This window comes from Brachyistius frenatus, unplaced genomic scaffold (genome assembly GCF_029030835.1).
Source record: "Brachyistius frenatus isolate BFR_SWC_R1_liver_20210118 unplaced genomic scaffold, ASM2903083v1 Contig_61, whole genome shotgun sequence".
Classification (NCBI taxonomy): Eukaryota; Metazoa; Chordata; class Actinopteri; family Embiotocidae; genus Brachyistius; species Brachyistius frenatus.
The window spans coordinates 105,943-227,838 of record NW_027210660.1 but is presented as its reverse complement, the minus strand read 5'-3'; the positions used below and the strand labels follow the sequence as shown (position 1 = coordinate 227,838).

Genomic DNA, 121,896 nt, shown 5'->3' with positions numbered 1-121,896 from the left:
GAGATATTGGCACGATAACTGTGCCATATTGGCTGCATAAGGACCTCTGACTGTCCATGCCCCACAGCAGTCCTCGTACATAATACAAAAGCCACACAGGGTTCTCGGCTCTTCACTCATCCAAAGCAAAAGATTATGTGTGCAGTCCATACAGGGATGGTCATAAGTGGACTGGGAGGGAGAGAAGGAGGGAGGGAGTGAGGGAGGGAGTGAGGGAGGGAGGGAGGTGGGGATGTGGGGCGGATCCCTCAAAGTGAGAAGACTTTAAAGCCTTGGAAGCAAAGCGGAAGAGGTGCAGCAGGATGTGACAGACCTGAAGCTCCGGTGTACAGGGTGAGCAAGCCAAGAGCTGTCCACAGTGCTGAACAGCTGCTGCTGCTGCTGGTGCGGGATCATCATCATCATCATCATCACACTGTGTTTTAGATTACATGCCGTCACCAGTGACACCAGCCTCAAAGTAAGTTCTAATCTAATCTGCTCGTCCTCTGGTCCGTCATTGGGATGATGTTATGATGGTGGTTGTGTTTGCTCCACGTGAACTTTAGTATGTAGAAGTTCCTGCGGTGCTGTGGATGTCATGGCACGCACGGCCGAGGGTTACTTTAGGAATGGCACGTTTGCAAGTTTAGAGCTGTTGTGTAACTTTATATCACACTTTATAATGTAGAATATGTGAACGCTGGTTCAGTCCTCTGTAAAACTTGAACAATGCTTCAAAAGGGTATCAATCGATTGTCCTGCTATCATGTTATAATAAAGACACCATCACAACGACACAGGTGATATTAATATTATGATTCATTCTGTAGGAGCTGCTTTTTAAAACTGTAATTATTGTATCAGAGGAGACACAAAATATACACTGTTTAACCCACAGCTTGAGGTTCATCTGATGTCCTGCGTGTCTGAGATACAGTCGAGTAGTTAAAATTACAAATGAGTAAAATGCAAGTTTTAAAAGAAGATAAGTAAATAAACTCCTTCTAGCAACTTTTTTCAGTGAGGATTTAGAGAAAAGTTGAAGTTGCATGTTTTTTTCAAACAAAATTCCAACTATTTCTGAGTTCAAAATATGAAACTATCCTCAGGATAAGAGGATTGCAGAGGCAACATGTACACTCAGATGTTACATGTAACTATAACTGTTTAAAAAAAAAAGGTGAGGTGAGTTAATTGGCACATAAATTAGATTAGTTTTCTTCTTTTAGCCTGGCAGTCCTAAATTTAGGGTTCACATTAGTTTTCAGACATCTTTTTTTATTTAGAGAAGTCCTTGACATTTTCAAAGCTGCTGTCATAATCCACAGACCTAATTGGGAGGTATTACAGCCACGAGGACCGCCATATGTCACTGCATGTGCTCTGTCGTCAGGATTCATGGGCATGGCTGCTTTCGTGAATCTATGTTTTACCCTATTTCATGTTGTTTTTAAAAGGAAAAATGTGATTCTGGAACATGTCACCACGTTTTATTTCCAACCTGGAGTCCACAACTGTCCACGGCTATTTATTTATTTTTTTTCCGTTTTGAGTAAATCAGAAGTGTACAGGCACCAGTGTGATTCATCCGCTGCTTACGATCCAAAGCAGGCGTCTCAATGAGGATCAATGCTGCTTGTTCTTAAATCTATCTATATTCTTCATAGCTGTATTTGTTTTGCTCCTCACCAAGTGTCCGTCTTTGTTCTCGGCTTTGTGGTGTTTGATTATCATTTTGACCTTGGGTTACCTGCCGAGCTGATGAATGACCTAAAAACATACAGTGACGGTTGAAACCCCAGATTTAAAACAGACCCACATATTATGAGTGAGAACCACTGGACACGTTTGTGAGACTTAGTTTTTTGTTTGCCTCCCTGACTTAAATAAAAGCTGGTTAAAGGTTTATAAAAAAAATGGAGGTTGAGTCTTAATTAATAATCTCTCACTTCTGTGCATTAAGGAAACTGGTAAAGCAGAGCTGCAGCGATGAGCAAAAATTATGGTTGTGTTGCGTAACTCTCAGTTCAAGTCTGTTCTGATTGGGCAAACACTCAAAAGGATTTAAGAGGGAAAAAAAAATCCTAACTTTTAAATCCTGTCAATTTTCTTTTGTGTTTTCTTGCGCCTGATAAAAATCAATCAAATCCTAAAACTGTTAAAAAATGAAACATCTATCCAGAAAAGCAGGGTTATGCAGTCTTTCTCAGAAAACCGGATGTTATTTGTTGTAGAAAGATGCATCATTTCCTTCAACTAGTATTTCCCTGTTGTCCGAAGCAGTTTTTATCGAAATGTTTTGCACTTACTGACTCTGACTTATGCCTGTGTTGTCCAGTTGTGTACACTGTATGCCTACTTCATGGCTCTTTATTGACTTTGAGTCTGTCTTGCTGATTTAGCCTCCTTTCCTTTACTACAGGCAGCTATTTGAACTGTCCGGTCCAGATGTAACCACAAGCCATTTGATAATTGATACTGAGGCAGGCAGTTTCTTTCATTATGTCTTCATAAATTAAAGCTCGACTTGGCCCTCTAGTCCCATCATGCGGAGACCTATGAACGTGTCTTTACGAGGATCAGCGGAGTGGTAAGGAGGGAGACGAAGCCTTCTGGAATAGATTCTGCTGACTGGGGAGTGAACCTACCGCAGGAAACATCTCTCCACTCCACGGCCCATTAAAGAGGATACGGAGAGTGTTTCTGAGCAAGAGTGCAGCAACTCTCCAGGGAGTTTTCGACACATTTTTTCCTCCTCCGTCATCAGTGTGTGATTTATTTATCTTGGACTATACTGTACCTGAGTTCAAGAGAGGAGTAGTGCTTCTGGTTTGTCTGACAGTTATTTTTCTCACAAGAAATATTAGAAGACTGGACATGCTTTGAAGTAAGACTATTTTCTTTCTTCATGTGCGCTGGCAGGAGCATTGCTAGGGAAAATACCTGAAAATACCTTCTTCAGGGCCCCTGAAGGAGAAAAATCTATAACCCTTGAAATATTCCAAGGCCCCTGTCCAGCCCCGAACCCCCTGAATCAATCAATTCACTCCATTCAGCAACTCTGCATGCTGGAAACTCACTCAGGCTGCATGTCTTTTTTTTTCTCTCTCTTAGGTATCCTGATGAGTGAATCCCCAAAACCAAGAGGTTCCCGGTGACTCAGGATGAAGATGAAGATACAAAAATAGAAGCTTTTTCAGTAGATGAAGAACCAAAGCATTCAAATGATGTTAACGCAAGAATGTTCTCTGGAGTACCACGGCGCGGATCATTGACAGCCTGCAAAGCACTTTGATTGATCTATGGAACATCTTCAACCACTCAATTGAGATTTACACTTCACTTTGTGATTACAATAAAGGCCTCCCGAGGGCTGCTATTGGATGACAATTAAAATATTGACAAATAAACTGAGGACCGTGCTGAAGAATATAGTGACCTCTGCTTTTGTATTGTTTGGTTCTCCTGAGAACAAATGAGTGTATATTGGAGAAAAGAGAGCTGTAGAGGGACGTATGAACACCAAGCGATTCTGTCTAATTAAACCGCACTGAGCATGTCTCTGCTTGCAGCTCAGTTTACCAGAGGGCTCATTTATTTGCAATACTGATTTGTGACGTGTTGCTTCTGCTTGCCCTGCGGCTTGTGGGAAAAACAACAATTGGGTTTAATCAGCTGGCAGCTGACAGGTTTCACTGTGAGCTTCCTATGGGGTTTCGAAATCACTCTCTCTGTAACAAAGATGACGGTGTAGAGCCATGACACTCCTCAGTGCTTCTGACTGCGTAACAAACGCCAGACAGTGAGCGATTTAAACCTTCTGAACGTCCCCTCAAATCCAAGATGACTGACACAAACTACTGGGTTGTGGACTACAATCTCTCCTCTCCTGCTCCGCCCGGGTTCCCCAAGGGCCCGACAGCGCTGCAGCCCATGGCGGGGCACCCCGAACAGGGAACGGCCCTGTGTTTTGTCGGCCTCCTCGTGCTGCTGCTGCTCTTTCTCGTGGTCCGCTGTATCCGCATTTTGTTAGACCCATACAGCAGCATGCCAGCATCATCATGGACGGACCATAAGGAGGGGCTGGACAGAGGGCAGTTTGATTACGCACTGGTGTAACGAGGAGGGGGATGAGGTTGTTTTTTGAGGGACTTTCCTGCAAAAAATTTGACCTTCTGAAAATGAAAGAAACTCCAATATATTAGGAGCATGATTGTTGTTTGTTGGTGTAAAAGGAAGTTGTCAGTTGTCTAAGCTGCAAGACAACAATATGAAAGCTCTGAGCGCAGAGAGAAAGAGCAGACGCATCAGAAGCCCAGTATCCATTTTAATTTACAGTAATTAATGTATTATTGGATTCTTGTGGCGTGTCTGATGCTTTCAGTGACAAGCACTGCAGGAAGAGAATGATCAGTATCACTGCATTACGTTATGACTCCAGTCCAGTTTGTCATGTCATTTTTTTTTATTCTATAATAATTTTACAAATCCCAGGATTGAATTATAAATTGAGAGCAGAGCTGCTGCAAGAGATGTCCTGATTGAATAAAAACATTTTTAATTGAGGGTCATTTAGACATAATACACTCTGTAACAAGATCCAAGACAATACTGCAAACTTTAGATGTTGATTTATGTAAAAAAAAATATTTTTTTAGAAGTGCAGTTAAACCAAAAATTCAGATGAAAGATGTCATAGTGTTTCTGGAACTGAAAACTTTCCAAATTAGTTTGTTATGCTAACCATGCATTGTGTGGTGTTGGTGCCACCTCTCAGAGGATCCTCAGGTAAAATGATTTGTAATTAACAAGATTCTTTAATTTGAGATAAACACTTAAATTGCGTCACTCTATTTTTTTAATTCACTGCGTCCTAAATTTCCACAGTAAAAAATAAATGTATAATGCATAACAGTTAATAACAGCATATCTTCTTTGGAGTTTTGCTGTTTCATGTCACCCTCCCTTTAAGAGGCTTAGGAGGCTCAGTGTGGAGGGTCACAGCACTGACTGAATACATGTCATATAAAGTTATGATTATGAAATGCGTGCACTCCCCCCCTAATCCTTTTCCCCTTTAGGCCCCGTCCAGTGCACCAGCCAAATCTGTTCATCAGTGCCTGTAGGAAGATAAAATCATCTAACATCTATTTCATAATTTCATACTAATGATATCTCTGTTCCTTTTGACACTTGTTTTGTAAAATATTTTCTGCCCTTATTGTACTGTAAAGCCCTTTGAAATATGGCTCTGAAAGGCTCTTTATAAATAAAGTTTAGTACTGATATTTTACTCAACTTTTATGACTAAAGGACTGTTTGATAAAATACCAAATTATTGTATGTGGTCCAACTTCCTGGATGTAAACTCTTGCTTGTAAAATAACATTTTCCTAATGTTTCTTTAAAGTGGCATTCAGGTTGTTTTTTTAATATAATAAAAGCTTTTGTCTTGTCCTGCTTTTTCAAAAATCTAATTAATTTACAGATTTGTAGAACACACACTACAAACACAACGCACGGCATCTATTGATACAAACACATTAACTTTTAGTTGAGCAAAGGCTGTCCTCACTGCTGCGCTAAAATCAATATTAGAAAGATTTAGAGCAAATGAAATCAATTGAATAATCAATTCTCGTAAAGAGACACAGCTAGTTACTTCACGAGGCTCTGCCCCTCACAGAGTCAGATTACCCCACCAGATGAAATATATTACATTACATTACATTTGATTTAGCTGACGCTTTTATCCAAAGCGACTTACAATAAGTGCATTTCAAATAGATATCCTTGTGCAGAATGAATTAGACCCTCATCACAGCACTCAAGCGTGTTTAGAGGACAGTTTAGGGTATTTCATGTGATGTCGTTAAGAAGGACGAGGGGTTCTTTCCCATTAGTTAAAAAACACTTTCACTTGTAGTTTGAAGGAGCATTTACTGAAATCAATTGCATGTCAGTATCCCCTCAGATTCCCCCCTCTTCCTCTATACTCTTGTTAGATTCCCCACCAGTTTCAGTTTGTGATCTGTCTCTCAGGAACTTGCCTATCTAGTGTGCTGTGACCTCTTCTGGAGGGGGCTCAAACATGTTTCTTCACGGTGAGGAAACACATGAAAAAAGCGTTTTTGGATTTCAATCTAAGATTAAGAAAGTTTATTTTAGAGAAAATGAAACAAAAGTCTGGCTGGTGAGGTAATAATGGAAAGACTTGTTTCTTTTAATACAGAAAAGATTTGCCTACAGTCCTTAAACAAAAGGATAACTTGTGGATTGTATGGAGTCCATGTTTTAGAGTCCCATACACTCAACTCAGAGTTCTTCTGTTATTATCATACAGCTGGTGCTGATTATTACCATGGCTCTACGGGTCAGTCTGTCATTTGGGCCACCACTTCGGTCCGGAACAAAATATTTCACTAACTATTAGATCAACTGCCATGAAATTTGGTACAAACAATCACGGTGTTCAGAGGATGAATCCTAATGACTAATATGATTCCCTGAATTTTCCTCTTGTGCCATCGGTGTGCCAGGTTTGGGATTTTGGGTTAAATGTCTCAACAACTACTGGACAGGTTGTTAATAAAGTTGGTACAAACTTTTATGTCATCTTCACAGGACATAGATAACTTTGGTGCCTCCTTAACTTTGTATTTGCAGTTTAAATCAAGGATGTACATTTCAAGCAAAAATACCATTTGATAATCGCTCAGAACTAATTGATTATTATTATTCTTTTAAGGTGTTCTTCTTCTCCTTATGCTGTTTATAATGTCGGCTGGCAGACAGCTTTCAGGTGCATTATTGCCACCCTGTGGTGGGACTAATTCATTACAACTAGGCGATGGTAAAATAACAAGAAATAAGGAATGACAATAGTCTCATATAGTAATTGATTTTATATATTTCAATGACTATTAGAATATTTTCAAATCATGACCCATCCCCAGTTTCAATATTTCTAATACTCTGAGTTATTAATGCTAGCATGCTGACATGCTAAACTGAGTGGGTTCACATGGTATACATTATGCAACGTACTTAAAATCAGCACGTTACCAATGTCACTGTGAGCATGTTAGCATGGTGACTTCAGCATTAAGCTCAAAGTAAAACTGTGCTATATCCAGAGAAGTAAGCAACTCTTTCCATCTGCCTGAACTACTTGCAGCAATATATTAATTAATATATGTATGATACGTACAATGGCTACACAGATCATAGGAACCGTAATTGTAATACTCATGGGTTTTTCCACTGTCAGAAAGAAATGTATTAGTTTGGAAAGCAGAAATGATCTGCGGTTATAAACCTAGCACACAGAGGCCAGTCCACAAACAGCCCTTTACAGTTTATCAAGCTCTAACAGATGGTTGGAAGCACAGTGTAACACACCCACCTCATTAGTCCGGCATTCAACAGGACATATTTTGCTCCAGTGGGTTCTGACAATTTACTTCCTTGACAAAACAACAAAGCCATTCAGCTCCCTTCACCCTCTCACACACTGTATGCACAAAAAAAACACTTGCACAAACACACGTGCACATCCACGCAGGCATGCAAATGGTGCTGGATCGCAGAAAAAACACAACCTCAGATCTGTTGAAGGCTTAGCTGATATGAACGACTCTCATTTTCATATATTTCACATCAAATATTTTAGGAGTGAGATGCCTGAGTCGCTCTTTCAGTTCAGATTATGTACAGTATTATACAGAATGAAAACACTTTCCTGAACCTGCACAGGCTATAACTTTCAGATCTGATCCTACACTGCAGAAATGCACAGAAACACACTTGCACATACACAAACACCCCCCCCCCTCCTCCATACACACTCACACACACATGCACACTGGGGACTAACTGACATAATCCATTCCCAAGCCCATTACCCCTACCTTAACCTCCATAACTAAATGCCTAACTTTAACCTCTACCCTAACCTTAACATAACCATAACCCTAAAACCAACCCTCAAAAAGCAGACTATACCCATACAGACCTCAATTGTTGCCCCCACAGTGACATGAGTCCCTCTAGGTTTGTTTGCTCTAAGATTTAAGTCCCCACTGTGATTTAACCCTCCTGTTGTCCCTGGGTCAAAATGACCCGCAGCTGTGTTCAACCAAGTTCTATTTTATTTTCATATTTTTTGGGGGATCATTGGTGACAAGGAGGCTGTGAGGGTTTCTTTAAAGAATGATGACCAATGATCCCAAAAAATATAAAAATATAGAAATAAAATAGAACTTGGTTGAACACAGCTGCGGGTCATTTTGACCTGAGGACAACAGGAGGGTTAAAAACAAGCTAACACACACACAGCCTGTTTCCGTCACTACATTGACTCACATTCATTTCCTCATTTGGACTTTATCACCTAAACCTCATTTTAAAACAAGTCTACAGTCTAAATATTTACGTCCCCGTAAAGAAATCATGTCCCCACAATGTGACTAGATTTACATCCCCACAACATCACTAATACTAGTACACACACTGAAGGGAGGCAAAACCCCCATCCACACCCACACACATGCAAATCATTGTTGCCTATCTTTTGCAAAATGTACACAAACTCTCTCCTTTTACCATCTGCCAGCACACACAAATCCTTTAAACACGTTACATATATATATATATATATATATATATATATAATACACTGATGTTTGACACATAACACAGCTGTGGTCCTGACTGATCTGCATGACAAAAAGGATGAGCTCATCTGCATAGCAGTCATGATGTTATCGGCCTATTGTGGCAGATAAGCAGACAGAGTTTTGTACTGGATTAAGAGGAGGATGGAGTGAGATGAGGATTGGAGTGTATCTATGTGTGCTGGTATGACTATGGGCAGCGTGTGTGCCTCTGCGTGTGTTAAAGTGGGTTTGTCTTTTGTACTACAGTTTGTGTTCGAGCAGCACACAGAGCCCTCAGTGACTGCACACACACATTTCTTGAGCCAGTTTATGCACACACTCAGGGAAGTGTGTTTACCTTTGAACTCTTAAATCCTGGAAGTGTCCTGGGTTGCCGCTGTCACTGTCTTCAGCTGCTTTACTCAAGAAGTCTATAATAAGCATAATCTACAATGGAGTATAAGGAAATGTAATGAGATACATGTGGTGTTGGTGGTCAAAAATGTGTCAAGCATTTTATAAGCAATTTGCGATACACTCAAATAATTACACTGTTCAGTGGAGGAAGGTAACAAAGTACATTTACTCAAGTGTTTTACTTTAGTGTAATTTGGAGGCACTTGTACTTTGCTTGAGTGTTTCCATTTATTGCTACTCTGTACTTCCACCCCACAACATTTCAGAGGGAAATATTGTACTTTCTACGCCACTACATTTAATTGACAGCTTTAGTTACTTTTCAGATAAAGATTTGACATCCTACAAAAAGCAGTGTGTAGTCGGGGTCACATTTCAGACGTCGGAGATTTACTCTCTAATCTTCTCACATGTTTTAATTTCAGCAAATGTTCCAATGATCTGATATCTCACCAAAAATCAAAGATTAAAGAAAAAGTCCAAAAACTGAAAACACATTTGCGCATCAGAACTTTGTTTTTTTCTTCTTACCTCTCCCAGTAATCATCTGAAGACCCCTCAGATTTATCTGCTGTCCCTGTAGAGGCTTTAAAACTAGATATGAAGAAGTTCAAACTAGCGCCACCTGCAGCAGCTATAACAGTGACATGCTGCTTCAGTATTAATAATCTGATGATATAGCATATAATAATATATCAGCCTGAGGGACCAAAGAAGTACTTGTACTGTAATACTTGGTGCTAATAGGCTACTTTAAGTAGATTTGTCTAAGGCAGGACTTTTATTTGTATTGGAGTAATTTTATATTTATGCACTTATTTTTGTTTAAGTAAAGGATCTGAGTACTTTGTTCCACAACAGATACAGCCGCAGTGTTGATAATACTACATTTTGGATGAATATCAAGTCCATTCTCCTGCTGTTTAATTTGAAATATTAAGCATTTTCCGGAGTCTCTACAAAGACAACAAACCTAGATCAAAGGCGAACACTTCACAATCTGTGGAGCCAGTGCGATGAATAATAATACTGAGTTAGAAGGGTATGAATCGTGCCTCTGAACAGGAGACGCCCCAAATTCCACGACCATCAAACTGCATCATCCAGAGAGATAGACAAAACCGGAAGTCTTCAGAATAAAGGTAAATTACCAACTAAATTGCCTTTAGAAGCTATCACTGTGGTGTGACTATATACAAATGTTCAGAAAAACTGCTTAAAATCAATTAAACGTGGGTTGTTGTTTTTTTTTTTTGGGGGGGGGGGATGTATCACTGATTATTTCCCTAATTTGCCTGTTAGATATTTTATGGTCATGTTTCAAGATGATTAATTACAGGGCTTATTTGTAGGGCATTTGCAGTTTGTCTGTCTGTACCGCTGTACCCACTGCTTCCTTGCATTCCGCCTAACTCTGCAGCTGTACCGTTGTGAGCGAGCGCTTCACTTCCACCGGTGTCGTCGTCAGGAGGATACAGCAGCACCGAGGCGCATCCCCAGCCTCAAACTAAATCCCAGCTCAAGTGGATTTAATTCTTCTGCCTGCTGGATTTCACCAGTTCATCATTTCCTCAGAGCTGCTGAGAGGTACGTTTCCGCTCAGGAGCCCGTTTCTTTCAACGCTTTAATAACAACGCGGTGTATTTGAACGTGGAAGTGAATATAGGTTACTGTACTTTTAGCTGCTCTGCACTTTGTTTAAAAGTCTGGGTTTTAAACATAGACTCGATACACAGTATATTCTTATTCAGACTTGCACTTTTTTGCTTTGTATTTAGTGTATTTATAAAAGAGTATACACTTATTTTTAGAGCATTCTTGCTTCACATGTTTATGAACCTCACACATGGCTGTTTAATGTGTTGTTTATAGCTTTGTGGTTACTTGTAAATAATTGCACTTTATGAAAATTTGCACTCTATAACAATCTATTCAATCATCCAAATGCTTTTGCACCCAACTTATATTCTATAAACATAAACGTCCATAGTCCAATATACTGAACTGAAGAAAGAAACAAAAAAAATCATCATGATTCCATCTCAAACACAAACTATATTCTGAGACCAGTTTTTGATATGGCCAAAATGGGACACCTTGTCTCTTGATATAAGTTTTTTTTTTTTAAATTAGCAATTAAAGAAAAAAAAGTAATTTCTACATTTTAATGTCTTCAAATAGGTACCCCCAAAAATACAAAAACACGATTGAGATACTTAAGTGAAACATAACAAAGTATTTAGTTTTTGTTTTGTTGAAGCAATAAACAATTCCATAAAAACACACCACGCTAAACATAGAAAAATAATTCCTACTGTTACATTTAATATCAAATTAGGTCACAAATTGTTCTAAGCCTAAAGAGTTCAGATGTGTGTGTGTGTGTGTGTGTGTGTGTGTGTGGGGGGGGGTAATAGTAAAGGCCAAACAAAAGACTTATTAAGTAAATGACACTGAACAAGTAAATACTTCTACATCTTCAAGTGTGAACTCAAAAACATGTTTCCCTTAAAAACTAAACTAAGAGCAGTGTCCCATTTTAACAGTAGGCAAATGGCAAAGTGGGACCCTATCAAAATTTTCATTTTTTTTCTAAAGGTTGAAAGGAGAATAGAAATTGTTCACAGTAATCTTGATACACAATTACATTCTATTACAAAATATATTGGAACAAAATAATAAGTATTTTGTGGATTTCCTTGAAAAGATAATTTGCGAACATAGTTTTCCTCTATTAATCTCTCTTTTTCACACACACACACACACACACACACACACACACACACACACACACACACACACACACACACACACACACACACACACACACACACACACACACACACACACACACACACACACACACACACACACACACAATCAAGTACCAGCACCAGCATCCTGTCCACCATTTTTTATTTGCGTTCTCTACCTCTGTCTGTCCATCCTCAGAAAAATGGACCTGTTGCCAGACTTATGGAGGCAGGACTACTGGCTTCCTCCTGGTGTGACCTGGAGAGACATGGAGCAGCTGGCGGACTCTGACCGACCACGACCCCGGGACCTTCTTGTAGCCCTGCCACTCGCACTCGGCTTTGTCGCCCTGCGCTACATGTTTGAGAGGTACAACACACCCGATCTCTATGGTCTGTAAATATATGACAGAGTGAGTGTTTGGGATAGTGTGGGCTTTACAGCAGCTTTAACAATTAAACACCTCATCCTACCTCACCTGAAATAACAACTACATCCTTTTTTTTTTAGGAAACACAATCATCTGAGGTTTTTAGAACCATTAAAAAAACAGCATTATACTTTGGACCTGGTTCTAACATGTCATGCAGCATTTCCTGAATATGACAGTGTCCAGTATCATACAGAGCACTTTGTATTTGTAATTGGATATGAGCTGTAGAACAGCGAGCAGGTGTTTTGAGAGCAGAGCAGGTATATTAGTCATCAGGAAAAAGGCTTTGGGGACTAGAGAGAGAGAGAGAGAGGAAGAAGGGGGAAGAGAGAGAGAAAATTAGAAATGTTCTCACCTAAATGAAAGATTTTTTTAAATTAACCTTCCTCAGAAATATTAGCTGTAGACCAAATCCTGTTTGCATGCAGTGATTTTCACTTTAAACTTTATTTTCTAAAATCTATCAGTAACATGGAGGCCCAATTATTGTTAGAAGGGATAAGAGTCGAGTGAAAGGTGCAGTAGGCTTGTAAGGAGTGCATAACATGCCTCACAAACACACACACTCACACATCCTGGCACTGTGTCTTTTTGATTGGCTGATTACATCCCCAGTGTGTTTCTGTTCGCACATTCCCAGAAGTGACGTGTCAGAAGAATCAGCTTGCTCGTTAGACACAGTTAAAATGTCATATTGTTGTTACACTAAGCTACTTTGCTCTGGTTTGTTTATTATCTGATATTACTGTGAAAACCATGAATCTCCAAAATGTCCTGAACGTTTAACGACAACCTTGTTTGCAGCTTTGTAAAATAGTCTAATGTATATAAAAAAATAACTTTTTCACCTAAAACTTGCGTGATACAATACATACATGCACGAGCACAAACCCACTGCTGTCTCCTGGTTTGTTTTGTACAGAGTTTACAGCTCAAGAAGGACTGCCGATTGGCTGCCATTACTACCCCACATCATTTGTGTAAGCTGCCTTTTGTTCTGCACGTCTCCAGGTTTTTAGCCCCACCCATGAGCAGATGTCTGGGGGTGAAGAATAGATTGCAGGTGACTGCTGCCCCCTCCCCGAAACTGGAGTTGTTTTACACCCAGAGGAGCAAACAGCCCACACAGGTGAGTCTGAAAAGGCTTCAGCATGCATGCACATTTTTGGGGGATATTTTTAATCAGTTGATGAAAGTAACTTGCCAACTATAGTTGCAGGTCATTTTGCAAGTTAAGATTTTAGATTGAAAACCACAAGATCGGAATATTAAATGCCTTGTTAAAGACAAGTCAGTGGTTTGTGACCCCTAACCAAGAGCATTGTCTATTTGTAGCCCCTCGTATGTCATTGAGTTGTTGGCAATTTCCCCAAAAGGACCACAAAAAAAAAAATCTATATTTCACGAAACGTGAAACAAATAATCAGAAATGTGTCTAAAGACACTTTGTTTCTCTTGTTCCCTACAACGATAATCATCTCACAACCCCTCGGGTTTATCTTGAGACCCATGAAGGGGCACAACCACTCAGTTGGGAACTACTCATCAAGTGTATACTTAAATGTAAAAACTGGCTCCACCTCATCCAGCTACAACAGTAAGATGCTGCTGATACATTTGCATTAAAAGTCACATAATATAATATAAGGGACCAGTTTTCTACAAGTACTTTGATGTACTTCTTCATTGTCTGAGTACACTGAAAAAAAAAAACAAGTTCGTGGGTTTTTAAGCTTTTACCACCGCTCATTAGTTATCAGTGGGATCATGTTCAATGAAAGAGCAGAGGAACAATGTGAACAGTGACGCATCCTTGTTCCTGGAAAACTTAGCTGGGGGGGAAACACCACTGCCTGTACAGGAGTCATACACACTTACGTATTATTGTCTCTTAGCTTTTGGATAAACTAAAAATGCTTCCAGAAATGTGTTTAAACCTGCAGATGATTGTCAATCTATTTAAGGACACATCAAAAACACCAGTAGAGGCACAAATTATTTAACTTTTTCACCTAAAAGTTTTGTATGTCTGCGCACACATATTTCACATTTTCATGAAAGTGATATATCAGGAACACCTCAAGAGAATTTCCAATGTTGCACAAACATTTGCTTGGACTGAAAGAGGAACTGACAAATTTTCACTGTGACCTCACAAAATAAATTTTGGCCAAAACTGAATAAGTCACATCCTAATTTTGGCAAAATTTGAAAGCGATGGTCAATGGTCAACTTTTCTGTGACATAATCTTCTGCAAAAACACTTTTTTTGGCCATGATTCGACACCATAACTCAGGAACAGAAGGGCATATTGTGACATTATTTCCCATTTAGTCAAATACTGAATCGGTGACAATAATCTTTGGTGTCTGACATTATATTCAATATCTGAGAAGCCTTTCTGCTCTCCGTCCCTCCTTATCTCCTCTCCTGTCTCCCCTGAGCTGTTGTTATTTCAGAGTGAAATTATTAGTTTGATGTTGTCGTGCGGCAAAACCCAGCGGCAGATTGAGACATGGTTCAGACTCCGCAGGAACCAAGACAGGCCCTGTCGGACCAGGAAGTTTGGTGAAGCTGCGTAAGTGCTTTCCCTCCACAACCCTTTCTTTGTACAGATGACTTCCTTCAAAAGCACTTCCTTCACCACCCTCTGCAAAATCCAGAGAGACCCTTTGGAATTAATTTGACTAATTTTGAAAGAATCCCCCTCTGCAGAAAAATGCCTATTGATTGGTCAAAACCTTTGAATCTAAGTGTTATTTTGCAGTTGGAGGTTCTTTTTCTACCTCACAGCCTTCGTGGCAGGATTGTCCTGCTTGATTGATGTGAGTATGACTTCTAAAAACATTTTACAACAATAACATTGTAACAAAACACTTCTATTATTGCTAAAAACATCATTTGTAAGCGAGTCAATGTAAATAAATATAATCTGAAAATTGGTGTTACTCCTGTCCTTTCATACTTTTCGACCTGGTCTTGTTTTTTTCTTTCATTTTTCTTGTCCTGCTCCGACTGCAGAGACCCTGGTTCTGGTACCGCAGAGAATGTTGGAGGCAGTATCCAGTTCAGGTGAAAACATAATTTACATCAACTCTCTGCTCTGTGAAAATCAGAGTCTGCCAGTTTATGTCTTTTTGGTAAGGAAAGTTGGATGAGGTCAAATGAGACTGCTGCACGTGCAGCTTCAAAAAGGAGGAAGGCCTTGTGCCTTATGCATGAGTATGATTGAAATCTGATGTTAAATGAAGGATATTCAATATTTTGTAAACAGAAAATGCAAAACCGTCGCTCCTTTTCCTACTTCCTACAAAATACTTTGTCTTACCTTGATCTAGATTCTTCTAGATAGAAGAGTCAAATAAAATAATTGAAGATTGATACGTTACAAAAAAATGAATGAAAGATATTTACAAGTTTTAATCTTTGTAATTTATTTGTATTTTTGCTGTGTGCTTTTCTTGCTCAGCCTCACCATGTCAACTTTGTTGTTGGCAACATTTGGCAATGAGAAGCTGCATCTTTCCAGCTCAGTACTCTGATATTTACCTCTTTTTCTGCAGCCTCACAATGTTCTGTATTTGCACTAAAACTCCATTTTAGAACTGAAAAATTGTTTGGTCTATTAGAACAAAGCAAAAAAAACAACTTTTTTTTATGTATTTTCCCAAAATCCAAGGTGACATCAAACAGCTTTTTCTACACATTATTGATTGAATAATAAAGATGTTTCAGATCTTTTATCTAAATGCTACCTTAGCAGAGGATGGTTTCGATCCATCGACCTCTGGGTTATGGGCCCAGCACGCTTCCGCTGCGCCACTCTGCTGCACAACCAATGTGGCATTCAGACTTATTATCTATTGTTTAGACACAGGAGGTAGGTGATTTATCTATAAATCTCTGTTTAGTGGTACTGGTACGTGATCATCTCTTTTTGGGTTAATTTACTGTGTTCAACATCTGACTGATGTTGCAGCCTACACTGTAGACAGACTGTGCTTTATGAGACAGTCAGAATCGTGTAAAGAAGGACTGCTAGAGTTTAACAAAGCCCAAAGATGTTTCATTTGACCAATACCAAATGACTTTCAGTTTACGTTTTTACTTTTGTTTGTTTGTTTGTTTACCTACATTTAATTGGCAAACTAGCTGCCTTAAGCTGATTTTGAATCACCTGTTTATTGACTTGTAAATAACACTTCCTCCTCAGCCCGTGGAGAGAGCTCACTACTGGTACTACATGCTGGAGTTGGGGTTTTATGGCTCCCTGCTCCTCCGGATCTCTGCAGACATCAAGAGAAAGGTAGGGCCGTCGACATTCCTCCTTTGATCAGTGTTACACAACAGATTTTCTCCTGGCTCACAAAACATTTGCGCTTTAGAGAAGTGCTCCAGTGAAGGTATTAGTTGTATGTTTGCTTCACCGTAGTTACATTTAATGCTTCAGTCACTTTACTCCTACTTTAAGGAGAAACTTCACCCTCACATGGTTTATGAGTGACTGAAAGACCAGAAATCTAAATTCTTCTGTTGACACATGAAGGTTATTTTGTTTTCCTCTTTAAAGACTATATATAAGTTTGCTTGCTTTGCCAGGATTTTAAAGAGCAAGTCATCCATCATTTGGCTACCATCTTCCTGCTCAGTTCCTCCTATTGTGCCAACTGCATTCGTATCGGCACCTTGGTCATGCTGCTTCATGACTCCTCTGACATCCTGCTAGAGGTAATATACCAAATGTTTCATTCATCATGGGATTCAAATGTTATCAGCCCATCAGTTGTCAGCGGGACCATAGATATAGTTTGTAGAGTCTACCTCCACCTCCTTGTCAGTTCAGGAGGCAGTTTTAAATGACATACTCTATATGATTGTTGCAGAGTACCAGCGACAGGCGTATCGGACCTTTCTCACCATCGTAACAGTAATAAACACATGGTTAACATTGACACAGTCACAGTTTGGTTAGGTTTAGGCAACAAATCTATGATGTTATGTTGAGGAAATGATTATGGTTTGGGCTAAAATAATGATATTTCTTATGCAAGTTACCTTGCATTGCAGTCATTGTAAACATGACGTTAGTTAGAATAAGTCAATGACTTTTTTTTTCATACAGAACATGAACGGCGGTGACTAATTTGTTGACTAATATGTCTGTGTTGTAGGTCTGTATTTGAGCCACTCAGCCCACTTTTCCACAAGCACTTTCTCACACTTTATTCATGCTGTGTAAATTAGATGAAGGAGGCCGATTTTTACAAATGTGTGGGAAAACATTATCTCAGTGCTTTCATGGAGGTGGATCAAACGAACAAGTTATGCCGTAAGAGTTCCAAGTCCTCACAAATATAATTTATCTCGTCAGAGCAAATCAGCACAGATATCTTTCCACTTTGATCAGTTTTCTATCTCATGCGTAGCCTTATCAAAATGTTGCCTAAATATTCTGAACTGCAATCAGAGGTTCAAACTGCACTTCAGGCTTTTCTTAGAAATTTGTATCTACTCTGAGATCTCTGCTGTAGCCTGCGGGGAACTGAATTTACTTCAGTAGGAGGATCCTGTGACTGAGCCTAAGGTGACCTTTGTGTACCCGCATAAAAGAAATGATTGTGCATTAGAAACAAATTAAGGTATACTCCCAAACCTGAACTGTGCTTGATTCACTCACATAAAGGAAACAACAACAAGCAAGAACAACTATAAAGGCTTACAAATGATGCTAATAACAGTACGTACTATTGGTCTGCTCTAAATAAATGTCTGGCATGCTCATGTTTATTCTCCCCTTGTTGAAAACCTATTTTCTTGTTCTTCTCCTATCCTACTCCTCTGCAGTATCACATTAAGTTTTTGGATAACGCTTTTATTAAAATTTGGTTTGATGTGGTAAATTGTCTTCACTCTGAGCTTCATTTTTGATTTGTATAACTGGTTCGGTTAATCTTTAATATAATTCTGCAGTCTGCCAAGATGTTCAACTACAGCACTGGCTGGAGGAAAACGTGTGACACCCTGTTTGTTGTGTTTGCTGTGGTCTTCCTTGTGACTCGATTGGTGATTTTCCCCACCAAGTATGAGACATTTTTCCTTTTTTGTCTATGAACTACTTAATAACTACTTAATAACTACTTAATGCAACATGGGTGAAATGTAAGTTGGAAACTTGACTCCAGTTGTTTGATTACTTCCAGAATCATTCACACCACCCTGGTACTGTCAATGGAGATGTTCGAGCCGTTTGCCGGCTACTACCTTTTTAATGTACTGCTGATGGTGCTGCAAGCTCTTCACATCTTCTGGGCCAGCTTAATCTTACGCATGATCTACAAGTTCCTGAAAGGCAAGGTAAGAGTCAGCAGTGACGCTAAAATGTATCACAAGACATCTCACAAGACGATGTTAAATGGCTGAATTTATGAGAGCTTTATTGTTGTTGTAAAAACACACTCATCTATGGCAGCGAGTCTCCATTCAAGGTGTTAGTCTGACCCCTTAGGAGCAGTTTCGACTTCAGTGGGTGCAATCATTCAGCTAATTAATGCTTTCACCGTCATCGAGAATGCTGCGTTCCCCTAAATGTGTCTGAGAGACGAGAAGCGAGAGGAGACGAGGCTCCCACTGGTGCTCCTAGAGAGGATTCACGTGGAGCAGTAATTCAAACTCTGTTTATCGATTGATCAGCTGATCTGTAAAAGGAATGTAAAAGGAATCCGCTGCCTGGTGCAGACAGCTTTACTGTAAGATTGTACAAAATACTTGAGGACCAAAAGTGAAATTCATTCATGTTTTTTTGCAAAGTAAATAATGTTATAGGAAGAATCTGAATCATCAATGAATCATGAAAAGATATTCTCTGGGTTTGTTTATTTTTTCCTTTTCTTATTTTCTTAATTAACACTCCAAATGTATCTTGGCTCATTCAGAAAAAAACAAAAACAAATAGCAGTACAGCCTCATGAAATGTTGTATGTATGAACAAATAAAAGCACGTTAGTAGAATGAAAAGCATCCAGTGTCATACATGGAGACATAACATCCGGGATGTAGAGCCACGACCTGCTTTACCCCTGCCGACCCACAGCCCTGTAGCCGCACATTATATTTGATAAGAAAAATTGTGGTCAAATGTTTACATACACTCATCATGCATATGAATGTCATGGGAATATTGAGATTTCAATGATTTCTTTAAACTTTTCACTTTCAGGGGCAGAATGAGTGTACAACACATATCTTTAATATGAATTATAGATATATGTTGAAGGCACGTAGAATTTGGTGCACAAGTAATCATTTATTTGGGGTTTTCTGAAATCAGCTGAAGGTGAAATACGTAGAACACATTGAACATCCCGTTGAACAGACCAAAACTGAATATGACGGTGTCATTTTTTTCTAGCTCCGATTTAACATCCATGATTACACTTGCTCCTGAGCTTTGTCATTCATTTGAATTATTCTGCATCTGCTTCTGCCCTCAGATGGAAAAAGATGAACGCAGCGATGAAGAAAGTGAAGTTGAAGAGGAAGAGGAGGAAAAAGGAGGCGAGGAAATTATGGATGAAGGAGGAGATTATTATTGGGAGAAGAGTAAAGATACTCTTGACTCCAAGCTGTCTGTGCTGACCAACAGTTGTGTCCTCAATAACTTGACCAACCACAGGTCGTCTGTGGCTGACAGAATGAGGAAAGTTCACTAAGGACTTTTTTTTTAACATAAAGTCCCAGTTTTTTTTTTCAATCAACATTAAAACGGACATTGTTTTAAATCAACATTTATTGTTTTATTTAGTCATATATTAGTGATATATCACTCTCTTTACAGCAGTTACCGTAAGCTGGTGCAGCTGTGCTTCATTTTTAATTTAGAGTGAAATAAAACAAGGGGTGGGAATTATTTATTAATATTTGAAAAAGAGCCAATATAGCAGAGGATGGTTTCGATCCATCGACCTCTGGGTTATGGGCCCAGCACGCTTCCGCTGCGCCACTCTGCTGCGTGGCTTTAGGTTTGAATCCTTACGTTGAATGCCTGTTCAGCTTCAGTGACGACGATTCAAAAGTCCTTTATAATTTACATTTCTCAGGTAGGTAGGTAGGTAGGTAGTTACTTTATTAATCCCCAAGGGGATTTTTTTTTTTTTCGCTACAGCAGCATACAGGAAGCAATACGTTAATAATAGAATAATAAAAAGCAATAAAATAGCAGTAAAAAAATATTAAATATAAAATGCACAGTACATACAGTACAGTATATATCTATGTATATTATATACAAACAACCAAGAAACACAGACAACAGTGTTATTGTTGTGTGATGGATTTTGCCGGAGGTGAGTTATGGTACAGACTTATTGCGGTCGGCAGGAATGATAAGGACAGGGACAATGGTCTTTGTGTGAAGACAAATCAGAGAATCATTCAAATGTTAGGCGCTTTGTTATGTCTGTTGTACTGTGTGCACAGCACATGTCTGTAAAATTTAAAAAAAAAGGGGTTGTTAACGAGGAAATAAAACAATAACAAAACTAAAGCTATACACTGGGTTGTATGTATGTCAAGCATAGACAGAAGTGCCTTTTTAATATTGTAAAGTAGTGAAGTCGTTAGATACTTGCAGCAGGCATTTAAATGCTAGAAATAAAGCCCTAATTTAGTTTTGCTAAGTCTGTCTCGTGATTTTTGAGACTGAAGTGGTTTTGGTGTGTAATTCAGTAGAAGTCTATCGTTTCATTCTCCACTATTTAAACCATACGTAGACAGTCTTTCATTAGAAATGATCTGCAACGGTCAAATTACAATAGAAAAAGTAACAACCAAGTCGCTTTGTAGCGTCTTTCCAATAAATACGACTACATTTAGTTGTGAATGAGGAGAACTATTCGGGACGCGTGTTCAGGGCACACAATAAAAACCAATGTCCAATACAAAACTGTTTGACTGCGGTGACCCATTTATTTACGCACATACGCTCACCTCAGCACAGGCAGAAAACCTCAGTCCATCATCACAGTTCATTTTCCATTCAGCAGTTTCAGTACATTCCAGTTTCCATTGAACATGATGCACAAAATTCACGCACTTGGTGCAAATCACCTGAGGTTTCCAGTACATACAATGTCCTGCTCAAATGCTCCGCCCGGTGTCCAAACACAAAAACAGCATACGGTCAAAACAAAACAAATACATTATGGCTCCAACACGTTTTAAACCAGCTTTATTTATTTATTTATTTTTTCGAAATAGTTTTAAAATGTTTTACTTCCGTGCTGTTTCTAAATGAAGCAGAGCAAGATAATAAGTCACCACGGAAATACAGCAGGTCGGAGCAAAGTGTTGCGCGTGTGCCTGAGTCTCAGAGGTTGGACTATATCTGTACATAATAAAGTCGATGGCGTGCCTCCAGTTTTATAACGCATTTAAACGTGCCGACGGTCACGTGACGGAAGTGACGCCGTACACAGCCGTCTCCGCGGTGGCGCATCGCCCCCTGGCGGCTCGTACCAGGACGACACCGGTGGGCTTCTCCGAAAGTCCCGTGATAATTGCGTGGCACGGAATCGTCTCCAGGAAGATGCAATGGAGGCACTGCAACGAAGTAAGGTTACTATTTTATTTATTTGATTATTCGTAGCTGATTAACGTAAATAAAGGAGTGACTTTTCTACAGGCTAACTCTGCTTTTTTTTTTTTTTCCGTGTTGAAGGACACCGTCGGGAGACCGCAGAGTGAATTTGGGATTTAATTTGCTCGCTTCTCCGTCGGTCGTTAGTTATAAACTACGGTGTTGATATTTGTTATACGTGTTGCAAAAACAAATTAGAACTGGTCTTTGTTCTTAAAGTGGTTTGTCTATTTTAACTTGTTGACGTAATAGTTGTATTGTAACACATTAGGTTAGGTTAGGTAGTTACTTTATTAATCCCCGAGGGGAATTTCTTTTAAATTAATTAATTAATTAATTAAATTAATGTGACGATTATCCTTAGCTAATTGGTTATTGATGTATAAAATATAGTTGTACATATGTAACGTTAACATTTTGTCTGTGAATTACTGGTAAATTAAACAATTATTTTAACTTTTAGTAATCAAGGTAGTTAAAATGGGGAGCCGTCAGGTGTCGCGCAAAACACGAGGTTACAGTTTTTATATTACAAATGACCGTTTGCTAACAAGCAGCGATACTTATCCTCTACCTGTTTTTTCACGTCTGACGTCGTATTCTTGATATATATATATTGTTTTTTTTATTGTTTCCATATTTTTACACTTAGTTTGCGATTAGCCCTCTAGCGGTGAAAAACATCAATCCACCCACTCGCGTCAATGCCATCCGCCGGGGGGAACCGCCGCAAGGGGGCGCTCAGACACTGAAGAGTGCTTCGTAAGTTGACGTGTCAAAGTACTGTATTGCCATTTATCAGTTGTAACGTGAACGTTGCTGTCACCGTTGTCTCTGTGGCGCAATCGGTTAGCGCGTTCGGCTGTTAACCGAAAGGTTGGTGGTTCGAGCCCACCCAGGGACGACATACATTTATCTTTATTTGTCAGATTTTTTTTGTTTTGATTATTACAGTAGTGAATATTTGTGATACGTACTTATTTTTCCTTGTCTTATGAAACCACATCAGAGCGTCACCGTCATTAAATCAACAACATGTCAGCAACTGTGATTCACACACCAAACCATCCAGATGTGTTAGCAGAGCAGAGGACCGGATGAACTTGTTCTCCCTCTTCAACACATGACTGGGCTCATCAAGTTCCTGTTTTACTGCTGGTGAATAGTAGGTAAATTCAGATTACCTCTGAGACCATCGTTTTTTGTTTTATTTTATCACTACAGTAATAGTTACAACTCCTTTATAATTGCATTACGTTTGTGCTTTGTTTTTGGCTTGCTCATGTATAAATGGAGTTTGTAAGCTCATATTTGTGTGTAAATTGTTGTCGATACTTGGGCAGTCAATTACACATATGATTGTTAACAAATTGAACGGTTAATAATAAATATAATTGTTAAAAACTTAGAAAGGTAATAATAAATATGATTGTTAAAAACTTGGAGGAGGAAGTGGCTTATCAGTACAGGAACAACCCTCGCAGCATGACAAGTTTTTCTTCAGTTGTCTTTGAGCATGATTTCTGTGTTTGTTGGCATCACTGACACACTTTCTGTTTTCTTTTTAGTAACCAAAGATGCAGATTTTCTAGGCAGCCAGTGACTATCGAGAAAGTCAAGGCCAAAATTCAAGACGAAGAAGGTCTGTAGTGTGACGTGAAAACATTTCTCCATAGGTTTTTTTTTAAAATTTCTGTGTGAAATGTTTTGCTTTCTAGTACATCTTTATGCAGCAGAAAAGTACCTCAGGTTTAAACATAGAATTACTCTGAAACTATCGGTCTCCCTAAATGTTTTAAACTAAAGAAAATTGAGCATGGTTCCCTGATGGTGTTTCCATCAGTACAAATATCAAACATTTTAATGTTTTTTATGATTAATTTTTTAGAAGTTACAAAAGAGCACATGTAGTGTTGTTGTACGTGTACAAGTCAGTAATGAAAAGCAGCTGTAATCAGTGTAGTGAGCAGCTTCTACATTGAATTTGATTTTCTGGCACCAATTCCCATTTGTCCCCGTCTATTTTGTTTGTTTGTTTGTTTGTTTTTTGAAGGTATCCCGCCTGATCAGCAGCGTCTCATCTTTGCTGGAAAGCAGCTTGAGGGTGGACACAACATGTCCGACTACAACATCCGGAAAGGTACATTAAATTACTTTGGTGGCGAGCTATATTTCATTATATACAGTAGGGTTTGTCATTATTATTATTAGAAAATTATAAATGATTTTCTTCCTCGGAGTCCACCCTCCACCTCGTCCTGCGTCTAAGAGGGGGCATCATTGAGCCACCGTTGAGGCCGCTGGCTCATAAGTACAACTGTGACAAGATGGTGTGCCGCAAGTATGTAAACAAACTAAGCACTCTGCTCTCCAAGAATGAGTTCGGTGTCAATAATATAAGAGAAGATAATTGGCCAGTAGCTGCCAACATATAGTACAATACTTCTAGAGAAGAGTTTATGTATTACATTTAAACTACCACCACATAGAAATTGTCAAATACAAAATCTCTAAACACTACTAGTGTGTTGATTCTCTTAACAGATATTTATCCTTTGATGCAAAGCTGCCTAAACAGAATAGGGATTTCTGACACAACTTTGTAAATGTTCAAGGTTCACAGAAAAGATATGAAGAAGTCAAAAGTTCAGGAGTTAGTTTACATGTTACACTCATTGCTTGAGTTTTAAGCTGTTAAAGCTGTTGTCACACAGATAGACAGTCCTGGTGTGCAAAGAGTCACTGCAGCGGAGACACACAACCGGGTGGAAAAATATGGACTGAATAGACAAAGAAAGTGCTCACACCAAACTCCAACGCTTTTTTTTTTGTCACTTATTCCCACAGTAGCGTTAGTGGTTGATAAAAAAAAAAAGAAAAGTAGGTTGTTTAAGAGGGAGTTGGAATCATCTCATGGCACGTTGTAATTAAATAGTGGCAGTTTAGGTTTGCTTGTAGTTCAAGGGGTTTGCATTGATCCAGGTTAAATGTAATCAGTGGGTTATTAAGGCCGTCACTAAACCAGCGGTCTACACCCTCCAGAAAGTCTGAATGGAAGATTGATATTGTTATTCTGATCTAAGACTTAGTTTGACCAATACCAGGTGTAGCGCTCGTGCTGCCAACTGCCGCAAGAAGAAGTGCGGACACACCAATAACATCAGACCCAAGAAGAAGCTGAAGTAAACAGCAGGATTCAGTAAGCAAGATTGACAATAAAACATTTTGACAAGAACACTAAGAGCAGTTTATTTTATTACTCGGCGTTGTCTTGACGTGACTGCTTATATATATATATATGACGATTCATGAAAACTGATGTGTATGCTGTTGGCTACAGTAAACTGAACACCCATACATCAGGGTGGTTACGAGTCCTATTTATCCTTTGACACCTGCATACTTTGCAATTATGTGTTTGAAGTGTGTTAAATCATATTGAGTATTGTAGTCTGATGTAGGATACACCGAGTCAGTTTTCTGTTTGATTAAAAGATTACTTAGATTGATCAATTAATAACCCATCAGATGTGATAAGTAGACAGTCAGCTGTGTTTTTGTTGTCCGAAAGGCTTTTAATGCAGATCAAGAGGTGCGGGATGGTTGGATCTTATTTTGAAATGTGGAGGCTGCAACACCTTGCTCACAAAAATATGAGAAACTTGCCACATTGATATTTTTACTAAATTTCAGATAAAGCAGGATGTGTACATAAACATACAAATAATACACTATAAAGTTAAAAAAAATATATATATATATATATTTTTTTTTTTTTTTTGAAGGGCACAACCATTTTTTTTAGTGTGGAGATCGAACCAGCCACCTCTAGCGCATGTTCCCTGACCTTACTTTGCAACTTTGATTGTTCTGTGCATAGAGTACCAATGGATGAGAGACAAACAACCAAAACAAGCAAAGTTATAGCATAACATTTAGAGTTTAAAGTTTGTGGCTTTGTCAATGAATCTCTCCTGGGTGTCCCTTAAATGTAAATCTTATTATTAATCAATTTCTTAGACTCACTGAAATCTATATGGATGAACACTAACTTCAGCCAAGTCATTAACAACATGGTCTACAGAAAAAAAACCACAAACACAAAAAAAGTGCATTCGAGTGACTGTATTCTTTGCTTTAATTTCCAAACCACCCCAACAACAGCTCAGAGTCAGAGACAAAGAGCTGACATGACTGTCCACAACCATCCTTAAAACAGAACAGTAAGGCTTGAAAAAAAAGAAATCATAAACATTGCATTATAGACCATGTTGAACAATACAGTCTGTGCGATAAAAAGACTCTGAAGTAGACATTCGTTATTTTTTTAATTGGTTCATGACTCGTACGGTACAGCCACACTATCAAGGCCAACGGCATGTTGTCCACAGCTAAAGGTAACGTGCTCGAAGATGAAAGAAGGCTCAAAACGTCTCTTTAATTTCCACGAATGCTTCACACCAATCAGAGCAACACATTTTATTAAGATGTGGAGCTATTATAAATAAATGATCAGGTTAGCAGTTTGTAAAGAGATGATGCACAGGACTGGATCAGCCCAAAGGTTACTTAAACTTATCTGTAAAATTAAGTGATGCGTTTTATTTTCCTATGATTACTGTTTAACTGTAGCATTATTGTTTTATATCACTTGGAAAACTCTTATTTATCCTTATTTAAATTACCTAATATATTCTATCTATTAACACATATGTAAGAGTTGCTGTAGCTTAGTGAGGAATTAAAGGTTTCTTACGAGCCTAAATGAAGATGCGAAGCTGCTGAATGACTTCATCATTCACTCTGCTCTTAACATTTGATCTTTGGTGTCAATATTCAGATCTACTGTTTATGCTCAAGCTGTGCGTCCTTGAATTACCCAAATATCAAACACTATTAGCATACTGTTTCACCGTTTATGAATGCATATCATTATTTCTATGGCAACGCTCCAGCCAAAGTCTGCCCTTCACGCAACACGACATCATAACTGGGTAACCACAAGACCAGAAGTTAATCTCTGCACGAATCAAACTTTATAACAATAATAATGTTGGATGCAGGCTGTTAAATAGGCAAAAACCCTTACTAATTTTGCACTGTTTGCAATCTCTCTGCCTCTCTCGATATGCATGGACTCGGTTCATTGTAAAGATGTAAAAACAAGGCCTCTTATCATTCATGTTGACACTGCATTGCCATTTTGTGTACAAAAGTCATGAAAAACCACAAGCACCAGTTCCTAATATTAAATGTCTAGCATTGTTAAGCACTTACCTTAAGGTTGGTTTATTGCATTGAATGTTTCCCTTGAAAGCAACATGAAGCGTTACATTAGACTGGACAAGCACTACCATGTATATGATGCTGCTTAGGCCAACACCTACATGATGTCGTTGAATACAGCACAGCCGCAGCTGCAACACAGACATGGAGTAACCTTCCTGCAGCTGAGATGGTTCTTGTGCTTGAAGTGGACAGGGAGCAGCTCCATCTTGTTTTTGTTCACTGCTTGCTGCAGATTTAACCCTGTCATCTGTCATGTTTCTCTCACGGGGTGCTTTTTGCCATTTTCCCCCCTCCCTTCTTATTTGTCAATAAGTTTAACAAGGCTCTGGCGGAGGTCATTAAGGTCAAAGATCTTGATGTCCAGAATCTCTATGGCCCTCTGGATCTCTGCATCCATGCGATCCCGCTCCTCCAGAGAGCTATTGAGGTTCTGCTCTGTGTTCTGGATGCGACGCTCCAACTCTGAGTTTCGCATCTCCGTCTCCTGCAGTGAACGGGAAACGTAGAAAAGGCACAAGAAAAAGTTTACAACTTTATTGTCAGAATGAAAACTGCCAACAGATCTTCACTATTAATTACTGACGTGTTGATAACTAATGAAAGCATACAGAGTTACTGTAATAATGCCACTCTTACCCGTAATCTGTGGATGGCCTCGTCCCTGTCATGTTCCATTTCATGGTACTCCGCTTTCTTACTTTGTAAAATGTGGATTTCCTGGGAAGTAATAAAAAGGTACCCATGAGAGAACTAATGTTAATGGGCTGCGCCGATGTATCTTGATCTCCTCGTCATCGAACAGAGCTGAATCAGTCATCGTCACCTGTGAAAAAGATGACGATAAAAGAAAACATGATCCAACCTCATCTTTGGCCTTCAGCAGGGCCTCCAGCTCCTCCAGGGACTGGGTCAGCTCGTCCTTCAGCAGGTCACTGGGGCCATGGCCTCCATGGGTCTCAAGTTCAGCCACCTTACAAAACACACACACAATACGGGATATAACTTCTAAAATAACAAAAACTGTTGCCTTTGCCCCAGACACACCCATCTGTCCCATTTAAACGTCTTTTAAATGCACACAAACCCACACACACAGGCATGCAGATCAAACTGAGCTTGAATTAAAGCTAATGAAAATTAGATGTTAAATGTTGGCCAGCTGCTCTTCAGTGCTTTGTTTATTTTTTTGTTTTTTTTAGCTCTGTCCTTTATACAGGTCGTGTCAAACTGGACAAGACAGCAAAAAAATGCACTGCAACAGGAGAATAGCGGCGCAGCGTCTTTAATTTTGAATCTCACACAGGTCGACACCTCGCAGTGTGTCAGAAGTAACTTTGGTGGGCTAAAACTGTCACCAGTCGCACAGCTTTCTATGCACTAATAATAAAGGTCTGAACACCAACATTACAAACACACAGCATGTCTATTCAGGCTGAATTCTTTCTATCCTTAAAATACATTTTTTTTGTGTGGTAACATCTACCGACTGAGATTGTGAATGTGCTTGACTACAGCTGGTTAGTGGCAGAATATACAAGTTTTGTGCAAAACATTATTAAATATAATCAAACACGAGTCCATAGTCACGCCAGCGGCTTGGTGAGGCCGCACTTAAACACAGCGGGGCTTTGTCCAAACTAAATGCTAACATTAGCATGCTAACATGCACCCAATGACAATGTTAACTTGTTGATGTTTAGTAAATGCAATACTGATGAAGCTCAAGTACTTATACGAGACATACAAATTGTAGTTTCCAAAACTTTTCACAGTTATACGCAAAAAAACATTCCTATTCAAATGAATGTTTAAGAAGTTACATTTATTAAGAACTGTCAACCTCAATTGCTTTACATTTGCAGAAGATTCATATTTTTTCTTGATGCTACTTCACCTATGCCTGAGAGGAGAGATACATCCAACACTATCATTGTATTGCCATTTGGGCCCCATGAATCAGGAAAAAAAAACAACAGAATGGCACATCTACAAAATGCTCCCTGCACCCTGTGACAGGTTGGATTATTTTAAACCACGTATAGCTGACACAAGGAACAGCAGTAAAAGAAGAAGAAGAAAAAGAAACGAGTGGATGCCAGCTCCCTCTGGTGATTTTTCATTTTTTCCTAACTGGGGCATTGAAAGTAGGATATTGCTGTCCCACAAACCCCTCTCTCTCGCTCTCTCTCTCTCACACCACCCCAGAGACATGAACCATTTTCAGCCACCTGGTCCCCTTCCTCAGACAGAGGGAACTAGCTCGGTCCAAAGGAGACAGAGTTCTTCACTTGTAAGAATACATTTTTTGATGTGGACCAAAACGGTGAAAACGGTTTCCTGTTGAAAAACCAGACAAGCGCTTGAGAATTTAAATAGTACTGATCAATACTGTGAGGCTGGACTATAATGGAAAGGGATCAAGGTATTAAAGCATTGAATCGGTGCGCTGTAATTGTCAGCCTGAGGCGGGTTTGTTCTCAAAGGAATCGGCTCCCAGCACACGTGAAAGCACCTTTTATTGATGAGGGGAGAAAGGGAGGCCAGAGGCATCTGCATCCACTGAAACCTGAGAAGTAATTCAAGTGGAAAACCCTCCCGAGGCTGTCAGTGTTTAGACTGAACTCCCTGGTGGTGAAATGAAACATTGCCTTGTGCATAGTGAAGCGGTTCAACCAGCGCTGAGAACACCTTGATCAAAGCTTTAGAGGGAAAACGCCTACAGTACAAATCATGTCAGAGGATAATGAAGTGCCTTAGCAGCCTGACTTCCAGTTCTGAACAAGTACTTTCAAACCAAGCAAATAAAGTCTGAAAAGGAACAACCCAATCAAAACCAGCGTGATCTCGCTCAGCAGAGAGGGACATGAAAATCATTCATTAGTGAAAGCAACAGGGTGACAGGCTGAGGCACGTCAGCCTCACCTTGTTCTCGTTTGTGCAGAGCGTTACTGCAGGAAAAACCTGAGTATCTATCCCTGTTATTGAGCTAAGAATTGATAATAAGGTGTAACCTGAACCAGCAGATTCTACCCTGCAGTATTATACTCTAATGTACAACACTTCTTTGGCTCAGTTTAACTTTTTATTAACCATACTTTTACCAACAGTCTTTTTTTTTTTTTTTTTTAAAGCTTGTTTCAATCGTCACTTCTGGTCCAAGAAACGTTGTGAAAGTTTGTTGTTATTCCAGGAAATACACAGTATCGAGGTCAACCTTCAAAGCTTTAACATGTACCTCAAATCTCATAACTGCTCATTGTGCTGATAGTCACCGGGGGCAACCATCTGCCCCAGCATGTACTGGGTAAGATACAAGGTACACATTTTCAGCTCACCTAGACCACTGGAAGAAAGTGCAGCATCCAGCGGACAGATATTTCTGTCCATATTAATTATTCAAAATTCATTAATTTAAATAAAACCCATTAACATGATAATTCATCTGATTTGGGCATGTCATACTCAGTTACTTAGGTAACACTAACTGTATATACAGGACAGATGGTGTTTGATTGCATTACACCCTGACAAATGAAAAAAATGGTTTTGAAGTAAATACAAATAAAAAAATTCTCATCATGCAAAAGTTACTATTTGGATATAATGTTAAGTGCAACATGCACAATAACAAGTGCATTTTGTTTAATATTTAGGAATTGTTCACATACAGAAACTGTCATAGCTCAGACAAATATGGACATATTCAGAAAGAAAGAAACTTTGAACCATCTGCATTAAACGTCACTAAAAAGACTGGTTTAATCATCCATTCAGTTATTTCAAAGTAAAACTAATTTAGCATATGAAATTATGGAGAATATGTGAAAAACGCTATAACCAAAGATTTGTGATTTGGGAAAATGTAGAAATAGAATATTAACTAATAGTTTTTACTACTCGTAGTAATAGTACTCTGCTGTGAAGTACAGACGGACTCCTGTAATATACCTGTGGTCAGCATGTGTCAAACATTCTGGAGATCATTATTACCATGACATTTTAATGATGGCTAATTCAGGGACCAGGGTAAGCACACTTAAACAGAGCACCCTCTGAGTGACAGTTTTAAAAGAGAAGAGGTTCACCTGCTCTCTGAGTCTGTCAGTCTCTTCCTGATATGCTGCCAGCTGTTTCTTCCACTGCTCCACGTTAGCATTAGCTTCATGCAAAGCGGCCACCAACTTGGAGTTGCTGTCCTGCAGAGTGAAGAGCTCAGCCTCCACGTTCATCTCACAAATAGACCTGAAAGACACAAATACCAATGATACCTTTAACATAACATACAATACTATACATATCAACTTCATGATAATATAGCTGATACAGTGTGGCATCTGATTATTGTCCATATTTTAAACCAGCACAGACAAGTAGCCCTTGTGTAGAAGTATTTATAAAATATTTGTAATTCTATGATAACTGGGCAAACTCCTGCTGATGAAGATAATGCAAGAGGATTAAAAGCTCCAGAACAAATTCTACATGTCCTTGAGGTAAACTTATTTTGTTAACTTCTGTGTCAGTCAGTATTAGTTTAGTAGTTATACCTTAACAAACACAAGTTTTAATAAGAAAACTGACAGACTGAAAAAAGAATTATACAATTATTTGTTAGATAAACTCCATTATGTGTACACCCTGTGTAGTTCAGCGAGGTAAATATGTGTGGGCTTATATCTGATAGTCTGATTATATGTCACGTGGTTGCCTTTTGCCGACTTGTTTTTAAAATGGAGAGCATCCGAGTTCACTGTGAATACTGAGTCTTGCGTAAAGCACTGCAACATGAGGCTGAATACTATAGCTGGCTGTGGAGTAAGAGCCAAATGAACTGCTGCCAACACTTTGGAACATGATGAAACACGGATGGTGGCCTGGTTAACACAATCACCAACCCACTACAGATGTGTTAAGGAGGCTATATGAGGAACTGCAGCCTGCAGCAGCACACCTACAGACCGGAGTAAAGGTCATTTCACAGGTCTCGTAACAAAGCAAAGATACACTTATTAAAGTCCTCTGAGAGCAGAGCACAAGACCAAACTGACTGTCTTCATCAGGACTGAATGTGACATTCAAAGAAATGAGACCACTGACATCATTAAACTCAAGACATTTGTGGTCATCAAGGAACAGAGACAGAGGGTGGACATTGACTAAATGATATCAACACGTGGCAACAAAGTTCAGTAATTTTAGTTTAGTCTTCTTTTGTCTATTTTTTTGTATTTGTTCATTTACAATGCTCTTATCCCCACTGACCTTTGTTCAAGTTTAAAATCATGAGAGCATAAAATCTAGTTTGGGACTACGCGTGTCATGTATTTAGTACCAATATATGATACATGCATTGTTTGCACAAGATAAGGCCTCTTCCCTGCTTGTCCAGCTTCAGTTTTATGCCACTTACAGAACATACATGATTTTCAGTTCATTTTTTCTGTCTGTAAAAAAGATTGGTCAGATTCTCTCTTTTCGTCTTTGATCCTTTGTCTTCGCTCTACATCCCGAAAGCTTGAGGTTGTCCCCCGGCAACAGTTTACCATGGTAACCATTCGAGAGCAGCTTTCTGTGGTAATAATTGGACTGCAGGACATAAAAGCATTGTGGGTGGCTCAAAGAACTGAATGGAGGGATGTTTACAAGCATTATTTTATGTTATGTATGCCTCAATGCTTCAACAAAGGCCTCTTCATTTCCAAGAAGATCTTAACAAATCGACTAATGTCAAACTGTAACTAACCCAAGAAAATAAAACCATGTTAATACTCAGAGAGTTACAAGTAATGGATCATCTGCTGGATCACTTGAAAAGTTTAACAACCTCATGAAGTTACAATGTATATTACTACAGTCACTATTACGTTATTGTCTGAAAAAGTAATTTTCCCCTTAAATAATGATGCTGTCAAATCTCATCCTTTCTTAACGATGTGATTTCCGGTCTAATTTGGACAAAATAAATTAATATCATTACATTGAAGCATCATTCACTTACAGAAGAGATGTGGCTGTATGAACTGCGCCATGTGAACTTGTTGTCTGTGTCTTTAAAGGAAAAGGTCAATATTTTGGGAAAGTCACAAATTCCTTTTTTTCCATGAGTTAGATGAGAGATCAATACCTCTCTCGTATTCACCTCTTCAATATGAAGCTACAGCCACAAAACGGTTCGCTTAGGTTAACATAAAGACTAGCTTGAAGGCACTGTCCAAATGTACAAAATCCACCTACCATCTTGTTGTAATTACCCTTCAGTTTTTGGAATGGATTAAACCAATTAGAAATAGTATGTCAACTAGTGAGCTTTAAAAGCTTAAGTTTTTTAAACCTTCGGACAGATTCAAGCTCGTTGTTTCCCCCCATTTTCAGCATTGATTGTACATAAAAATGTACGTAGCTCACAGGTCTGAAACTGCAAAACCACCGAGTTGCACTAGAGGCTGGCTCCAAAAAGTCTCTGGTTCCACAGACTCCCAATCAACGTTTCTCATGAAATACAAAGTCCATCACTTTTTTCCACTAGTTATTTTGGAGTTGTTGGCTAAAGTCGCTCCTACTTAATAGTTTTCTGGCGGTCCATTTGAAAATAATCCAGTCATTTATTAAAGAATAAGTCTCAAAAAGCCGTGTTTTGGGGGCTTGTCAGTTTGATTGACAGGCCTGTGGTGCAGTCAGGTTATGGCTTTCAATGGGCGGGATGTAAAATCGTCGGGTTTCCAATCAGATCGAGTCAAAGCCACCGCTCGCTCTTCCCCGGCTAATCCAAATATGGTCAATTCTGGCTCCGGACCGCTCCCAACAAGCAAGATGGCGACGGTCAATATCTGAACTTGAGGCCTCATTACAGCCGTTTAAAAAACAATGGGTGACGTCACTTTTGGTCACTGCTTGATTTTCAGTCTTTATGCTAAACTAAGCTAATCAGCTGCTGGCTTTTGATGAATTTTTACCATACAGAAATAATAGTGGGATTTTTTTTTTTTCATCAAATGCTGGGCAAGAAAAGAAAAAATGCATTTCTCCCAAAATGTCAAACTATTCTTTTAATGTTACACTGTAAAAAAAAAAAAAAAAAAGTAATATATTAAACTAAGAAATTCTTAGCAAAATGTCCATTTAGTGACAATTTCCTGGAGCTGTCACTGAGAGTTTGCTGTGTTGTCATGGAGAATCTTATCACCCAGTATCACATGAGATTCAACACTAGGTCGTCTCCATGACAACTGAGCAACAAATAAAGGCCGTGAGATGTGGCTGAAAAGTCTGGAATTTTTTTTCGAGGATATGAAAAATGAACCTTCTGCTAAAATTCGATCTGTGTTTGTGAGCGACTGATAAAGTGACAAGTTTTTATGGTTTCTACAAATTGGTCGTCAAGTTTTGAACTTTGCGAGCAGTAGAACAGGGAAACTGCGAGTTTAAAATGCAATATTTTTTTTTATCACCCAGATTCTTCATGCCTGAACAAAACAAGCCTTTTAACAAAAATGTTTCAGAAAAATTAAGAGAAAGTGTTTGTGTAGCTTCTTTGCTTTCAATTCTGCTGACGTGTGTGTTTTGGTGCGTGTGCACGACGTGGTTACCCTTCAGACAGCATCTTTTTAATGCGCTCCTTTTCAGAAGACAGGGTGATGTCCGCGCTCTGGCTGCGGAACAGCTTGTCCTCGGGCCCATTCACACACATCACCGGCGGAGACTGGAGTTCGTCAGAGAGGTCCTGAGAAATGCATCAGTAAATAGACTCTCACGGTAACACACACAGCATCACAACAAAAGAGAGTCTCAGCACTAGATGGATGATTTAAACAGGAGCGACTCGGTGTCTTTGTGATGGGAACTGATTGAAGATGTGAAAACTACAGTCACATCAACGCCCAATGTAGTATTGTTTCATGTGCTCAAGGTTTAAATTTAAAAAAAAAAACAATAACACGGAAATCAAATAAAGCTGGTGACATGATGCTGATTAAGGTAGTTTTGGTGTCTGTTTTGGTTTGATAAATCTTTTATATACAGTCCATGGATACATTTAAAGCTTAACCTACATGAATTCACAGTTTCTAGATGTCCCTTGAGAACTGTCTGCACATAATTTCAGGTGTAAAAACATTAAAACTCAAAGACCGAATGAAAGGAAATGTCTGTCTGGGCACATATTCATTGTGCATTTGTAGTTAAATCAAGAAAATACTCACCTGTGAGAACTACAGAGGAAATCCAGGAGGTGGAAAAATCAACAGACAAAGAAACATGCTGTTAAAAAGCACATAATACTTAATGGAGCTGTTAAAATATCACAATCACAGCAGCACTTAGCAGCCTGATCAGCTATGTATTGGAGTGTCACTTAGCAAGTACAATTAATGGATGCAGTTGTCACATTTTCTGGAGCTTTGGCTTTTCCAATGTGTTCGTTAAATCAATAAAGACGTTGAGTGGGACATCACTTGGAATCTGTTCAGCCGTGGAATTAAAAAGGAAACGGGCATGCTCCTCGTGACCAAGCAGATGTAAACGACGGGTGATTATTCTCTATTGATCAAAAAGCACTGAGCTGCACTACGTTTTCATCATTACAGCGTTTCAGTCAGGGGCTTCTTCATGGCGGCTGCGGGTAGAAAATGTGAGCGTGTTGTACTGCTGAGTAGCGCAGGATAATTTTACCATCGTCCTAGTTTTCTTCACTTTCACTTCCCTCCGAGACAAGTGACCCAGCTCACATTTCTTTTGCTTCCCTTTCCTCTCTTTCCATTCCTCCTTTGATTCAATCACAGCCCTGTCTAATAGCTGAACTGCTGCAGGTAACACAGGTACGGTCATCTAATCTTGGCTCACAGCGTCTTGTCAATACTGAAAATACGTCACTGGATATATCTGCAGATAATTAAGTGACTTTCCGCCTGATACCTGAAAATGCTCGCTCTTCTTTCATGTTCACATTGTTTTCTAAAAGAGCAGAGCTCACCTGAGGGGCAGCGATGGTGAGCGCAGTGTTGACCAGTTCTTTGTCCTGCGACTTTTCTCGTGCCAGACGAGCTGCATCCTTCACCTCCTTGAACTTATCTGAAAACTTTTCAAAAAAAGGACGAGTCACAAACTGTTTTACTTTATGAAACCGAAAACCACGCGGCACAAATTACCTTTAGGAAATGAGCAATAAGCTTTACTGGTACTTTGGCCTGAGTTAACTGTGGTTTAGTTTACCTGATGCAGCTGCTGCTCTGTGGCAAAACCCAAACCGTAGACGGTGTTGGCCCTGCTGTCAGCCCACTGACCGAACTTCTGGGACGTCTTCGTAAACGTCATGCTGGGTGTAACAGTGCAGTTGATAATCGCCTGCAGATGCGGAGATAATAAAAAGGAGCGATGCATTTAGGTGCAGGTGAAGAGAACAGATGGTTCTGTTAGCAGAGATGAATCCAGAAAAAAAATACATATTTGAATTGAGTCAATATATTAGTTGTGGTATTTTTAAACAATAGAGCAGCAATAAAGACAATAAAAGGGAAAAGCAAAATAAATCTAAAGACTTAGACTATCAAATGTGACTGTTTTAATGCAGTTTGTAGATCGTACTTCCCCATCCAACAAATTCTGAACAAATGAAAAGTTTTATTCCTGAAAGGATATATTTTGACTCTGATTGACTACTGTTTTGTAAATTAAAGTTTTAAACTGATGGTTCCATATGAACATTGACGTGTTTATCTACATCAGTGACGTGGTTTCAAGCAGGACAACGTAGCCTTTGGTCCAGACTGAAATATTTCATCAACTTTTGAAAATTTGAACAATAAATGTTCCCATTAACTTTGCTGATCCCCCTGATGGCACCATTATATTGAGATTCTGGGATTTTATTGACATGTCTCCACAGCTATTGAAAAAAATTCCTGCTACATTTATCTCAGGTATTTGAGCCCGTTCTCATTCCCACGGCGGCAACTAATGTCGTTTGGTCACAGCCATCATCTGCACTTTGCATTTTCTGCTAATTAGTGAATGTTAACAGGCTAACGTATCAAACGCAGATACTGAACATGGTTTTAAATCCTCGCCTACAACCTGACATTGTCACTGTGACCATGTTAGCATGCTGCTGTAAGCATTGAGCTCCAAGTACACCCTCACAGAGACACAAACGATGATATGTACTTTGAAGTAAGCAGTAATCATTTTTCACTAATCTTGTGTCACTGATGAACAAATATAAACCTTGTCAACAGCAGGATAATTTCATATTTCTAAAAATTAAAACAAAACCTGTGCTTATTATTTTACCTCACCACTGGGATTTTTTTGGCAATCAGCTATTTTCAATCCTGTTCTCTTCTGAGACATGTTTGTTCTTTAAAAAAAAAAAAAAAAAAAAAAAAAAAGCCTGTTCTGACACGATCAAAAACCTAGCTCTTATTGTTCAAAGGAAATTCAGAGAAGAGGCCAATTTAAATCACTTTTCTGGCCAACAGAAGGGATATACAATCCCAGCACATCCACCAACTTCATCACCTCATTCTCAGTGAGGTGGCTGAAGCCGCCTCTTTCCCCCCCGTAGCACCGGAGAAAAAAAAAAATATTAGAGCAGTCCTATTTATAAACCGTTTTACGTCATCTCCAGTGGTACAATAATGGAAGCGATTTAAAACCCTAGAATTGCAGGACATTGGCAGCTTAGGAAGAAGCTTTTTCCTCCTTCTTTCCCGTCTAACAAATGATTACATGAACTCTCCAGTCTGCGTTTGTGCGGTGACATTTTTGACATAATATGTTGGACTGCAGCAGCAGCAGTGAAGATTACTGTGGAGCCAGACACCAGTCCTGGCAGGATCGGGCTGCTGGATGACCAACTGCCACCTCGCACTGCCTTCTGGGAGGCAGGAATGTGGGTCACACCAGAGGTGCTAAGAAGAGATCAGATAGACCCCCCTCCCCCCTTTTAGTGCTTGATGTGGCCTCTTCCTCGTAATCTAAATCCACAGGGCTGCAAGAAAGATGCTCTGGTTGTTGATTTTTGAGACCCACTACGGTTTAATTTATTACATATTTCCTGACCTGACAGACCTTCTGGTAGGAGTATGGTTGGCGAAGAGGAAAATCCATCTGAAGCTGCTGCTTTGTTACAAATACTTTAAGGCTCTGTTTTACATCTGGACAGTCAATTCATTTTATTGAACTCTATCCTCCATTTATTTTTAATTTGGAATCTTTGTTAAATTTGAAACTTTGTCTTTCCTACTCACCTTTGTCCCGCCCACGCTGATGATGCGGTAGACGTTGCGGTTGGCATCATAGAAGAAGGACACTGTGACGGCATGCTTGCTGGCGGGTATCCAGTTCCTCTTGGTGGTGGGGTCGATCTGGAACACATGGGCCCGGGCGCTGAAGATCGGCTGCTCCCTGGAGGACCAAACACAGGGATGAGGATGATGATGAGATACTGTAAGAATATTTTTCTTTATAAAGGGAATGTCAAAGTGCAAATCCCTCGACAGACTAAAGTCTACTGACAAAGGTTTAAAAGGAATTGAATATGATGCAGTGAAATCTCTTTTTCTCTTAGGAAATTTAATCTTTTAAAAGACATAGACATAAATGTGTTTTTGCAAATGATAAGAGCATTAAAAACGTAAAAAAAAAAAACAAAAACAAAAAAAACCTCCATTAAAACTCATTATCAAACAATCCTACTCAAGAATCTTCTCTTTCTCTTAAAAAGGAAATCCTTCATCATTTTCATAATGGGAGATATCAGCCTGCCTCTCTGCCATCCAGGGACAGATGTGGAATCATCCTTTGGCTTTCTCACACACTTTTGCCTGCGTCATTCAGCAGCCATACAGGGTTAGCTGGCCAACGATGTAGACAAGAACGCTGTGAACCCTCTCCTGAATCGTTCACCCTCCGCGCTCTGATCTGCTCCTGGCAGAATTTGCAGAGATGTATCCTGGATACCAAGTAAATGCATCAAAGCAACAAAGTCACTGGCCACCGCAATGTGGCATGAATTGCAAGACTGCTGAAGGTCTTCCTCTCCTTTCTACTCTCTTCCTCTTCAGCCGGTATTAATGTATGTTAAACTCTGCTTTTTTTTGTGTGTTAAAATTGATGGTCAATATTGTACTCATTGACAACAGAGGCAAGCCTCTGAAGAATAAAAGTATCATGAGAAGATGCTGCAGTGCATCACTCTTCTTTGCTGCCCATTTCCATCACATAGAAATACTGTCCGAAAGGTGCCACGTTAAAAGAACAAAATGGTAAAAAAAACTAGGACGTTTCTTCTTCTTCACTGCTATATTGTAAGTTGCTGTGGCTATTCCCTGTAGAACTGTGTTATTTTGGCCAGTCATTGCGCATTTATATCTGACCTCATTAGTGACACAAAAATCCAATAATGTTGTCTGTGTGTGTGTGTGTGTGTGTGTGTGTGTGTTTCTCACTCAGATCATGACTTTAAAATAGAAAAACAGTGACCCGGACATATGGACTTATACAGTGTTTCGAGGACCGACTAAAGACGTTGAAATGAACGGTGGCGGTTCAAAGACATGCCAGTCTGATAAGAACCAGTGCTGTAATTCTCCTTCTCATCTCACAGTAATCGCTCTGGTGTCAGTGGATCTGCTGCTGAGCCTCCTCAACCTCTTAGGTCTGAATGGGAGAGGACACCACAGCGAGGACAGCCTTCTTCAAACTGGGACTGAGAATTCTGCTCTGGTTTCTATTGAGAATCTGATATAAAGTTCTGGTTGTGGAGTTGTTCCAAGTATTTGTTTGGTGCTCATGCATGAATTTGACTTAAAGATAATGTAATTAAAATTCTGATGGCAGGAAGGACAATAACAAGCACACATACAGTTCATTCATCAAGCCTAAATTAAAGCCACCAACACTGTTTTAAAAAATGAGTCCAGCAATTTGGTGTTGAACTTCCATAAAGTCACGGGGACTTGCAACAGAAGAAATTATTTTCTTGAGTGATAAATTCCTTCTTTGATCTATAAAATGTGAAACAATAGTAAATAACTCTGCAGTGTCCAGTTGTCCGAGACAGTGTCTTCTCATGTTGCTTGTCTTTTGTGACCCTGTTCTCCAAAATCTAAATATATTCAGTTTACTGACATATAAGACAACTGAGAAGCTGAAACTAGTTCATATTCTGAATTTTGCTTTTAAAATAGAGACTATAATTATTAAAGTAGTTGATAACCAATCAACTGATAGTTAATTTCATCTTGGAGGCCCATATTTGAAACACTGAGGTCTCTGACGTTGAACAACAAAACTGATTCACTATTAAAATCGTCATATAATTACATGTTATAATGTTGCCCCATCACTGCTATGCTCTGACCTTGCCTGCAGCGATGCGCTCCACCGCAGGATATCTTGCACCTAATGGCATCCACCCTGAATAACATGGACCACTTTGTAAACACGATGAACCAGAAATCAAACAGACAAACAGAGGACGGCTGGCTGCAAGTGTGTGTGTGTGTGTGTGTGTGTGTGTGTGTGTGTGTGTGTGTGTGTGTGTGTGTGTGTGTGTGCGTGCGTGCGTGCGTGTGTGTGTGTGCGCGTGTGTGCGTGTGTGCATGTGCGTCAACATTTGTTGTTTCCTGTATGTAAAAACTGTTGGTTTTAAAAACAGCAGTGTGAGTGCTCATGTTTGTTTGTGTGTGTGTTTGTGTGTTTGTGTGTGTGTGTGTGTGTGTGTGTGTGTGTGTGTGTGTGTGTGTGTGTGTGTGTGTGTGTTCAGTCACTTTACGGTCATCCTCAGCAGATGGATGTGGCCTACTTAATGTGGGTCTCAAAGCATAACAAGAAAGCCTGGTAGTGATTAGACGGCGGTCGAGGCTGTGATCTACCTAAATCTTTCATACACACATGTTAAACATTAGAAAGAGAGATTACTAAATTTATGCGAGGAATTTTCCATTATTTCATCCTCTGCTGCTGAAGAAAGGAGGCAGCTCTTTACAGCTGTATAGTCTGAATAATCCATCGAAAGGACAGCAATTCAACAGTGTCTGATTTCTGCGAGCAGCCAACACTGTCTGTGGCAGTTCACAGCTGTCCCACTACAGATTCACACTCACATACTGTACTTGAAAACAAAATAACACCAATGGAAGGTTGATTATAACAACTCAGACAAGTGTTTCTACATTTATGTGAAAGAAAATTAGCAGCTTCTCACATTCCCGCCTGCTCTTCTCTGAACGCTCACCGATTCCCATTTTTCAACTGCAATAAAAGCATCCTAAGCAAAATCATTACAAGGAATTATGTTTCAAATAATCTAAAGACTCTGGGGCCACACACACACACACACACACACACACACACACACACACACACACACACACACCTTACATAAGATGTTTGTCTTAATTAAACAGAAGTCTGAAATTACCCTGCTGAATCTGAGTTAGTGCAAACCAGAACATTGCTCCAGATGTGCTGCACAGCCAAAATCAGCAGAGGACTGATGGTTTTTCATCTGCAACACCACTTCTATTTTAAACTTCTACTATGACTGTTTGTTTTATAAGTTAAGACTAACTTTCCTCTGTTTTGATCTTAATGTATTCATTTCAGGTTTATGTGGAGAGTTTGGCATTCCAAGGTCAGGAGTACAAGAAATCCATGTGACATGTAAACAGAAAAAAAAAAAGGAAAAGCTGGTGAATGTTGACGCTGAGGTTTACAATGTTCTTACCTTTCTCTGTGGTGAGAAAACATCTTACAAGGTGACTGAGACTTCTTTTCTGCAAGAAAAAAAAAGCAGCAGATATTAACCCAACAAGTATTTTCTCTCTCACTATGCGAATTATATCAGAAAAATGAAGAATGAGAGAGAGAGAGAGAGAGAGAGAGAGAGAGAGAGAGAGAGAGAGAGAGAGAGAGAGAGAGAGAGAGAGAGAGAGAGAGAGAGAGAGAGAGAGAGAGAGAGAGAGAGAGAGAGAGAGAGAGAGAGAGAGAGAGAGAGAGAGAGAGAGAGAGAGAGAGAGAGAGAGAGAGAGAGAGAGAGAGAGAGAGAGAGAGAGAGAGAGAGAGAGAGAGAGAGAGAGAGAGAGAGAGAGAGAGAGAGAGAGAGAGGAGAGAGAGAGAGAGAGAGAGAGAGAGAGAGAGAGAGAGAGAGAGAGAGAGAGAGAGAGAGAGAGAGAGAGAGAGAGAGAGAGAGAGAGAGAGAGAGAGAGAGAGAGAGAGAGAGAGAGAGAGAGAGAGAGAGAGAGAGAGAGAGAGAGAGAGAGAGAGAGAGAGAGAGAGAGAGAGAGAGAGAGAGAGAGAGAGAGAGAGAGAGAGAGAGAGAAAGAGTGATTGTCAAAAGGAGTTTGCTCCCATAATTTGGTCTCATTTTTCACTTTAAGGCCAATTAAATAGGAAAGGCGAACCACTTACCCCATGTCGGTGTGAAACCTCGTTGAGTCTGTTATCTTGCAATATTTCCGCGCTGAAACTGCTGCTGTCCCAGTCGGTCTCCTCTTCCCTTCGGTCTGATGAGCCAGATGCTTTATTCCTGCTTTATTCTCCAGGGGGGGAGGTTTCACTGCAAGGCGCCACACACAGCCTGCTGCAGCCTACCGAGTGTCAGCACCGTCCTGTCCTGAGCGCCGGGGTCCACCGAGCAGCTCTGCGGAGCCCGGAGAGTCACAGCCCGGAGGAGGCACAGCCACCGACCTCGATGACTGAAATGACCGCGGACCGGTCCGAGTCCATGTTGCCCGGCCAGAGGAGAAGCAGCGACCTACTCTTTGTCTCTCTCGCTCTCTTTCTTTCTTTCTTTCTAACCTTGTCCCGGTGGTCAGACCTTTCTGCTCCTCATCCAGCCGGCTGTCCGCATTCAACAGCCGACAGTAGAGTACCACCTGCTGGCTCTGCAGCCCCTGAACAGCCGCTCCAGCTGCATGTTGTGGCAGTGAGGCAGGGAAACTGTGTCAACCTGCCGGCAGCCAATGAGCCTGCTTGTGTGCATACTGCAAACCGGACCTTATAGGTCTGCTCGAGGACGCCAGATTTAGGGCTTAAGACTCGCTGGCCCCAGAGGAAAAGTCATGACCTAAAAAGCCAAGCTAAAGAGTCATACTACATCCCATTTAGGGGCCTGCAGCTGGAATGAATTACTATTTGACACGATCAGAGTCCGTCTGTCACGCTGCCTTGTGTGGATTTAACGGACCACCTCATACTCCCGTGGCAGTCCATCTGCAGGAGAAATAAAACACCGAACTCACACCGAATGAACAAAAAGAAGCAAACTTTAATTTTCCAAGATTAATAACAGGAGATTTTTTTTTTTTTTTTTTTTGGTGAGCACAAATGTCTAACTACCAACATCAGTTAGTTGGGCAGGAAAGCTAAATGGTGCAGCCCCGTGGTCACTTTCACCTCCGTTTTAAACAGCCAAAATACAGAAGAGGAAAAACTCTTAAAAGTTACCCTCAAGTCATGAGACATGCATGAGACGTGTGGGGAAGGAATGGGCTCCTCGTTATTTTTGTATTAGTTTATCAAAAAGAAAATGCTTGAGAATGCGTTAATATGATTCTGTTAGGATGCATCTAGCTAGAAATGGTGATGTTCTCCACATGGGCTGTACTATAAATTTCGAGAACAGACAATCTACAGATAACTCGTACAGAAAGAGGGTTTAAATATTATTTTGATGTACACACGTAGAAATATATTACTGTGGATTAAAAGCAGAAATGATTTGTTAGTGTGTATGTCCTTGTGGTTGCGTTTTCTCTCTGGCATGAGACAAAGCACTTTTTAGTATACGCGCTCTGTGCCCGATGGTTCAAACAAACAGTTCAACTTATTCAGAGAAGCTTTGGGTCAGAGTTCAGGCAGCTAAGTTCTAAAGATGGACGAGTTTTTCCAGTATTGTGGATTTATCAACAAAGGTTTTTAGGACCGCAATGACAGAAGAGATACTGACGTAAGCTACGTGGAAACTTCATGAGTGTGAAATGAAAACTTACAACACCGAGTGCAGAAATGAGGACACAAAAGTTCCCTTAATGTAGACACAAGTTACAGAACAAACTAAATGCTTTGTCCTCTACATCATTGCACTGATGTTTTATACTTGTCTCGTGAGTCCAAGACTTCAGGACGACAAAACAAAAACTAAAGGAAGAAAATAAATAAATAAAACCGGAGCGTTCTCTGGACTCAAGCCCTGCCTACTGTACACAAAAGTTACACTTGGGTTGTCATGTGCACTTCGTTTTAAGATACCGCTGTGCCAGATTTCACAAACACGACTCATACATTTGCAATCGGAAGACGTCACCAAAGTCCAACAAGGTGAAACTGATGTTCCCTTGTTCAAAGACGGGGCCTTCGAAGTTTTCATCATCCTATTTAGTGAGTCGTCGTATCCAGTACTCCACCACAGGCACGAAAACTCACGCTCACGTTTCTCTTATAATCGCTCGACTGTGACAATCAGGTGCTTCAGCGGCACATAACTGATCTCTTCCTGCATGTTTTTTTTTTTTTTTTTTTTTTTTGACGGATGACCTGAGGGCGAAGGGTCTTTGTGAAGCTCCGCCCTCTTGATTTGGCTTCTCGGATGCGTTGAGCGACATGTGCCCGAGATGAGTTCTATCTGCTAGCTTTAGTGGCTTCGGGGTCAGCACAAAAGAATGACCGCTTCGTTCAGTTACGGGCTGGTTACGGTGCTTTCACTCATCCTTTTGCACTACTAAAAAGATACATCGAATAACAAAGAGGAACAAAATTGTCTCGCTATTCGCAGATCTTCAGACCTCAGATCTGGAGACAAAGATGTTTTTCTTTTATACTTTTAAGAGCTAATTCCACCACTTGTTCTTTGCAGACCACCCAGAGAAATACCTGCCAAGAAAGACGGCCGACTACGCTAAGCTAAAGTCACCGAAAACCTCAATGAAAACAGCCTTTATTTAGAGAACTTTCCAACTCAAAGCTGAGAAAGAAAAGCAAATGACCCGTGACTGTGTGATCCTCAAAGTTCATTTCAACTCCTTGAGGCACAGCGCCGCAGGCGCTGTTGAGAGTTCACTTGAAATGCCGAACATTTCTCCTGGATGCTTAGATGTGAACAAATGCAGAGCCTCGGTTCAAGCTTTGAGTTTAAAAAAAAAAAAAAAAAGTTGCCGTATCAACTGCTTCAAGAGTTGTGTCTCCGTTTATTTTCTTCCTCACTCCAAGTCACAGAGGACGTCCTGTCGAGTTAACTTGGAGGACTTAAGTGTGAGACACCTCTTCTCCATCTTTCTCAGCTTTTGGAGCAAGATTCCCAATCATCCCGCCTGTGGATCCCCGAGGGTTCGGCGGCACGCGAGGGACAAGATGACACGGTCGCCCCCTTTCTCCCTCCCCCCTCCGGAATCGGTCAGATCTTTCACCCTCCTTGACCTGTCCAAGGTCTCGCCTCTCCAACTTCGCTGCCCCGAGGTCGACAGCTCTCTCCTCCGCCACGTCTGCGCGCGTGAGCAGCGGTGCCCTCTCTCCTCCACCAGCCTCCCACTCTTCTCCGTCTTGCTCTTCCTGTCCAGCTCTACTCCCAGTTTTGCTCTCACTCTTGTGATTGGTTGGTTTCTCACGGTCTCTCTCCTGTTACTTTCACACAGTGGTGCTTCGGTTGTAGCAGTGGAAAACGGGTATCCATGTTTGTTCTTTTTTGTTATTACCCAGATTAAAATACCAATGAACTAAGCTTCACACAGGCCCAGCTCCATTCCAGCAATCTGTAAGACAAATACAAACATAGGTATACTTGTTTGAGGAAAATATCCATGGATCATTTCAATATACGAAAAAAATATATTGTCACGTAAAGCAACTTTGAGAAATACACTGGTTCATTTTCTTGGAAAAAGTTAGATGAGAAATTGATCCCATTTCAGCTAGCCTGGAGCACAAAGGTTAAAAAAAAAAAAAAAAAAAAAAAAGTCCCAGTTAACGTCACGTCTAAAGCTCACTATGTAACACTTCATGTGCTGTTTGATTCATCCGCACAAACACTGGAGTGTAAACATAAGTGATGTTTTAGAGAGAGTTATCTGCTGTGTCCAGCTTCACTTTCGACAGACTAGTATCAATCTTCTCATCTAAATCTATGCAGGAATGTAAATAAGCAGATTTGTACAAAACTTTGAACCACTCCTTTAATTTTAGTGACTCATCTTAGCCCACAGTGGAATATCTTACAGTCTAGTACTGGGACAGTCCAGTCACACCACCATGTTGGTAGGCCCGCTCCCCCTGGTAGGTGGAGTCCTGGGACAGAGCCACATCAATCTGGGACTTGAACTCATCTCCTAGGTAACTGTCCTATAATGGGACAAACAACAAGAGAAACAGAAACAGTCATTCCTTCATTTCTTTCCAGGCAGAAAAAGGAATGAATGCTTTTGGACAACAAGTCTTTACTTGAAGAGTAAACCTGGAAAAACCTTCAGAACATACAGTGCTGTGCAAAAGTTTTATGCATTTTAGATGGTTAAGATTATTAATATAACACCATCAGGGACGTGCCGAACGGTTCCCAAATAAATGCTGAAGCAGAACCACGACCACGGTGAAAAGAAGTGCAAGAGCAACAGATGGTATGACCCCACAAAGATCTGATCTCTACATCATCAATGTTGGGAATATTAACCCGGCCAAGAAGCTTGACAAACTGTGAGCAGGTGTTCCAGGAAGAATTGGTCGCATCATTTCTGCATCCTCGCTTTATTTTTAGGGCCGAACCGGAGAACAAACCTGGGAGAGTTCAGGCTGGGAGAGCCCGGGCTGGCTCATCTGTGACGGCTGGCTCATGTTGATGTAGCCCTGTGTCAGTGGCCCCTGGGAGAACGGCTGGGAGCCCTGGTCCTGGCTTGCCTGGCTGCCGGTCATGTGCCCTCCATGCTGCCCGCGGTCCGCTCCGTTTCCCATGTTGCCGCGGTTTCTTTGACGACCACCGCGGGTCCCACCACCTCCTCCACTGCCTGACCTGCCCTTCATTCCTCCACCACGACCTAAACGAAAATATAAGTCACAATTCAAGCACTGACATCTGAAAAATACGTAGGTCTTTAACAACTATGGAATAACTGTGGGCTTTCTCACCTGCAGTGGGACCGTTCAGCTGTCCCAAGTACCCCGGTGGAGGTATGGGGGGCATCACGAGGTTGAAGGGGATGGGGATGTTCATGGAGGACATGGGACTGTGGCCTGTGCCGATCATACCGATCTGGTCATGGGTCTGGAAATACATGTTGGACGTACGCCCTGCAGTGGAAAAAAAGCACATGTTCATTTTTACTTGCTATTAAATCATTAGACTGTCTTATCAGAGGTGACATGTTATTGTCCTCAGAGAAGCACATTAAATCTGTCTGTAATAAAACAGCAAAGCAAATACAACTATCATCAGTGGCCTATGTTGGTCTGAAACTGAGATTATAAAGGAATGTTTTTGTTGAAAGAAATGTGTGTGTGTGTGTGTGTGTGCTGTGTGAAGAATTTCTCACCGTTGCTGCTGCGATCATAAACAGATCCAGGAATGAGGGCCTCTCTGGCGTCATACATGGCTGTGCTCATGAATCGACCGCCCTGAAAAAACAAATGAACAAACAACGGTCTTTGTGTTTTTAGAACGCAGCTCATTAATTCTCCAACGTGCTCTGATTTATTACACTGATTTATTTTTTTATTTTTTTTAATTACTCAGTCTAGGTGCGTGAGTAAATTTGTGCATCTCAATCTTTCATGTCCCACAGGACAAAAAAAATTACTCATGGCCCACTTTAAAAAACCTTAAATAAGCACTCTATAAGCGCTGCTGTGTGTGATATACACAGACACTAAACTCACAGGGTTGATGGTATTGACCAGCTTGCGGGGCTTGCTGAATTGCATGAGGCTCTCCCTCAGGTTGTTCAGAGGACCCTCGACCAGGACCTTCTGTTCCTTGTAGTAATTCAGCAGGTGGTTCCACAGAGGCTGCTTGGACAGGGCCTTGGGGTTTCCCACAATGATCACGCCGTACCTGCACGGCCAAAGCAAGACTTCAAGTTTCAAAGTTGCAATGGTATTAAACAAATGTCAAGGGTCAAAAGCCCATGCAGGTCCTATGCACACTGATCTGGTGTCGTTTTACCTGGCCCTGGTGAGCGCCACGTTTAGACGTCTGGGATCGTTGAGGAAGCCGATGCCCTGGTGCTCATTGGCCCTCACACAGGACAGGATGATGAAGTCTTTCTCTCGGCCTTGAAAAGCATCGACACTGGCTATTTCCACCTCCTGCACCAGGTATGAAGAGAAGTTTGGGTGGTGGATTCATTACTTTAGGATAAAACTGGTAGAAATGTGAGAAATTACTTGGTCTTGTGTCCTGCACAAATTACTCTATTATCTATTGGATATCAGACAACAAGTGTTTTGGAATCATTTCAATCACTGTGACTGATTACTTGTGATTTATGTTTCTGTTGAAGTTCAAAATATACTTCTGAATTGTAAAACATATGCGTGACTCTACCTGGTAGAGCTTGGTATGGAGAGAGCCGCTGAACTGCATGTACTGGACCAGGTAGGACCTCTGTCCCTCGTAAGGGGTGATGATGCCGATCTGATCGGGCTTCGCTCCAGCCTTCAGCAGCCTTGTGGTTATTTTCTCCACATTTGCTGCCTCAGTCCTGCATAAACAAGTAGCAGTAGTAGAGTTAAAGAAAATAACATCTTTATATAATTTCTCTCAACAAAGAAGCTAATCATACTTGACTAAAACAATGTACAGAAAGTGATGTGATATGTGATGTGTTTTGAACAGCTGAGCAATGTCAAGAGCCTATTTGACAATTTTTTTTTTTTGAAGTGATTCAAAAAAACATAAACATGTCAGTTTAACAGTGTTGAAGAAAGCCGAGACCTGTTGAGATAGGATGTTCCAGAGCTGGCGATTTCCTCTTGGCCTTGGGTGACATAAAAGAACATCGGCTTGTCGGGCTGCGGCCACTGGAAGTCAAAGCCTTTTTTCACCCGGTCACCTGTGGAAAGAACAAACAAAGATGACTCGGGACGAGAGTAGATGGTGCACGATGTAGTTCACTTAGTAATGTGGAATAAGTTCCACTAGCTGTATGTACATCTCTGCAAACCTGCCAAAATTTAGGTTTTAACATACAGGAAGTTTTGTCAGGGTTGAATCGTTTAGTATTTGCATTTTGCCGATAGTGTCAGCTCTTTACATCTGATTGCTTCTCTCCTATTCTCAGTGCTCACATGAACTGGATAGAGAGCCAAATTTCCAATAAAGTTGTTTTCATAGTTTTCTCTTTCTGTTGTCAGAAAACAGGATGAGTATGAAATGGTGACTGAAACACGGCCCATTCACACATGTTAACCTGCGGTTAATTCTGAAAAAACCCATACTGATAAATCAAAGACAACCATTGTGTTGTGATTACAGCTGTATTTATATGTAAATTATCACTCACAGACAAAGTTAGAAGGGACAGAATAGCTTTCTCACAACAAACCACTGACAGCTGCTTTCCAAAGCACAGAGCAGCTGCTCACAAGCTGTTTGAAACCTTATCTGGTCCCATTCTCTCTCCAGACCTGATCTGGATCTGGACCTTATCTGGACTTTGTCTGGACTCTATGTGGACCTTTTAATAATATTTACACTACTTTCATGTATCTTTCAGTACCTTTGCCTCGCTCACAGGCATTGTTTTATACTTACACTACCTTCCGTTTATATTCATCTTTCAGTGGCGTCGCCTCATTTATTTACATTTACTTATGTACATGGTTCTCACAGGGCAACACTGATATAAATGTATGAAGATGTCATATAGTTTTGTTGTAGAGTAAACTACCCAAGCGTTATAATTACATATTTGAGACAGTGAAAACCACAAAGGGTGCCGGGAGACGACCCTACAACACAGGAAGACCCAGGAAAGACGGGAATGTGAGCAGGACTTAATAACAAGGACACGAATACAACCACTGTGTTACTGCCAACGGTGCTTTTAAAAGAAACATTTGAGGTTAATTGGTGAAATGTAATGTAGCAGCATTAGAGAATTTAGCTGCACCCTAAAATCTGGGAAAGACTTAAGAGGAACATTTCTACAGCTTTACTTGGCTGTGAATGAGGTAGCAAAATAACCGAGAAGCCCAAAATCCGACTTGAAAGTTTCTTTTCATCTCACCGGCAGTGACTCCGTTCTGCAGAGAGCCCTCGTAGAAGATGTTGGAGGGGAAGGCGCTGAGGGCCGGGTGCATGCGGTACTGGACCTGCAGGCGGATCGGCCGGATCCCCAAAACTACAAGACGCTCAAACAGAGACTGGGACAGACCTGCTTTAGCTGCCTTCTTACACATTACCACAGGTCCCAGCTGGCAGTGATCACCCACCAGAATCAACTACGGAAAACAGATGATTAAAGAGTTCATTTGAGGACAGAAGGAGTGCAGCTGAAGCAGACAGCTGATACCAAAGAACAATACAGTAACATTTTCACTCATGAAGCCCCTACCTGCTTGGCTCCCAGGACAACAGGCACCATGCACTCCGGCTCGGTGGCCTGGGTGCTCTCATCAATCAGGATTGATCGGAACTGCATCTTGGCCAGACGAGGATCTCCTGCCCCCACGCAGGTACAGCAGATTACATCAGCATTCTGGGAAAAGGAGAAGAGATAAAGGTGAGGGTCTTCATGGTGAACTATCACTCATCACATTACTCTACCTGCTGATTTTTTTTTTTTATAAAACCACCACATTGATAAACACTATTTTTCAGTGAGCCTCGGTGGAACGGCTTGGCAGACAAATATGACGATAAGCAATAAAACCTCAATATTAGTGTCTCAAACACGAAATATTTAGACTTCAGTAAGTCCTCTTGTCATACCATGAGCAGCTCCCTCTCAGCGGTGCGTCTCAGAGCTCTGTAGCGCTTCTCGTCTGAGGACGACAGCTCTCCAGTCTCATCCTTCAGCTGCTGGAGCTTCTGTAGCTCTGGCATACTGCAGGTATGAACCAATTCATCACAGTGTGAGTTCAGAGTTGTGTTCCTGAGAAAAGACTTGCATCTGTAACGAGTCATATTACGAAAGGATCTAAAATCCTTTTAGGCCACATTGACTGGATTTGTACTGCCTGGATTTCAGTTGCTACACAATGTTAACAACATTATTCTATTAAAGTTATTGTTACCAGGAATGTATGGAGCCGTGTAGTTTTTCACCAAAAAAAAACATTTTCTAGAATGACTGTGTACAGAAAAATAATAATGCGTGCCATTTTTCTTGTATTTGTTTCAAAAAGAAACAAACACAAGTTAAACACCCACGTTTATCATAGCTAGCTGTTACCTGTCCATGTTGCGGGTCTGGTTGTGCAGAGCCAGGAAGGACACGGGTGAGTCTATAGCCTCCCTGCTCTTTGCACACAGTCTCACCACCTTGAGCCCTGTCTGGTGGATCTTCTCAGTCAGCTGGTCGACAGCGATGTTACTGGGAGCACAAACCAGCACTGGCCTGGAGGGACGAAAGTTACCTTAACACACGGCTGGTTTTCAAGAGTAGTAAAAAAAAAAAAAAAAAAAAAAAAAAAGGTTTTTTTAAATCAAGATCATGAAAATCTTATAGAATTACCTAAAGATTAAAGGTTCAGATAAATGCAGAGTAAATGAAGAAGAACTGGTCATTATCATCGCAGCACCAGCCCACACATAAACAATAAAGACCAAAGGAGTATTGTAGAGTATTTTTTACCCGTTGCCCTGTCTTGCCAGGTGGTACACAATAGTGGCAGAAGTAACTGTTTTCCCCGTGCCAGGAGGACCTTGGATCAGACTGAGAGGGCGTTGCAGCACTGTCTTCACAGCATACACCTGCATCACAACAAAGCATTTTCATGTAAGCCCTGGAAGGAAAATACTTAAGAAGCCAGATGGTAAGCAATAAATGACTTTAGTTGCCTTATTAATTACCTTCTCTCCAACTCACCTGGGAGTGGTTGAGGTCTGGCAGGCCTTGAGCAGTGAAGCGTTTGGGCAGCTGACACTTGATGACCACATCCTCCACCTCATGTCCCAACAGTTTGTGGTAGATGTAACCAGACACTGACGTCTCATCCACAGCAAATGTCTTCAGGGCACTTTGCATTCTGGATAATGAAGATAACACAAAAAAGGGAATTAAATAAACATTCTCCGACTGTAATTGAGACAGAAAGTTGGGTTTCAAGCTTTGGTCACATCAGAAGACAAGGGTGTGTGGCTTTCCTTGTGAATACCTGTCAAAGGAAGTGGACTTCCAGACAAAGTCCACCTGAAAATTGTGAGGGATCTCCACTGGAGCCCCGGCACTGCTCCTTAGCTCTATGGCAATTTCATCACCATAGTCTGGGACAGAAGGTCAAGGAAACGGCACAAACCTTTAACATATACTGTCATCATTTAAACATTTCCTTCTGATATCATTGTGGAAAATTACAATAACTTATGAGTGGTGCTGCACAGCTATTGACAGCCAATGCCAGTATTCTTCTGTTGACTTAGTTTCTGCTGATATTTTAAAGATTTATATAGTGTACTTAGTTTTATTTAATCAAAAAAATTCAGCTGAACATCAGTGCGTCATTGGTGAGGTGGATTTTTGGAATAATAATAAAAAAAAAGGTCAACATGCATACAGAGTTCAGCACTATGTTTTTCTACATGCCTAAATAAAATATTAGCTGCATGAAGCTGCCTTGCCATTGAATAGGAATCACATAAACATATTACATTTTTTATGAAATGCATTTAAATTTGGGCTTTTATTGCTCCTTCAAACATATTAGTGTGGTCAATTTGTACGATCAGATGGTCTTAATAACACTTTTCAGAGTCCTTCATATTCTTAAATGTTGAGCAGATGCACTACAAATGCTATAATATAGACTTTAAGGTTGTATTGCCAATTCAATTTAACAGTTTACTAACAATCAACAGGTGAACCTGTATAAGCAAGATCTAAATATAGAAATTGCTTTCAAAGCCCACTGGGGACTGTGGAGGAGGACACAAGTTTGTTTATATTGTTGTAGTTTTCCTCAGTCGCCACTAGGTGTTACTAAAGATCTATATTGAACTTTTTTTTAATTTTTATTTTATACACTTTATTAATCCCTGAGGGGAAATTTCTTCACTACAGCAGGGGGGCTCTCAGGGGGGAGATGCTGCAGCAGGCTGCCACTAGCGCGGCGCCAGGTAACCTGACCTGAGGTGCATGTTTTTGGATGATGGGAGGAAGCCGGAGAACCCGGAGAGAACCCACGCAAGCACAGGGAGAACATGCAAACTCCGCACAGAAAGGCCCAGGACCGGATTCGAACCCGGAACTGTTTTTTTTGCTGTGAGGTGACAGTGCTAACCACTGCACCACCGTGCCGCCCTTTGTGCAAATCACAGATAATATGGGTAATCTGGGGGTTTGCGTGTTCTCCCTGTGACTGGGTGGGTTCTCTCCGGGTACTCCGGCTTCCTCCCACCATCCAAAAGTATGTATCTCAGGTTAATTGGTGAGTCTACAAATAGCCCCTTGGTGTGAATGAGAGAGTGAATGATCTTTGTTTCTCTTCTGTCCGTCTCTATGTGTTGACCCTGTGATAGACTGGTGACCTGTCCAGGGTGAATCCTGCCGTCGCCCAAAGTGAGCTGGGATAGGCTCCAGTCCGCCGTGACCCTTTTCAGGATAAAGCGGGTAGAGATAATGGATGGATGGTTAATCTGTGGACCCTTGTTAGAAACTGTATGCCAATTAACAGTCATAAGGATACTATCAGGGACTTTGATCACATGTCCCATGCCTTTCCATGGAGGGGCCAGGTCTCCTTTGTATCTCAGGCAAATTTCATCCCCCTGCATCAGGCGCATATCTAGAGGAATGCAGATGAAACCAGCACAAAAACTTTGTTAAACTCACATTAAACTCACATTTTTTTTTTTTTTTTTAAGAATATCAAAATAAATGTAAAGAATTCCTAAATTATAGTGCAACATTAATGAAAACCACATATTACAAAGTCAGTGTGATCAAGTGTGTTTCGAATTGTTAAGACAAAATGATGGGGCTAAACTTGAAGTAAAAAGACAAATAAATACCAGAGTCTGTCTTGGGAAGGGTGAAATAAGCAATCCTCTTCTTATTCAGGCCCAAGTCCCATCTGACTGTGATGTTGTCTTGTGTCTGTTGAGAAGGACCGACAACAGATTGACACTTAAATGATAGTGGAAATAATGTCAACCTCAAAAGTATTACAGACAACAGGATACAAAACCATGGTGGACCAGGCTGAATACTTATTATTACTGATTATTTAATCTACATAAAATTAATCATTAACTTTTTTGACAACCAAATAGCCATTTTAACTTTATCATGTAAAAATAACAAACATATACAGCCAATATTTCTTAATTCAAAGGTTTCTCAAGTGTTTGTTTACCTGTGACTCTTTGAGTTTCTTGTCATAGTCAGCCTCCAGCTTCACAAGAGGACCAAAGATGTTCTGGTACTGGTAGGCATCCTCATAGCGAAGCAGGACGTGTTGAGGCTCCTCATCGACTCCAGGCTTCTCCAGGTCCTCCAGGGTTGCAGTGGGATTTTCCTGCAAAGAAAAACACACATGATTTACTGTGTGATATGTGACGGATCAAAAAAAAGATTTAAATTAAAGATGAGTGTTTTTTTTACCAATGCGATTCCAACTAGGAATCAATAGGACATTTTCACATGTCACTTCAGAAAAAGGACAGGTATATAAAATATATAATTATTGATGGCTGAATTCCAATTAGCTGCCTCAGTTTTAGGGACTCCTTTATTGTGTGAACTGGCTGAATGTCACACTGTCATGGCTTAGTGGGACACCTGAATACAAAAGAGACATTATTAGAAAAACCTGGGCTTTTCCAAACATGATAAGTCAAATTGTCTTCAGAGAAAAGACCGATGAACTAGCAGGTACATGGACCTGATGTACAACAGAAACCTACAAAACGATACAAAAAAAATACAAACTTGAAAAAGGCAGTGCAAACAACTCAAATCTGATTTGAATCAGACCCAGCAGTATGAGTATAATCTCATAAAATATATAGACAAGTTGTAGCCATACTCAAATTGTGTGGGTTAAGAGTATTTACACATGACAGCTGGGTTGACAGTTACCTTCCAGAGCTCCTCAAGCTTGTTGATCTGCTGGGCGGTGATCTGGCGTGCCCGGAGCTGCTCCTGCTCCGAGGGGATTTTGACGAGCCAAGAAAGGAAGCAGCGGTCCTGGATGAGTGGCTGCCACTGTGAGCTGTCCCAGTTGATGTCCTTCAGGCTGCTCTGGCTGGCACATGGCTGCCTGTGTTACAACCAAAACAACTGTCAAACTCTGTCTTCTCTTTGAACGTCTGGGAGTTTAAAGTGCATAGTCAGCTTCATAAAAGTGCCTCTACCTGCAGAGTAACACCACAACAGAGTCAGCCTTGGCGGGGATGAAGCCCAGCAAGAAGACGTTGCGACAGCCACAGTTATAGCACTCCAAAACTGTTTCCCCCAGAGGGCCGTCTTTATGCAGGGTCACCTCCTTGGACTTTGCCCTCACCAGGTGGTTCACAATGTGGCTAGAAGTGAAGGGAATAACAATTAAGGCACCAGCTGGAGAAAGTGCAAAAGATTACACTCCAAGATATATATAGATATAGATATATATATATAGCTACACCTCAGATCAACATCTCCTGCCAATTACATTTTAGTCAGACTCAAATAAAATGACAATCAAATTCAGCAAATAACATTTCTAAGATGCAGTGACGAGAAATGATGAAACCTGGTGACACCAAAAAAAAAAAGTAAACTGTGTATTAGCCGAAGTGACCCTTGAAAGTCAGTAAACATAATTCTTTTAAATTATGGCGTTAATTCAATACCTGAACAATAACCATTCATTTACAACAGAGGTTTCCAAACGCAACAGAAACTCATTATTACAGTCATTGTGCACGGTTCTCCTGCCTGTAAAATGAGTCTCTCCCAGTTCATTTGGGTGAGTACACCGCCAGGCAGATCAACAACAAGCTGGTAAGTGAAGGCGCCTTACCTGCCGGATGTGTTTCCACGGCCATTACAGAACCACTTCTTGCTGGTGTTGCAGTAGACCACACAGGCTGGATCGTGAATCCCACAATAACTAAAGGAAAGTTCAAATTAATGAAGAAAGACAACGCATAGACCAGCTTAAGTCTTATTACATCAGAAAACAGAAGAAGAAAAAAAGGAAAATAACTTGGGATAAATTGTCACCAATTCGAGAGAAAATCGATTGACTGTTACATTTTCAAAATGATGCAGTAAAACAACGTGCAAGTTTTAAACCTGTCTCCAGAAACAATACATGCAGAATAAACAACTCCACACCAGTTATACTGAATATTAAGAGACATTATGGGTGACAAACATGCAGGTGAACAGAGCCCTACAACAATTGACACTCTGTTGGGTATAAAGAAAGGGGATGTACACAACTTCCAAAAAAAAAAATGCAAACAGACATTACGTGCAATGAAAACAACATTTCCTGAACGAAATCAAATCTTTGCATGGGATTGTTTTCCACCCTGAAGACAAGACAATGCACACATTAGTCTGGGGTCCTTTTTACCTGCAGGCGTGCACGGGAAGGTCCTTGGTATAGTAGGTATCCTCCTCATCCTCCTCAAAGTTCAGCTCTGCCAGCAGCTGACTGGCTTTTATCACAGGCTCGTCTCCATTCTGCAGCACACCTTCAGGACCATTAACCTGAGGAGGCACGTGTATGAAGGCATGAATTCAAACCCAATGTCAACATCACGTGTTGCAAACTAACCGGAGCACAGATGGTCTGTCAATTAAGATCAAACGGGGACAGTCAACCGGACAGATAAAGCCCGATGAGATCATACAGCAGCCTGGCTCACTGTCACATTACTCAGTTTGACATCAACATCAGTGACTGTGTTGAACTAACTTTATCTGACCTGCGTGGTCGTTGATGTCGGTGGACACTGGACGTGTTACGCAAATATAACATAGTGAGTGACATTTCGTCAGGTCTGCAGCGCTGTCAAAACGTCTCGCACTCTTTAGTTTGACTCTTGACACGCTAACTGTGCTAGCAGCCGGCCGACTGTACACACACACAAAAAAAGCTGGTTAGCTCAGCGTGCTAGCCAATTAGCGGGATAAAAGCGTGGTAACAGGCGTCATCGTGCTAACCGATGTTGTCAGCTAACCTTAGCTAATTCACGTTTTGTCAAACCGGGTTATTTATTACGCGTATTTATTTATTTTTTGCGCCGCGCGAACCTGGCTGTCGATCTGGCTCTGGGTTTGGCCTTGGGTCTGGGTCTGGCTGGGCAGGGTGAAGTCGGTGAAGTCGAACTCGGAGCCCTGGGTGTCCGCTCCCAGCAGCTCGGCTTCCTCGGTGTCCAGGAACGTCAGAGTCTGCGAGCTCGGCCCGTACGCCTCGACGCTCATGGTGGTTAAAAGGCTTTCTTTATCCGCGGTGCTCCCGCCGGTGCGACGATGCTCCACAAAACTGTTGCTGGTCCAGGAGAAGCCGAACGAGGAGAAAAATGACAAAAACACCGGTGCTGAAAGGAGCGAAGGAGAGAGGAGAGAGGAGGAGGAGAAGAGAGAGGTTGAAGGAGCCTCGACCACAGGCGGCGTCCCGTTTGTCTTCTCCCCGCCCGCTCGTCTCCTCTCCTCCCTCACTACCTTCCTAAAAGGAAGTCACCTGCAGGAAGCGAGGGAAGGAAAGGAGACAAGAGGGCATGTTTGAATAGAATAGGGACAATAAATTGCTGATATATATATATATATATTTTTTTTTTAAATAAAAGTCCTCTGTTAAAAACTTAGAAGTGTATTATGCAACCGTGTCGAAATCTTATCAGGATAACTTAAACTGTGTCCTGTTAATCTCTAACCTTTGTCTGGCAGACTTTTAAAAGACAGCCCACCTGTCTTTCATCCGAAGACATCCGAACAAAAGGAGACATAAATCGACTCCACAAACTGAGGTCCTTTTGTGTTTTCCTGTTGTTTTGTCGTTTTCATAGTTTTGCATAACGTTGTGCTCATTTTGCATCTCTTTCAGTAAATTATATTCTCTCTGGTCATTTTTTTTTTAGTCTTTGCGGTCTTTTTCCATCTTTTTTTAAAATTGGTTTACATCTCTGTAGTTGTTTTGTACTTACTAGTGGTCCGTTTGTACGTCTTCTTGGTGGTTTGATCTCAGTTTTCACTTGAAAGTTTTTATTATCGTTTTTTATTTTACTTTGAAGAGCATGTTTTGTTTTATTTCATGTCTGGTACTGGGACTTTGTCCTCATGTGCCATCTGCTGGGAGCTCCCAAGAGGATTTCTGACGCGCTCATAAATCCTGCTACGCTCCTCTGTGAAGAGAGGCAATAAATTGGTTTTACTACTGTGTCCAAAAGTAGGACCAAACATGTATTAGTTGAGGAATTGTGGCAGCAATGTTCAATCTTTTTTTCTTTTTTTAATCACGATCTGCCCTGCATCAAAATGTCAGGTCAGAACAAGTTCAGCAGGTCTGTTGAATCACAACATATTACACCTGGTAATACTGTAACCCAGCCTGTATCAAAGGAATTTGAAAGTAAATACTTTATTGCAACAGCACACATGACAAAGTAGTGGCTCGTTTCAGAGTACATTCCTGTATCTGACAAGTTTCAGATTTATAATCTGCTAGCCTTTCTAATGTCAAACATCCATAAAAACAAAGAAACAAATCTTAAATCAAAATTGTCTTAGCAATCTTTGTTTCAAGACAGTATAACTTGAATGATGAAATGTCTTTCTGCTATAGTAAAAAAAAAAAAAAGTTTAAATAGTATTCTTCATCATTCTGATGTTTGAGTTTGCAGTTAGGATCTTTCAGTTTTCGTATCCTCTGATGACCTCAGGCCACTGAGAGGAAGCAGGTAAGTTTGACCTGACTGCTCCTGTGTGACCCGGCAACAATCACAGGGTCATTCATTTACACCATAGGAGATAAAACAAAAAAGTAACTTTTATAAATGAGAACCACAGCTGCTGAGATTTTCATGTTGGATTTTCACCTTGTCTTTTTAATGACTGAAGCAAAACAATTGAGATTCAAAAACCAATTATAAAATGCATATAAATGTGCAAATGGCAAACAGAACAAGCAGTATTCCGTCTTACCAAAGATTTCAGACAAACGAGAACAAATAAAACCAAGCTTTTGTGAAATGCTTTAATTATACAGTGTTATGCGGCTTTGCTTTGCAAAGCTACGTTACATACATGGGACAGAGACATCAAATTATTCAGATTACTTGATACTGATTGCATGTGCAATATATTCCCTGAGATAAACAGATCTTCCCGTCACATGAAGGTCATCACATTTCTCTGGTGCAAATACAAGTGACACAAGCAACCGACAGCATACTTAGAAATACGTTGAAACAGGTTGAGGACAGTGTCGAGTGGCAGATGAAGGATGTGGCTTGAAAAGTTAGTGCATTGCAAATTTGTGAAGGTTTGCACAGTGTGTCATAATATATAACTTGTTACAACTGCTACCTTCTTACTCATTATATATTCATACAGTCGCATGAACTCCCCCTTTTACACGAAGCACCCTTAATATGTCCATAAAGGCTGTGTTGACATCTGTTTCCAGTCTGATGGAGGATCAGAGGCAGACAACAAATGCTCACTGATGCCAACTATTCATGTACATTATAAACACACTGAAGCCCCCACACAGACTACATTACAGATGCTGCAGTCAATGTCTCAAACAGACAACCTCCAATAATTTTAAGATAAACTTGGCTTTAAAGCATTCAGCTTACACACACTTCCCAGAATTGACAACAATGTGAAAATCATGCTATTCAATGGTCCGCTGTAAGTCTTCACTGTCAGCATGAAGGTTTTGATGTTTTTGAGCCACACAACTAAATCAGAAATGATTTGCTCGCCTCATACGACACGCTGATTAAACCAATAGAACAAGCCAGTGGCCTTTTCTGGTCAGTTGGACTCCGTTCAGATTGTAAGTCTGTCGTTAGTGGTCAGGCTGTTATTGATGATCAAGATTGCAGTGCTCGTTGTCTTTAGTGTGATCCTCCTCCAGCAGTTTCAGCATTTCCTGCACGATAACCTGAAGGCCTCGACCCAGGTCCTGGCTGCTGTAGGGTTTTCCCAGTGGAGGCACGTGGATGAAAGTGGCGCGGCCGTTCCCCAGGAACAGAGAAGTGTAGTAGGTGTAGTCACACAGGTACCTGGCAGAAGCCAAAGAATGGGTGTAAAGTAAATATTATCATTATTTCTGCTTAGTAACATACATCTGGGGGGTAGGACCCACAGGGGAATAAACATGGAGGAGACAACAAAGTACACACTTTAGTACATAACAGACCTCCATATCACCAATATAGTCGGTCCATGTCGGACCAAACTGCTATATTTATGGTCAATAGCCTTAACAATAGACATGTAAATGATAGCTATGCAAATATCATACTGTGTCGGAAGTTCACTGATTGTTGCCATTTACCATAACAGAAATAAATGCCTGTATACAACACAAAAAAGGCAATAGTTTTTTGATAAATCAAGTTCCTATAATTATTGCTCGCAGACAGATCTTTTTACATTTAATTTATGGCATTCCCCCATCTCTGTATTTCAAATAGCCTATAGTAGAGGTAAAAAAAAAAATTAAAAAAAAGTTTTTGACGTGAGAATAGGAAAAGCCCAAATAAAATGTATGATTTTTAAATTTGGTTTCAGGTGAAAAAGGCAGTGTGTAGGTCAGCACCTATTATCAGGGTTGAATTCAGTAATTCTATGAAACATGTGGGGAGTGTGCACACGTGTGAATTTTCCTACATGTGTAAATAGCATCACCAACCTGCCTGCATCCTCAGACACAGACACGGAGATCCCGATGTCAGAGTCGTTGACCCTTTTGCAGACTGTTTCCATGTCTAGCACTGACTTGATGCAGTCCGGGCCGTTCTCCTTGCAGCACTGGGAGGCTGGGCGGAAGCTGCAGTTGTCCAGACGTTTGTAGCCCTTGTTGTGGCCACACTGCTCCAGAGTGACTATGGTGGCGAACACAGAAACACCTACATGGACCATTAACTGCTCGCAGGACACAAAAGCACAGAGGGGATGAAGGTCAGAGGGGGTATTTTGTTTTGCAATTTTTGCAACACCTTTTTAAGAGGATAATGGGAAATCATGTTTTGTATGTGCAGTGTTTTGTATTTCCTTGAATACCTGTGGCTGGTGCTCCTTCCACAGAGATGGTAGGAGGCTCTGAACAGCCTGGTACTCAACAGGCACCTCGCACACATGTAGCTCTACTGCCTCACCGAGTCCTAATCGCTCCAGTTCCTGTGAGCACAGAAACATTTATATTGAAGTTAACTGCATTCTTAAAGGGTTTTACAAGCACACAACAATCAACAAAATGACACCACAGCTCCTTTAATCAGGTGATGAAAAATTCCCCACAAAATTCCCCTCCAAAGTGCTTCATTCCACAAAACCTGAAATACCCTTTCCTATCCAAATGCCACATTTACTTTAAAAACCCAAGTCATCAGCTGGCAGCTTTATTCAGTATGGACGGCTCAATTACTGATTACCTGCACTGCCACCCAGCTGGAGTTTACTGCATGCTCACCAAAGGGCTCAAACCCTGCAGACAAAAAAGAGTGATCAGCTGCAGCAGATATACACTGAGCAGCAGTAAGGTCAACGAGGGCGCTTATCTTTCATGGAGACGTGATAGAACTGAATGTAAAAATAAAAGGGGACTCTTCATTCAAAGTCTAAAGGTTGCATCAAGTTAAAAATTAATTGTAGTAGCAGCACATGATATACAGAGACAGATTCCTCCAAGAGACAAAACCCTTCTCTGCTGACAGCAACATTACTGCCTGCAGCAGGGTCATTTTTAAAAGTAGTGCCAATACACAATTATGATGTACTCACAATAGTTAAATCATATTAGACATGTAAACCGTGAAGCTGATACATAATTTAAAAACTATGACAGATTTACTGTAGAAACAATATAGACACTCTTTGAGACACATTTGTTTCTCTCTAGTCCTCTGACAAATTAAAACCTCTCACCTGTCACCAATACTTTCTTCTTATTGGCCATTATCCTCGGCTGTTATTACTGGAGCAGTTGTAGATAAATATTAACGGTATCAAATATCACAAACAAGTAGCCCGGGATTGTCTTCGCTTGCAGCTGTCTTCTTCTGGTTCACATCTGAAATGAAATGTCACATTAAATATGGATGGGTTATGCTGCCACCTACTGTTTGGGCATGGATCCCACCGCAGCAGTTAATCCTGGAAATAGAAAAAACGTGTGAATTATTTCTTCACCTTGGCATCAGGAGACAGATCTCTCTTTGAAAAGAGGGCAGGGGGGGGGGGGAAAAATTAGAGCTGTTCAAACAGTCCACAAAGTGAACCCCCAACCAGCTGCTCCAGGGGTTTCACTGGGCAGCTCCCACGTGTGAATGTATGCACTGTGACGGCGTGAGTGTGACACAGGGCGTAGCTGAACATGCAGGCCCAGTGAGCGTCTCCCAGGAGACCTCCAGTCAAAGGACACTTCTCTGGCCGAGGGGGGAGAAACTGTGTCTTACACAACCTCCATCACACTCCATTACCTGAGTTTAGAGGACAAACCCTCTTCTCAGTTTGCTGTCATGAAGTCACAACTAATCTAATATCGCTTTACAGGAGCAGCTCTTTTTTCGAAGTTCTCCGTGTGGTCCACGCCCCTGGGTTGCGAAATGACTCACACATTCTGGACAGTGCACCTTATGTGACTGGCACAGTGGAGAACATGTACTCTCCATAGGCTGGACATTTTTTCTTCTTGGAAGAATATAATGCGGTGAATGCTTCAAATCGATTCTCACATTCGTGTTGAGGTTACAGAAGCAACACTGATTTCTGCTTCTGAACCACATCACACACACACACACACACACACACACACATTATACCTCCACCGACCACCTACACAACCTGCACTGCAGTCGCTCAGAGCTCCTCCTTCTCCTCCTTTCAACCCATTCACCTTTCTCTCTCGCGCTCTGTCTAGCCTGCGTCACTCACTGTGTCAGTGTTGCCATGGAAACTAATGATGCCCTCTATGCTCTGTGGTGCTGATGCAGACAGCCTGCTGACGTCATCACTGTGCATGGGTGGAATAAAGAATAATCTTCGGTAGTTTCTACCACAGGACCAAACTCAGTGATATACTGTATACTGCATGTATATCTGTCTCTATTCTACTCTATTCTATTCTGTCAGACATTTTATATGTGTGTGCTTGGTTTGTACTCAAGATGAATAATAGCAGAGCTTTGTTTTTTCATTGTTACGATCATTAAAAATCACTCCTTGTATTTGTGGAACATATAAAGAGGCTCTGGGCAGCTCAACATCCAGCAGCCACAAGCCATTAAAACCATGAAAACACAGTGTGTTTGTGTTCCAGCAGCCACTGATGGACAAGTCACTGCATTAATCTTTCCACCAGCTCACTTTCAATCACAGTAAACACTGGTTTCCTCGTTCTACTGTCACTGTTTCCTTCCCTTTTCTAGTTCGAGCTCAGTTTGACCACAGACACTTTCAGGACACTTTAATATACACCTCATTTATGGCTCTCTTGGTTTTATTTGTGTGAACGTTGATACTATTAATCCTTACAGAGCTGGAAAGAGAGGAGTTAACGTTTCAGCTGAAATCTGACGAATAACACTGTGATTTGAGTTTGAAGTTCAACCCATAAAACTAAAATTACAGTTATTTCCTGTCTTGCTCCGTCTATTCTATTCTATTCTATTCTATTCTATTCTACTGCCTGAGTTGAAGGAACATTTTCTCCAGAGCCTGTTCCTCTGTTCTTCCTTTCCTTGGCCTTCGCCTTTTACACCTTCCCCGCCCAGTCTCTGCTCTCTTTTGGCGACCCTGAGCTTTTTTATGCTATGACATCAAACCACAATGCATTGCACTGTTTGTAGTTTACCTAATGTCTCCATGGCAATAAAGACCGGCTCGGCCCCTTATTCAAATTAAACCGGAAACCAACGTCATTTTGGGCCAATCTGCGCGCTCTGGAGTGACATAATGGAATTTTTAGGGCTAGAAAGCGAGCGAGGTCTGGCGCTGCGCATAGCAGTCGTGCCATCGGGTAAAGACAATATCATACGCGCGCTAGAGACACATCAGAGCCCCTCAGGCACAACAGCTCAAGTGGTCGACTGATACAGTGACTGATAGATCGAGAAGGGGATAAGGAAACAGGATACCATAAAATACGGATCAGCTGATTTCCTCATGTTTGGATGTGGCTGTTCAACAATCGTTAATGCGTACCGCTCAACACTCCCTCATATGAGGGTGTAGAATGGAAACAACCCTCTACCCAGGCATCGTGTTGAATACTCCGAGGGTCCCCAGCATCTATTCCCAGAGCACGATGATGAAGAAGGAAATCAGTCTGAAACTGGACGACCAGAACTCCGAGCTCAAATCCAACCCGCTTCGGGACGCAGACGGACTTCTCAACTCCCCAGATTTGGGACTCTTGAAACTGACCTCTCCGGACCTGGAGCGCCTTATTATCCAGTCCAACGGTCTGGTCACCACCAGCAACCCGACGTCCCAGTTCCTCTACCCGAAGTCAGCCAGTGACGAGCAGGAATTCGCAGAAGGCTTCGTCAAGGCGCTGGAGGATCTCCACAAGCAGAACCAGTTGAGCGAAGCTGGGTGCGTCTCCGTGGATAGACTGGAGCTCCTCGGATCATCCAACGGAGGCGCTTCCGCCGGCCTCCAGACGTCAGACCTTCCCGTGTACACGACTTTGAACGGCTATGCGGCCAGTCCGCTCGGGGCCACCATAAACTACTCCACGGAAACCATTCCCTTCCCGCCGCCTCCGTCTCATTTGAGTAGCGCGCAGCAACAGGCGGCCGCTGCGGCTGCTCTGTCACGACTCCAGTCTGTCGGTATGGTGAAAGACGAACCGCAGACGGTACCAGACATGCAGAGCTTCGGGGACAGCCCTCCTCTGTCTCCCATTGACATGGACAACCAGGAGCGCATCAAGGCGGAGAGGAAGAAGCTGCGGAACAGGATAGCCGCCTCCAAATGTCGCAAGAGAAAATTGGAGAGGATCTCTCGGCTGGAGGACAAGGTCAAGTCCCTGAAAACGCAGAACACCGAGCTGGCCTCCACAGCCAGCGTCCTCAGGGAGCAAGTGGCCCAGCTGAAGCAGAAGGTGATGAACCATGTCAGCAGCGGATGCCAGCTTTTACCAAACCAGGTCCAGGCTTACTAACTCCCAGCAGTGGTGCTTTTTCTTTGATGTTTTTACAGCTCCGAGGATACAGGCCTGCATGATAAGGAACATTAGCCTTCTGTAACCGAAAATCCTTATCAGAGACTTAATGCGAGGCCATTGTAAATGCACTCTCCAGAATAAAAGCTGGGGAAATAAAACTGACTTTTGCACTGCACTGTGTAGGCATGAACAGGCCTCGATAAGGGCTGCATGTCAACTGGAAACTGAAAGGTTGAACATCAGCAGGTATGGACTGCCGCCTCATTTGACTCTAACAGACTTGTTGCCCTACATTGTTTTTGGGGGGGGGGGAGCCATGTAGCAAACTGCTATCCACTGGACTGATGTAGGATAGCATTTATCTGTGTAAGCTGGACAATCTCAACAAGGGTGCAACAAAACACCAGGGTGTCACCAAGTGCTGTCATCCTCTGTGTAATATAATGCCTTACTTGTTTACAAGCACTTAGTAATGACAAATATATATATTTTATTTACTGAAACATTTCTTATTTTACATATGGTCTTATTTCCTTGTTGCTTTTTTTTTTCTTTTTCAAAAATGAGCACTGCATGTGTTGTCGCTTTTTGTGTACAGTAACCATTGTATTTGTCATGATGGTGGCTGCTGTGTACTTCTTCAGTCACCAAAAGTCCATGAATGTATGTGTACATCTTGAGAAACCCTATGTATCCATGTGTAATGGACACGTCTACCTGACATTTATTAAATTCACTACATTACTAAACCCCAATGTGTTTTGTGTCTTACTATGAGGAGAGGCTGTTTGTTTTTCGCTAATTTCGATGCATCACCTTCATACCGTTACACCTATCTTCTTGTTGACACTGTGGGAGTTGTATTAAGTGCAGTAGAGAACCAAACCATAGATGGTCAAACAACTCCAGTAGAAAAGGAGAGATTTTTGCAGTATTATGCCCTCTGCTGGGCACAATAAAAGTTACCTTAAACCATTTCCGAAACATCACTCACCCTGATTAACCAACACAGAAGTACAGCTTTTAGGATTTGTTTATTGATTCCTCATTTTTAGTAAACCTGGCATTACAGAATTACAGCACAATTCACACAACTAATGCCTGACAGGCAGACAGCTCCTATTTACAAGGGTTATTTATGACGGGGAGGGGAGGTGGGCAGGAGAGGATCGATACGTGTTCCTAAGTCATCAGCAAAGTTTACAACTGTAGCAAAACACAATAAATAAAGTTACAAAAAAAGTCAACAAACAAGTCCAACATGAACATAAGTGGTAAGAATCACTTTTTAACGAAGTGCTCATAGTGTTCAGTTTTCCTTTCTTAAACACATTTCCTGTTTGAAGCTTCTGCAGAGTAGTAGAAAACTAGCAGACACATTTTATAGCACAAGTCTAACAAATGTCTAACAAGCTTTCTTTTTGGCTCTAAATTTATAATAAGACCTCTTATTGAAGAACTATTATTGAGCTTCTCTTTATACAAACTGTACACTCACATACAAGTACAGTACGAGTAGTGTTGCAAACCTTCAGCAGGGTTGTATGTTGCTGATATGAAGAGCGGAGAGCAGTCTGTTTTTACCCTCTAAAGTCTGAAAAGTTACATAACTGATATCAAAAGACACATAAACTTCCCTCCGAAGCCATGTGGACATGATAAGAGCTTCTTCTCCACTGGAATGTTTAATTTTCCTCCCGAGGAGGCATCTCGTGCTCTGCACACTGCACGGTAAACACGCATACATTTTTATCTAAAAGCTGAGAGTCTAAGCAACCGAACACTATCGAACATCTCTTTAAAAAGTCAAGTGCAGAATGCAATGCATGATCTAGGAAGAACACCACCTAAAAAATAAATTAAATTATAAATAATACAAAATAAATAATTCAGGTGGCGAAACGACTGTCGCATGCCTCAGCGCATTTGAGAATGCATAACTTACAGAAAGTTTGTACTGACTAGACGGGCAGACGCGTCCCTTTACTTTAGCATCTGAGGAAAAAAATAAAACTCACAATTTGACATTTAACATGCTTCAAAACATCAGATTCCGCCAAAATAAAGACGAAAATATCATCTACAGAGACATGAGATGCTATCTGGGAGTCGATGGAGATGGCAGGTCTGTGCTGCACCAGTGCTCACACTGAATCACATGCCTTTCTAATGAGTGCATGTTGCACATTGTATGCATTGAATGAAAGTTAATACAATGTGAAGGGGCTGTGGGTTTAACATCTGAAACCTTTGCCCCCGTTTGGTACCTCCAAAGTGCTGAAACTGTAGGAAACATGAGTTTTAAATTCAGACAACAGCTCACAAATAACCAGCCGGTCCACCAGGATCGGTTCAAAACATCACCAACATGCACCTCTTGCTAAAGCACGGGTCCAAAACCAATCTCATTATTCAATCGGTTCATTATATATGCATATATATGTATTATATATGCATTTTCAAATGCATATCTATTAACTTTTAAACATTTATACACTCTTCATGTAGTGAAAGAGATCCCTTATCTTTTGATTTTGTTGTACGTCTTAAAAAACAGTAACAAAAAAGTAAAAAAAAAAAAAAAAAAAACAAGACTAAGAATCTAAAATCTAGGGGCTCCTTACACTGGACCAACCAAACAAACAACACTGCCATCATATTTATTTTACTAATAGAATTTTTTTTTTTTTTTTTTTTACTTTGAAAAGGGGGTGCATATTAATTCAACTTGGCTAGTATGCATGACTTCTGCTATTCTTGCTTTCATTCCCTAAAATAAAAAGAGAAAGCGACCCTGTTTGGATTTCAAACTTGGGCCATAATTATCAATCATCAACCACAACACTGAGGATGATTTCACATTCTCAAAACCACACCTGACCAACTCCAAAACTTAAAAAAAAAACACAAAAAAACATCACCCCTGTACACAGCAAAATACATGTATGTTCAATGGGAGTAAAAGCAAATGATTGGTACCCATTTAAATCTGAGGTGCAAGTGCTGATTGGTTGGAAAACATCGCTCCTTTACAACCTATTAAAGTTCAACCCAATTACAGACACGTCAGTAAGGAATGATTTGGTCTTGGCCTTCACTGGCCTTTTATAATTCTGGAAAGATACAGTATAGCGTGTGTGTTGTGCGTGTACGTATGTATACAAGTATGAAAGAAACAGAATTTGGGATTGTACCTCTGTTAAATGTTCTGCACCCCTCTGACTAAATTAGCACCATCACAGAATCTCTATATTATAAACAAAAACTTGAAGATAGTGTCTGTGAAAACACCTCATCTTTGGGGAGAGCTGGCTCATATGGACGGTGCTCGTGGTGTAGTGAGAGGGGTGGAGATATTAAGCAGCCAACTCGTGTGTGTGTGTGTGTGTGTGTGTGTGTGCGTGTGTGTGTGAAAATGAAAATGAAAAAGAAAGCAAAACTCCAACTGAAACAAAAACTAAAAGGATTTCAGGACAGCAGCGTGTGTGTGTGTGTGTGTAGCAGCTGTGTTCAGCAAGCACAATCCTGATGGGACCTGTGCGGCTGCTCGCTGAGCTGCGGCCCCTGTTTAGCTCCGGTGATGGTCGGGTCGTTGTTGTCCAGACTCTCTGACATCCTCTCACAGATGATGTCCACCAGCCGCTCGAACGTCTGCTTCACGTTGATGTTGTCTTTAGCGCTGGTTTCGAAGTACTCAAAACCTGTCAGGACGGGCGACGGAGACGGACAGGAGCTCTGGTTACACTTGTCGTTTCAATGTGAAGCTTATCCACTTAATCCACTTATCTTGTCATGTCAGGACATATCGAGGCTACAGTCAGACATTCAGCTCACACCTCATGAATATTTCCCTTCATATCAGACCGGTGGAAATAGTTTCAAATTAAATTCTTTTGTTTCAGATCTTACCACCTTCATCGGTGGTTTCAAATCGAGTCTACATTACATATAAATGTACGTTATGTCTACATGCATAGCAATAATTTATTGTGCAATATTACCACATTTAGAAGAAAGTGACTTGATAGATTTGAAGAAAAATGGTGAAGAGATATCCTGCTAAAACCCAAATTACAAACGTATTCAAATCAAGCAAACATTTTGGCCCTGAACTTACAGTAAAGCAAATCTATCAAGAAACCAAAGATCCCTAGTTTTACAGTTAAGAACGGAAATCATTCCTCTGGCTTTTGAGGTTGGTCGTTTTAAAAATATCCAAGAGGATGACCGGCTGTGTGAATTATGTGGCTTAAAAGAAGTTGAGCTTTCTTTTGTATTGTCCTGATGCCTTAAGAATATCTACTTAAAATGAAATGCACGTTTAAAATTGCCTCCTGAGCATTTGGGAAGTCAGGGCATTAAAAAAAAAAATGACAAATTGAACTGCAGAAGAGCTGCTAGCACAGACAACAAGGTCATTAATGCCTGTAATTTGTTATCCATTTTGAATTAACCACAGGTAGTCAAGGCTGATACGGTTTGTTATCGTCCAGAAAAAGGTCATGCCAAACGCAGCATGACGAATCTGGGGAGAATACGTCATGAATGATAAGAGCCAATCAGGAACCAAACCTGGGCGTCAGCGTCGTGTTTTCTAAAGTTATCGTTTCTGCACGTCCACAATAAAGTCCAAGAGTTTTCTAAATAAAATTGGGTCTGCAGGTTTTTCAAAATTCGGATTTTTAGGGGTTCAAAAACGACAGAAAGGCATGAACATAGCAGAGGTTATGTGCTTTAAAATGAAAATGTAATAGCTTGAAAGCAGCCTGAAACTCAAGTTAGAATGACTCTGCCTTTGATTTAGAGTAACTTCAGCCTGAACTATTAAACGTCAGTTTCAAACACAATGAATTTATGCATTGCAGCAGGTTTTTGATGACAGACATTAAACAGATATTAAACAACATGTTTGCCTACAAAGCCTTACCACTTGAACATCCAGCCATTCATTCTAGCGAGAGGAAGATAAACGGAGTTGTACAACAACAGACACATGGCATCGGGTTTTCAGTCTGATCATCTGACTTACCCAGCTGTTCCGACAGCTGCCGGCCCCGCTCTGAAGCCACCACTCGCTCGTCCTCCATATCACACTTGTTCCCGACCAAGAGGACCTGAGCATTGTCCCACGAGTATGTCTTGATCTGGGTCGACCTGTTAAGCAGACACGGGTTGGTCACGTACACTGATCTAAAAAGCATCTTTCGTTTTGCAGAGGTTAAATGCTGAGCCACCTTTCTCCGAACCGAGCCCTAACGCGTCGTGTCGCTTATTACAAGTTATTTTACAAGAAAGACTTTAATCACTGGTATAATGCTGAGGTGCAGATAAGCCACAGGTAATGGCTACATAACGCAAGCTCCCAAAGTGATTTGAAACAAGTTTAATGGAATCATCTAAACCCCTTATTGCGAATGAATAATTAAATTGATGGCCAAACAAGTTGCAAAAATCTATTCTGCTGTACTTCTTTCTGGTTCAGCATTGACCTACAGTATCTACATTTGTCGTGCAAACACGTATTTAGTCAAAGAAAAGAATATTGTAACATTCTTATTGCCGACATTTGTTTTCACATGTAAATAAGTGCTTGAAATAATTAGACGCTGACGGTTCCACCTCCTGTTGAGTCCCAGAACTCGAGGGAGGATAAACTGGAAATAAGTCCCGGTCCTCGAACACACAGACATACTCAGTTGTCGTCCCTCACCAGTCTTGCACAGCGTTGAAGGAGTCCTCGTTGGTGATGTCATACATGAGGATGAAGCCCATGGCTCCCCTATAGTATGCTGTGGTGATTGTCCTGTAGCGCTCCTGGCCAGCAGTGTCCTACACAGACAGGTTACATTTTTAAGTATATGTAGTTATTATAGTCAGAATCAGATGAGTTTGACACTGAAATGAAGGAGAGCCAGCACCTGCAAATAATTTGTGGCTGTGCATTTCAAATGATGAATGCCTGCCGTTAACATTCAGCCAACGTCCCAGAAGCATTACGTATTCTTCTGGTGTCGCATGTAATAAGAAATTGGTCCTAGGGTCAGGCTTTATGGCGCATGTTAAGAATGCTTCAAGGGTATTGTCATTACACAGCAAATGAGGAGATTCTGGAGACCGAAGGGGCCCGTTTAACATCCGGTAATCATTAGATGCATGATAACACGGCCGCATTAGTTACACATGTGAAGGGCATGAACATGCAGTCAGCAGGTAGAAAGGACATCGTAGTTCTGAACACTCAAATCTAGTTGTTTTCAGCCTTGTTGAAATGTAGACCTGAAACAATTGGTTGGTCGAGCAATAGAAAGTTAATAAGCACCTTTTTTTGATAACTGATAAAGCATTTGAGGCTCTTATAAAGCAAAAGTATCAACAATCTCCAGTTTAAGCTTCTGAACATGAGGATTTGCCACTTTCCTTTGTTTCACATCCCTGCAAACTGAATGTTTCTGAGTTTTAGTTAGTCACACTAAACAAGACGATGGAAAATGTCACCTTGGACTTCAGGAAACTGGAACGGATGTTTTACAGACGACTGAACGAGACTGATTTATTGGCTGGCAGATTTTAATACTGGCCGATCACAGATGTGTAATTTTTGGCGCATATGTTGTTCGATATAATTTTGTATTTTCCAGAAAATACTGCTGAAAAAGATGCTTGGTGTGATTAAGAAATTATTCAATTTGTGTTATTTTTTAAATTCAAAGTAATTTAGTTATGCACAATAAAGTTTCTCCTTACGCTGTAAAATCTCAATTACATATCTTTGTCACAAGAGTTTAATGACTATATATCGATATCAAATATTTTTGTACTCCCTGATATGTGAATCAGCCCCAAAAATCCAGTCTCAGTCAGGCTCTATGAATAACAATTGCTTGAAGAAATAATGACCAGATTAATTGTTAATGAAAAACTACCAGCAGCTGTTGCAACCCACTTAAATTTTAGTATTTTGTGTCTGGAAATGAACAGACAGCTGGAATACTTTATAAACCTGTACACCTTACATCAGCCTGCTTGTTAATACGTCTTAATTCATAGCTATTCTGCGGTCAGACTGGTCTAATTATACTCTCCTGTTTTAGGCTGTGTGTGCACTACACTGCTGTGTTTTGTAAAACAACATTAATATAAGACTGAAAACACTGATTGCAACATCTGTTGTAATTATGTAATGTAAGGTAATATAAATAGAGGAAGACTTCTTCGGTGTTACCTGACTCTCAACAGCTCAGGTCAGCGCAGCGCTGCTGAAAACACACCGCTGGCAAACTGTCATTCAATGTCAGCTACAGAAAAGCAGGCGTGGGGGTGATTGACTGTGTTTCCTTAACATTTTCCTACATTTCTTATTCCATCCCTGAAGACCTGTTCTGGAAACCAACAGAAATTCTGTACCTACAACCTCACATCTATAAGTATGTACATTTCTATATCCACTTGCTCACCCATATCTGCAGCTTTATCCTCTTGTCGTTCCTGTAGATGGTCTTGACCTTAAAGTCGATGCCCACCGTGCTGACAAAGGCTGGTGTGAAAGAGTCGTCTGCGTAGCGGAAAAGGAAGGAAGTCTTTCCGACACTGCTGTTGCCAATGATGAGGATTTTAAACATGTAATCAAAGTTCTGGTCCGAGGACTCCTTCTGTCCGTACGTGGCATTTGCGGACGCCATCTATGCAAGAAGAGAGATCACACTGTTATCGGTTACAAAGAAGATGCTTGAGGAAACACATTTTGACAATATGATATAATACAATATAAATATAGCCCAGTACAACAACACCACCACCTAAAAGTCCTAAAAATAACCAGTGTTGTATCAAAGTCAGTATCAATGTCACACACAATTTCTCTGCCACCGGCTGAAACAGTTTGTGTTCGGTGCTGATAACTTGTGAGCATGAACAAGGAAAACGGGCAGTCCTCAAAATTTTAATAAGCCGTTTAGAATGTTTGGCAGATTAATAAATAACAGATTAGTTTGCATAATTGGGTATCATACATAGTTTATCCGTTTCTCAATAAGTCAAGTTCAAAGATGAATTACAAACCACATTGCGACTGACACAAAAATACTTTTTAAAAGGAAACTACTTACAAACCTCGATATCAACTACTGACTGCTCTGAAGTTACCGTTTGACTGAGACATCTTTTGCCTGAGCAAAAATGTCAACACCTCTGAATCAGAGATCTTAAAAAGGACAGAAAGCGCTTGAACACTGTTCAACAATTATTGCATGAGGTCTAAAGTGTGGCAAGTGGACCTGAACGTGTGCGTTCAGGAAAACGTCCATTGCCAGGCACGACGGGGTTAAACCACGTCGGTATGGTCAGCTGTGTGAGCTCAGGTTTCACTCCACACGTCTCGCCCTCTTGAGTTGCATCAGGAAATAGACGGGATGCAGGTGTCCGTGTCTCCACAACGAGCCGCTCAGTCACTCACTCACAGCCCTGAACGTTTCTCACTTCATGTCAATAACACTGGTTGGATCAGGAGTGCACACCTTCCCCACCACCACCCCCAGATGAAGAGGACGGAAGTACCGGGGCTTAAGCAGGCTAAGCGTCAGCTCAAACCGGCCCATCCGGGGAGGGCAAGGGAGCCTCCGCAGAGAGCCGGGCCGGCCGGCCAGCCAATTATGAATGACCGTATGGTTAGCCAGAATTTACCTCGTAAGGAACACGAGGTTTTTTTTTTGTTTTTTTTTAACACAACATCCTCCCGATGTAAAGCATCACGTGTTCACGTTAGCTGGGAAGAAAACACAACCTAGGAGACACCAAACACAGGTACACGTGACGCACGAGCTCTGATTAAAAAAAAAAAAAAAAGGTAAAACGGCATTAAAGACATGAACACCGACAAACGTTGTTGTTGTTGTTGTTGTTTTTAGTTTACAGCCTTTGGTCACGTCAGGCTCGCCTCGCTAACACAGCGCCAGTATTTAAATATGGGAGCAGGAGCTAGCTAAGCATCCCAGCTATGTCAAATGAAGGTTACTCTTGCTTATTTACCACTAAATCTTCTACCTAAATCACACATCCCACAACCGAAAAAACATCTGCTGCTACTGTTACGCTTAACGCGGCCCCGCAATGACAAATAAGCGCAGGGTTTACCATGAAATGTGTGGGTTTTTTTCCTCGGCTTCGCTGCAGCGGCTAGCTCTGCGCCCAGCTTTGCACCTGCAGCAGCTCGTGCGCTTTCTTGATTGGCAGCTCCGGCGTAAGCGGTTCCTGAATGTAAGGATGATTGGCGGGACGATTGACCAATCAGAGAAGAGACTCCTTCGTACAGACCCCGCCCCACCCAACCTGTAAATTAGTTAAGAGATTTGAATTCAGGATTATTGATAAAAAAAATAAATAAAAAAATAAAATAATAATGAATCAGTTGGCCCTTAACTCTTGTATTCCGGGTTTACTTAATCACTGCCACAAACTCAAATGGATCTACATTGTGTATGTAAACGACCATTAAACATTGAAACTAAACCAAATGAGTAAGTATTTTATGTTATATGGCCAACAGAGAAGTTTAACTCTCATGAACAAACTGTTTTAAAAAGTTAATTCTTACAAAACTAGCAAAAGTCCTTCAGTTTTAAGGTGATAAAACAATACCAGGTATGTTTTGTGAGATGTTAAAAATGGCTCAAGGTTTCCTGGAATTCACATCAGCAGTGAAATAAGTTCTCCGATCTTTACTAAGACAATTATACCAGATGCTACCAGATAGTTCATGTAACATTGAGAGTGTTATTCTTTGTGTTATTATAGATGTCACATGACTGGATTTTATAAAAACAGATGCATTAACACATCAGCAGCCTATAATTTTGCACTTAGACACTGTTGCGTGAGCTCATACAATATTAATGTTTTAGAAGTGACTGTTGTTTAATACATAATTATCTTACAGTACTTGAGAACAGTACTGTAGTAAATGTACTTTTTCGTTACTCCTTGCCAAATAGTATTATATTTTTTATTTTCTCCTTTATTTCATTGTTTTTATGGCTGCACTTTTTGCGTATTTAAGACACATCTCCAAAACTCAGCCAGACATATTTGATATCTTTAGGAAAGTAGAATTTCAATTAAAAGTCTGAGTTTGAACAATGTTATGTCTCCACACTATAAAAATGAAATGACTGACACCATAGTAGTGACCAATCTTCACGTTATTTCAGCAATGAATGCATTTTAATTCATCATTTAAATAGAAATCTTGTATTTTATATTGGATGACATGTGTGCTTGGATTTGAATCAGAATTAAAATTTCTAAACAGGATCATTTTTACTTATGATTTATTGTATAGTTTTCCTCTTACAAGCAGACAACAAGAGATCAATGAGTGAGGAGTTTTTCCTTTATTGGCAAGGCATACAGTTCTAGTTGGAGAGAGGGCTAACACACCCACAGTTAAACAGCAGAGTTGGATTGTCAAAGCTGCAATCTCAGTTCATGACCAATATTCATAAAATCTCTAAGAACAGAAGTACTGGTCTAAAATGACTGTTGAGGCTGTATGACTATCTGCACTATAAATCAAAGAGGTCTCAGATCAGCAGTTCACATACTGCGAGATCCTTTATGAATATGTGATCAGACCAGTTAAGGGGAAACAGAGGAAGACAGGGAAAAGAGATGCTTCAGACCACCCAGATGGAAATCTGTCACTCAACTATTTTTATACCAAGAAAAACATGAAAGTGAGTATTTTGCTTCGGTATAGTGTTATTTGCAGACGCAAAGAAACGAGAAGGAAAAAAGCTGAGTAGTAGTTGAAATCTGTCCTGTTTGACTTTCTCACACATCGACCTACGCATAACCTCAGACTAAAAAAGTCGACTTGTTTGTCTCATTGTTGCTGACAGATAATATAGAAATAATAAATAAATTGTACATAACAAACTGTGAGGAAAATGTACAAAATCAAACAAGTTAGTGACAAGCAGACAGACAGACTGAGTCTTTGCATGTTGTGCTGGTTAAGATGTTGTTAAATAGTCCTTAATTTTGAAGGCATCCTTGAGTGTTGCTCTGTGTGGTGCTGTTTATGGCTACAGAAAGGATTGCACATATTTGACTCCAGCATGTCAGTGAACACATCAGTGATCAGAAAAAAAAAATCCCAACTTTGAAAATAAGGCTTAAAAAAAAAAGTTCAGCTCATTCACACATTATAACACGATCTGCTTTATGGTAATAAAATAAAACATGTTTCTCTATAGGCTAAGTTTTGAAAGTACTGCACATACTCTTCATATTGTTTGAATCCTGCAGCCAATGTCATGCATGTCAATTAAACAATTATTTTTTTTTGTACACTTAATTATAAAAAAAAAAAAAAAATTCTTCAGTCCCTCCGACATCCAACCTTTAAGAGCTGTAGTGGTCCAGCCCGTGCAATTCACATCACCCACCAGGCCATTTGTCAACAGAAAAATAGTGAAACAGTCACTTTACACACCTTCAACTGAACTGGAAGTGCAGAACTGTAAAAGTACCATAAAAAGTGCTTTGTTTTTATTTATTTATTTATTTATTTTTTTAGCAAATATTTCAAAAAAGTCAACCGAGTCATTCACTCACACACAAACAGTCACGCACACATACAAAAACACATCGCTGTTTTAAGACAATATCAGTTTCAGTAACTGTTTGAACAGGATTTAGAAAGAAGGAACAGAGACACTAAGGTCAGATTGGCACAGAGTGCTACAATCAACCAACTTTATCAGTCACTGATGGAAAGTAGCCAGTGGCAAAATGGAAATTACAGTACGGGTTGTGTCATGCTTGCTTGGCACTTGTTTTGTCATTGACTATGTCCCTGTAAAGAGCGAAATATTGATCAATGAGAGGAAAAAGAGGAAAAACTCAGGCACAGGAAACTGTCTCTTGCTAACACCCAGGGTTTTTACAGCTAAAGTGATGCTCACGTCTGTCTTTGCTTCTAATACTCTGTCTTTATCAGTTTAGTGATTTAAGTGGATGTTACCAAAAACGCTACTCTAGTGGGTGGATGCTGAAATGATAATGGATTTGAATGGAGAGTTTAATATATTTGTAGGTCTAGGGTGGCATTTACTTTTTGCATCATGTCTGCGCTGGTTGCTGTTTCTGAGTCCACAGCCTGCACGGTGTTCATATTTTGGCTCGAGCCCTTAAAAAAAAAATCACGATGAGGGCCAGCTACATGAACAAAACTGAAAAGTGCTAAACTCCAAGGCAAACTGATAAAAATGGGTGCCAAACATCAAGAATGCAAAAAAAGACTTTAAATAAGTGATTTCAAATTAAAAAAAATAAACTAAAAAAAATTGTGAAAAATGAGCACTAAACCTGAAAATGAACAGACATTTTGGGTAGTCCTACTGTTAAATATGCTTTGAATGTAGATCTTTGTCTTGCAGATCATTTGCCGCTGTAAAAATGCTTCAGTTCCACTTGTGGGCACTGGGAGGCACCATATGCACAGCCACCTTTGCTTTGGATGTATTTCCTCACTGCCTCAACACTACACTGACCCTGGCTCAGTTCTGTTGCTGACAATATCTCAGTTTAGGATTATAAAAAAGGAAATAATACATCAGAAAAAACTGAAAACATCAAAATAATATGTAGTGCCAGCTCGTTCATCATAATCATATTCTTGAACTGCCTGTTGAACTAAATGAGCTGTGCAGCACCAGCTGAAAGGAGTGCTACTGTGTGTATACAACAACAGTGAAAGAGTCACTTGAAATATTTGCTACATTTAAAGTCTCCTGCATAAAACCATGCATAGCTCCTCTTCGCTTTGCTTCCACTGCTTTCAAGTCAGCTGTTGACTGTATCTTCACTAAGTGTGTACGGATCGAAATGAAAGACAACAGAATAAACCAAAGAAATTAAAATGAAATTAAATACAAAGGCAGGCAAAACAGCATTGTCCCTGTAATTTGCAAGTTTGGCAAAGATGTCTTAAAAGACTTTGTGTTTTCACGGTCATTCATCACTTCCTCACTTTCTTCACAAGTACTCCAAAAGAGCTGTCTGTAGTTGCAGTAGACCTTAGGCTGGCTGGTAGAAAGGGAAGTTTGTTTTTTAACTTCTCATTGTCTCTGTAGAACTTTATCCACAATTTGTCCGAATGAAAGACACAGAACACAAAGGACTGATCAGAAACTTGGTTTCCTGTCCTTCCTTGAACAGTGACTCAGTCTATCTGTCTCTCTCCAGTGCAAGTGACTGCTGCTGTGTAAAACTGCAGACCTTCCTAATACCCCCCACACCCACCCACACTCCCGAACACCCCATCCCGAGTCTTGCTGTCACCCTATCCACTGAAAACCAGAGGTGGTGGTGTTTGCTTGGAGTGGGAGAAGGGGAGTGAACGAGGAGGAGGCACCCAAATCAAGAAAAATCAAACAAAGACGGCCCAAAGAAAAACAACTCTTGGCTGTTGCTATGTGCCAAGTCTGAAGCGCGGTACCCCAGAAACGCATTCTTCTTCTGATTCTTCTATTGTTTCTTCTGCCATTTCTTTATCCGACTCTGAAGAAAACGTCCTGCCTGAGTCACTCGTGAGCATTTTGGGACGCCTTCGAGTCGCTGCAGGTGTTGAATCAGTTCTGCAGTGTTCTGGCCTCCGACTGCTGCCGTAGTCTTCCTCTTCCTCAGGCAGACTATCCGTATCCGACTCTTCTTCCTCCTCCAAGGTCAGCTCAAACTGAAATTTGTCGGCCGAAGAGGAGCCGCCGCAGCCCCCACTGGGGGCTGAGGCTTCCCCCATGGGGGCTCCCTCATCCTGGCCCCCTGGGTTGGGTGAGGGGCTGTGGGGGATCATGCTCTGGTACCACTCTCTGTTGTCCTCCAGTGTGTCCAGGATCTCCTGAGCATCGGGGTGTACCAGGTCGGCCCATGTCTCCCACAGAGGATGAACAATGTAGTCAATGAAACCCACCTGAAAAACAGAGTTAAGAAGTCATATTGATTTATAAAGGAATTTCTTTTTTGCTTAATTTTCCTCACTAACTCTTTGTTGTAATTTAACACTGTCATGATTCACAGTAGATTTCAGGGATTCATTAATTCAATTCTTGTGTACCTGGTTCTTCTCTATTGATGCATTTTGTTTGTCACACATGGGACTGATCTCCATGCCCTTATCTCTCTCCCTGTCCCCCTGCGTGAAAAACTCCACCATGATGCGGTCTGTCCACTGACGGTACAACTCAAGAGGTTTTGTGGGGTTGCTCAGGTCTGCACAGTGAACCATGTTCTGAAGAACCTGCAGAGACAAATAATATTAAATGAAGAAAGCCATTTACAGCAGGTTCAGTTTATAATTTTTTTTTACAAAGTCTTCTTTTGTGTGAAAACACTTCTCACCTGTATGCGATCTGAATAGTTATCCAGGAGCAGGACTCCCAGACTGGTGACCTTCTTAGTCTCCACCATGGTTTTCAGGTCTGCTAAGAGGTTCATGTGTTTAGACATATCTGTGGCCAGTACCTGCAAGAACAAAAATAAATACATAAAAATAAAAAAATCACATCTATTAGAATCCACTGTTTTAGTTGTAGAAAAGAGATTACTTAAACTGAGGAAGAAACAGAACTATGTCAACGATCTTAAAAGTTTTCCTAAAGTTGTCTTACCATGTCGATGACCATTTTGCGCAGAGACTGTCTCTGTTTTTTGCTGAGGTTCTGAAAAATATCACAGTTGTCCTCCTGTAGAAGCTTAAAGCCGACAGCCAGGTGGTGATTCTCCAGGACCGATGAGTCGTTGTACATCAGGGCGAGCTCTGAGTCTGAAGGTAAAAAAAACAAAAGGTTTACACACACCCACACAGCACTGTACACCACCCGAATGTGAAACCAATCATATTCTCCACAGGCATGTGTTTACAGGTACCTAATCCACATAGTTGAATACACTCAGCAGCACCCACGCACATTCACATAATCCCTGTAGACCTATGCAAACTTACTGGTGTTGATGAGAAACTGATTGGAAACTCCGGGGTGATCCACATCATGGATGGCGCTGGCAAACAGAGCGGCAAGGATCTCCAGGTCAGTAAACACAGCCTTGAACAACATGAACAAGAACACAGTCAATGTGTGAGTGGGCACTCAACATGAGAGGACATGAACTGTTCTGATCTACTGTTGATGAGGTTTTTCTATGCTTTTCCGACTATGAATTCGAGCGATTACCTCCAGCGCAGGTGTGGACAGCAACACATGTGTGGACTGGATCACATCTGCAGCGTGGATGTTGTTGTGGTAGGCCACGTCAGCATGGTAATGATCCTCCAAAGTCATCATGAAGGTAATGAAAGTATCCACTGGAATCTTAAAGGACTTGAGCAGCTCGCGCTCCTACAGCAAACAGCAAACATCAGACACTGGGTCAGTCGAGGTAAAGATCCTTACTTTTTGTAAAATTCATTGATTCCCTTTACTGTACCAAATGTTTGAGGTTATACAGCACAAGGGCCATACTCCGTTTGTTGTGATGTGTTACCTGGAAGATGGTGTACATGGTGACCGTCAGTGGGCGATTTCCAGAATACTCCGACACCTTAAAGATGTCAATACCCCATCTGTTTACGTCGTCAAGCTCCTGCCAGGGAAGAAACACAGATAAATACATTCAACAATATATAATACGTGGGGGAACATATAGAATCAGCAGCAGGAAAATGACAAATGAACAAGTATTGGACTAGCCCTCGTACCTTGGCTAGGAGTCCCTCCTGGCTAGCGTTGACCCCGAAGCGAGGGATGGTAGAGGGGGCGAGGCTGGGGCTTTGGGTGGCCTTCTTCACACCACTGATCTGGGACATGGGCCGCTTCTTCTTATCTTTCTCCTTGGTAGGGGGGGACATGATGTCCATGTCATGTTGCTTCTCTGTCAGATAAAGTCAAACAAACGGTTAGCACTGCAGTCTCTCAGTGATCACATTAGAAATGCAGCACTTTAACAATAACTTTCCATTGCATCCTGCTGATATGCTGTAATGTGTTTGTATTGTTAATAAATTACTTTCCTGTTATTTACAAATAGGCCTATGTTTATGTATAGCAGTGTATTGTACAAAGAGGAGGTATTTACCTAAAAAGGTGCTCGAGATGAACTCAGACACTTGGTTCCCTGAACGGCTGGTTTCTGACAGCTGGGTGAGCTCACGGTTCAGCATCCTCTTGAACTAAGGACAAACACATGTCAGCATCAGTGAGCTTGATCAAACACACTCTTTGTTAAACTGTAGACAGACAAGGTCAAATCGACTCGGTGACCAATCCCCCCCCTTCCAAGAAATACAAACATTTATTCTAAATACACCTACAACTTCTATGTTATTGTATGCATTGTATTATGGTTTTGAGACATCGTACATGCTGGATATCATGTGATGTGAGGTGTACAGAATCACTGTTTTGATCAGACAAAGTTGAAAGGGATTTTGTGATGTGGTACCGACACAAACAGAAACAACTCTTCTTTGCTGTGAGACAAAAGAGATCAGCTGTCACTGAATATGCAGATGTAAGATGTCCATTGTCTCAGAGAAAGTCCATGGCCACCTCTAAACTCTCAGCTGTTCACGTCTGCACATTCACTACACAAGCAACATGTGAGAGTCGTGCAGCCCCTGTCCCCTTCCACCCAGTTCATCACTCGCCTCTCCTTACCTGAATGAACGTCCACGACACAGAGATTAAACAGTTCACTTCTGGCATTTCAGCGCGAAGTCAAGCATGGGTGCAAAAAATAAAACTGAGAGAGAGCTGGGCTTTCTAGTTGTCTTCCTACACTGCTTGTTCGGCAGAGCAACAGACAGCCGGAGACACTTTGTACTCCTATACTGCTTGCCTGAGCAAAATCCACTGCAAACAGACAGTCCGCTGGTGAGTGCTGCGAAAGCTTTGATCAGTGCGTGTTGAAGAGAAAAACTGCTCAGAGGTCCATGGAAGAGGATGGATGCATAGCTGTGGGAATGCTGCGGGATGCGAGGATGCAAGGCAGAGCAGCCACACTCCCTCGCTCCCCCTGACTCTCCCTCATTCACTCAGTTACTGCCTGCTTACTATGTGTGTAAACACAGGGAGAACGAGGAACTCCATTCTCCTCCTCCTTGCAAAAATGCCTAAGAATAGCAGCCAATCGTGCGGCTGCTGCAGCAGAGGTTGGAGACAGAGGGCCATCATTGGCCAGGAGGTACACAATGTAGGCAGGGCAGCCTGTCAGAGGCGGAGGTTGTGAGACACACCATGTGCACCAAGTTTGAAGAAGATATGAAGGAAAGGCTTTGAATGGATGGGGAGGGGGGGGTTCATTCATGTAGCCAAAAATAAAAAAAAGTACTCCATGAACCACAAAAATGGGAGTACATCCACCATTATGATGACCAGATGAACAGAAGATAAGAACATATTTTGACACAGAAATATGCTCAAAGCACGCTGTCTTAGCATTGTGAAAACAAGATGTTACTGTGGTAGAACAAGCCAACACTGAATGAAAAATACTTTGACCGCTGATTACCGTTGGACAATTTGGTGACAAAAAAAATGTGCTAATCTTCTCAAGTTTGCTTAGTCAAACTTTGTTTTGTTGAATTACAGTTTAAACATGTTTTACATATTAAAAAGCATTTTTGCATACATGGAGGAAGAGCGAATCGGGGGGGATGCCATGTCATCCTCAGCTCCCACTACTCATTCACATTTTTCTGCACATTACTGGGGTGAAAGGTGTGTTTGTGTGTCAAGTCTCTTCTTGCATGCATGGAACCATAGGGATCATTCAAGGAATCAGCCTCCTCCATCTGCTGACGCATGGGAGGTTTGATTCATACTTTCCTTATGGCTTCTCTGTATTATTGAGCTTTCAGTTTGCAGCTTGCAGGCTAACTGCATTTACAGTACGTCACTCACAATCCTCGGGTTTAGTGTCCCACATGGAAATACCCTTTCTAATTTGAGCAGGAAACAGCTGCGAGCTGCCAAAGATTACCAACCATTAATGAAAAACCGATGAAAATTATTAACATGTATGACATCTGGAGCAGTAGTTGCAGTGATATGAGAGAGAACAACAGTGAAAGAAAGATTTGTGTAGATATTATTTTTACAATCAAGTGATAAAAACTGAACTGTGATATTTCATCTTTTGGAATGACAATAAAACTATGCTTTTATAATATTCAAGGTAATCTACTGTACTGTCTTCATAGAGTTTGAATCTGACTACTTTATAAAGGGCAACATGACTAATAAAATCCTTCAGGGGGGTGAATCACAGTAAAGATTAGAGTGAGTGTACTGCACTGCAACCTTGCACTGAACCTAGCTGGATTAAATGTTAGCCTGAGCAGTGTGGGAGTCTGTATCTACCTTTCATTCTGTGACAGGTGTGTACGTTCAGTGTGTCCAACCACTGTGTGTAACTGTCCAGACTGTTGGGGCATTATCTCTGTCTATGATGTTAAAGTACCTTGTTGGAAGCCATTTCGCTGACAGAGTGCCGAGTTTTCAGCGTCTCTAGTTGTTCCAGACACCAGTCGAGCTCATCCAGAGTCTCTATGGCCAGCTGCTGGTGAGGCTCCTCTGCACCAGATAAACACAGCAAGGCATTATTGGATGGATTCAACATTTAGAGAACATTCAAATATTTTCAAAAGTCAACAAGATTGTTAAACTGGAAATTAAAGTAGGACCTAAACCCCTTTTTCTCTCTGTTTGAGAAAAGATGGTTACAAATAAATGTTAGATTTAATCAGCAGTGGAATGTAAATAAATACCCAAATACTATACTTGAGTACATTTTGAGGTTCTTTAATTGAGTAGGTTCTTTTTATGCCACTTCATACAGAACATTTTACATTTTTGGGAGCTAAATATTGTATTTTTACTGCTCTACATTTTTTGACATTTCCAGTTAATATTTACAATACTTATATATATGATAAGACTATATATGACATATAGTTTATAAAATATGAAGTACTGTAAAGCAGTATATCAAACTTTTTAATCTCTGCTGACAAATAAATGCACCAGTAATAGTAATATAATATAGAAATTGTTGTCTGTAACAGGGGACATTATTCTGCCCTGAGTACTTTTACTTTTTTGATACTTTACATTTTACTGATACTTATATATTTTGACTTAAGTACAAATTTTAATGCAAGATTGTGACTTGTAGAAGGGGTTCTTAAACACTCTATTTGTTTTTCTTTTGGTAGATGAGTGGAATACTTCCCCACCACTGGATTTCATGAACTGATGGTGAATGACCTTCATTTACCAATTAAACACTGTGACATTTTATCAGTAACCTAGATTTCACAATTCCCAACTTTAATCATGATAATGTCCGTGATGTCTCTATGTTTTTCTGACCGATGTTGATTATGGGATTATTGATTGGTAAACAGCCATGTCTAATACCAGTGCTGACCTGCGAGGCTCGTCTTGCACATGGATGGTGGGTTGCTGCCTGAGGATCTCATTCTGCAGAAGAGAGACCATGCAAAGTCAGCAGGTTGAAGACATACGATGTGTGGTAAGATTGATAAAGTAGCCGAGGACATTTTTTTAAAAGCCTACTTGCTGGCTGGGCGATCTTGCTGGCCGGTTATGACGGCGAAGTTACTTCGAACTGTCCTCAGGCTGGCGAGGACCTACAGGACAGGAACAAAATGTAACGTACATAGCATTTGTGATGCATTTGTGATCTAATGAAAAAGCAGAGATGGTATGTAAATCATAACCTTAAATACTTGTTCATGTCTTAACTCGATTCATCTTGAACCAGATCAAGTGCTTCTCAAGATGAGTTGTTGAGGAGCATTTGATACCCCGGCTTTCATCCTCCTAGCTGACGTGCTAGGCAGAGGCATTCGTCTCTCCCCTTCTGATGTTTTGAAAGCATCACTGACGCTCCTCTATGTCATGTCTGTCACTCCATCTGTAGCCAAACACTGACTCAGCATGCAGAGAAAGCCCACCGAGTATCAGATGTCCAGACCTGATCCATGTCAGAGCCTTATCAGTCGGCATGCAAATTTTAAACAGCATGATCCAGCAGTATTGGATTCGCCACTTCTCTCAGTGTGTAAAGTGAGCACAAGTGTGACGCACATCCCACGCAAGAGCCAGGCAACACCAGCGGGATGCCTGAGCCTGTCGCAGGGCCAACATAATGCTGAGGGGCTGTTCCGGTGGAGCAGTAAGGCCCAGTCTCATACCATCTGGACTTTATCTATTATGTTTTTTTTTAAATTCCTGCTCTGTAGCTAACAAGTGAACGTCATTTTTTATTTGACGATCTGCCAAATTTTCAAATAGCTGAAAAAATAAAACAGCGTCTCAGGGTTGGCTGGACAGATTTCAGAGGACTTACCTGTGCAAACGGTGTGACTATCATGTCTTCTGTATGTCTGCAAATCAGAGGAAAACACACAGGAGAAAAAAGTATGAAAAACAGGAAACACTGACCAGAGGACCAATCTGTAAGTTCTTAAATTTTAACAATTCATCGGCATTAAATAAAAAGGCTAAAACAGCTTTGTTAAGCAAATAAGTAGTAACCAAACTGTACCTTAGTCTGAGGTATTACTTCTGGTTTGTCAACAAATCTAATTGTCTGTGCCGCTAGGCAGCTAAATGATATACAATCCTGTTCCAAAACAGTTGGAATGATGTAAAAAAAGTACATAAAAACAGAATGTGATGATTTGAAAATCATGTAAATCCATATGTAACTGAAAATAGACTGAATGTTGAAACTGAGAAATGTCATTGATGGCAGCAACATGTTTCCCAGGGAGGCAGAGTCTCTCAGCAGTAAAGATGGGGAGGGGTTCACCACTCTGTGATAGACTGTGGGAAAATAGTGCAACAATTTAAGAATAATGTTCCTCAACGTAAAACTGGAAAGAATTTGGGGATTGCATCATCTACAGTACATAATATGAAAAGATTCAGAGGATCCAGAGAAATTTCTGTATACAAGAGAAAAGGTCAACAACCAATATTGGATAGCTGTGATCTTCGGGCCTTCAGGCGGCGCTGCATTAAAACCGGACACGAATCTGTAGTGGAAATCATCGCATGGGCTAAGGAACATTCAGAAAACCATTGTCTGTTAACATAGTTCACCGCTGCATCCACAAATGCTGGTTGAAATTCTACCATGCAAAAAAGAAACCATATAAAAACATGATCCAAAAACATCACACTTTCTCTGAATCTGAGCTCAAATTAGGATGGACTGAGGCAAAGTATAAAACTGTCAAGCTGTCTGACGAACCAAAATTTATTTTCTTTTTTTTAAAATCATGGACGGGACAATCAAGCTTGCAATCAAAGTACAGTTCAAGTGCCAGCATCTGTATGGGGGTGCGTTAGCGCAGATGGCATCTGAGATGGCATCATTAATGCTGAATGATATATACAGGTTTTGGAGCAACATATGCTGCCATCCAGACATCTTTTTAGGGAGGCCTTGCTTATGTCCGTAAAACAATGCCAAACCTCATTCTGCATGGCTCTTTAGCAGAAGACTCCGGGTGCTAAACTGACCTGCCTGCAGTCCAGACCTGTCACCCATTCAAAACATTTGGCACATCATGAAACGAAAAATACGTCAAGAGATCCTGAACCAAACAACTTTTTTGAGACCTGCTGCTCGCATCAAATTCAAAATAAGCATACATTCTTTATAAAACAACATATTTTTTTTTTGTTTAAACTTGTATATGTTTTCTTTGGTCTATTTGCAGTTAAATATGGGTTTACATAATTTGCAAATCATCACAATCTGTTGTCACATTCACATTCTACACAACGTTCCAACTTTTTTGGAAACAAGGTTGTAATGACTTTACATTTACCTGTCCGATATCCTCTTTCATCTTTCAAAAAAAAAAAAAAATATAACATGCAGTGCATAAAGTAAGGTTGGTGAGGAAACAGACTGGGGGAGGTGGAAGGGTGGGTGACACAATATGAGCTGTTAAATACTCACAAGTAAATAAAAACACATGGTGTTATTATACTTGGTTTTCTCTCTAATTAAGAGACACATGCAAAAACAAAACTAAACAGAACTGGGTGTTTTAGAGGTCTAAGAGGGGTCACAGGTGAGGTGTTTGGTATTTAGTCATGTCTGTCAGGAGAGAGGTGGGAAATGACCATCTAGTGGGAATGCAGCAGAAGGTTTTAGGGGACAGTTTCTGTCATTTTTTTTTTCTTTTTTGCTTAATCATGTTCTTCTCACCGAGATGACAACCAGTTGACTTCCCAGTGCTTCAAGCTTTCTTCCCTTTAAAAACAGACAGGCAAGAGTCGATGAGGAGACCTGTGACTACTTACATTACAAACTTAAAAAGGGGGTTCAGACAGTGTGATGTGGGTCGTCTGTGTCGAGTTTGGGGACACAATTGCAACACAAAATTAAACAGACAAAATAATCCGTTCTGTTCTAGAACTGTTTGCAATCCCAGTGGAGCAGATTTGCGAGACAAGTATTTTGTGATGGAAACAACTGACTAGTTTTGTTGGGTTTTTAAAACACAGCATGTTCTAAAACTGCCTTTGACCTTTTTCTCAAGGCAGCTCCTCCTTATCATTCTTTATGTGCTGTCCAGAGCAGCTTTGAAACATCGGCACCTAAACTGAAGGGCTATTTGGCTTCAGAAGTCTCTTTTGGAATGAAAGAAAATTACAAAAATACTAGTTTGTAATTTGAAAATAAAGTCTGTTTGCTGCAACTTGTGAAGGAGTCAACCCTTAAACAAATGCACCATACTAATCCTTCAATGTGGAAACCTCTCAGCACAATATAGACAGACAAGAAGACACAAATATAAACAGAAACATATTCAACAAACAGAAAATGTGTATGATTCTACAGTGGTATTTCAGCATTTGGACATGAAGCACAGCACAGGAAACTAAACTATCGTAACACTGTGAAGGTTCTGAGGTTGGATGTTTTTTTTTTATGTTGATACAGACACATCACAACATGTAATTTTGAAAACAAACAAAGTAAATCAGGTTAGACAGGAAACACATTTTGCTTACAACCCATGCTTTCTATGACACAATATCTAAAATTAAATACAATTTTATTGTTTTATTGTTTTGTGCAACTCCCTATACGAAGAGAGAAAGTACCAACAGTATGTGCTTAAGGAACTTACAGGTCACTGGCTGTAGAGGAGTTTCTAGAAGGACCTTTGGGTGAAAGGTCAAAGTCAGAGTCAGAGCGGTAGAGGAAGGACTCCCGCCGCTGGCTGTGAGGGAAGTTGGCCTGTAGGACCAGACCAGAGCCAGGGCTGGCCTGGGCGTCCAGGGGGCTGCGTCCCACTGACAATCCATTCTCCACATCAAAACTAAGAAGACAGAAAAGGCCAGAAGGTTCTTTACCATTACATGACACAAGACACATTTTATGAATTTAAAAAACAGATGTAAGTCGCAGCATGGAAAGGAAATGACTCTTTATACAAGAGTTGCTTTTGTTAAATGTATCAATGCTATAACTTTCCATTTAAATAATAATGACTGTGAACATACAGTATCTCCCACAGACTCTCTGATAAGCGCATGCATGTGAGCAACAAGAATCATGTTGTCCTGTGTGAATCTGCCTGGGTGTATCAAACAAATACACTTCATCACCTTGTGACTGTTTATAGCATCACACAGGAACAACTGAAAAACATCTGTCAACAGTGTTATTAGAATTACACTGAAGGACTGGCAGAGGCACTGTTGTGTCCTCTCAAGCAAATTAGTCTCAGTGACTGCTGCATGCAATATGAATGTAACAGTAATACAAATAAATGGATCAATGAGAAGTAATCAATAGGCTACAGATTTCAGTCAGTGACAAAAATGTTTCTCCCGAAGCCACAGACCGTCCAATTAATGTGTGAACGAAACAAGAGAGAGGTTCCAGTCTCTGTTTCTGTTTAAAGGAGTCGAGACTCGTGCTCCTTCAGAAACAATGTAAGGGACTAAAGGACTAAAAAATACAATCTTCCATATCTAAAAGTATCACAAGCTTTCATCACTGGGTGCTGTATTCATCCCTTGAACAGGAAACAGTGTAATATAGAGGGAAGTGTAACCATTATAAATCCGTAAAGATCACAATAAGAGCTAAAAGTTACAAATTTAGAAGGGTGACAAAAAGGGTACAACATTGTGAAATATGTGGGAATATAGATATCACAAATATATCCCAGGAAGGGAGCTGAAATCAGCACCACAGTTCAATTTGTACAACAGAAAATACAACAGAATTAGACTGAGACCAAAATGAAGAGGCGTTGAGAGACAGACACAGATAATGGCTCCGAATTCTGATGGCTGCATGTGAATTATGTTCCAGCTGTAGGTGACCGATGATTGAGATAACTGACCCACAGAGCCATTAAATGTTATAAAAAACAAAGAGCAGAGAATAGTAAAAATCTCTCCATCTGCTGCCTCTGTAGATTTTAAGTAAATCAATGAAAACGGAGATTGTCAGACATCCTGTTTGTACAGACTTGAACTGGACAGTCAAGCAATCATCACCCTGTAAACAAAAAGAACGTGGACTAAATGATGTGCTCTTCATTAAAGGTGTGAAGTCTGTGTGAATAATGTGCAATGTGAGGAACAAGTGCGCGCGCACGTGTGTGTGTGTGTGTGTGTGTGTGTGTGTGTGTGTGTGTGTGTGTGTGTGTGTGTGTGTGTGTGTGTGTGTGTGTGTGTGTGTGTGTGTGAACATGCAGAGGAGGTCTGTGCGGTAAAGGACTGCAGGTATAAAATTAGCATCAGAGTATTGACGTGAGGACATGTGAGTGTTAGTCTAAAAATAGTCCGGCATTCAGATGAGGAGGAGTTCCTCCTGATCAAACACGATCCGACTACAGATGAAAACACCCAATGACGGCACCTTTTCACAGTCTGAACATGTTTCTGCCTTGACCCACATCTCGACTTTCTCAGAGCCCCTCTGCTGATAGCAAAGCCTGAGAGACTCTGTCAGACTTCAGCAACATGTCTCCCTTTCTAAACAGTCTGAAGAACTCCAGAGGAGAAATCTACACTTTAGTGTAGTATGGAGAACGCGGAGGATTTTGGCTCAGGCGGATGCTGAAACACGCACTTGATCTTTTTCAAATAAACACAGAAGGAGAACTGATATCCAAAAAAATAAATCTCCGAAACCAAAGACAAGACAATACCCTAACAATGAAATAAATAATAAAACACAACATCAGAACATCATTACAGTTAGAGTACTGAATAACACAGCAGTAAATGCACTGTGCAGACGTGTAAGGTCTTTCTTTACAAGATACCTATTATCTGATTTGATTAAGACAATGCAACAGAACACATGTTAATGATATTTTGACTTGAGCACAGGAGTGTAATGAATGACATTAACAAGCTCCCTGCACAAAGGACAGCCAGGCATGATGGGGATGTCATCGGATTTGCAGGAATTTGGTCATAAAACAACTATTGGACAAACAAAAATCAGCAACTGATAAAGCTGCTATAAGGAAAGTGAAGAAATTACAACAATTATTACACATTTTTTGGGGGTGGACATGGAGTTCCTTCATGACTTTGCAGAGTCATTTTGGGATTGTTACAATTCAAAGGATGCTACATTTCTCTCAAAAACTACGATGCAACTTGTAAAATTTTATGTTGGAAATATTTGAGTTCTCTCTTTATAAAAATGTTCTGAATTTAAAGCACAATGGGCTCAAAGTGACAAAACAAATTCTTCCGCCACAAATGTGACGTAGCTTTACAAAACAGTACCTTCAGCAGAGCTTCTATTAAGGACATTTATTGTATGGAAATTGCTGGATTTTGCAAATTTGATTGGTTGAATATGCATTAGTTATTGTGATTGCAAGATCGGGATTTCCAGTGTGACTGATGGTTATACCAAATGTCATCGAAAATCATTCAATAGTTTTTGCAACATAAGATATCTCAATCAAACCCGAAAATGTCAGCTATATGGGGGCGGCGGATTACCAAAGATAGTTATAGTTTCATCTAAAGGGACCATGAATGTCAAACTTTTGCACCCATTATATTTGCACCCTTATAGTTACTGTGATATTTCAGTCTGAACCAAAGCGGTGGACCAACATCACCATTCCTAGAGCTTTGCTGCTGTTAAAAAAAAAAAATGCTGCTTTAAAGTCATTAATATGACCATTTGAATGCAGTGAAATATCCAGGCTGACAGCAGATATGCATTGATGGCAGTATGCAAGAATCCCATTCATTCCTCTCATCTCGCTCTTTCCTCCAGCCCCCCCCCCCCCCCCCCACACACACACACCTCACCCACCACTCACCCAGCTACCCTCCTAGGATGCTGCATGAGTTCAAGACTTTGGTGTGTTACTGGCTGTTATGTAACCTCCATTCATGTGACAGATTCAGACACGCCCACTGCACCATACAGTAGAGAGGAAGTGAGGACAGTGGGGTTAAAGGAGGGTGGAGAGAGAAGTAAGGCAGCGGTGAACAGGCAAAGAGGGAGTGACAAAAATTTCACAGAGGAAGAAAGTGCAGCCTGTTCTCAGGCATATCACTGGAGCTTGAGGCTGGAGTTTAGTGGAGTTCAAAATTGCCAAACGTGAATTTGATAGCGTGCATCAAGGATATCACGATTTTGACAGAAACATTTGGGATTTATATGGTGTGAATAAAGTCAACAATGTGCCACAGTAGTGCAGTGTTACACACGTGCATGTATGTGTATTTTCATCTGTGAGCACACACATCATCCCTGCCCAGCCAGAACCAGAACACAGGTAGCTCCGAGCTTCACCCCTCTCCCCACTCTTCCTCTTTCCTGTTTACTCCATATCGCATTCTGTCGTCACTAATGATGCTGCTGCTGCAACCAGTAGCTGTTCCCACGTGCTCTGACAATAAATCCATTTCTATTTTTGTTTTTGCACCGCGCGCTTCTGTCTAAATTTAGCCTCATCCGTGCCTCCCAGCGGAATAGATCGAAAGTGGCAACGATGCAGCTAAAAATAGTGTCAGGTAGGATACAGCGTGCTCCCCTCTCTGCTTCCTCCGCATCACAGAGCAGCAGATTCTTCCATCCATTCATGAATATTTATGGGGACGTTTCTATTTGAGGCCGATGCCGAGCTAAAATTAGATCACAGATCAAAATATCGCCTACGTTTTTCCCTTGCCACTATTTCACTTCCAGTTCTCTTCTCTTTATCTCTCACTCAGCTGTTGTGAGTTCAGCGTGGGGAAGTGAGCACATAATCCTGGCTCACTCACGACACCAGACTGTTTATTGTGTACCAATGCACCCACAGACACAATACTATAGTATTTTTTTTCATACCAATCAATATGCCTCGCATGATTTCCAATAGTACAAATCACAACGTTCTTCCTGAAATGAAGAAAAAGAACCTCCATTCACACAGAATTATAAAAGCCAGGAGATGCTGTTGCCATGGTAACAACTGATGGGGATCCAAATAAACAATTAATTCAAACAATAATTCCAAAAAAAACACAGCGTCTGTCTGTGATAGAGAAGTGTTGATACCATTTTAAGCTCTTTTTTTGTATTGCTGTTGGTGTTATGTTCCATGTGTAATAAAACACCTCCACAGATTTAACAGTCTGTCTAATGAATGTTTTTTACAAGTACATTTCTAGTGGTAGAATTTATTTTTTTTTCCATTGTTTAGATTCATTCAGAAAAAATTTATAACCTGTTTATAGTTTTTAGTTTCTAATGACGTCAAAGGGAACCGAGTGTGAAACCAGACTCTTACATAACGTTTTTTTTAAACTTCCATTGTGCCTGATCCTTAAGCATACAATTTACAACATGTGTACTAAATATGTCAACTGACACATTTTGTGTGTCTAAGAGGTCAAAGGTCAGCGTTCAGGCTTAGTGTGCACGCTGTCCGGACCGGAAGCGCCCATAGAAGCTCCGTGGCTGTTTGGATGGTTGGTTTTAAAATGACTCCATTGTCTTCGTGTCTTTCACATGCCAACCAGTCGCACCCACCCACCACTTCTGTGCTTGCCTCACACCCTCCCTCGCCCCTGTGTCTCCATTTCTCAGCCACAAGCAACAAAACCAGAAAGAACATGGTGGGATTTTTTTTTTTTTTTTTTAATAATCCTGCTCCGTGGGAGAGTGTTGTTTAATAATACACCAGATAAACTTCTTAGTGAATGATGGTTGATGTGAACAATTGGTGCTGCCTGGAGAATTGAATTTAATCTAGTCAGTCACTCTGTGGTCAGTGTCCCTCTACTGGGCTTTGAGGAAACTACAGGAATTGGCCAATGTGGATATCCCAAAATGCAAAACCTGAAATATACTGTAAAGCCTATTCGGCTGGTGGACATAACAAAAATATTCTGCACAACTTAAAAAAAAAAAAAAAAGTTATTGTCTTCTCTAAAACATTTTTATCATTATATATCGTTGTGCTTGTTCAGACAAAAGGACTGTTTTGCAGGTATCACCTTGGGGTATATGCACTTTTTTGACAGTTTTATGAATTTCTTTGTTTAATAAAAGTAATTGTTGGACAAAAACTTTCACTAATTTTGTTATTTTCTACAATGAGACTTTTAAAAATGATATTTAAGCAACCAAATTGTGTAGAAAGATGGAAATGTTGACCTAAAAAGAGTCAAAAGTTTAAAACATTGAATCATTGTGAAGCAGTAAGACAGACAAAAAGTAAAAGGTAAAGAAATCTACTGTAAAAGTTAACAAGCAAGTTGAAACACTACTTCGGGATTGGATATAGTTAGACAGATCCATCCTCATCTGACATCTGCTTTTGCACACTGGGCTTCATTCAAATCTGCTTCAAAGGCGGCCACACATGTACACACACAAGCAAACACACACACACACACACACACACACACACACACACACACACACACACACACACACACACACACACACACACACACACACACACACACACACACACACACACAACTACTTACTTAAAGCTGGAGCCTACGTTCCTGGGAATAGCAAAGACTTAAAAAAAAAAAAAAAAAAAAAAAAAAAAAAAAAATAAAGAGAAGTGTTACGGTGTTTGTTATTTAAGTGGCTGGCTGGTAAGAAGTGTGATTGATGGTAACCTGTCAGTGGCCCTGATACTTGACACCCCGCCTGCGTCACCGCCTGTCATGGCAACGTCAATCCCATCTGGGGAGCATTAAAATACAGGAGCTATGGGGCAGAGGGAGAGAGAGCCATAGAGCAAGAGCAAGATAGGCCTGTAAACCAGGGCAAGCTGTCATCTGAACCTTCATTCATCATTCCCAGGCCTTTGCGTGACACAGCCAGAGGTAGAATTAGTGACACCAGAGCCAACTCAGCTCAGCCATTTTTTCAAAAGACATTTAAACGAAGGTGGAGAGCATTACATGTAAGACAGATGTCATCTTAGTGACGCCTTGAACGATTTGAAAATTATTTCTATTACGTGACGATGAGTGAAACAAAAGAAGTAAAAGGGTGAAAGATAAACTTTTTATCTTCTTCTGTTGTGTTTAAGCATTATAATCAAGGCTGCATATATGATACATGAAAGATGTTCTGAACCAAACAAAGATTAGAATTGGCTTTATTGAGAACACAAAGTTCACACCAGCAGCTGAGAGTCCACACCCTGTAGCTCAACACTCAGAACAATGTAAAGAATGAACGGAGGAGGTAAATCTGACGACATCAGAAATCCACGGTGAGGAATTATTACATTGGACAGGAGTCACCCTGTGTTTTGGGAGAAATGTTGTGATGTTGTTTTTGTTCTGATAATGCTGTGGCCCTTCACACAGAGGCAGGACCACCCTGCTTGTTTGTCTTGCCCCCCCCCGTCTCTTTTCCTGTGACATCATATTATTGTATTTGGCCGCGCAGCAACCATATGCAGGTGGTATGTGTTTATGTGTAGACATTATACCTACAATAGTTCACAACTGCCTTATCCCCATCCCACACCGTATAAAATTCTCTTCGGCTGTAAATCCATTGCCTCAGGAACCTGGCAGCTTGCAGTCAATGATTCAACAACGAATTCGGCATCATAACAGAGAGTGTTTGAAGATAATGTGAGGAGATCTGTCCAACAGTTGAAGTTGAACCAGAAGTGACCCTTTCAACAGGATATTAATTCTAAACACACGAGCAAATCCACCGAAGAATGGCTCAAAAAGAAAAAAAGCACAGATTTCAGTCCCATTGAAATTTTGTGGAGGGACTTGAAACAGACAGTACAAAAAGAAAACCCTCAAACATCTTGCAACTGAAGGAATTTTGCATGGAAGAGTAGTCAAATATGTCAGCAAACTGATTTCAGAGACTGATGACAATTATGCAACACCTACAGGAAGGTTTTATTCTGATGACGGGAACAACATTAGCTTCTGAGGCCAAAGGTGTACTTTCTTTTTCTACAAGAATATTACGTCTTAATATTTGTTCGATGAATGATTACAAAATCGAGTTTCTCTTGTGATGTTCAAAAATGTCCTTTGTCTGTTGGCACCGTTTCAAAAAGGATCAAATGTTTAACATGTTTAAAATATGAAACTACGGGTACATAAGAGTTACCTTAGCTTAGCATTAAAAATGGAAACAAACAAAACCTGTAGTGTTAAAACAACAATTTGCTGTTTAATGGGAGGCTATGTGCCAGAGTAATTATTGGCTAATAATAGAAGTTCTTTAGTGAAGTTTAGAGGTGCTAGGAGGCCGATTTTATAACCTTTAAACAAAGCATAGCGAGCTTTTCATCTAACTTGTAGCAAAAAAAGCAAGGACGTATATTTCCCAAAATAATTAACTGTTATATTAAGGATTTCAGCAGTACAACTTTTGCAGAAATAAAAATGAAAACAATCAATTTAGCTCCCAGCCCTCACTGTTTCTGTGCCTGTGTTCGTACCTGACTTATTATCCTAAAAACATGAAGGAAACATCAAACCCTGCATACAGTCACTGTGGGCTATACATGCTGTCGATTCCTCTCCAAGCATTCAACACAAACAATAACCTTTCTGTTATTGTATCACCTCACGGCCAACAAAAACAGAACCAGTAAATCAGTCTCTTAGTGTCTAAATGAAAGCTAAGTATACACATGATGCAACTGCAAACAAATGTATAGCCATTGTTCAGAATCAGGCAGTGAAAACAGGTTTTAAAAGAAAAGGACCTGATGTATCTGACACAACAGAAAGGCAGGAACACAGAACCACTTCACTGACCTTTTTATACAGCAAATGAATGGAATTATGAGATTAAGTTTGTATAGAGCCAGTGATGTGAAAAAGACTGCATTGTTTCTTCTGTTGACACAGACATAGGATGATGAAAACCTATCATTTCCTCTATGAAGTAAGAGTTAGCTAGTTTAAGGGACATAATGATTTTATTTCATAAAATAAGATGTAATGTTTTTTTTAAATTAAATATAGTATTGATTTATATTAGTTTGTATTTGTTTTCTTTCAAAACTAGCAGCTGTTCTGTCAATTAAAATGTGTGTGGTCACAGTTGTACTGTACAGTTTCTCTTAAACTCAGAGCAGCAAAAGCAAGTGACAGAAAAAAAAGTCTTAACTGTATATGTGTGTGTGTGTGTGTGTGTGTGTGTGTGTGTGTGTGTGTGTGTGTGTGTGTGTGTGTGTGTGTGTGTGTGTGTGTGTGTGTGTGTGTGTGTGTGTGTGTGTGTGTGTGTGTGTGTGTGTGTGTGTGTGTATGAAGCTACTATTATATGTATATGTACTCTTAAACTCTCCATGTTCCCCCTGCTACGGCTGTAATTACCATCCCAGAATACAGCCCTCTTCCTCAGGTCTTTCTTTTGAGAAACAATACAACGCCGTCATGACGCCTGTACTTCTGGGTGCTGACCCCAGATACAATTTACAGTGCGAAGTGGCTGCCTAGGATACTCGCTGACAATCATCAATCAATTGCTACAATATAAGCACTGGGGAGGAACAGTATCACGAACAGGAAGATGATCCGATCAGCTCCAGGGGATTATGGATCAATCAGTGGCAGAAAGCGAGAAGAAAAATGGATTTGTCCATGTTTTTCCTCTCTTTTCTAAAAATCTACAGTTCGTTTTTTAAATACAAAACCTGCTGCAACAATGCCAACATTTTCAGTGTGCTGAATTTGTTGAGAAATTCTTGCATTTTTTTGCCTTTTCTAAGAAATTGGACTTGGATGACTAATCTTACAGAGCAAATGCATTCCTTCGGTTCAAACACTGCTGTTTGTCTTTCCCTAAGTGAATTTTAAAACTGCAGAATAATGTGTGGATAGTTTAGGATATCCTTCATGTTGTACATACTGCACTCTTTTACTCTGTAGAGCATTGTTTAGACTGCAAGTGAACAGTGGGTCAGAGGTATACAATACACTATATCCTAAATAAATGTGCCAATGCATGGAAAAAAATCCTCCATGTGTGCAATTACACAATTGTTTAAAAGACAACAGAGTGACCACCGTGGTGGTGGTGGTGGGTTAGACACCAGAGGAGATTTAGAGTAAGCCACAGGAGAGTCTTCATCTATCTATAAACACACACACGTTCACACTAAGGACTCCAGTCTGTGTTATCCTCTAGGATCACATAGCGCACGATAGAAAACAGTGAAGTGAAAGCTGAGGAATTGGAGGGAAAAGGAAATGAGTGGTGGGTCTGAAGGTAAGAAGAGGCATGAAGAGAGCAAGCGAGGGGGGGAGGAGAGAAAAGGTTCAGAAAGGTTCAAGCAGCAGGTCTATAAAAACGCTGTAACATGATCAGGTATTCAGGTATTATTAGTCAAGGGTCCTGAAGAGAGAGTAGACCAGAGAAACATCAGACATCATGTGGGGAAAAGAGACACATAATGACACTTGTTAAGGATTCTGGACCCTTAAATTAACTCAATATATAGAGCATAAATTAAGTGAGTCATAAGTAAACTTTTTACAGTTTCAATACGGATAATATTTAGATACTTCTTTGTTCTCAAAGTAATCTTATATGACTTTTTCTTTTAATACCAATAATTAATTGGCATAGAATCGTCGGCAACATTTAGGCACTGCCACTGGGGAGGGATTAAAAAAAAAAAAAAAAAAAAAGCAGTTTTTTTTCCATAGTTACTTTCACTTCTTTTTAATGTGTATGTTAGTTTTGATTCTTCTAACAAACAGCTGTGAAGCAGGTTCTACTTGAATGTTTAAAAAAAAAAAACAATTTGGGACAGGGCTTTCATCAGGGTCATTTACAGACTGTGTAAAAACACAAGAGTACACTCTCCATGATGCCCGATGGCAAGACGATACAACTTTTAGTATCTCCCCACTCTCTCTGACGATGTAAAACCTTGCCCTTGGATGTAAGATTCTGACACTGTAAATTCAGACAGGTTCTTTTTACTTCCCAATGAAGTTCATATCACCTGAAACACTAATGGAGCTTCACGGTAGTTCAGGCAGGAACAGATACAGTTAACCCTCGTGTTGTCCTTGGGTCAAAATGACCCGCAGCTGTGTTCAACCAAGTTCTATTTTATTTCTATATTTTCATATTTTTGGGGGTCATTGGTGACAAGGATGCTGTGAGGGTTTCTTTAAACCAAAAAAATCCCCCAAAAATATAAAAATATAGAAATAAAATAGAACTTGGTTGAACACAGCTGCGGGTCATTTTGACCCAAGGACAACACGAGGGTTAAGTCATGATCCCCCTTTTGTTCAATCATTCACAACTTTAGTTTGTTCCACCCAGTTAACGCCTGCTCTCCGCATCGCTCCACAATGACCTATTACAGATCTGCAACTTTTTTTTAAGGTGGACGGAAACTGTTGGCATGCCTACCTGAGTGTTTCCTCAGTGTCTACAGTTACAGTGCTGAGTAACATTTTGAAAAAATCTGAGACAGCATCAGGGCAAAACTAAAAGAATCAGGTTATTCAAATTGTTTTGAAAAACCCTGAATTTTCCTCATGCTGGCAGCTATTATGACGGAACAAAAACAAACTTTTTGAACTTTAAATGTGGATTTAAATTTACATATTACACAAAGTTTTATCGAATTTTCTTTTTACAAAGATGTTACCCAACAAGTACTAAAGTGATGTGAACACAAATTCAGTCAACTGAAATATGTAATATCTAAAATGTAACTAAAGTAATGCTTATTCTCTGTATTAAAAAAAGATGAAAAACCCATTGTAATGAAGGGTGGACATACAGCCCACGTTTTGCTTCTTGACCCTGTCACAAGACAAAAGCCTTAACTTTTCTACCTTTGCATAGCACACAGAGTTGCACAAATCCACACAAGCACACCAATGCGCAGTCCATCTGTCAAAAAGTGATTCCTGTGTGGTCATGTCTGGGAAGCTCATCACTGGACAGTAACGTTGTGGGATTTTGGGGGGAGTATTCAAACTATAAAATGTATCACACTGCAAACCCTCAGACACGCTGAACATCACGAACCAACCCAACACCATAGATTGTATTTGAGTGCGTTCATGTCCACAGGTAAAAACCAAACATCACGGCCCATGTATGTGCAGTATCTGTGTGTGTGTGTGTGTGTGTGTGTGTGTGTGTGTGTGTGTGTGTGTGTGTGTGTGTGTGTGTGTGTGTGTGTGTGTGTGTGTGTGTGTGTGTGTGTGTGTGTGTGTGTGTGTGTGTGTGTGTGTGTGTCTGTGTGAAGCCAGCAACCCAACACCAGTGGACATGTTCCCCCTGTCTGTGAGCTGGATAAATAAAGTTCCATCACGCTCCCTGTGGCCCAGACCTTCATTAGAAGCCACTGATGGTTTTTTTAACAAATGCTTTGGAAACACTTTTAGACACATTTATTACAACAAAATGCCTTTTGGCTGAGACGCCTGCTCTGCTTTGCCAAGATGAGTGAGAGTTACGCTCTGTGGAGGGCACGGGATGACTTAATCATTTCTGCAAACAAGTACTTGGAGAACAAGAGCTTGGATATATTTATCATGACTGCACTGCAAATTTAGATAGTAGTTGACCTCTGGCACAAGTGTTGGGTACCTATCGCGCAGACAAAAGTTTAAGTGTTAAAATTATTTGTAACAAGAGAGAAAATAAAAGGACTTGACAGGAGTTGGAGTCCGAAGCATCCAAGTGGGTCCAACATTCACACTTGGAGATTTTGATCAATTATTCAGATGAAGATTTCTCTTTTCCCCTCCTCCCCTCCCAGGTTGAACTGACAGGAGAGAGTATTGGCTTGCTAAAAAATGTACTTTTAAAACTCAACTTTACCTCACTCACATGCAAACGGCCAAGACTGTCAGCTTTGTAAGACTCCTAATTCATATTAAATTGCTCTGTGCATAAATCACTTGCTCACTCAGAAACACCCAACAAGGGCCACACTTGTATTTGCTGTCAGTGGTTTATTTAGAAATAATCTTTAAGAGTTTTCCATCTCTTTCCTCACTGTCATAAGTGCATAATGCTCCGTGTCATTGCCGCTTCATTCTGAACTTGGCCAGCGGCAGACAGCGTTGAGGGAAATTAGATCAATAGCCTGTGGAGACATCGCAGGCTGTAAATGGTTTGGATAGCAGAGGAGAAAAGTAAAATGCCTCAAACTAATGGAGCATTTAATTTTTATTTAATTGAATTTTCAATCTGACATCCAGAAACAGTTTCTGTGATTTGTTGTGAAGCAAATAACAGCAATTTTAAACTAAGAGTTCTAATACACACTGATGTTTATTTAACAGGTAAAAAAATATAATACAAGCTGGGGTTGATTTGATTGAGATTAGTTTTGCAGGTATTGTATTTGTTGAACAATTGAAAATTTGACCTTATGGGGTGTGTGTGTGTGTGTGTGTGTGTGGGGGGGGGGGGGGCTAGATGAAAAGGGAAGGAATCCCCAAAGTTAACACACAGCAAATTGCCACTTGAGGAAATGGTCAAGGGATCTCCAGTCATTAGGGTTCATTCACGGAGGACCATGCACGTCAAACTGTACAAAATGTGAAGGCAATCCAATCAATAGGAAAGTGGTGTACTGACTTGCCAATCAACATCGCCATTCCTAAAAGAATTCCGCCACTGTCACCACTTTTTTCAGGCCAAGAAGTTTGGGACTTACTGATACAGAGTATTGATAGAAGTACTTAAGAATAATGGAGTATTTCTACCATACTCTACAATGCAATGATAGCTGGCATAATATGTGCAATCATTTTGAGGCCCACCTCACTATAGCTTGGCTGGTACGACTCGCTGGGGAGTAAAGTCCACACCATTTCACTGCGCAGTGAAGTTAATGAAAGACATAGGGCAGACTGCTGGTCCAAATATCAGTGGTGAAGCTGAAGACCAAAATGTCCTGCAACAGGCTGTTAACAAGATATTTTCAAAACGTAAAGCTCATACATGGGATCCAGCAAGATCCTGTTTCATCAAACAGTCATTAAGAACAATGTACTACAAAGTTGGTCGATGACGTTTCTCACATTAGCACGCTCCTTGCACTCTTCATTGTTGTTGGCTCTTTAGATATCTTACAAAATTCCTTGTGCTACAAAAACAGTTTCACACAACTTATCTAGACAAGTTAACAGCAGAACTTGCAATGTGCTCTACTTTTGTTATCCCTTATCTTAAAGTATCTACAATCTGTTGACAATTCTCTTTTTCCACCTACCCGCTCAGCCAACACGAGGTAAACATAATGTTGCTGTAAAATGGCCCTCGGTGCTTTGAACTGGAGAATTTTTATGAGTACAGATGCACGAATAACGCACCCGATACCCAATCATGGGATTGGTGCATTCCTATCCAAGATCATGGGGCTTTAAGCTGGCAAATATAGTTAGATTAAATGTGTCTTCCAGGCTGCTTTCATAGCCTAAAGGCAATTTCATGTTCATACAATTTAAATCAAAGGATAAATACATCAAAGCCAAAAAGCTGCTATCATCACAGAGATTTAAAGGAAATATATCTGTCTTCTTTTCGGAAAAACAGGTGTTACCTTTACGGGCAAGAGAGAAACCAATAACCACCACTGGGCAAAATAAACTGTCACCACTCATCCTGAAATTAAAGTAGTATGGCATGCATTGAGAGGGGATGCATTCAACACATCAGCACTTTTAGCTGTTGTGATTACAGGCACGTAAAGTCATGCACAATCTTGGCACACATGCATCTGAAGTAGAAGGCCTACTTTTATCTGTCTGTTGTCTTCTGCAGTTAACTGAGATAATTGACCTTTAAATCAAGCACAGACAGCACCTGAGACACTCTATATTTGGTCTTTGTTGTCAAAAGTTGCAGATTTATATTATTTCTTCCCATACAGGTTAATCTTTTCAGCTTATCTCATGCCTACGTGAGAATGCACTCATGCGTGAGTACATTTTATAGAGAAATAGAGCTCTGGTTGACATGTTGGAGGGCCTACACTGGCTCTCTGTATGTCATTTTATACACAGAAATGTGCTCTACTTTATTTAGATCAGCAGATGCCTTGGACAGGGAGAAAACAAAAAAGTAAGAAGGTAAAAATAAGGTACAAAAAAGAAAGGTTATATACTTAAAATGGATATGCTTAAAAGGAGTGTCTCCTTGTTGACTATGTGATATTAATAGATTCCCAAAACGAGCATTGATAATCTCTACCCTCCTTACACTACTTATCACTGGTCTTTGAGAGAATAAAATGGTGGTAGAGACTCACATGGCTCATCCAAAGTCTGCTCTTCTATCAGCATCACTGGTGTAGTTCGGGAGATCAGTAAATCAACCAAATAAAACTCCCTGCCCAGTCTGTGACTCCTCTTCCTGGGCACACGAAAGATCTTCTTCAACAAAGACCACAGGTCATAAAGTTGTGATGAAGCGGGCAGATCATTCACGGACTGCTTTTTAGCTCCACAGGAGGAAGTGATCTGAGCACTAGGATAGTGAGTAATTGTCTGACATTTATATACTTAAGCATCACCATTTAAAATTTTGGCTACGGAGGAGATTTCACTTGTTTAAGAGCAGAAGTTAATTACATTTCTTGGCATGGGTCTTGAGAGGCATTAAATTGAAAGGACAACTGCCCTTTAAAATCGCCAGTGCTCACAAATGTTCTGAATTACATCTGATAAACAAAGATCCCGTCTGAGAAACAAGGCACAGAAGACGATAATGTAAACAGGACTTTATCTCAGAGTCCTCCCTCAGAGCCTCCCTGCTGGCACTGAGGATTATGTGTGAAGCTGCAAAACTCATGCAGGACTTTTCCTGTGAGAATATTTGTGTAAAGGACAGCAGCATTAAAGCCACATCTCAGGCCCATATACTTAATTGAGAAAAAAAAAATCCTGTTTATTATGCAGTGAACAAAATGGATTTCTTATAATGTGCAGGATGTATGCACAGCACCAAAGTCACACGCATGCTTTATTTGTCTCGTATGTGTGAATGACTCCTCACATATCATGAGAGATTATGAAGGAAAACGTTCAAAAGATGCTGTCATAGACTGGATAGAAATTACAAAGGCAAAAATCTGTAAATTAATTAAACCACCATGAAAAATCAATCTCTCTGAAATCACTGTTAACTGACTTATCCACAACAAAAGTAGCCCCATCGATGAAATTGAAAGTCAATAAAAAAAATGTTTTAAAACAAAAACATTTTAAAAGGTGCTTTTTAAGTGAATAACAAAAAACAACTACATGCTTAGCTTTAAAACTCTTTACCTTACTTAGATTCAAATATGTTATGTAGCTAGTTTATAAAATGTCAAGTGCAAGCACTGTATCTCAGGTAATTTTATCTCCAACACATTTAAAAATACAGTTCGACTTCTGTACAGCTTGTTCCCATATTTCCCTGAGCTACATAAAATGACAAAAAGTTGATTCGGCTACCTGAAGGTGTTTTTTTTTTTTTTTAACCCTCACATAATTCTAAATTCAAACAATCCAAAAGCCATGACTTTCATATCGTTCCCTTATGTGACCTGTTAACAGCTGCAACATGTCTTTAGCGTGAAAATTAATTTAGTGTGTTTTGAGAATTAATAATAAAAAAAAGAAATCTCCCCTGGAACAGTGTCCACTCTGACAAAACAGGAGACTACACCTGTGGTCAAAAGGAAATATGATTAAAAAAAAAAAGTATTTTGGGAAATGCTGATATGGACCAAAACAACTGATAAGGACAAAATCATGTTTTTGTAAATATTGCAGCTGATACAAGACATGCTCACATTCTTTAAACTCAGTAGAGAACGTCCGGTATACTGCAGCATGCTGTAGGATATTCATTTTTCTGTTACAACTAACAGAATATAAACATCCATCACGGATGCTCTGCAAGGGATTGTATATATTAGGTATTTGAAGTTAAAGCTATTTCCTGAAAAGAAATCAACTTTGACCTCAGTAAGAGCCCCCCCCCCCCCCCCCAACTTCATACAACACACTGTAAATCTGTGCAGTGACACATGCACATGGGCATTTTAATGTGTGCGTGTTAGAGAGATGAAAGGAGACAGGAAACAAATAGTGAAACAAAAGGACTGAGAGTGAATGAGGTAGCTCTTAATTACCGCCTGCGTTTCTGTATGATGTCAATAGGTCTGTTGACAGCGCACGGCGATCCCCATATGTTCCCACTCCGCACAGTGATACTCCGCTCCACAGAGTAACAGAACCCACAGTTCGTCGGCACACTCATCCTTCTTTAGCCTACTCTCTTTAACTCGTCCTCACCCTCCTCTTCTCGGCGGCTCCGCTGTTCTCCCTCTCTTGGTTCTCCTCAGCTTGTGGCCACTCTCATCCCTGTAAAATCCGGCCCGCTTCCTCGTCTGTCTCGCTCTGTCGGGCTGTCCGGCTCTCCACGGCTTCCCAGGAGTTCTCATTACCTCTGGCAGGACTGGACACCAGCTCTAGGACCCGAGCAGAGCCAGGACGATGCAATCTATCGCTCCTGTATGCTGGTGAAAATCTGCTTTCTCTTGAATGATGTGTATAAATTTGGAGCGTGTTCCGTCCTGAGCACCTGAATTGTTCAGAGTTGCACTCTCCCGGCTGCCTGTCCGTCTGCCTTGCAGGCTGTAGAAAGAGGTTTTCATCACTCAGCAGAGCTCCATTAATCGGTCCCCCATGTACATCTCGTCTTTGCTCCGGGTCTAAATGCGGCGCAACGCTGTTGCCCTCTCCCCCCTCTCCCTTTCTGTCTGTCGGCTCCCTCTCCCTCCCTCTCCCTCTCTCGCTCTTCTTCTGTTTCTCTCTGCTTCTTCCTATCCCCTCTGGCTGCTATACCTTTAATCACAGAGCAAACAGAGACCTTTCCTTTCCCTAGGCAAACTTGCTCTCCTGCTCCGGTCTGTCACAGTAGCCCTGTCCTCTCAATGTGTGTTTCTTTTTCTTTTTTTTTTTGGCTGGGCGCCTCACAGAATGTGCACAGATCTGTACAAGCTGTGTGTCTGAGTAACCGAGCGTGTGCGTCAGTGAGCGAGCGTGTGTGTAGGCATGTGACCGAGCAAGTGTCTGTGTGTGTGTGTGTGTGTGTGTGTGTGTGTGTGCATGTGTGTGTGCATCACACATAAAGGGGAACAAGTTTAAGAGTGAGGTCAGAGCTGAGAAAGGGGGCGGGATCAGAGCCAGCATGGTTCCTGCCTTCCCCAAATGTTTTAACCATTTTAACCCCTTCCTGCTCTCTCTCTCTCTCTCTCTCTCTCTCTCTCTCTCTCACTCACACACACACACACACACACACACACACACACACACACACACACACACACACACACACACACACACACACACACACACACACACATTAATACACACTCCATCTGGAAAGGATAATGGTACTGTGCCCAAAGGGAGAATGCTATCCTGTGATTGTATCAGGATTCAGTGTGTGTGTGTGTGTGTGTGTGTGTGTGTGTGTGTGTGTGTGTGTGTGTGTGTGTGTGTGTGTGTGTGTGTGTGTGTGTGTGTGACAGGTAGGTCTTGTCTGTGTTAGGTAAAGAGATTGATGACAGGATGAGTATGATAAGGTATTATAGTAAGTAGCTCTTGGGACACAGCCTGCTGAGAACGAAGAACATGTACACACACAAACACACACACGCACGTACTTGTATACATTATGTACTCACACACAGGCTTAGGCACGAGCATGCAAGGTCACTCATGGCCAGGGGCAGTGTATTTTTGAAGAGCAGAAATGTGAAAAGTAAATATGAAACCTTAGCTGGTCGACCTTCTGTATGCTCCATAAGAAAACTTAAACAGGAAATATCTGACAAGAGATCAGCAAAATGAGACAGAAGCCACGAATCTACAGGCCATTTTCCCAGAGTGAGATTAAGCCTGGCTTTGGATTTTTAAACGAAAGAGGAAGAGTTTTGTGAGAGTTTATTAGACTGAGCCATGTGTGAGAAAATGCCACTCAGTGTTGGGGGAGGAGGGCTCTGACCACGCTGCGGGTGCTTTGGTGTAACCAAGGCCTGTAGCATTCCATGTTGAAGACCAATTTTGGCTTATTAACCATCTGCCAAGACCCTCTCCAATGCAGCGATTGTCCAGCCACAGCTTGACAACCATACCCAAGCAGGCACGCCAAGCTCGAGATTTCTCCACATACTTAAGCTATGTGCAATTGAGATTGCCGTCAGAAAGATATGTGTGGTGTCATTTTTGGCTGGAGCACAACAGTGAGGCCAACACCATAAATGCGAATGTCTGTCTGAGTGAATGAGAGCTGGAGAGATAATGTTGCACCGCTGGTCGGCCAAACGCTGCACGACAGGGTGATGAAGTTACACAATTGATCAGCAAAAGCTGACCTATGTCCACACTCCTGTACCATTTCATACATGGTCCAGCCATGTACTAGCGTTAAATGTAGTCTTGTTTGGGGTTTTTCAAGAACCAAATGTACCTGCGTGAAGCTGAAAACACGCAGATCACACACACCATGGAGAAAACAAAATGACGGGTAAGTTGCCTAATGTCCTTATGATAATGGGATTGTGGGTCACACAGGTTGGGATATTTCTCCACCTCCACTGCTAATCTCTCCTCATCCATTGTGAATTTACAACAAAAAGAGGTGAGCTGATCGAGCCGCCCGGCGCGGAGTGGAAGATCAGCTGCTACGGAAGCTGCAAAGTACAACAAAAGCTTTTTCTCTGTTGCCAAAAAAGGATTTCTTTTTTTTATGCGCTTCGGTGCTGGAAATAGGACCGTGGCCTGAAGTGTGGCGCGGCGGCTGTTTGGGTTGTACATTTAAAATAACAGGAGCGGCCGTTTTAACGGGCGGCACGCATGAGTTTAAGCAATAATTAAAAACTGTTTTTATTGACAAAAGCTGCAATTGTTAGCCTATCTGGCCAACCGCGCTGTTTGTGCTTTTTCCAAAGCCATGGAGCACGTCATTAACTAACTACGTCAGTTTGTGGTGTTTCAGATTTCAGTCCTGGGAGCTGTTTATGCTAACGTTAGCAGCCTTGTCCTGATCCTTAACGCCTTTAGGGAATTTTACACTTTGGCGACCACAACCGGTGTTACCATAGACCGCACTCTGCTTTCTAAAGTCATCAGCTCGTCTTCCATCCTAAAAGGCTCCGCTTCGTGTTGCATCGAAAGTGAAAACGTATGATTTAAGAATGTCAGCTAAAAAGCCAATTGAGGCTGTACTGATATGAAATAGAGGTTATTTAATGTTTTATTAACAATTCTTTGGATTCTATGGAAATGACTTACTTTAAAATATTCTTAGTCTCTTATTTTAGAAGATTCTCATTTTAAACAAAACAACATGACATTTAAAAGTCAGGAGAAACGGTATTTCTGACCAACTCATGGAGATAACATTAATTTACTCACTAAGTACAGCTGATAACATCTCCAAGCAACTTCAATTTTAGCAAAATCAACAGTTGCTGGCTAAAAATGAGAACCGCAATTGATACACTGTGTCTCTGTATTTATGAAGAACCCCTCATTACTTCTGCCAAAGAGGTTATATTTTTGGTGTGGTTTGTTTGTTTGTCAGCAGGATTACAGAAAAACTTGCAGGAATTGTGTAATACGGGCCGAGGAAGAACCCAGTACATTTTTAAGCAGAATCTAATTGCGCGGCAGATCCAGAAATTATTTTTTTTACTTTCCTTAATATTGCTAGATAAGACATTTGGCCTGCTACATCTTAAAGTCCAGTAGATGGTTGTAGAGTTCAATAGTGTCAAAACATAGATCATTTTAGAAATCCCAGTAATCCTCTGGGATACACATGTACTTGGTCGAATTTAATACAACCAGCAGTCATTATGAAGCACTCAGGGGACAGTGGTTTTGTGAAGGAGAAGCAGAACGGTTATTCATCACCACAGTTGTAAAAACAGTATATCCAAAAATATGTAATGGTCTCGGTTGGAGATTTCCATATCAAAGAAGAGTGTGCTATTGGCCTCGGTGGAGGTCTGCACACTCCAAGTGCCCTTCTAGCTTTAAAATCGAACAATTTTGAGCAGAAAAAAAAAATCGCCACCGCTTTCACTGTTATGTGACCTGCAGGAATGGAAAGCTTGACAGGCATAGCAGGGCTTGACAAATGGTCAATTTCTATCCAGCTAGTTTCATACAAAACTCATTTCCATAAATGGACTTGCACTTCAAGCGACATTCTGCGGTATGATATGATCCAATTAATTGGCAAATCAGTCAATGGCATCACTTCATCATTATAGGATTTACAAATGTTGAGCAGAGGGACAATAGGTGAGAATGGGAAGCAAAAAGATAGAAAATTAGACTGGTAATACAGCAGAGGCTCAATAGCTATCTTTAATATGAACCAGCTCCCTTTCAAGAGGCCAGGGAGTTTAAAATGCATCACAGGACCACTGTGGCATTACATACATTATTACTGCATATGTACAAAAATTTAAGTTGTTTCATTCTTTTTCATCTGGCATGGTTTTATTTTTCAACTTTACATTTACATCACTTGAGACTTAGAGCACAGACAAATTACACCTGCGGTCTTTGCTCACTCAAAATATTTAATATAACACTTTACTATAATACAAAGGTTCTGTGTCTGTGGCAGTCAAGAAAAACTTCCATTTATGGAAATCTGAAGAGGTGCACACTAAAAGGGCCAATCATAACCACAAACTGAACAGACGTACAATACTGCTGTATGTTATGAACAGGAATTAGGAACAGAAACAGTTTATAAATCCAATCACACTAGTACAATGAATTAATAGGGAAGGCGTGTGGGTTTAGCAGGAATGATTAAGCAGAAACTGAAACACAGTCATCATCAAAGACGCGAGAAAAACCTGACATATCAAATGCTTTGATTATAAAGTCCCTTAATTTGTTTAGTTCTTGGCTCTCTATTCACACTTACCTTTTGCGAATCTATTCTGTATAAATATTAACATGGAATCTGACTTAGGGCTTGTAAAACTGAAGAATTTATCCCCCAGTGGGAGGAACCGTGTCCTGATGCAAACCGGATAAGGGAGTGTTATGAATAAAATTTTACAGCCATCTACTCTTTTGACACGTTTTCATGACAGGAAAATTGATCTCATGTGCAGTTAGAAGAATTGTAAGAGCTTAAACAACACAATTCAAGAGCATTATTCTTTGTTATCTAGAGTGGACATGCACACACATACACCAATACTCACACACACACTAACACAGTCACACACACACACACACACACACACACACACACACACACACACACACACACACACACACACACACACACACACACACACACACACTCATTGGTTGGCAGTATACCAGAGGATTTCACAGTGTTCCATGTATCTGCGTCACGGTGGTGGAAGAGAGTGGATGTTTGAAGAAAGACAGACGTTGAGTGTTTGGTTCTGCTCTGTCTCTTCACATCTCGTTTTGAGACAGTCGCACTCTGAAGTGCTGGACGACAAGGCCGTGACAATGTGACAAGGTAAGCACTAAAACTCATAAAACAGCGAGGCATCATAAATTCTGGCTGACCCCTCAGTTGTGGATTTAATAGTCCATTATTTGCAATGGGGCCTCATGTCATGACATCATGTGTTGGCTGCATGGAGGCATGGCAAGCATTCCTGGATAACGAGCTGTTTTGAAGCATCGAGGAGCGCCGTGTGTCAAAGGTGTTGGCTGTCAGTGAACATCTTGAATGTTTGTGGTTTGTTTGTAAAGCTAGCTGACACTGATTAAAAATCCACCGTCATGTTGTCCTCTGACAACCAATTACGTTCAAATAAGAATACCAGATAATACAACAAAATAATAATCTTGTAATGGCATAATCCAGAGGGACTGAAATTCTCACCGACATATTAAATGTGCACATGACGGTCAATAAATGCTGAATATTCACCAAACTAGTCTGCCTTCGTACGCCAAAGCAATGCCACATTTGGAAAGCAACAGCATGGAGAAGAAAGCGTTCTCTGCCATTGAAAATTAAGTATTAAGGACACCTGTAACATACAGAATTGTAGAAGTCCAATCGAGTGCTGTTTGGGAAGGCTATATAAGAAACAGCACTTAAATCAAGAAAAGTATGGTATGAGTTGAAGGAATATTGTCTTCAAAAAGATTTCAAAGCAGTTAATAAATACTCTCATTTCAATGTTGATGACGACTCATCACAATATATTAAAAAGAGCTGTTGCACATTTTACACCTGCATCTTCTCGACCTTGTATTATAGAAGCAGTGGTCCTAAAAACGAATTTAATTCATCCAAACTTTCAGTTATTCGCAGTAGTGTGCTGCTAAATATGCCAGTAAAAAACCTTTGTGTGGCCACATAATAAATATGAACAAAGATTGTTTGACTTGAGTAAATCTCAGAAAAGCATATTTTAGCCCAAAGTGTTGTGTTGCTACATCAAATGTAAATATTCTAAATGTACTGTGCAGCTTTAATACACTTTTTTTTTGTGAATAAAGCATGTTTGCTTTGAGTGGACACTTCGGATTCTCCTCTAGAATTGAAAATCACTTTCTGTATGTATGAACCACACTCAAATACTCACAATGTGAGTTTAAGAGGTTAACAAAGCAGCTGCAGAAGAATAGGGTACACAACCACACCAACATACACACAGGGCATAGTCACTTAAGCAGGGTTGTTCATTTTTACTTTAGTTTTCTACGTCAGCAACAGGATCTCCAAGGAGGATTATTCACAAAGCTCACCGCTTCCTTTCAAAAGAAAAATGTTTCTCATTTTCGCAGTAACTTCATGTATCCAGAAATTACCCTGATATAGGAATACACGCTATCTACATTGGAGACACTGCAACGCAGCAGTTGTAGTGGGTATTTCAAACCAAAGGCAACTGCAGGGCACGAGAAGAAAAACAGAATACAGCTAATTTCTTCATGGTACACATCACATCTAAAATACTGTGTATGTAACAAAGAAGCAGCACCTGTGGCTGCTGCTAGTGGCACATATTTAACTCTCGGTGCCTCTGTGATGTTAACGTCATGTTACACCATGTACTGTAGTAAAGGATAGTGTGTCGCCTCATGATTCATTAGGCTGCCATCTGCTAGCATGACGATAGGGTTTGGGGCTCGTCTGATTTGGGGATTGGGTGGATGACAGACTTGTACGCACACATCCAAATGCACACGCTCACAAACACAATTTACACACACACACACACACACACACACACACACACACACACACACACACACACACACACACACACACACACACACACACACACACACACACACACACACGCACGCACGCACGCACACACACGCACGCACAGGAACCAGAAAGACCAGGACGTACACTTGCGTAAATTCACTAGTGCGCAAATACGTCCATACTCAAACACTTTAAGCACATATATGCATACAGCAGGTAGCCACTCCTTCAGCAGGGATGTGTTAATCAGAAAGGAGTCACAGCAGCCACATCACAATCTCATCTCTGAAACTAAAAATACTATTTTGCAGTTGTCTGCTTCTGCCTACAGTCGGGTTGAAGTTTACAGCCATATCCATCCGGACACATTATAAATGTAGTGAGAGACTTTAAAGGAATTTAATAAAAGAGCCTTGCTTCTCTTGTTCAACTGTATGTCTACTGTATTCGTGTAAAAACAGAGGCACATGTTCACCGTCTTGGCCAATAAAGCTGTAGACAATGCTTTGAATGTGGATGTTGCTCCAAAGAAGCTCCAAATTCTAAAACGTGGATGCTTCACACTCATCCTCAACCCAACAGCACAGAAGATCTCTACAATCACCACAGTTTAAAGGTGGACACTCAAGATTAGTGACACTAACACATCATCAAATGTGAAATTTCAACACAATCTCCCCTTCTGTTCCTGAGTTATGGTCAGGAAAGTGTTTTTGCAGAACATTATGATGTCACAGTCAATTTGACCTTTTGAATATAAATTGTCTTCACTTCATCGGTTTATCGAATTATACATTTGTATTAAATTTCTGTCATAATTAGTGGCAGAATTCTTGAGTTATGGCCACAAACGTGAGGTCACAGTGACCTTTAAATTCGAATCAATTCATCCTTGAGTTTGGCCACGGCTGTCTTCAGCAAGGACGCACGCATAAAATCGAAGAGAAGCTGGATATAAACTCTGAGCTGCAATGTAGAGCACTAGAAATATATGCGAGTTTGTTTTTTTATTTTAAATGGGTACTGTATACGCATTTATTATATTAATGTCCCATAAATAAATAAAAAATATCAAGGGGTAGAAAACAACAACAACAAAAACAATAAAAAATAATGATCGATCCAGGCGTCATACAATAAAAAAAAATACTGATGGGCCTGAAAGGAATTTTCTGTATGGGAAAGTATATACATTTATAAGGTATCAAATTATTATTTGCAAGATACGATTAACCTAGTTTAAAAGTATGAATTAAGTGTCATTTGAATTGATTACTTTTCATAAAATCAATGTGACATGACTGAAATAATTTTTTTTAGCAAGCATTAGTTTCAGTACATGTGTAACGTATAGAAGGATTTATTTTCCCTCAAGCGGCCAATGTACAAACTATTCAGGTTAAATGAATAGATTGAGGAAAGTAGCAGTCCAGCAAAGACTCAGATCTCAGCATCACTGATTTACTTAAGAGGGCTTTAGCAACAATATATAACAGCCTGTGTAGTAAAATCTAGAAATCAAAAAAGGCGAAAAGGGATGTCCTTTAAGAGAAGCAGACAGGATAGATGTGTAATAAGGGCCATACATACAGATTATGCAGCGGTAAAGGTGGTAGAATTAAAATATAGTAAAAAAAGACTGACAATATCTGGTGAATTTGGATTAGAAAACAGGAAGAGAATTATAGAATTAAAGAGTTACAAAGTAAAAGCATAATTATGAAGTTACTGTGCTTTTGAAAGAAAAAAGGGGCAAATAACTGTTAATTCTGTCACATGTAACAACACAAATATTACATTTTACTTGATTACATTACTTCCACCATAACACTTTACATCATCCCAACACTCCACAACACAATAAAAGTCTAATAAGTGAAACTTGACCATTTTCCATGAGCCTCAAAACAGAATTATGATCTACCAAACCATCGTATTGTATGTTTTCCGTTTTATCCAACTCCTGCTTAGTCTGCAGGAGGTCACGGCACTCTAAGAGCATCTAAGCATAACTAAGTCGGTTTCCCCCTCTAGTGGTTACAATATATTCATTGTGATGCTGCTGTACTACAGTGCTGACACTCAGAACTCGTCAGAAATAAAATTGACCTTTTTTTGGGGACTAATTAAACAACACTTTTGACCCTTTTACAGAGTTCACTTTTCCTAGTCAGACATGTCTCTATTTTTAACCAGATAGTTTTGTGAAGATCATATCCTGACTTCTACTGAGACTAATGATTGAAGTAGCAGCCCAACCAATCTGTTCATGATATAGAGCTGACACTAAACAATCCTTAAAAACTAGAATTTTCTTGGCGGTGATAATCTTTTACATTTTTTAACTGCTCCTTGCAGTCTCTCTCTTTTTGGATAAAGAAAAGGTGTCTTTTACGTTCTCTCACACAGTGAATAGGAAATACAGTAGAGTCGCTCGTTTTGAATTTCAGCAGTGTTAGTGCTGTCCCAGGCTGCTGCTCAGGAATCGATGAGGCTCTGGAGGCGATTGGGGAAATCAGTCATGCTTAAAATATGGAGTACAGCAGTGACGCACACAGCGGCCAGCCCACCACAGCCTCACACAGGCCCTATTGACTAATCTGGGTGTGTGTTTGGCAGGGGGGGACTGGCAGCTATATTGGGACCTCTGACATTGACACTGTTGCCCTTTGGTTGGGTGTCCTCACTTGACGCTTTTCTTTTTTGTTTCCCCATTATTCTTTTGGTTACTATCACTTCCTGCATCTCAATTGTTTGTGTCTGCAGAATATATTCATATTCTCTTTCACCCTCTAACCCCCCAGTCTCTGAGTCTAACCCGTTACTTCTCGTTGTTATCTCTCTGCTAAAAGCAGCACTATCTCAACCCAAGTCCCCCCTATCACCACTTCACTGCCCTCTCGTCAGTGCCTCTCCCCCATTTGTCCAAATTATCTCTTTTTCCCAGTCAGTAAGTCGTTGCCTCTGCCTCTCTCGCTCTCACCTCACTCCACCTCGTCCCCATCATTCTCTATTTCAGATAAATGGCATCTTCTCAAAACTGTGGCAGCAGCATCGACTATCTTCTCATGATACCGTCTGAGAGCTTTCTTCTCTGGCCATGCTGCTTAATGCAGAGGGACTGTGTTGTTTAAATGCACCGCACTGCCAGAGAGGCCATAAAAAAGTGTTGTGTATTGTTGAGAAGGTTACAAGGAGTGGAGGAAGGGGGGGTCAGTATGATAGGATGAATAGTGTCCTGGTACTGTTAGTACAAGTGAGGATAAGAGCTGTCACTATTGTGGTGGACACATTTGGATGACAGAGACTGCTTTGTCTCAGCGTGCACCCATGGATGCGTGCGCGCGCGCGTGCGTGCGTGCGTGCGTGTACTGATATCGTTGTGTGGCCCAATTTTGTTTAAAAACTATATTCATGAGGACAAACAGACCTTATGAGGACATTTATGCTGGTCCTCACAACTTTAAATTGCAATTTGAGGATTAAGACTTGGTTTTAGGGTTAAGATTAGGGTTAGGGTTGAGGTTAGGCACTTAGTTGTGATGGTTAAGGTTAGGGTAAGGGGCTAGGGAATGCATTATGTCAGTGAGTGTCCTCATAAGTATAGAGAGACAAGCGTGTGTGTTTGTGCGTGTGCGTGTGTGTGTGTGTGTCTTGCATGAGGTCAAAGGAAATAATTTTTTCCAAAGAATTGATCTACTAACTAAACTAATTTCATTATTTCTATTGCTATTGCAATGGCTCATGCATTATATTTAAAAAAAAATAAAGTATTGTCTTTGCTGAAATGAAAAACAAGATCTGAACAGTGACTCCACTTCACTGTACATATCAGGTAACAAAAAAATACAGACTTGTTCTGTTCCCATCTGCACTTCTGTATTTCTAGCTGTGGTCTAAAATCTCCTGCTTTAATCTCCTCATATGATCCAAACAGGCTCACGGCTGGAGAAGTTCGGATGACACTCGCGAGGCACATGCCTTATGCCCAGAGTTCAGAAAAGTTTGCCACACTGCACATTGTACAATTTTTTTTTCCACAACAGCCCTGAAATTAATTTCTTCCTCTTTCAATGCAGGGAAGAGGGTTATTTTTTATGAGTTTGAGCAGCATTTAGAGATTATTTTAAAGACGTGTCTTTAAGTGGGAGGTATTCCTGACATTGTACATGGTGTTATGTTGGCCTCCGGGTTGCTTTGTGTGTATATTCATATGCTGGTACTTAATGCATTAAGTCTCTGTTTTTGGTGTCTGTAAACTTACATAACAACTTGTCCTGCAGGGTTCTCATGACAGCTGTAGTAGATTTTATGTTTTTCCTGCCTGGTGATTACACAGTTGCATCAAGTTACAACTACAATTAAATTAATCAGTCTAATCAGTGTGTAGGCAAGAGACCATGTTACCATGATTTATCTGTTAGAGGAGAGTTCGTTTGACACATTCGTGTACAGCTCTGCTTTGTTTTGCAGCACAATATGAAAAACAGACATGAAACCTGTTACGTCTGCCGCTCTCGTATACAATTTTCCAGAGCACACCAATATTTCTTCAGTGCCCTTATGAAACGCAAAAGTGCTAGACCACACAATGGTCATACCATGCCTAACACAGACTACGCAGCTTGGCTCGAGTCCATGGACCCCAAGGAGGGACATCAGTGAACAGAGACATCGATCCAGCATGTCACCCGAGGCCTGCACTCCCAGCCACAATGCCCTGACAGCAACACTCGCCAGCTTCACCACAGCACACGTCCAATCATTTCTGTTATTTGTTTAGGGTGTTAGACGGGGTTAAAGTTAATCCAGAGTTTATAACAGCACACAGGTGCAGACTCACCATTAAATAAAGCATCTGTTTGCGTTGAGTTACAGATTTCTATTTAAAATAAATGTTTATACTTTAAGTAATCTGAATGCTATTCTAAGAGTGGAATTTGAAACATGACAAAACACATCTCCTGCAAATACTAAGAATGAAACCACCAAATAAACACCAACAAAATACCCGACAGAACAGGGAAGCAGTGTCAAATAATTCCCCATCAGCTCCTTATATTTCATGTACTCTAAAAGATTAAAAAAAAAAAAAAAAAAAACACAGCCAGTACTTGTCAGGTACAGAAACAGGTCAAATTAGCTTTCCAATACTTCTTGAAACATCTTGAAACACATGTATTATGTTGCCTTTGCTGTCCATCAGCAACAGTAATCACAAAACTGTTGACACAGCTGGATACATACCCAATGCATGAGTGTCTGCGGGTGGAGAAGTTGCCCTGCATCTTTCTTGAAAAGCGAGAGTCTTTGTTCATCATTTTATTGGCAGGTACAAAAAAAGAGTTGGGATGAGTTCAGAGGATCGTCAAAAATGCAGCATTGGGTGGCGCGACCAAAACCCCCATGTTGTCATGAATCAAAAAAGTGAGGCTGTCCAAATTCCTTTATGTTGTCTGCAGTCACAAGTTATGGCATCGGGAGACAGGTTCCTTTGACAGGACGGGGCAGGAAAATTAGATCCAAGAATGACAAATGCAAAACAACAGGATGCAAAACAGCAAAACGCACAAGTTTCATTTGCTGCACCTGGTATGAGCAAGAACGGAAGTGAACGCAACAATAAATCAGGGCTCCTTCTGTGTTTATTAGATAAAACGTAACAGCTAAAAGTGAGTCAGTTCCAGCTCAGTGCAGAGTCAACGAACCATAGTGCATCAGACTGGAAGTTGAGTTGCGGTTCGGTTTTCGGTCCCGGCAGTGAAGATATGTCCATTTGTTTTTGTGGAAACGCAGGAATCACAAAGGTTCAGCTCAGAGTGTGTGTGCATGCGTGGGTGTGAACAGCTTAAAAAGGCGAGGAGTCTTGGCTGTTAAAGACCCATCATGAAGTGAGTTAACACATCGTCTCACTGACAGGGAAAGTATGGGGCCGAATCGAATCAAGTGAAATTGAGGATGGTGTCAGCTGTCAGTGCTCATCTGGGACTAATTCCTCACTCGTTCTCCTTTCAGCTCGCCGCACACGAGCCAAGATAAACGCTTCTCTTGTGTTTTGTTTTTTTCCCTCTCTCTGTACTCCTAAATAGTAAACAACAAGTTTAAATTCTTCCAAATGAGCTGCAAACTGACAAAACTGAATTCCTCAACAATGGGCCTCAGGTATTCTCTGTTTTTAAAAGTCAGGTCCCACAACCCTGAAACAAAGCTGTCCATTTGAACATAGGTTTGCCTCTGTGATAGCACACCACCAAGAGACTGAGCAGAGTTATTCTTAGTGGGAAAAACTGAGCTGGAAAGAGTGTTATAATCCCATCAGATGCTCCCTGGAGTGGGCTGTCCCATGTAGTCCCTGTCAGCAGGTCATAACAGACTTTTTGCTCTCTCTTCTCTTCTCTCCTGAGAGTGGTGGGACCAAACTCAGGCTTAAAACAACAAACAACAACACTATCTCCCCTGAGAATGAGAGACGTAGAGAGAGGGAGATTGTGGAGGGAGAAGAAAGGGGTGGGGTTCTGGGTGGCCGAGAGAGAGAGAGAGACAGAGAGAGAGGGCAAATTGTACAAAGAGAGAGAACAGAGAAAGAGAGTCACAACATGAGAAAGTAGACCTGTGTTATCAGCACTGAGTGGAAGAAAAAAACCCACCAAAAAAACGGTTCACTGTTGTATATTAGAGTGTTACATGTATGACCTTTTCTCAATGATAGTGCCCAGTTTCTCTTTTCGTGTAACCAACTTCCCTCCATGCCAGCAGTAACAATAGTGCTCTGGTCAATCAATACTTCAATATTGTGTGCGCGTGTGCTTTTTTTTTTTAACGGTTTCATTTTCTTTTTTTTTTCATATTGAATTTTGTTCTCATGCTATGATATAATCCATCTGATTCGCCCAATATCCTCTGCAGTGTTAAACAAATATTTGGTATAATCAAATACATGACCGTGAAAATCCTTCGGAGAATAGACGATTGGTAAATGATAGAAACATCTTATTTTCCGTAATGTCAGGGAGGGAGCTGTTACAGTACACAGGCAGGCAATGACTGGTCAGAAATCTGGGCCTAAATCATGCTTATTTACTCTACTATGGAATATACAGTGACTTTAACAATTAACAACAACTACATTTGCCAGTTAGAGAAAGTCTAAAGATGAGGACAAACATTATAGACTATAAAGATCTACTGTAACAGTTGTTGTTTTTTTTGTTTTTTTTTTTTTTTTTTTACTCCAGCTGTATATTTGCTATCAGAGGATGCATGTAATATTTTTTTATGTTTGATAAATAGTGGAAACTTGTAATCCCATAGGGAATCTGACTCACAGACTTATAAACTATTGGGGTAAAATTCACAAATTACACAACCAGAGCTGTCAAACCTTCTTTAGAAATCTCAATGAAATGAGATTATTTTTGAAATTCTCATTTTGCAAGAGTTAATTCATTTTTACGACTATTTATCAGTCATGTTATCCGATGCAATTTATAAAAGGCTGATAGAAAACCAAATTCACTGATTAAGTAACAACATTTCTCACCAGCATTTGGTCAGAACAGCCTTTAAAACAATTCTAAGCCTTCAAAAATATTTGAGTCCCCATACGGTCAAACTCCAGTGAAAGGAAGAGTCTCTATCCTCAACTCTGACCCATGACAGAAACAGAAACAAATCCTCCTGAGAGACTCTCTGCCCAAATTTCACAACATCGCAGCCTCTAGTGGAAGAGAAGAGGAAATGCATGTTAATCCTCACAAGGAGAATTTGGGAGCATCCTGAACAGTTTTTTTTTTGTTCTACAGCTTAAACCTACAGTATACCTGTGATCTGAGATCACTACTTCAGGCACATTATTACAGTGAAAGGAATAACACTACCGTATGAGTTAGTTTTATAACCCATATCACTGATTTAAACCTGGGAAATGTGATTTTCTAGAGAAAATAAATCTATAGATTGTATCTAGTAGAAGCCACTAGAGTTGCAAATGTTATCTTTGCTGTATTTATCTTAGAAAAAAATACTTCCGACTGACTACAGAGCCAAAGCAATGAAGGCATCCCTCAAAAGAAGCCATAATTATTGTTTGTTTGTGTTTTCTCAGCTCATTAGCCTGTTTTGTTTTCCTGATATCTTTATCAATGAAAGACATAATGTGAAACAAAACTGACTGTCATCCTAGAGCTTGTTTGCAAAAGCTATTTTCTTGAAATGTTTTTTTCACCCCCCCAAAAAAAATCCATTGGATCACTTGACACAGTGTCTCTGAAGTGGAAAAAGAGGCTTAATCAACTTAGACACAAAAGTGAAAATAAATTCATGAGTATGTTCTATATTTGAGCTAACTACGACATTTATTTTCCACCGGACCCCCAGTTTGTTTAATTCTTCCTCCTTGCCAGTTATCCTGCAATAACTCATCCCCATCCATTTATTTCAGATCCGACATAATGGGACACTGCACGTACCCTGCGGGGAGAAAACATCCTCGATGGCCTGACCTCAGAGCTGTGTAATATAAAAGTTGACATGTTGAATATCTATGCTATTCTTTGACTTTCCACAATGAGCCTTGAAATCCCTTCGACTCGACTCTTGCCCTCTAATATTTAGATTTTCAACAGACACTGTGAAATTGATGAAACAGTTTGGTTGAAGTGTTACAATAAACCATGGAAAAGAAATGTGTCCACCAATCTCAAATCTAAGACCCTTAAACACCGGTGTTTATAAAAGCGAATGAACTTGCAAACCCTTTTGGAGTTTTTCTAGTAGGCATTCGCTTCTTTAAGAATTTTTAACACTCATTCTATGCTCATAAAAGTAAGGCAGGATTTTTCAGCAGCATCTAGAGTTTCTCTCGGGTCTTTAGTTTTATTTCATTGAGCTGGACGTTGTCTAACATCACTGCAACAAGTTGGCGACACCTCGTAACCACCCAGCTTTGCATGGTGCCTACAACCAAGTGTGTATCTGTTGAGGGTAAACACTGATGAGGATATAGGGGACATGTGCGATTGGTTTTACAGTGCTATACAATTTTTCACAACAGTACAACAGGCTCTTTTGAAGAATTCTATCACATCAGGAGAGAAATCCACCGTCCCCTCGGAGCAGAAAAGACAAATATCTGTCTGTTTGTATATCCATCTACACATATATCTGAGGCCCTGTTTATTCTTCCTCTCTCAAGACGTGAGGGTCAAATATCGTTTTATTGATCATACGACTTTTACTTGACACAGTCAACCAAGTAAATGTTTAATTTGCATTGGAATCATGGCCTGGCATGATGCAATAACGGCTCATAAAACTCAAAGTATTAACAGGTACCAGAGCGGAGCTGGCTGACAGCAACACTGCTGTACTCTTTACAAACGAGAATTATGACCACTATAACGGAGGAATAAATTTA

General features: G+C 40.6%; 8 protein-coding genes, 3 non-coding genes and 1 pseudogene across 15 annotated transcripts; 5 read left to right on the top strand and 7 right to left on the bottom strand.

Moving 5' to 3' along the window:
* Nucleotides 1-297: 297 nt before the first annotated feature.
* Nucleotides 298-4,110, top strand: LOC138625381 (cortexin-1). The gene is made up of 2 exons (XM_069706267.1): nt 298-460; nt 3,097-4,110. Exon 2 carries the CDS (start codon nt 3,826-3,828, stop codon nt 4,099-4,101), a length of 276 nt encoding a protein of 91 aa, XP_069562368.1. The 5' UTR covers nt 298-460; nt 3,097-3,825; the 3' UTR covers nt 4,102-4,110.
* A 6,513-nt stretch (nt 4,111-10,623) lies between these two features.
* Nucleotides 10,624-20,733, top strand: LOC138625380 (ceramide synthase 2-like). The gene is made up of 11 exons (XM_069706266.1): nt 10,624-10,643; nt 12,009-12,179; nt 13,255-13,372; nt 14,704-14,822; nt 15,012-15,069; nt 15,266-15,316; nt 16,458-16,550; nt 16,844-16,972; nt 18,215-18,324; nt 18,445-18,598; nt 19,735-20,733. The coding sequence occupies exons 2-11, from the start codon at nt 12,013-12,015 to the stop codon at nt 19,951-19,953; spliced, it is 1,218 nt and encodes a 405-aa protein (XP_069562367.1). The 5' UTR covers nt 10,624-10,643; nt 12,009-12,012; the 3' UTR covers nt 19,954-20,733.
* trnam-cau (transfer RNA methionine (anticodon CAU)) lies at nt 16,002-16,073 on the bottom strand. The gene has a single exon. It is a non-coding gene; the product is annotated as a tRNA-Met (tRNA).
* On the bottom strand, nt 20,179-20,250 carry trnam-cau (transfer RNA methionine (anticodon CAU)). The gene has a single exon. It is a non-coding gene; the product is annotated as a tRNA-Met (tRNA).
* Nucleotides 20,734-21,644: 911 nt separating the features above from the next.
* On the top strand, nt 21,645-25,304 carry LOC138625371 (ubiquitin-ribosomal protein eL40 fusion protein-like; annotated as a pseudogene).
* Nucleotides 22,709-22,782, top strand: trnan-guu (transfer RNA asparagine (anticodon GUU)). The gene has a single exon. It is a non-coding gene; the product is annotated as a tRNA-Asn (tRNA).
* A 684-nt stretch (nt 25,305-25,988) lies between the features above and the next one.
* On the bottom strand, nt 25,989-43,344 carry LOC138625249 (homer protein homolog 3-like). The gene is made up of 10 exons (XM_069706037.1): nt 42,576-43,344; nt 41,893-41,941; nt 38,411-38,567; nt 36,375-36,506; nt 36,124-36,240; nt 34,754-34,884; nt 31,253-31,409; nt 28,030-28,137; nt 27,804-27,884; nt 25,989-27,651 (listed from the first exon to the last, which is right to left on the bottom strand). Exons 2-10 carry the CDS (start codon nt 41,913-41,915, stop codon nt 27,466-27,468), a joined length of 1,092 nt encoding a protein of 363 aa, XP_069562138.1. The 5' UTR covers nt 41,916-41,941; nt 42,576-43,344; the 3' UTR covers nt 25,989-27,465.
* A 70-nt stretch (nt 43,345-43,414) lies between these two features.
* Nucleotides 43,415-57,878, bottom strand: LOC138625248 (regulator of nonsense transcripts 1-like). The gene is made up of 24 exons (XM_069706036.1): nt 57,557-57,878; nt 56,874-57,010; nt 56,313-56,402; nt 55,666-55,833; nt 55,391-55,571; nt 54,666-54,827; nt 54,322-54,406; nt 53,997-54,095; nt 52,470-52,578; nt 52,181-52,340; nt 51,947-52,065; nt 51,545-51,709; nt 51,082-51,196; nt 50,705-50,848; nt 50,378-50,591; nt 49,084-49,201; nt 48,694-48,850; nt 48,313-48,455; nt 48,027-48,201; nt 47,684-47,765; nt 47,280-47,441; nt 46,932-47,188; nt 46,377-46,499; nt 43,415-45,913 (listed from the first exon to the last, which is right to left on the bottom strand). The coding sequence occupies exons 1-23, from the start codon at nt 57,725-57,727 to the stop codon at nt 46,380-46,382; spliced, it is 3,333 nt and encodes a 1,110-aa protein (XP_069562137.1). The 5' UTR covers nt 57,728-57,878; the 3' UTR covers nt 43,415-45,913; nt 46,377-46,379.
* A 1,428-nt stretch (nt 57,879-59,306) lies between these two features.
* On the bottom strand, nt 59,307-64,684 carry LOC138625266 (pyroglutamyl-peptidase 1-like). Of its 2 annotated transcripts, none has more exons than XM_069706069.1 (6): nt 64,615-64,684; nt 62,405-62,549; nt 61,912-61,964; nt 61,541-61,657; nt 61,170-61,402; nt 59,307-60,537 (listed from the first exon to the last, which is right to left on the bottom strand). In XM_069706069.1, exons 2-6 carry the CDS (start codon nt 62,433-62,435, stop codon nt 60,336-60,338), a joined length of 636 nt encoding a protein of 211 aa, XP_069562170.1. In that variant the 5' UTR covers nt 62,436-62,549; nt 64,615-64,684; the 3' UTR covers nt 59,307-60,335. The 2 variants fall into 2 exon arrangements, with proteins under 2 accessions (XP_069562170.1, XP_069562169.1); XM_069706068.1 differs by lacking the exon at nt 64,615-64,684 and adding an exon at nt 62,669-64,465.
* Nucleotides 64,685-64,712: 28 nt separating this feature from the next.
* Nucleotides 64,713-66,397, top strand: LOC138625263 (transcription factor JunD-like). The gene has a single exon (XM_069706061.1). It carries the CDS (start codon nt 64,713-64,715, stop codon nt 65,643-65,645), a length of 933 nt encoding a protein of 310 aa, XP_069562162.1. The 3' UTR covers nt 65,646-66,397.
* Nucleotides 66,398-66,665: 268 nt separating this feature from the next.
* On the bottom strand, nt 66,666-73,344 carry LOC138625265 (ras-related protein Rab-3A-like). The gene is made up of 4 exons (XM_069706067.1): nt 73,103-73,344; nt 71,359-71,477; nt 70,678-70,802; nt 66,666-69,349 (listed from the first exon to the last, which is right to left on the bottom strand). Exons 1-4 carry the CDS (start codon nt 73,325-73,327, stop codon nt 69,159-69,161), a joined length of 660 nt encoding a protein of 219 aa, XP_069562168.1. The 5' UTR covers nt 73,328-73,344; the 3' UTR covers nt 66,666-69,158.
* A 2,668-nt stretch (nt 73,345-76,012) lies between these two features.
* pde4ca (phosphodiesterase 4C, cAMP-specific a) lies at nt 76,013-118,923 on the bottom strand. 4 transcript variants are annotated; one of them, XM_069706035.1, is made up of 16 exons: nt 117,729-118,923; nt 88,882-89,073; nt 87,954-87,998; nt 86,076-86,112; nt 85,280-85,353; nt 85,131-85,183; nt 84,162-84,274; nt 81,777-81,870; nt 81,400-81,572; nt 81,186-81,284; nt 80,876-81,040; nt 80,647-80,746; nt 80,312-80,466; nt 80,043-80,165; nt 79,759-79,941; nt 76,013-79,614 (listed from the first exon to the last, which is right to left on the bottom strand). In XM_069706035.1, exons 1-16 carry the CDS (start codon nt 117,800-117,802, stop codon nt 79,117-79,119), a joined length of 2,178 nt encoding a protein of 725 aa, XP_069562136.1. In that variant the 5' UTR covers nt 117,803-118,923; the 3' UTR covers nt 76,013-79,116. The 4 variants fall into 4 exon arrangements, with proteins under 4 accessions (XP_069562136.1, XP_069562133.1, XP_069562134.1 ...); XM_069706032.1 differs by lacking the exon at nt 117,729-118,923 and adding an exon at nt 105,527-105,842; XM_069706033.1 differs by lacking the exon at nt 117,729-118,923 and adding an exon at nt 105,364-105,617.
* Between the last annotated feature and the right edge of the window lie 2,973 nt (nt 118,924-121,896).

Bases quoted from the DNA above. Each gene is read 5' to 3' on its own strand.
- LOC138625381 (XM_069706267.1), top strand. From the start codon at position 3,826: ATGACTGACACAAACTACTGGGTTGTGGACTACAATCTCTCCTCTCCT.
- LOC138625380 (XM_069706266.1), top strand. From the start codon at position 12,013: ATGGACCTGTTGCCAGACTTATGGAGGCAGGACTACTGGCTTCCTCCT. The intron at 15,070-15,265 runs GTGAGTATGACT...CTCCGACTGCAG, and splicing joins GATTGTCCTGCTTGATTGAT to AGACCCTGGTTCTGGTACCG. The intron at 18,325-18,444 runs GTATGAGACATT...GATTACTTCCAG, and splicing joins TTGGTGATTTTCCCCACCAA to AATCATTCACACCACCCTGG.
- LOC138625249 (XM_069706037.1), bottom strand. From the start codon at position 41,915: ATGTTTTCTCACCACAGAGAAAG. The intron at 34,885-36,123 runs CTTTTAGAAAAC...ATTTCTCAGGAC, and splicing joins CCCCTCAGGTGAGCTCTGCT to CTCTCTGACGAACTCCAGTC. The intron at 27,885-28,029 runs GTTGGATCATGT...ATTACTTCCCAG, and splicing joins TGCTGAAGGCCAAAGATGAG to GAAATCCACATTTTACAAAG.
- LOC138625248 (XM_069706036.1), bottom strand. From the start codon at position 57,727: ATGAGCGTCGAGGCGTACGGGCCGAGCTCGCAGACTCTGACGTTCCTG. The intron at 51,710-51,946 runs GTAAAAAATACT...TCGTCCCTCCAG, and splicing joins CTGGCAAGACAGGGCAACGG to GCCAGTGCTGGTTTGTGCTC. The intron at 50,849-51,081 runs GTATGACAAGAG...TCCTTTTCCCAG, and splicing joins CTGAGAGGGAGCTGCTCATG to AATGCTGATGTAATCTGCTG.
- LOC138625266 (XM_069706069.1), bottom strand. From the start codon at position 62,435: ATGGCCAATAAGAAGAAAGTATTGGTGACAG. The intron at 61,658-61,911 runs GTAATCAGTAAT...CTGTGCTCACAG, and splicing joins CCAGCTGGGTGGCAGTGCAG to GAACTGGAGCGATTAGGACT. The intron at 61,403-61,540 runs GTATTCAAGGAA...TCCTGCGAGCAG, and splicing joins GGAAGGAGCACCAGCCACAG to TTAATGGTCCATGTAGGTGT.
- LOC138625263 (XM_069706061.1), top strand. From the start codon at position 64,713: ATGGAAACAACCCTCTACCCAGGCATCGTGTTGAATACTCCGAGGGTC.
- LOC138625265 (XM_069706067.1), bottom strand. From the start codon at position 73,327: ATGGCGTCCGCAAATGCCACGTACGGACAGAAGGAGTCCTCGGACCAG. The intron at 71,478-73,102 runs GTGAGCAAGTGG...CTGTCTGTGTAG, and splicing joins GGATAAAGCTGCAGATATGG to GACACTGCTGGCCAGGAGCG. The intron at 70,803-71,358 runs GTGAGGGACGAC...TCTGCTTAACAG, and splicing joins TTCAACGCTGTGCAAGACTG to GTCGACCCAGATCAAGACAT.
- pde4ca (XM_069706032.1), bottom strand. From the start codon at position 105,675: ATGAGAACTCCTGGGAAGCCGTGGAGAGCCGGACAGCCCGACAGAGCG. The intron at 84,275-85,130 runs GTCAGCACTGGT...TATCTGGTGCAG, and splicing joins GTGCAAGACGAGCCTCGCAG to AGGAGCCTCACCAGCAGCTG. The intron at 80,166-80,311 runs GTAAGACAACTT...TTGTTCTTGCAG, and splicing joins GCAAAATGGTCATCGACATG to GTACTGGCCACAGATATGTC.